This window comes from Natator depressus, chromosome 9 (genome assembly GCF_965152275.1).
Source record: "Natator depressus isolate rNatDep1 chromosome 9, rNatDep2.hap1, whole genome shotgun sequence".
Lineage (NCBI taxonomy): Eukaryota > Metazoa > Chordata > Testudines > Cheloniidae > Natator > Natator depressus.
In genome coordinates, this window is record NC_134242.1 from 60308052 (window position 1) to 60447481 (window position 139430).

The window sequence follows — 139430 nt, forward strand, 5'->3', positions numbered from 1 at the left end:
TAGCACAGGCAAGTGCTGCACCCTCCACAGTGGGGTCTACAGCCATTTCAGACCCCCCACTACATACCCACACTCACCAACACACAGTGTGCCTCTCTGACACAGACGCCCCCCAGAGCACCACACACACACAGAGCGCCTCTCTCTGTCTCTCACACACACAGTGTGCCTCCCCCCCGCCACATACACAGCGTGGCTCTCTGACAGACACCCCACAGACCAACACACACACAGCTTCCGCAGCGCACCCCCCCACACACAGCGTGCCTCTCTGTCACACACAGAGCAAACCCACCCCCACCCCGCGTGCCTCTCTCTCTCTCACACACACAGAGCAAACCCACCCCCACCCCGCATGCCTCTCTCTCTCACACACACACACACACAGCGCACCTCTTCCCCCAGCGCCTCTCTCCCCCCACACACACACGCAGCGTGCCTCTGTGACAGACACCCCACAGAGCAACACACACACAGCATCCGCAGCGCACCCCCCCATACACACAGCGTGCCTCTCTCTCTCTCACACACAGAGCAAACCCAACCCCACCCCGCATGCCTCTCTCTCTCACACACACACACAGCACAACTCTTCTCCCACACACACACACACGCAGCGTGCCTCTCTGACAGAAATCCCACAGAGCAACACACACGCAGCATCCACAGCGCACCCCCACCACAGCGTGCCTCTCTCTCTCACACACACAGAGCAAACCCACCCCCACCCCGCGTGCCTCTCTCTCTCTCTCTCACACACACACACACACACACACACAGCGCACCTCTTCCCCCAGCGCCTCTCTCCCCCCCCCACACACACATGCAGCGTGCCTCTCTGACAGACACCCCACAGAGCAACACACACACAGCATCCACAGCGCATCCCCCCACACAGCGTGCCTCTCTCTCACACACACAGAGCAAACCCACCCCCACCCCGCGTGCCCCTCTCACACACACACACACACAGAGCGCACCTCTTCCCCCAGCGCGCCTCTCTCCCCCCACACACACACGCAGCGTGCCTCTGTGACAGACACCCCACAGAGCAACACACACACAGCATCCGCAGCGCACCCCCCCCCCACACACAACGCAAACCCACCCCCACCCCGCGTGCCTCTCTCTCTCTCTCTCACACACACGCAGCCCCGCCTTCCTCTCTGCTTCCCCGCCCCTTCCTTCCGAGCCCCGCGCGGCTGCTGCTGCGCTCGGTGCCTGCTGGGCTGCGCCGGCGGAGCTCCGTGGGCTGGTCTCTCACTTTCTGCTCTTCCTGGTACGTCCCTTAGCTGGCCCCAGCCCTGCAAAGCCTCGCTCGCCTGGAGCCAGAGGCTGCTGCCCCTGAGTGGGCCGCTGGCTCCCTTCCTCCTCGCTCAGCTCTCCGCGGCAGGCCTGCCTGGCTCTAATGCCTCCTCCTTGCCCAGTTCCTGCCCTTAGCGGTAGGCACAGGCTGTGTGAGGCGTGTCGCACGTACTATACCGGGAGGGCAAGCAGCCACCACTGCACCCCCCAGAACCAAACCTTGTTCCCATTAGACGAGCGCCTAGGGGCTCTATTGTGCCAGGTGCTACAGAGACCTGGGCAGTGCCCACCCCAGCCGAGATCAGAGTCCTGTTCTGCCAAGCACGGCCCAGACACAGGGAGAGACTGCCCCTGCCCCAGCTGAGATCAGAGCCCTGTTGTGTCAGCGGCTACAGGGGCAATCCCAAGAGCTCACCATCTACAGACTAGGCAGAGGGGAAACTTGAAGGTCACACAGCAGGTCACCGGCAGAACCACAAACAGAACTCAGGAGTCCTGACTGCAAACCCGATGCCCATCCCACTGGACCACACTGCCTTCTGGCACTAGGGGGTGGGAACACTCCTACTTTACATCACAAGCTGGTGGCTAGCTGAGGGGGTCAGGAAGAAACGTCCCAGGGGGCAGGTTATCCCATAACCACTCGCATCAGTGCATTTTGCACCTTCCTCACAAGCAAATGGCCCTGGCCACTGTTGGAAACAGGATTGGGCTGGGAAGAGCCTGCTCTGCTCCTGCTCAGCAACCCCCATCTTTCTAACAGAGGGTACCATTAATTCCTCCCCCTGGGAAATTGGCAGGGGAGGAACCCTGCTGCGGTTACCTGCCCCCATCCCCCCCCAAGCACTATGCAGGGACGAGGTGCTGGGGCATGTGTCCTGATCAGGTGCATACTTTGGTGGGGGAAGGGTCCACTAGCAGGGAGCCTGGGCTCTGGCCGAGGTAGGGATGTGAAAGAAGAGTCTGACTGCCCAGCTTGTCACCACAGAGCTGTGTGGTGACACATGGCACTGCGTGTAGCACAGCACCATTAGCAATAAGCTTCATGCTAGCTTTGGTGGAGTTCAGGGGGCTGGAGGGTTGGTGGCATTGGCTGGACTGGCCCTGGCAAGCAGCTCCATGGCCCACTGGCTGCACACTTCAAACACTTCTCCTAGTTCACCAGCTGCATTTGCCCATGATTAAGGGAGGCCCATTGGCTCCTGGCTTTACCTGTGCAACCAGCCTGCCTGCCTCCCTGACACAACGCCCCATCCCAGATTTAAAGTGGTCATCTCTCCCCAGTTCCCATGGTAACATTTCTCTGGCTCAGTGAGCTCCAGGTGTCCTCTGCCACCACGGCACGGCCCTGCTCCCACCATCAGGCTGCTTACCTCCTCTGAAGCTTTTCTGTCTCTTTTGTAAACCAAGGTTTCCTGAGCAGCCTCCCCACAACATGCAACACACCCCTCTATCCCCTGAGTCTGGCCCGGCCCAGCCCAGAACAGGCTTTCCTCACAGCAGCCTCACCCCTTCATCTTAGGCCCCCTTTCTGCCACTGACACACCGGGGCTGTCTGTAAAGACTCAGCCTTTGAAGGAGACACTAACCCGGGTCTGGGAGTGTGTCCAGAGAGGCAACAGTTCCAGAGCAATTGTTAAGACTGGGGAGGTGAGAGCCCTGGTATCCCAGCCCCAGTATTCCCTGCCAGGAAAATAAGAGCTTCTTCTCTGAGTGTTATGTATGTGAACCCCACTGATGGGGTTTGCACCTCATATAAGACTTTCCGGCCAGCAGTGTCTGTGGGGGAGCAACCCCAGTGAGTAAGAATCCAGTGTTGCCTGCCCCCTTCCAGGAACAGACCCTTCTGTCGGAAGTACTTCTGGCTTGTTTACCAAGCATACCACACAGCTTGGCAGCTGGTCTGCCCTCTTGGCAACATACACTCACTTTAGCCATGTACCAACTGCAGGGTGCTGAGGATCCTCTTTCTCACCTCCTGGCTGAGCACAGGACCTCAGGCGCCAAGCCCTGCTCTGCATATGAGGGCCTCACACTGGCTACCAACAGATGCTCCAGATGCCTCTTCTGCTTGGGAACAGGCCATATCCCACAGAGCTGCTGCGTCTGCCGAGTCGTCTCTAGCACACACTAGCAGGCAATCAGCAATGGGCTGTTGGACTCAGGGCACAAGGAGGCCCCGAAGCACGACTCCCCCTCAGCTGGAGTGCACCAGTCCCTTTGTGTGCTGGAGAGACAGGGCTCCAGCCCACATGCTGAGCCTCTGGTCTCCTGCAGGCAGGAAGCCTGACCCCATCTGAAGGCTGATCAATGTCCTGGGCACCTAGCACTGCAGCCTCATTGCTGACTGCACCCCCTCAGTGCTGATTTCCCACAACCAGCAGGAACCTTGCTCCCAACACAACCCCTGGCACCAGCTTTCCCCTCAGAGCCAGGCAGGAAGAATAGAAAGGAGCCATGGGGCCCACACCTCCCCTTGCTGCTGAGGCCCCAGCAGGCAGTGGCCACCCCTGTTCAGGAGCTTCTGGATGCACTAATGCTCACCACCTCAGTGTGGTTGCCTTTGGCATAAGAATGTAACATAAGAACGGCCATACTGGGTCAGACTAGTATCCTGTCCTCTGACAGTGGCCAATGGCAGGTGCCGCAAAGGGAATGAACAGACAGGTTATCATCAAGTGATCCATGCCCTGTCACCCAATCCCAGCTCAGCTTCTGGCAAGCAGAGGCTAGGGACACCATTCTTGCCCATCCTGGCTAATAGCCATTGATGGACCTATCTTCCATGAATTTATCAAGCTCCCTTTTGAACCCCGTTATAGTACTGGCCTTCACAACACCCTCTGGCAAGGAGTTCCAGAGGTTGACAGTGCGTTGCGTGAAAAAATACTTTCTTGTGTTTGTTTTAAACCTGCTACCTATTAATTTCATTTGGTGGCCCCTTGTTCTTGTATTATGAGAAGGAGTAAATAACACTTATTTACTTTCTCTATACCACTCATGATTTTATAGACCTCTATCATATCCCCCCTTAGTCACCTCTTTTCCAAGCTGAAAAGTCCCAGTCTTATTAATCTCTCCTCATACGGAAGCCGTTCCATATCCCTAATAATTTTTGTTGCCCTTTTCTGAACCTTTTCCAATTCCAATATATCCTTTTTGAGATGGGGAGACCACATCTGCGTGCAGTATTCAGGGTGTGGGTGTACCATGGATTTATATAGAGGCAATCTGATATTTTCTGTCTTATTATCTGTCCCTTTCTTGATGATTCCCAACATTCTGTTTGCTTTTTTGACTGCCGCTGCACATTGCGTGGATGATTTCACAGAACTATCCACAATGACTCCAAGATCTCTTTCTTGAGTGGTAACAGCTAATTTAGACCCCATCATTGTATAAGTATAGTTAGGATTATGTTTTCCAATGTGCATTACTTTGCATTTATCAACATTAAATTTCATCTGCCATTTTGTTGCCCAGTCAGCCAGTTTTGTGAGATCCCTTTGTAGCTCTTCGCAGTCGGCCTGGGACTTAACTATCTTGAGTAGTTTTGTATCATCTGCAACTTTTGCCACCTCCCTGTTTACCCCTTTTTCCAGATCATTTATGAATATGTTAAATAGGACTGGGCCCAGTACAGATCCCTGGGGGACACCACTATTTCCCTTTCTCCATTGTGAAAACTGATCATTCATTCCCACCCTTTGTTTCCTATCTTTTAACCAGTTACCAATCCATGAGAAAACCTCTCTTATCCCATGACTGTTTATTTTGCTTAAAGGCCTTTGGTGACGGACCTTGTCAAAGGCTTTCTGAAAATCTAAATACACTATATCCACTGGATCTCCTTTGTCCACATGCTTGTTGACCCCCTCAAAGAATTCTAGTAGATTGGTGAGGCATGATTTCCCTTTACAATAACCATGTTGACTATTTCCCAACAAATTATGTTCATCTATCTATCTGTCTGACAATTTTGTTCTTTACGATAGTTTTAACCAATTTGCCCGTTACTGAAGTGAGGCTTCAACATCACAGGCCCAGGCCCTTAGCAAGGGCCCCAATGTCACAGCCCCAGGATGGGAGGCTGATGGCCTCCAGAGCTGCCTGTGGCAGTCTTCCTAGCATGGCTGAGGTGCCCCACTTCCTGTCATCAAGTGCCAGGCCCTGTTTGGTGCCATGGGATCAGTACCTGCTAAAGTCCCTGCGACACTCAGGTGAAAGTTAATTCTACCATGGGATCTGCCTTACTCTCTGCAGACATCTCAGAGCTGACCAAGGGACCCTCCCCAACACCACCCAACAACTCCTCCCCAGCCCACATGACTACAGAGGCCTATGATCCTGCCCTCTCCCATCCACCTTCCACATCCCTCTGCAGCAGCGCTTCTCATGAGACACTGCTGAGGGCAGAGGTAGCCGCCGTCCTCCAGCCAAGAGACATCAAAGAGGTAATGCAGGAATCTAGGGGCAAGGGTTCATGTTGTTTCCTCATCCCAAAGGGAAGGAGGGCTGTGCCCTTAATGGACTTGAGGTTTCTACACAGACCCATCTAATGCCTGTAATTCAGGACAGTGATGCCCCTCCATCATCCCTTTCCTAGCCTCCGTGATTGGGTCCAGCTGTTGGCCTCCAGGCCAGAACATAAGCAGCCAGGTCTAGTGGTTGGAGCTGAAGTCAGAGAGTCAAGCCAAGGGTCAGAGTCCAGAGGCAAGGACCAGGAACAAGACAGGAGCCAGGTCCCAAGAGAGAAGCCAAGGAGAGTCCAGTTGTGCAGATAACTTTCTGTGCTGCTCTTTGGGTTTAAATAGGAAGCCCTGACCAATCAGCAGTCCCAGTGTTCCTCCAATTAGGGCACAGGAAAGACTTCCCTGAGGTAGCTTCAGGTTTCATGTCTCCCCCCTCAGTCAGTTAGCAGCAAGCTGGTTGGTGGGAGCAGGGTGGTGCTAGCAAACATCAACCCCTGTGGACCCCCAGGTTTTGAGATGTGGGGCCATGACACTGGGATCCTGTTTTCACATAGGCTCTCATCCAGCTCCTACAAAGTGCCTACACCAACAGTGCCAACACAGAGCATGGCCCTTTGGTTTCCATTATGTCTTCAGAGCCTCTAGCACTGCCTGGCAGTGGTGGCAGCTTGCTTCAGACTTCTGGGGGTGCACAGCTAACCATTCCCAGAGGACTGATTTTGTCAGGGGAGATCCCTTCTGGATGCCTAATCAGCTTTAATCACCCTGAGCTGTTTCAGACTCTAGGCCTGCACGTCAATGACAAGAAATCCACCCTGGTTCTTTCCAGAACTCTTGGGGTGCCCATCCTTGAGTCCAGACAAGAATTTACCATGATGGGGCATCCACTGTACACTGGCAGAGAAGGGGTTAAAAGCAGCCAATAGGAGAGGGGTTGGGAAGAGCAGCCAATCGGGCCCAGTAGGCCCACATAAGAAGAGCCTCAAGGCAGAGCAGTGTCAATAGCTGTCTGGAACTTGAGGAGGGAGTACTGTGTCTGGAGAAGGTGGTAACCCTGTTGCACCTTGGACAGAGCAGTGTAGACAGGAGCTTGGGGAAAAGAGAAGGAGCTCTAGAAGGGCTGCAGGCATGGGCAAGTGGCCCAGGGAAATGCAGTGATAGTAGAGGCAAAGGGGCCAGTAAGTGACTGCTGTTCAGTGTGTCCCTGGGCTGGGACCCAGAGTAGGAGGTGGGCCTGGGTTCCCCTCCCGCCCGCCATTTGCCATGGGGGAAGTGGCAGGATAATTGACTACAGTTGTCACTGGGGAACTAAGTTCCCTCTAAGCTATGTGGCTGCTCAGCAGCCTATTAAGTGCTGTGCAGGCACTCAGGGCTGTGGCAGGGACAGGTACCCCTCCCCATGGCCCTGGCCCTAGAGCTGCCATGGTGGGGAGAGGTACCCCTCCCCTACAGCCCAGGTGCTGCTGTGGGGAGAGAGCTGGGGGGAGTCCTCTCTCTCTGTTGTAGCCCAAGCGCAGTCCGTACCCCAAATCCCTCATCCCTGGTCCCACCCCAGAGCCTGCACTGCCAGCTGGAGCCCTCACCCCCTTGCACCCCAACCTTCTGCCCCAGCTCTGAGCCCCTCATCCCTAGCCCCACCCCAGAGCAGACCTCTCACCCCCCTGGCACCCCAACCCTCTCCCACACTCCAAACCCCTTCGCCCCTCCTCTGCTACATCTCTTCCATATTGGTGCACATAACAAAATTCATTCTGCACATGGGTGGGAAAAATTAGAGGGAACGCTGCTGGGGAAGCGTCAGGACTATGAGTTAAACACGGCCAGTGGCTGGAGGGCTGAGCCGCGATGAGGACACTGCAGTTCCTGATGCTGTGAGGGGGGTGCAGGCAGACTGCGGAGAAGGTGTGATAAGGTGCAGTAGTGTCGGCCTTGAGCTACTCCCCAGAATGACCAGGAGGCGGCACCAGTCTGGTAGTAAGTGATGTGCTCTGTGACACTTGCCTCTCCCAAGACAGGGTCCAGACACCTGTCATCCCCAGAGGTCTCAAGAAGGGCAGACAAGACACAGCCATAGTGTTGTGTAGGCCCTTCTGGGGTGAGGCTGTTCTGGTTCACAGACCTGCTATAGCTGTCTGTACAGTCTCCTGTTCCACTCCTCAGTATCCTGGCCCAGTATCTTGCAGATCCTTCACCCTGACCCCAGCTCCCTGCCCCTGGCAGCATGAATACTAGCTGGCAATCATAAATGTGTCCAATTCTGTTATGAACTGGCATGCTGGTCCCTTCCCCAGGGACCAGGACCCCCTCTACTAGGGCCAAAGTAGCTTCACTGATGTGCTCAGCCGTGTTCCTCTGACTGAAATCTGCAGAGCTGCAACATGGAGCTCAGTCCACACCTTCACCCAGCACTACTCTCTGGATGTGGCCTCTAGGTGAGACCACAATTCAGGACAGCTGTTCTACAGACTCTCTTTGGCTAGGACTCTTTGGCCCCTCCTCCTCCTCCTGGTCTGGGAACTGCTAGCTAAGCACCAGGAGTGGAGTTAACATAGACAGTAAGTGCCAAAAAGTGAGTGGTAACTTACCTACACTAATGATGGCTTTCTGAGATGTTTGGATCCTACATATTGCCTTCCTCTTCTGCTCCTTCAGAGTTCAGCTCTTTCTCTCTTGGCTTTTGCATTCGTGAGCAAATAGAGTGGTCACTGGTGCTTAGAGCTTCTTTCCTTTTGTCTCCTGGAGCAGGTGTGTGAGGACAGGCGGGCGCATGGACAGCCCAGAAGAGACTGCTGGCCAAAATGTTCCAAACCCATGTGCACAGGTGGGATGTACCTGGGCAAACATCATGAGGACTCAGTGACTGTGGGTCAGGACCTGCTGTTACTACCCCAAGGGGACTTGTGAGTCCTGTGCAGCTGGTGTGCCTGTGAGGACATGACAAGGCCTTTATCTGCGCATTTGTAGGAGACTGCAGAGAATCCTGCCCTTCAGTCTCCACTCCAGGGAGCTCCCCTACCCTAGCTGAGCTAAACCAAAGCAAAGGACAGCAGAGATGCTGTTTTGGATCAGAAACTTGTCAGACTCCAAAGAAAGTCTGCAGCTGCAGGTCAGGAAGAACCTCCAGCCAGTATTGCACAGGCCCCCCAAACGGCAGCTTGTGACAGTTTGTTCTTCGGACCCCTTCAGCAATTGCAAGTGTACAAAACTAAAGTCACTCAGACAAGGGAAAGCTCAGAATTCCCACCTGGAGAGTGGCAGCCTTCAGAGAAATGAGAACCCTCCTCCACAGTATCTCCGCTTAGCAAACCAGGTTCCACTTCCCTTCTCAGAGCCTTGGCCTCCTGGCAGACAGGAAGATGAAAACTAGTTTGCTCTAGAACGGCATTGCAGCCTCTGTGGAGCAGTGCTGGCTGGGATTCCCTCTTGGAATCTGGCATGGGTAGAGCCCAGCTGGTATCCCAGCACCAGGATGGAGACCCTCTCCATAGACATGCCAGCAAGCTCTGTTCCAACCCAAGTCAGGATGTGGGTGGAGACATAGGTTCTAGAATATCCCACCATTTCCCTGACATGAATGCCAGCTGTAGATCATGTTATATTGCCTTGGCAGAGAGCTGAGAAGTTCATCTGCATTTGGGAAGGCTCCTCAGTCCACGTGGATCCAAGCCCCTTCCACCACCCTACAGAAACCCTCCAGCATTCCTGGAGTTTTGCTCATTTACACCAGTAAGTGTACTGGCCACTGAAAGAGACTTGACCTGTGAATTTGCCTTCTGGCTTATTTAAGAGTCCTGAGCAAGCGGTGCCCCTCCTCACTGAGACAGCCAACTCCTCATTCAGGAGAGGAAGAGACTCTTTCCCCACCCCCACCCCCTTCAAACATGCAATTGCCTGACCAGTGCTGAAGAACCCCCGCTCCTGGATGCATCAGGGTCCAGGGGAATGCACTGAACTGTTGTGAGACCTTTCTGCAAGGATACACTGAAAGGGCAGTGATGCAGAAATTGCATCTCTGCACCCAGACTGCTCACTGGGGGAGTCCTACAAGGGTCAGTTCTCTTTCCAGGCCTATTTAGCATTTACAGGCAGCTCCATCTGTACTTCACCATCTATGGCAGTAAATATTGCCCAGCAGTCATGCAGCCCCCCAGGATGCAGGCTGCTTCCTCTTTTAACCTATTTTTGTCATCGTTGGATGAACTGGCAGCAGTGTCGTCTCCTCTGGCTAAAGGTGTATACCCACCACTGTATCACGTCCATCCTCACTTTAGGAGTGCTCTAGATTCCTCACTTATGCGAAGTGCTCATCTACCAGTGTCTGCAAGTAACATCCTGCCATCTCTGGCTAGCAAAGCGCTCCTGTCCCAGCCTAGTGGATGGGGATCTGGCCTCAGTAATGCCTTTGCTACCTCCTGGCTGGCTGTAGCAATGTGATACACCTGGACGTGAAGCCACAAGCTGTCAGGAAACTCCAGCTTGTATAGAATGCTGCAGTGTGTCTCCTCAGCAGTACAGGTTTCTGCAAGTGCATCAGACCTGTCCTTCGCTCTCTCCACTGGCCTCCCGTCGGGTATCTTGTCAAAATCAAGATATCGGTCCCGCTTCTCAAGGTGTTCCAAAGCCTGTGCCCAGGTTACTTTACGGATCCCCTAAAGCTCCAGGCAGAGCACCACGGTTGCAGCACCACTCCTCAGCTCCCACCTCCGCAAGGCAAGATTTGTCTGAGCAGGGGACAGAGCTTTCTCTGGGACTGGTCACACACTGGAATGAATTCCCCCTGCAAACCTCATTACCTTCCATTGCAAGTGCAAGTCACACTCCTTCCACCTGCCTTCTATAATTGCATCACAAAGGACAGGGATTAATACTTGTTTAATAATAATAATAAAAAAATCCACAGGTAACTTTCCCCTGCAGAGAGAAAATAAGGAGAGAACCACATCTGATGACTGTTTAGTTGCATCCCTTAATGCACAGTTGGAAGGTGCTCAGACACCATGGTGATGGGCATGATATAAGAACCTGTTTAGACTAGAAGCTGTACACACCTCCTTGGGAGGAAATCTGCCAGGTCAGCACTATTGTGACAGGGAGTCTTCTGTGCAAGAACATACTTTCTTTGCTGGAAATTGGATGTCCTAACACCTCACTAGTTTCCCACTGGGTAAACACCTGTTTTAGATCACCAAGCTGTCCCCTCAGCAGGGAATTCCCTGCTCTAGAGCACTGTCCTTACTGTGGCACGGTCAGGCCTTGTTCATCTCTTGTGCCAGCCAGTGCTGACATGCTCTCCCTGCCAGGCTGCTGGCTGCAGAGGAGATTGCAGCAGCAATGTTGGGTGCTGTATGATAAGTCAGATTATTTCTGTTGTGAAATTCGGAGGGTAAAGGAGCTTCTGTAATTAGAGAGCAAACGAAAAGCAACCCTTTGCACCATTACATAAGTCTCCTCTTGCATGTGGTAACCCCCAGAGAGAAGCGGATCTATTAATGCACATGCCTTCCTCTAGATGCACAAGCACAGAGCGTCCCCTGAGAGAACTGCAATCGGCTGCAGTTCGCTCTTACTGGCCTACTTTCCAGGCTACGTCAAAACCAGGTTTACAGAGCAGAGGAGCCTCCGTGAAAGAGGCTAGTACTTCCCATACCAGCAAGGAGCATGTGCTAATGGCAGGCATGGTGGTGCACACATAGCCAGGCACTGAGTCCTGGCCAGCCTGCAGACCAGGTGAAGGATGGAGAGGCTAGTGAAGTTTGGCTGCTGTGAAGTGAGTGGGAGAATCACAATGGCGGGTCTGTTGCATCTGACTGATCTCAAGTGACCATGAGCTCAGGGGAGGACTCAGTTTGGTCTGAGCAGGAGATTGGCCAGGCAGCCAGTGGAGGAACCTGTGCTTAGAGAGAGGACTGGTGTGTACAGGGGAAGGTCCTGCAGGAAGAGCCTCTGAAATTCTCCAGGAATAAAGAAGCTACTGCAGCTCGAGTGGTTCTTCTGTGCTACAGGGCCGGGAGCAGGTGTTTTCCTCTGACTTTGGCTGGGGAGAGAAACTGGGACAACCGATTTAGCAATGGAATTCCCTCCCAGCACTGCAGCTGTGTACCTGTACCTCTGGTTGGTGACAGATTTCAGCTTGATGTAGAAATTGCAGGGTAGAATCTCTGGCTTGCATCAGAGTAGATGGCCCCTCCAGGCCTTCAGATCTTGGAATCTGTGAACCTCTGAGTCAAAGTTCAGAGACAGGAAGCAAAAGTGGTGAGGCATCAGGAGGGTATGGTCATGACAGGGCCAGGCCCCTGCGTATGAAGATAAAAACTAGAATAACTTCATCTGTGAGAGAGCACTGCAGAGACCTGTGCAATAAAGGAGAGTCCAGAGAAGGCCTATTTGACCTGTCTCAAAAGACAAAGCTTTGGATGAAATGAAAAAGCAGCACATTTAAAACTGACAAAAGGAAATCTGTGGTTTTTTTGTGTTTTTTTTTGCATGGACTATAAATAACTTGTAGACTATGCTGCCATGGGGTGTTACTGAGGCAAACATCTCAGTAAGAGTGAGAAGAAGCGCAAGGATTTATGTGAATTCCCAAACAATAACAGGGCAAGTCTATGAGAGGGATGCTGTTTGGGGCAGTGGCTCTCTCCATGTTCCACCCAGGGGAAGCAGATGGGGATTTCAGTATTTAAGGTTACTATGTAGGGAAAAGAATCAGCCTTGCGAAGTCCCCCTTCTATGCCTGCCCTGGTCTCCTATGCCCCCAACCAGCCTACCCTCATCCCCTGGACAAGCTTGCACATTAGGGCTGCCCATGGGTCACCTACTTGACCTTAATCCTGTCCCTTCATAGCCTAGCAGTCTCCTTCCTCCCCAGAGCCTCCCTCTTCTAGGTTTTCCTCCCCCCATTGTGGCCCATTAATTTTTTTAAATTATGTTTTTGCCTGTTAGGCAGGGGTAAGGGCCCTCTGCTGGGAGTTTCTAAATTGCTTCACAATACTCCTTGGGACCCTCTCCTCAGCAGGGCCACCACCCCAGACCCCTCTTGTCCCCTAGGTCCCTCTCCTCAGCAAGGCCACCCCCGGCTCCCCTCCTCCAATGCTCTTCTCAGCAGAGTGACCACCCTGTCCTTTTCATTATTTACCACTTCTCCAAATTTTCTCATTTGCAAACTTTATCAGTGATGATTTTGCTTTTGTTCCATGTCACTGATGAAAATGTTACATTGCATTGGGCCAAGAACTGATCCCTGCGGGACCCCACTGGAAACAGACACGCTTGATGACTATTCCCCGTTCACAGTTACATTTTGACACCTATCAGTTAGCCAGTTTTAATCCATTTAATACGTGCCATGTGAATTTTACTGTGTAGTTTCAAGTCAAATGCCTTATGGCAGTCTAAGTCTATTACATCAACACTATTACCTTTATCAACCAAACTTGCAATCTCATAAAAAATGACATCAAGTTAGTTTTGACAGGATCTATTTCCCATAAACTCGTGTTGATTTGCATTAATTACATTATCCTCCTTTTGTTCATTATTAATCGAGTTCCATATCAGCCGCTCCATTATCTTGCCTGCTATCAATGTTAGGCAGACAGGCTTAGAACTACTTGGGTCATCCCGTTTACCCTTTTTAAATATTGGCATGACATTAGTTTTCTTCCTGTCTTCTGCAACTTCCTCAGTGTTCCAAGACTTATTGAAAATCAACATTAACGGTCCAGTGAGCTCCTCAGAAAGCTTTTTTTAAAATGCTGGGATGCAAGTCATATGGACCTGCTGATTTAAAAATGTGTAATATTAGTAGCTTTTGTTTAGCATCCTCCAGAGATACTAGTGGAAAGGAAAGAATATAATGTCATCGCCATATAAAACTGCCATGTTTGTTTTACTCCAAATACAGAACAGAAATATTTAATCAACACGTCTGCCTTTTCTTCCTTATAATTGCTAATTCTACCATTTCCATCTAGTAATGGACCAATACCATTGTCAGGATTCTTCCCCCCCCCCCCCCCAATGTCCTTAACTCTACTGGCCAAAGGTTTCTCCTTGTGTCCCCTTGGCTTCCCTTTTCAGTTTTTTTCCTAACTTCTGGTTAATGTGTTACTATCAATGTCCCCTTTCTGCCATTTGAGACAGAGGAGGTATGTTGGGGCATAGGATAGGTGAGAAGGCAGGGAGGGAAGCAGGGCTGTGGTGTGTGTTGGCACAGGGACAGAAGCAGGCCCCTGGAAAACAAAGGGGGCAGAGTAGGCTGGGGGATAGCCGGCTGGGGGAAGCATCACCAATCCCACTCATTCAAAAACAATGAGTTAAGCTACAAAAATCAGGAGCTGGGCTTAAAGAAAAAAAAAGAGAGAGACTTAAAAAGAAAACAATACACATGGGTTCTTTTTCTTTGCCTTCTGGCTTCCGAGTCTTCAGGTTTTCAAGCACTTCTCCACATGCAGGAGGGCTAGAAATGTACTAGTTTTTAATTAAAAGCTGAGATTCTCATATAATCACATGACTCCAAGAGGTGGGGCTTTAAAAACACCAAATATTGCAAGATTTATTATCATGGGAGGGGGCAACACTGGTGGTGGGTTGCACCATGGGATAGCAGAGGGGCCAGATGATGCTCAAGACTACAAGAAGCAGAACAGATAGTAGCAGGCTGCAGAATTCATCAGTCTCTGCTTTCTAGGTCATAGAATACTTGAATAAAAATAGTTAACTGCAAGCTCTCATCACTGTAATACAAAGAACAACATGTGGTACCAGGAGCAGCGGGATTTGACATGTACACAGCCAGGATGGATGGATGGATGGCTGAAACCAGCCCCAGAATTAAGGTTTGGAGGCCAAAAAAAGTGTGGGAATCTTGGAAGCGTTTCAAAAAGAAGTGGTTCTTTTATATGACTACAGTGGATGGAAATACAATAAGTAATGCTAGGAAAGAGGTCTTGTTAGTAACTGTAGCTGGTGCAGAGGCCCTAGATATTTATTACACACACACACACAAGTTAAAAAAAATGTAAAAGTTGTGAAGTCAAGCACTCAAGTCAGGAAATGCCAAAATGAAGGTTGCTCATGCAGCCTTCATCTCCTCCTCTTCCCCCTCTTTCCCCCCTGCCCCCCAGTTGTACCTCAGCATTATGATACAGTCTTTAAATGAACTATTCATCTGCCCTGTGCTCTGAATGAGGCAAGACTCCTGTGGAAAAAATAGTATGTGAACACTTATTTAATGAGGAGCTATTCAATAGTTTGTTGTATCCTTATTGTTCAGTGCATGGTCCCTTGCCTTATTTACTGCATACTACTCAAATCCTGCTCATGAGCTTTTCTGTGGCGCTCATCACTGTAGTATCTGAGTGCTTCACAAACATTAATTTATCTTCACCTGTGTGAGGTGAGGGAGTAGTATCCCATTTTACAGATTACCCAAAAACTACAATCCCACAGTTGAGGAACCAGACTGTATTGGGTTAAAAAACAACCTGGCTTAGATGGAAGAGAAGGCAGCTATAAAAAATTATATATAACAAATAGAAGGGGAAGTTGGTAATGATCAATCAGAAGGTAGGAATTATAAAAAAATTGATAAAGGAAGCAAAGGAGAAATCTATGCCCAGCAGAGGTAGGGACACGTTAAATGGCCCTACACTCATTAACATTTTTATTAATGACCTGGAAGAAATCATCACTGAAAGTTTGCAGATGACCCAAAAATTGGGGGAAGACAGATCACTGATACAGCATGATCTGGATCATTTGGAAAACTAGGGACAAGCAAATAATAGGTATTCTAATACGGCCAAATGTAAATGTGTACACTAGGAACAAAGAATGTAGGTCATACTTACAGGGAAACTCTAGTTGACCCAGGGAAGCAGTGACTCTGGAAAAGAATTGGGGCTCTGATGGATAATCAGCTGAACATGAGCTCCCAGTGTAACATTGTGGCCAAAAGGACTAATGGAATCCTGAAATTCATAAACAGGGAAATCCTGAGTAGGAGTAGAGGTGTTTTTTTATTATTATTATTATTTTTATTTAAGAACATAAGCATGGCCATACTGTGTCAAACCAATGGTCCATCTAGCCCAGTATCCTGTCTTCTGACAGTGGCCAATGCCAGATGCTTCAAAGGGAGTGAACAGGATAGGGCAATTATCAAGTGGTCCACATCGTCATTCAGTCCCAGCATCTGGCAGTTATACTTTTGGCTTTCATGACATCTCCTGGCAATGAGTTCCACAGGTTGACCGTGCATTATATGAAGTACTTTACTTCCTTATGTTTTAAACCTGCTTCTTACTAATTTCATTGGGTGACCCTGGTTCTTGTGTTATGTGAAGGGGTAAATAACTTTCTTATTCCCTTTCTCCACTCTATTCATGATTACACAGACCTCTCTCACATTCCCCCGCTTAGTCGTCTCTTTTCCAAGCTGAACAGTCCCAGTCTTTTTAATCTCTCCTCATATGGAAGCTGTTCCAGACCCATAATAATTTTTGTTGCCCTTTTCTGTACCTTTTCCATTTCTAATATATCTGATTTGAGATGGGGTGACCAGAACTGCATGCAGTATTCAAGGTGTGGGTGTATCATGAATTTATAGAGAGGCATTATGATATTTACTGTTTTTATTACCTATCTCTTTCCTAGTGGTTCCTACTAGGGCTGTCGATTAATCGCAGTTAACTCACGCACTTAACTCAAAAAAATTAATCGCGATTAACTCAAAAAAATCAGTCGCGCTGTTAAACAATAGAATACCAATTGAAATTTATTAAATATTTAGGATGTTTTTCTACATTTTCAAATATATTGATTTCAATTGTAACACAGAATACAAAATGTACAATACTCATTATTTTTATTAAAAATATTTGCACTGTAAAAATGATTAATTGAAAAATACTATTTCTTTTGTTTATCTCAAACAAGTGCTGTAATGCAATCTCTTTATCGTAAAATCGCAACTTACAAATGTAGATTTTTTTTAACATAACTGCACTCGAAACAAAGTAAAACTTTAGAGCCTATAAGTCCACTCAGTCCTACTTCTTGTTCAGCCAGTCGCTAAGAGAAACAAGTTTGTTTACATTTACGGGAAAGAATGCTGCTCACTTTTTATTTACAATGTCACCTGAAAGTGAGAACAGACGTTTGCATGGCACTTTTGTAGCCAACATTGCAAGGTATTTTGTGCCAGATATGCTAAACATTTGTATGCCCAGTCATGCTTTGGCCACCATTCCAAAGGACATGCTTCCATGCTGATGATGCTTGTTAAAAAAATAATGCATTAATTAAATTTGTGACTGAAGTCCTTGGGGGAGAATTGTATGTCTCCTGCTCTGTGTGTGACCTGCGTTCTGCCATATATTTCATGTTATAGCAGTCTTGGATGATAACCCAGCACACGTTCATTTTAAGAACATTTTCACTGCAGATTTGACAAAATGTAAAGAAGGTAGCAATATGAGATTTCTAAAAATAGCTACAGCGCTCAACCCAAGATTTAAGAATCTGAAGTGTCTTCCAAAATCTGATCGGGATGGGTTGTGTAGCATGCTTTCAGAAGTCTTAAAAGAGCAACGCTCCAATGCAGAAACTACAGAACCCAAACCACCAAAAAAGAAAATCAACCTTCTGCTGCTGGCATCTGACTCAGCTAATGAAAATGAACATGCATTGGTCTGCACTGCTTTGGATTGTTATCGAGCAGAATGCATCATCAGCATGGGCACATGTCATCTGGAAAGATGGCTGAAGCATGAAGGGACATATGAATTTTTAGCGCATCTGGCATGTAAATATCTTGGAACACTGGCTACAACCGTGCCATGCAAACGCCCGTTCTCACTTGCAGGTGACATTGTAAATAAGAAGTGGGCAGCATTATCACCTGCAAATGAAAACAAACTTGTTTGTCTGGGCGATTGGCTGAACAAGAAGTAGAACTGAATGGACTTATAGGCTCTAAAGTTTTACATTGTTTTATTTTTAATGCATTTTTTGTACATAATTCCACATTTGTAAGTTCAACTTTCATGATAAAGAGATTGCACTACAGTACTTCTATTAAGTGAATTTAAAAATACAATTTCTATAAATACAAATATTTATAATAAAAATAAATATAAAGTGAGCACTGTACACTTTGTATTCTGTTGTAATTGAAATCAATATATTTGAAAATGTGGAAAACACCCATATTATATTTATTCATCTATATCTATTGTGATAGGGTCGGGCCAGATGGCTACAGGAGATTAATAGAAGGCAGACATATTAGCCCCAGGTTAAGTAGGTCCCTTTTCCCTGGGTAAGGTAACAGGGAAGGTGTTTTTTTTTTTTTTTTTTTTTAGTGAGGCACCTGGCCAGGTTTATTGTCAATGAGGCACGGTCCTAGTATCCTGCAGACTCTACAGGACCACTAACACATGTATGCCTGTTACAAAGGACCAGATCGGTGAATGGCGGGACTTTCCGCTCCCCACAAGGCCAGACAAAGACATTCCCTCTGAGATACATCTTTATACCCCAGTACAAACAAGTTATGTATTACCTCTCTGATATAGTTAGGTGCCACACTCTGATGTGAGTTACTGCCCCCTCTGACGTAGCTAACCACAACCCATTACCTCGTACCTGTTGGTTTGATTAAAACATCTCTGTCCATCATGCTGTCATCCTGACCTTATTTTTAAAATGGATCAGCATGTTCCTGTTATCTTTTGGGGAAAGTGTTGTGTGACAGGGTCGGGCCAGATGGCTATAGGAGAGTAATAGAAGGCAGATATATTAGCCCCAGGCTAAGTAGGTCCCTTTTCCCTGGGTAAGGTAACAGGGAAGGTTCCAGAACAATCAGGAACCTTCTGGAGACAATTAAGACAGACAGGCTGATTAGAACACCTGCAGCCAATCAAGAAGCTGCTAGAATCAATTAAGGCAGGCTAATCAGGGCACCTCGGTTTAAAAAGGAACTCACTTCAGTTTGTGGTGTGCAGGTAAGGAGCTGGGAGCAAGAGGCGCTAGGAGCCGAGCGTGAGAATGCATACTGTTGGAGAATTGAGGAGTACAAGCATCAGACACCAGGAGGAAGGTCCTATGGTGAGGATAAAGAAGGTGTTGGAAGTAGCCCAGGGAGTTGTAGCTGTTGCACACCTGTTCCAGGAGGCACTCTAAACAGCTGCATTACACAGGTCCCTGGGCTGGAACCTGGAGTAGAGGGCGGGCCTGGGTTCCCCCCAAACCTCCCAACTCCTGGTCAGACACAGGAGGAGTTGACCTGGACTGTGGGTTCATGAAAATGGCCAAACTGAGGGGTGCTGTGAAGCTCCAAGGCAAGCAAATCTGCCAATAAGCGCAAGACCCACCAAGGTAGAGGAGGAACTTTGGCACACTATATAGTAAACAATAATAGAATAACAGTGCAATTAATTGCGATTAATTTTTTTTAATCTCTTGGCAGCCTTAGTTTCTACCATTGTTAGCTTTTTTTGACTGCCGCTGCACATTGAGTGGATGTTTTCAGTGAACTACCCATAATGACTCCAAGATCTTTCTTGAGTGGTAACAGCTAATTTAGACCCCCATCATTTTGTTTTAGTTGGGATTATGTTTTTTCATGTGCATTACTTTCCATTTATTAACACCATATTTCATTTACCATTTTGTTGCCCAGTCACCCAGTTTTGTGAGAACGCTTTGTAAACTCCTCAGTCTGCTACAGAATTACTCCAGACAGTTAAATTTACATCATCTGCAAACTTTGCCACCTCATTGTTTACCCCTTTTTCAGATCATTTGAGTATGCTGAACAGCCCAGGTCCCAGTACAGATCCCTGGCGATACCACTATTTCCTTCTCTCCATTGTGAAAACTGACCATTCATTCCCACCCTTTATTTCCTATCTTTTAATTAGTTACTGATCCAGGAGAGGCCCATCTCTCTTATCCCATGACTGCTTACTTTACTTAAGAGCCTTGGGTGAGGGACCTTATCAAGGCTTTCTGAAAGTCCAAGTACTATAGCCACTGGATCACCCTGGTCCACCTGTTGGTTGACCCCCCCCTCAAAGAATTCTAATAGAGTAGTGAAGCATGATTTCCTTTTACAAAAGCCATGTTGACTTCCCCCCCGACCCCCCAATTATGTTCATCTATGTATCTGATAATTCTGTCCTTTACTATAGTTTCAGTCAATTTGCCTGTTACTGAAGCTAAGCTTACTGTCCTGTAATTGCTGTGATTTCCTCTGGAGTCTTTTTAAAAAAATGGTATCACATTAGCTATCCTCTAGTCGTCTTGTACAGAAGCTGATTTAAGTGCTAGGTTACATATGACAGTTAATAGTTCTGCAATTTCATATTTGAGTTCCTTATGGGAATGCAGTTCCCATTTGGTCCCGGTGACTTATTACAGTTTAATCCAGTGTTTCTCAAATGCAGCCACCAGGGGTTTTTTCTTGTGGCCACAGCCTCCTGGGCAGAGATTTAGGGGGGTGGGGATGTTGCAAAGCATCGGCCTCTCCTCTGAGGCAATCAGTAGTGGTTGGACCCTGCCCCCCTCTGGAGAGACACAAGCTGGAAGAGCAGGCAGCCAGTGAGTTCCTCACCTTCCTGGGGTCAGTGGGGTCACCTTCAGACCTTGGGTGGTGGGTGGCAGGCTCCAGCTGTGGGGCTTCAGGTTCCGTTCCCTGGCCGTGCGGTAGTGGGTTTGGGCCCCGGTGCTTCCCCCAGTGCCCCACTGCCACTGGCCCCCACTGCCTCCATACCCACCTCCCCATCCAGCGCTTAATTTGTCCCCAGGTTTGCTGGACTGAGTAAGTCTGCTGTGAAAAGTGATATTTATATGTTTGTTAATACACTTTTCACAACAGACTTACTCTCTATCAACTCTTTTTTTAAAAAAAAAGGCAAAAAACCACAAGAAAAAAGACAAGAATGTGCAAAGCACCTTATTTGTGTTTCTATTGTCTCTATTCTTTAGGTTCAGTAAAGAATAGAGACAACAAACAGTACATTATTTTTAATATGATCATTGGTGTGTACCCAGCACAGTTCAGGAACTCCCCTGACACCTGTCCTTTTTGCAGTGAGAGGGAGACCCTTACACATATCTATGTGGGATGCATCAGGTAGCAGCCCCTTTTCTGGCTCCTCCAGGAGGTCTTAGTGAAGTTCTGGCTGCAATTCTCCCTGCATATCCTGATTTATGCACACGCCATCTATGACCCCACAAAATTGCAAGACTTCTTCATCAACCTCCTCCTGGCGCTGACCAAGTTGGCCATCCATCACTCCAGGAGGAGGAAGCTGGATGCGTGGGTGCTTTGCAATTGTGGGGCCTATTTCTGTTCCCTCGTGAAGTCATGCCTCTGGGAAGAGTTCTTCTTGGCAGTGTCCAGTGATTCCTCAGACACCTTTTGAGGAGTTGGGGGTTTTCTGCTCAGTGTCCCTTTCTAGTTCCCTGATCTTTTTTTCCCCCTTTTATCTTCACTCCTACCACCCCCCCCCCACCCTTTCTTTTTTTCCATTTGTTGTCCACGGTATTTACTTGGGGCTTGGATTCAATGGTTCCTCCCCCTCAGTTGAGGCGGAGGGCCTTTAGTATTGGGCAGGCTTAAGCCCACAATCTCCAGGTAACCACAATAGGTATGCGCCTTCCATGCATGTAGTCCAGCATGGAATGTGCTGGCACGTCTTCCTCCACGTTCTCCAATACAGCTGTCAGCTCTTCTTTTTCCACATGAGTAGGGCCCTACCAAATTCACGGCCATGAAAAACGCATCACAGACCATGAAATCTGGTCTTTTGTGTGCTTTTACTCTATACTATATAGATTTCAGGGGGGAGACCAGTATTTCTCAAATTGGAGGTCCTGACCCAAAAGGGAGTTGCGGTATTGCCACCCTTATTTCTGCTCTGCCTTCAGAGCTGGGCGACCGGAAAGCTGCAGCTATTGGCCAGGTGCCCAGCTCTGAAGGCAGCACCGCCAGCAGCAGTGCAGAAGTATGGGTGGCAATACCATACCATGCCACCTTACTTCTGTGCTGCCATAGGCGGTGACTCTGCCTTCAGAGCTGGGCTCCCAGCCCGCAGCTACTGCCCTCCAGCTGCCCAGCTCTGGAGGCAGCATCACCATCAGCAGCAGTGCAGAAGTAAGGGTAACAGTACTGCGACTCCCCCTACAATAACCGCATGACCCCCCACAACTCCTTTTTGGGTCAGGACTTCTATAATTACAACACCGTGAAATTTCAGAAGTAAATAGCTGAAGTAATTAAATTTACAATTTTTAAAATCCTATGGCTGTTAAATTGACCAAAATGGACCATGAATTTGGTAGGGGAGATGTCTCATGTGTAACACCCTGAGAGCTCTCTGAGCTGCTGGTCATTTATCAGGATGCCCTCAGGACCTGGAAGCTAGATCCTGTGACTAGGTCCTTATTGGCCACCAAGGTGGAAGACCTCCTAATGGAACCACTGCTACACAACTGCCATCTCTGTGTGCAGGTGCTGGAGTCTCCCTTGGTGCACTGGAGGATGGTCCTGGTTGGTGCCACCAGAATCTGAAACCTCCTGGACTATGGCCAGAGGGCCTGGGTGAATCCCATGATGCTTGGCCAACATATGGGGTTGTCCATCCTGCGTGTCCCGTTATGTGCTCCAGGAGGTGGGGGTAGCTTTGCCTCTTGATTGGATCCTGAGGCAGGAAGCTTCCCACCCATCTGCACCCTTCGCCCTCCAGAATTTGCCATCGGGACCTTGCCCTGCAAGCCTCTCCAGCTGCCCACCCAACATGCCACCTGAACTGGCTGCATGACATCCAGCCAAGCCACCTCCAAATTGCACCTAAAGAACATCCATCTGTACTCATGCTTCACACCATCCACTTCCTCATCCCCATGGCTGACCCCAACAGCAAGTGGCAGGACCTGTTGCCACCAAAGGAGGGCAAAGAACTCCAGTTCAATTGGCCCACAAGGGGCATTAGCTGGTGATTGCTCCAAGGGACCGTAAGCATGGGCATGTTACCTGATGCAGTTCATGATTTCCCTGGCACCTGTCCCTTTAGCGGAGAGAGGGAGACCCTTGCACACATCTATGTAGGGGGCATCAGGTTGCAGCTCCAGCAAGGTTCTCTCTTACTGATATTCTGGCTGCACTTTTCCCTGCACCTCCTGATCAATGAGAACCCCATCCATGCCCCTACAAAGCTGTGAGACTGCCTCATCAACTTCCTCCTGGGGCTGGTCAAGATGACCATCCACCATTCCAGGAGAAGGAAGCTGTGTGGGTAGGTGCTCTGTAACTGTGGGGCCTATTTCCATTCCCTCCTATGATCACGCCTCCGGGCAGGATTCCTCCAGGCTTCATCCATTGAGCCTCTAGACCCCTCTGAGGAACAGTGGGTGCTGTCAGGGTTCTTCACTCAATATCCCCCACTGCATCCCTGACTTTCAACCTTTGACCCATTCCTGCTGCTGTTTGTTCATTTGGCACATCCCTGACCCCACTACTTCAAATAATACATGCCTTCTATGCACATAGCCTGGCATGGAGCATGCTGCATGCCTTCCTCTGCTACCTCCAAGGGCTCCACTACAACCAGCAGTTCCATCTCCACCCACATGCCTGTGTTCCTGGCTCTGTGGAGCTGCCAACTAATATCTCTGGCAGGCTGTGGAACTAGAGTGGAGTACAGACTGATCCACCAGGCTTCCCCACCCTCCACAGGTGCCAACAGGTATGGGTATTTGACATACTGGGGACATGCCCCTCCATAATTAAAGGCCCTCCCCCTCAGAGCACATGGGACATGGGAGTGAGGAAATGGAAGGTGTGAAGCACAACTGTGTACAGATGTTCCCTAGGTATGGTTTGGAGGCAGATTGGCTGGAAGTTGTTCCACCTGCTCAGATAGCATGGGGCGGGGTGTGGTTGGGGAGGCTTATAGGGCAGGGGCCCAATGATGAGTTCCAGGGAGCACCCTCCCACAGAGCCCACTTCAGAGAAGCAGGAAGCAAGGATGCCTTCACCTCCTGGAGCACAGAACACACAGGGTGGGCTGCCCCATGCTCTCTGGCCAAGCAATCCACCCACTTCCTCTGGCCAGAGTCCAGGTGGCTTCCGAATGTGGTGACAATAGCCAGAACCATTCTCTGGCTCCATTTCCTTAACTTCATTCTTGGAAATGGCTGAACCATTCTGGTTGAAACTTTCCAAAACAATTCATCTTGAGGCAGACGCCCAACATGTAAAACTAAAGTTTGGCAAAGTTATAAGCAACTGAAAACAGATTCCTTCAGTGGAGGGATGTTAGGAACTAAGCTGCCTCCTGGCTCAGTTGCCTAGCAATCATGGGCAGCTGGTATAGGCCAGGGGAGGCTCAGCCTTCCCTGGTGCTGCTGTGGCCACCAGACCCTCAGTTGCAGGGTTTTTTGGGGGGAAGTTTTCAATTTATTATGCCCCATGCAGGTTCTGGGGCAGCTGAGGAGGCAGTATGTGCTACGCCTTCTCAGCCACCCAGGAACCTGCATGGGGCATAGCAAAAGCTTCTTCTGGAGAAGAGAGAGACATGCTTTTGGGGAGGGGAGGCTGCAGCTGGCCTGGGACTCTGGGCAGGGAAGCTCGGGGCTTCGGCTGGTTGGGGGCTCCTCCGGGCAGGTGGCGGAGGTGTCTCAGGATTAGGCCAGCTCGGGGCTCCTCTGGCTGAGGGGTGGAGGTTTCGGGGCTCCTCCGGCTGAGGGGGGGGTGTCTCAGGGCTTCAGCTGGCTCAGGGCTCCTCCGGCTGCATGGCGGGGGGGGTCTTGGGGCTCTGGTGGGCTTGGGGCTCCTCTGGGAGATGTGGAAGTGAATATGCATAAACATTGTCTGGCATTAAGGAAAAGGTGCAGAGTTGCCACAAATACAACCATTTTGCCAGGCAATGCAGCTAAGGCATCCAGTGATAGTGCCAGTGATGATTTCCTACACTAACGGTCACAGGTGCTGGTAAACAGGGAAGTGCATGTCACTGCAAACTAAACAGAACTGGGAGAAAAGAAAAAAGAAAAGGAGTACTTGTGGCACCTTAGAGACTAACCAGTTTATTTGAGCATGAGCTTTCGTGAGCTACAGCTCACTTCATCGGATGCATAGCATATCGTGGAAACTGCAGAAGACATTATATACACACAGAGACTATGAAACAAAACTTCCTCACACCCCACTGTCCTGCTGCTAACAGCTTATCTAAAGTGATCATCAAAGAGGGCCATTTCCAGCACAAATCCAGGTTTTCTCGCCCTTCCCCCCCCCCCCACAGACACACATACAAACTCACTCTCCTGCTGGTAATAGCCCATCCCTCTTTGAAACCTCTCTTTATAATGCGCATGATAATCAAGGTGGGTCATTTCCAGAGTGGCTGCCCAGAGTCCAGTGAGCTAAGTGCCACTGAATCCACAAATGAGACCAAGTGAATGTCTGAATTTCAACCGAAAGGAGACACACAGAATTCGGAAGCAGCTTCTTGGCACGAAGCCTTTTCCAAGAAATACACTTCCCCCCTTCTCACCCAGGGAGACAGAAAGCAGGAGCAACATCCGGAATGCAGTCCCGCTGCTCCGGACACAGGCGCCAACTTTTGTCAGTGCCAGTGGGTGCTCGCGCCCCGCCCCAACTCTGCCCCTCCCTGCCCCTATTGGATCCCTCCCCAAATCCCCACCCCGGCCCCGCCTCCTCCCCCCTCCCTCCCAGGCTTGCCACGCAAAACAGCTGTTTTGTGGCACAAGCACTGGGAGGGAGGGGGGAGAAGCAGGACCCAGTGGCATGCTCAGGGGAGGAGACGGAGGCGAGGCGAGGTGGGGTGGGGTGGGGCGGGGGGGGGTGCAACTTTTCCCGCTGCGTGCTCCATTCCCGGAGCACCCATGGAGTTGGTGCCTATGGCTCCAGAGGCACCTGGACCCTGAGGAACTAAAACTCCTCCACCAGACAGCTGGGAACAGGTTCGATCGAACCTTGCAGAAGTCGCTTCCAGAGGAGCAATAGTCACCAGTAAAGAATTCTCCAAAGCATTCAGAGAGCCAGACTTGCAGCAAACATCTTTGAACACACATGGCCCAGCCTACAGTGAAATACAGTTTCAGAAAGAAAGGACTTATGGAGAATCTTAGGTATGACTTTCTTGGGAAAATTCATAGAAAATTTGTCTGCTAAAACTAAAGATATGAAAGAACTGCTCTAGGGTTGGAATGGAAAAGGGCAGCTGAACATGAACAAGAACATGGCCACACTGCAATATTTGACATTTCCTGCCCTACAAAAAAGTCTACAGAGACCGCAAAAGGTGGACTAGACACAGTACTACTTCAAAGGGAAGGCTGTGATGGGAGACCTGTAGCTCACACATCCAGAGCTTCACAAACATTTTAATTTTGGAGAAGGGGAGGATGTGTAGAGCAGCTTTCATGCAATGACGTGGGGTGAGACCAAAGATCCTCCTCCATTTTAGAAGATGGGGCTCTTGACTGCAAGGGGCAGATCAGAGAGAGGCAGGCTGCATCTTCTGGTTTCTGTGTTATGTAATGTTTGAATAAAAAGCATATAATTGTTAAATCCACACTCTGATTGATGTGATACAAAGATAACATAGGGGAGGTGGTGGGCTGCAGATTGGCAGAGGGATTGGGGCAATCCAAGAGACACTAGAGGGGTGAGACAGGCCATGAGACAGCAAAAGCAGTGGGGCAGGCTAGGGAAAGAGAAAGCAGTTGAGCAGACCACATGATAGCGTAGGCCCAGCTCCTGAAAGTTCTGTCTCCTACACTCAATTCCCCAACCCCAAAGGCTATCTTGGGGATCACAGTTGAGAAGGAGAGTCAATCTCCCAGGTAGGAAAGGCCAGCCCCATGGAGGGGTTTGAAACCCAGGACAGAGTCCCAGGACCAGACGCTGCATTCATAAAAACCCAAGAATTGTCAGACCATGGCTCCATAGAGCTCAATATTGTCTCCCCAACAGCTGCTTCAGAGGAAGGGGTAAGAAAACCCAGAAATGGACAATTATAGAATAAATTGCCCATCGAGGAAACTTCCTATTAATCCCGTGTTAGGCAGTGTTTTATGCCTTGAATCAGAAGCATGTGACATGACTGAACACAACATCTGGGGGCCCTCTCCAGCAATCTCTCACCCCAAAATACTATTAATCAAATCAGAAGCAAAGTAACAGGCTCCCCGCAGAACCAACATTGCTTTCTCAAGGCACCCTATGTACATTTTATTATTCTACATAGTAGTTCAGCCCCCTCTCCCTGTCACAGGCCCAGGGACCTTAGTGCTGAATCTTTGGTCATTTTGACCTAGGAGAAGAGGCCTGCCTTCACTGAGGACAGCATGGTCCAGATAACAATGGACTAGGAGTCAAGACACCTGAAGTCAAGACACCCATTTCTGCCACTGAATGGCTGTGAAACTGGACAAGTCCCTTCCCCTCTCTGGGCCTGCTTCCCCCTCACCCTTTGTCTGTCTGGGCTAGATTGTAAGCTCTTTGGGGCACAGTCACTGCACATTTGTATAGTGCCTATCTCAGTCTTGACTGGGATCTTTAGACAGCACTGTAACACCAATGAGTATGAAAAATAATTTTCCCCAAAGGTGTGGACTATGGGTATCAGCCTCCCCTGCCCAGGAAGCCTGGCCTGGAACTGTCCTCAGTTCTTATGGGAAGGCTCCTAGATGAATGGGCACCAGCCTCTTTCAACAGTTGGCTTCTGCAGCAACATTGGTTGGAACTGAGGCGATTCGGGCGTTGCTGTTCTCCCCAGGCAGATGGCCACTAATCTGACTCTACTTCCTACAGCACCTACCTCCACAGAAGTCAAAAGTTCAAAGTTCTTCCGAGCCAATAGCTCATCGGGCTGACATGGTAAAGACATGTTTGTAGCCAGTGGTACACAACGGAGGGATATGGCCAGCATCGTGTCCAACTGCCTTTGACTGCCCCAGTCAGATGGGTTAGGCACCCATTTTATCGCTGGGTGAATGGGAGGTGGCCTTTCAGTGTGGTGGCTGAGTGGTTAAGATGCTCGACTGCAGAGAAGGAAGCCCTAGAAATCACAGAAATTACTAGCAAAAGACCAAACTCTACCAACTTTAGGGGTCACCTGACAACATGCCAGGAACCTGAGGGCAGCAACTAACTGGCTAAATTCATTTCCCCTTAGAGATAATATGGGGCTCCCATCAGAAGCACACAGGACTCTTGCCTCTCCCCCTCCTCATCCCGCTGCTCTCTGGAGCAAGGCAGTCTCTGCCTGCCCCCTCCCCACAGTTCTCCTTTGGTGGATGTCTCCCCCAGTTCCTCTGTGCAATAGGAAATGGGCTGCTCTCTGCAGCTTCTTTGGTCCTCTACCACCATGCAGCTGAATACCCCTCTTGGATAGAGACATTAGTTACTAGCCAGGCTACAGGAGCTCTTCAATGAAACAGCCCCTTACCTCACCCCGGCTGTATGATGCAGATCAGTGAAGTCAACAGATGTAGTCATTCTGGAGAAAAAACAGTCAAGGGACAGAGAACTTGCAAGTTGCAATGGGGGAGGTTTAGATTGGATATTAGGAAAAACTTTTTCACTAAGAGGGTGGTGAAACACTGGAATGCGTTACCTAGGGAGGTGGTAGAATCTCCTTCCTTAGAGGTTTTTAAGGTCAGGCTTGACAAAGCCCTGGCTGGGATGATTTAACTGGGAATTGGTCCTGCTTCGAGCAGGGGGTTGGACTAGATGACCTTCTGGGGTCCCTTCCAACCCTGATATTCTATGATTCTATGATTCTAACTCTGCAAAAGGGGATGTTACAGAGAGGAGCAGACTTTCCAGAGCAGAGGAAGGACCTGAGTCCCCAAGATGTAGGGGACTGGTCATCACAGAGGAAAGGCCCATAGCCCTGGGGTGGAAGGGATGGGGCACCACACAGATACAGACGAAGCCTACAGCTGCCAGGACAAAGGAGATGGGGCACCTGGGGGGAGAGCATGTCAGGGCCTGTCACAGAGAGACTTATGGCCTCAGAGCAGAGGGGATGGGACACTAGGGTAGCACTTACGGCCACAGAGAAGAGTAAGGAGAAGTGAGAGGATACCCAGAGAAAGGTCCACAGCCTGAGTGGAGGGGAAGGGCCTATGGCTTTGGGTCAGAGAGGGGTTCGTGCAGCACCGCAGCTCCACAGCAGAGGGCAGATGGCTATGAGCCCACTGGCTCATAGCTCCCAGGTGGAGTGGATCTGCGCAAGGTGGGGGAGTCTCATGTCACCACAGCAGGAGAGACAGGGCACAAGGAGAGGGGCTTAGGGCCCTGGGCCAGAGGGCTCTATGGTGGAGGACAACAGCTGCTGGGGAAGAGATAATAGCCCTGCTGTGGCGCAGAGGGGGGTGCCAAGGACCCACAGCTGCTGAGATGAGGTAGATTGGTTTGAGGAGGGACTCGTGGCCCTGAGGCAGAGGGGACAGAACATGGGGGGAGGGGGAAAGGGCATATGGCCCCAGGGTGTAGGGAATAGTATGCTAGGGGGTGCAGCTCCTAGCATCAGGGGAAGGGGCCAGGGCAGAAGAGACAAGGGAGGGTTCCAGTCCAGGGCAAAAAAGGGGACAGAGTGTGGGGAGAAATGAAGGGACATGGCCCTAGGGCACTGGAGGGGAAAAGGGCCCAAGGCAGGAGGGACAGTGTGCTCAGAACAACATGGGGAAGAGAAGGTTCCAGAGCAGAAAGAGGAAAAGAGGTTGGGGGATCTGGGCAGAAGGGACAATGTACTGCATGGTGGGGTGAAAGGGCCCAGGGTCCAGCTCATGGGGGAGAAGGGACAGGTCTCTGGTGGAAGTAGGTGGGGGAGGTAGCTCAGAGTACAAGGAACAGGGCGCTGTGAGAAGGAGGAAGGGCACTAGGGGGAAGGGCAGAAGAGACAGGGTGCTAGAGGGAGGGAGAAGGCATAGGGCACTGGAGGGGTGTGAAGGCCCAGGGCAGAGGGGACAGGGACTACAAGAAGGGCGGAAGGGAACAGGGCCCTGCAGAGAGTGGGGGGTGGCAGAGGGGACAGGGCTCTGTGGTGGGGGGGACGCCAGACAGGACAAGGTTGTGCAGGGCAGAGCCATACTGTGGGATGAACAGAGTCCTGTGGTGGTGGGGGGCAGAGGGAATAGGGCTGTGCCTGTGCAGTGCAAGGGCAGAGCCTTGGGGGGGGGGGGAAGAGGGGCCACAACCCTGTGCTAGTGGTAGGGGGCAGAGCCCTATGGTGGCAGTGGGGGGACAGAAGGGACAGGGTTGTGTGGTGGATGGAGAGGCAGAGGGGACAGGGCTGTGCAGTGGGGGGGGGCAGAGGGGACAGGGCTGTGTGGTGGTGGGGGCAGAGGGGACAGGGCTGTGCAGCGCAGGGGTAGAGCACTGGAGAGGGGACGGGGCTGTGCGGTGGTGGGGGCAGAGGGGACAGGGCTGTGCAGCGCAGGGGCAGAGTCCCGGAGAGGGGACGGGGCTGTGTGGTGGTGGGGAACAGGGCTGTGCGGTGCAGGGCCAGAGGGGACAGGGCCCTACGCTGGTGACAGGGCCCTACCATGGCAGTGGAGGGCTATGCAGTAGTGAGAGCAGAGCCCTGGAGTGGGGAACAGAAGGGAAGAGCTGTATTGTGATGGTGGGGGGCAGAGGGAACAGGGCCCTGTGGAGCAGGGGCAGAGCCTGGAGGTGGGAGAGGGCAGAGGGAATGGGGCCCTGTGGCAGTGGGTGTCAGAGGGAACAGGGCCCTGTGGAGCAGGGGCAGAGCCCTGAGGTGGGAGAGGGCAGAGGGAATGGGGCCCTGTGGCAGTGGGTGTCAGAGGGAACAGGGCCCTGTGGAGCAGGGGCAGAGCCTGGAGGTGGGAGAGGGCAGAGGGAATGGGGCCCTGTGGCAGTGGGTGTCAGAGGGAACAGGGCCCTGTGGAGCAGGGGCAGAGCCCTGAGGTGGGAGAGGGCAGAGGGAATGGGGCCCCGTGGCAGTGGGTGTCAGAGGGGACAGGGCTGAGCAGTGGGGGGAGCAGAGCCCTGGGGTGGGGGGGGCAGAGCCCTGCAAGGGGGGGGGGGGCGGCAGAGGAAACAGGGCTGTGCAGTGCACGGGCGGAGCCCAGGTGTGTGTGAGTGAGGGGACAGAGCCCTGTATTGGTGGGGGGTCAGAGGGGCAGGGCTGTGCGATGCGGGGCAGAGCCCTGTCGGGGAGCAGAGGGGACAAGGCCCAGTGGTGGGGGGCAGAGGGGACAGGGCCCTGCACTGGTGGGGGGCATAGGAAATGGGGCTTTGCCGTGCAGGGGGCAGAGGGGACAGGGCTGTGCAGTGAAGGGGCAGTGGTGGGGGGGAGGGAGCGGAGGGGATAAGGCTACGCAGGGGTATGGGGCCGAGGGGACAGGGGAAGAGCCTGAGGGTGGGGGGGAAGACAGAAGGAGCAGGGCCCTGTGCAGATGCGGGGGCAGAGAGGACAGGGCTGTGCTGAGGGGACGCAGAGCGCTGGGTGGAGGGAGCAGAGGGGACAAGGCCCTGCGGTGGTGGGGCAGAGAGAAAGGGGCTGTTCGGTGCAGAGCCCTAGGTGCGGAGGACAGGGCCCTGCGGGGGACCGGGAGCGAGGTCCCCACTTCCCCGGTGGAGGGAGGCGGCGGGGGAGGCGCTGGCGTGGCGCGGGGGCCGGGCTGCCCAGGGTGCTGAGAAGGGCCGGGCGTTGCCCTCGGCTCGGCCTGCGAGCTCGGTGCCCCGGAGCGTGGGCGCGGCGGCGGCTGCTGAGGAACTTGCGCTCCGCAGCCAGGCTGCGCCGGGCCGAACGCGGCGGGTCAGGCGGCGCCGGCCGGTTCGCGGCACAGCGGGGCAGGCGGGTCGGTGCCGCGTCTCCCCAGGCAAGTGAGCCGCCCACACGCCGCTACCCCGTCTCCGGGCGGGGCGCTCGGGTCAAGCCCGGCCGGCTGGGGGCGCCTGGCCGCGCATCCCCGCCACACAGGCGAGGCGGCGGGCTGCCCGGGGGGCCGGAGACTTCTCCTGCGTCCCCGGGCCGGAGGGACCGTGCCTGCCCTCCCGGGGCGCAGGCTCCGCCTCCGGCTGTGGGCGCCTGGCTCCGGGCAGCGCGAGGAGAAGTTCCTGTCAGCCCGGCCGGCCGTGGCCCCCCGAGCCCGGTGTGCGGCGCCCCCGTGGCTGTGCACCCCACCCCCTCCCTTGGGCAGCGCCCGTCCAGTCTAGCCCGCCCCGCCGGGTAAAGCCCGCTCCCCGGGCGTGGGGCGCCTACCCGCCCCCCTCGAGTGTGAAGCGCGGTTCCCCGCCCCGGGTGTGGAGCCCCCCGACCCGGCCCCGGGTGTAGAGCCCGGCCCCCCGACCCGGGATGCAGCGCCGGAGGCCCGGCCCCTCCCCGGGCGTGGAGCCCCCTCCCCTGGCTGCGCGGCGCTGCGCTGCTGGGTGCGGAGCCCCCTCCCACTCGCTCCCTCTCCGGACTCGGCTGGCTCTGCACACCCGACCCCCCCCAAGCCGTGCGGGCAGGGCTAGGCGCGGCGCACCCTGGGAGTTGTAGTCCCCAGGGCTTGGCCCAGCCCGAGAGGGCGCGGGGGCGGCGGGCGGCTGGACTACACTTCCCGTCAGGCCCTGCGGCAGCTCCCTCTCGCCCTCACACTCCGGCTGCCGCTGCCAGTGTCTCCGCCGCCGAACCCTCGCTCGCAGCGCCCAGTGTCCGACCCGCAGCCTCGGGCAGGGGCCCGGCTCGGCCCGCAGCGCCGCGGCCCGCCCAGCTCGGGAACAGGTGCGTGCCCCTCCCGTCCCCGCCGCCCCGCTCCGGACACCCGGCCCCTGCTGCCCGGGCACCCCGGGCCCGTTCGCCCCGCACCCACCACCGGGGAGCCGGACCGAGCGGGCGGCCGAGCGGGCGGCCCGACCCATCGCCTCCGGCTGGGTCTCCATGGAGACCGGCCCCGGGACCCCCTCCGGGCAGCGGGCGCTGCTGGCGGCTGGGGCTCGGGCTGGCAGGGAGGGGGAGCAGCGTCCGGAGTGGGACGGGGAGGAGGGCAGCGAATCCCGGAGCGGGGGAGGGTGGGGACGGGGATCGCGGAGGCTGTGACAGCGGAGGCGCAGCGAGCCTGGAGCCGGCGTCGCTGGGCACGGAGGGATCCCGGCGGGGAGCTGCTGCTGCCTCCTCTGCACGTACCTGGGACGGGCTCCGCGTGTAGCCGCCGCTCCTTCCTCGCTTCGCGCCCCATCACCTGCCGCTCCCAGATCTAGCCAGAGGACGGACCCCCAACTCCCGGAGTGCATCCCCTCGACCTGAGGGGCCCCTTCTTGTGGGGGGGGGGGAGGGAGAGGAATCTTCCGTGCTTTGCTCCCGACTCTTCCGTGCATGTGCACGTTGTTCTACGGGCTACACAGCTGAGACCCGGACCTGGCCCCTCGCTCCTTAGACAACGGGACTGGATAGCGTGGCTCCTAGAGTTTCGCAGCATAGCCCCTAGCGACCTAATCTCTAGCATAGGGGGTGCCCAGCAGAGGCTCGAGGTCCCAGCCTGTAGTGCTTCATCTTGCTCCCCAGTGGATTCTGTAATCCCTCTAGGCTGGCAGAACCTCACTAGTAAAGGTAAAAGAGACGAGTCAGCTCCATATTTTGCCAATTAGGTGTTGCCCTTGGGGTCCTGGCATGTTGCTCTGGTGGCCCTTAGTTGGCAGAGTTTGGTCTCCTGCTAGCACTTTGTGATTTTTTTTTTTATTTTATTTTTTTTAGGGTTTCCTTCTGTGGAGGTTGGTGCTGTAGGAAGTAGCATCAGATTAGTGGCCATCTACGTGGGGAGAACAGCAGTGCCCAGGTATCATCAGTTCTCCCTGACCTAGCTTCAGGAGCCAGCTGTTGAAAGAGGACAGTACTCATTCATCTAGGAGCCTCCATATCAGAATTGAGGACCGTTCCAGGCAAGACGCCACAGAGGGGCCTGGGCAAGGGAGAGTAACACTAAGTGCATATATTTATTGGTATTACAGTAGTGTATAAAGATCCTAATCAGGATTTTGCTAGGCACTGTACAAATGTATAGTAAGACCTTGTCTGCATTGGAGTTCTTTAGGTGATATCGCTTATACCAGTTCCCCAATCTAAATAAGCTATACTTGTAAAAGGACTTTTTGTCAGTATAACTATCTACAACTGGAGCTTTTGCTGGCATAGATACATTGGTTAGGGATGTGATTTCCCCCTGCCCCGCACACTACCAGCCAACATATCTATGCCAGTAAAACTCTTGCGTGTAGTCCAGGCCTCAGCGACAGTTTCTGCCCCAAAGAGCTTACAATCTAAGTAGACTAGACAGACAAAAGGTAAAGGGGAAGTAGGCACAGAGAGGGAAGGGGACTTGCCCAAGGTCACACAGCAGGTCAGTGGTAGGATTAGGAACAGAACTCAGGAGTCCTGATTCCTACTGCAGTGCCCTAGTCCACGCTGCCACTCAACATTACTTTCATTTTGCTCCTGGTGTGATTAATAATGTTTTGGAGTGAGGAATTGCTGGAGGGGGCTCCCAGATGTTATGGCCCATTCTTGTACACTGCATTCAAGATGAAAATTGTGACATAATCAAAATAAGAGTTGCCTTTTGTACAGTTAGGCTCATTGGGGAAGACATTGATTCCTTTCATTTAACTTTGATTTTTTATGGTGGATTTGAGAGAGCACCAGGATAGACTTTTATGGGGTCATACCAAGATGGGAAGTATTGGGATAGTCTTTTGGGTCCTGATCTTGCAAGGGAATCTATATTTGTGGCTCTGTACGTCGGTGGGGGGAGGATTTGCCCATATGAATCCCTCTGCAGATTTGAGGCCTTAGGCTATATCTACATTAGCTTTTTTGCCCTAATATTTCCCACTATTGCTGCCATCAGTATAGATCCTTTGCCAGTACTTTTACCAACATGTCAACTATCTCTGCAAAGAGCAGCTCTGAGAAATTTGAGAAAACTGAATCTAGTGTGGACAAAGCCTTAAAGGAATAAATTAATGGAGGACTTTGAGGGAGTAGGACGGAACTGGGGGTGGGGGAGCATGCTTTGGGATAGTATCATATGTTATGGGCAAGGAAAACTAAAAAGATTGTAAGTAGATTACAGTAGATTTTACAGATTGTAAAACTGTAAAAAGATTGTGTGCAATGTGTGGTTTTCTTCCGATGTCAGAGATTTTGCAAAGATTTTCCACCTTTTGGTGGATTCCCCTCCCTCCCCCCTTTTTTAAACCACCTTAAGAATCTGCTGTGACAGCCTTCCACAGGGACAGGCTTTTTTGTTAGGCTGCAGTCAGTGACTTAGGTACTAGCTATAGCTTTAGCCAGTGGGGAGGATGTACTTTTTAAACACTGCTAAATTTTCAGGAAACTTTCCTAGTTCAAATAGGGATGTATTTTTTTTTTAATTTAACGTTTCTGTGTATTATGCTGGTCACTGCAGTGACTTAAATCAGGGTTAGTGTGTCTTTAAACTGGCACAGGTAGATTCATGCACACAAGCTCAGCACAGCTGTAGCCAGTGGTCATACTAGGCAACAGAATGGAAGACCCAAGATTAGATCCAGATTATCATCTGCTCTACAGGCCAAATGCAACATGAACAGTTACTACTGAAGACTAGGGTAGATGTAGCCTGGCTTATCCAGGACTGAATTTGGCTAGAGATTGGTATGACTTTATCACTGCTATGGTTTCCAAACTCTTTAAGGTAAGTAACATGATATGGTTTGCATTCAATATTACATTTTTAAAACCTTTTTTCCAGTTGGATTCAAGACCCATGTATGACCCCTGCGAGGGGTTTTTATAGTTCTGTTGCAAACAGTTTAGTTTAAATGGTTTGTATGAAATGTGGGTGGAGCTGAAGCCATGTGTTCGGACAATTCTGGAAGCTCTTTCGATTTGTGCTTATTTTGGACTTCAAAGGCACTCTGTCACCTCAAGGATCACATATGGCAAACAAACATAATTCTTTGCCTGTGTTACTAATGGTATCAAAGATAGTTAAACTGAAATTTTTAAAAAGTAAATGTGATTATTACTGGTGATGCAATTTGTTTCCCTTTGGCATTTCTCTAAGCTTCGCTAAAAATCAGTCAGTTTAACTTTTTTTTTTTATAGTCACACCCACTCAGGTTCTCAGGAGAAGTATCTGGGTTGCATCCAATATAGATGATCATTGATTTGTTCAAAACAGTGGTTTCCACTGGAGTTTAAAAATATAATAGAAATATCATATTGGGCTTAGGTTTTGTAACCCCTTTTTAATGTATTGTACATTTTGGTCATAGATTTTATTTGCAATATCCAGTCTCAGCTATCTTGTGTTTCCAGGGTCAAAGTGCAACCCTTCTTAGCATTCCACAGTGCCCCCTGGCCAAATGAGTTGCAGAACACCTTAAAAAAAGAAAGTATCCATGTGCTCATCCTCAGAAATTCTTGCTACAGGCTGGGAAATCAAAAAGAAAAATTTCAAGGTTGATGATTCCCAGTCTCCTTCCAGTCAAGGCAGACTTCTAGGGTGTCTCACTTTAGAGAAAGCAGTGGCTGAGAGCCCATCACAGGGGGAAAAGGAGGGACGGCAGGCAGGCAGGGTTTACAGTGTTCTTCAAGTACCTGAACTCCAGCTGTGTGTTTTTCTCAGGCTGCTCTGTTAAATAATGTTAGCATTGAAATGGTCCAAGTTAGGCACTGAAGTGAACATCATTGCCCTGTGCTTGTCTAACATTTGCACCAGGCACAACCACTGGTGTAGATGCATCCTAGTGCAGATGAGCAGAGTCATTATTGGCACGGGTGGAGTTACCCTTACTTAACCAGGATGTGCTGTAATGGTGCAAATCTTGGCTCCCAGGGGCTTTGCCTGTCTGCCTTAGGCATGGCACTAGTGCACCTGTACTACTGGCTGGCCACTGGGCAAAAACCCCCAGGAGACAATCCTTTGTGCAGATCCCCTGGTGATAACAATGGTGGGAAAGCTAGTGTGGACTGTCTGTCAGTGTTTTTACCATCCTGCCATCTGGTACTTGCTCTGAGCAAGGCTTGGATGAAACTCTGGTAAACTGCTGGCAGCTGCTTTACATTAGTGTTCAGATTGGTACGATAGCAGTGGTCAGAGAATTCCCTAAAAATCTCAGACCTTGTTGATACATGGATGTGTGTATACCAGTATAAGTAGAACCAGTAAAGTGTGTAAAAAAAACTATACTAGTATAATTAGAGCAGTACAGATTCCTAATGTGGGTGCTTATACTGGCATAGCTTATTTCCATAAGGGAATGGGAATATGCTATACTAGTAGAAGGCAACTTTATACTGGTAAAATTGCATCCACACTAGGGGCTGTACCAATGTAGCTGCTTTGGTAGAAAATCATGCCCCCAACCAACAGAGTTAAATTGGTACAAAAACTGTATGTGGACCAGGCCTTAGTGCAGATGTGTCCTCTCATAGGCAAGTGGTTGGAAGAAGGGGGAGTTCACTCAGGGCTTGTTTTCCCTATTAAAAAAAAAAACTGTGTTCTTAACTCAAGTTGGCTGACTTGAGTTGCAATCCTAATAAGACAAGGCAGTTGGTTTAACAGGAGTTAACAGGTTGAGTTAAACCCTAGGGCCCTGTACAGTCATAAACTTGAACTGATAACTCATGTTAAAAATACAACTGTCTGGTCTTCTCTAGGATATAAACCTAAGTTAGAGTATGTCTATAGAGTTATTCCAGAATAGCTCAGTAGTGTCGAAGGGGCTGGTGACTCTGCCCTACGTTTCTCAGATAGATTTATCTGCACCTGGCACCTCCTGCTTCCAGTCCACCTTCTTAAGGGTCCTCTGATTCTTTTGTTGCTTCCTCTGGAATTGGGGTTTGAAACCACCTGAGTCAGGTGTTTTATTTTGTCTCTACGTTTGAATGCCTTGATCCCTTCTCTTGGTTGGGATTCTAATTTCCCTCCCTATTTCTTCTTCATTCCCTGGGAAATGTCTGCCTTTGGCATTTATCTTGCATCCTCCTTGGATAACAGAAATCAAGAATTCATTTAACAATGTCTATTCTGTCACTACATCTTCCTAACTTTCTCCTAGAGGCCCTGCAGGTTCCATCATTGATCTCTTCTTCCTCATGCACTCAGAAATGTTTGTTGTAACTGCTTGTGAAATCTTGCTATCAACCTTCTCTCTTTAATTGCAAGCCACAATGGTTCTGCCCCATCAGTGCTTTCCTGGAGGTTTCCTAGTTCAGTCTCTCCACAAATTTCCATTCTGTTTAGCACAGTGGTACATGTCTCTCTCTCCCCACTCCCATACAAGATTCTCTTGGAGCGCTCCTAAAATGTCTATGCTGCCATTGTACCCTCACTGTCATATGCTTTCCCTTTCCCTTCTTTCAGTTCAGCCCAGGATGGTGACATCCCTGCAGATTGATTGTTCCCCTATTTCCTTTGGGTTCTTTCATTTCTCTCCAACCATTGCAAGACTCCATCTCTTCCCACCCCAAGCCACCTTTTGTTCTTTCCGGGTACAACCCAGTTTTTGGGGGTCTCTCACTCAGCCCAGGTACCCATTTCATTACTTAGTATTTCTTCCCTTTCCAGGTGTGTTTATTTTGGCTGCTACTTTCTCCTCTCATTTTTGACTTCTGGGTAGCTTCTCTTCTCTGCAATCTCTGTCTGCTCAGCTAAACTCTTTCTCTCATCTGTGGCTCACTCTGTCCTCTCAGCCAGTACACTGGTATTTTTTTGGTTCCTCCTGCTTCTATGGCCCTTGTCTCTTCCCTAAAGAGTCCCAGAAACACCCCACTGACCTAGACTGTGCCTCTGTACCAGGTGTGTTCATACCTGGCACTGAATGAGCACCTTCAGCTTTTTAGCTTTCTATCTGATTCCTCAAACCTTCAGTCTTCTTATCCCTATACAGCTGATTCCAGTGTGGACTGATACTACAGACCGTTTGTTGTCCTACCAAGAGCTTGTGTCCTTCTGATATGTCATGTAGGCTGACCAGACAGCAAGTATGAAAAATCGGGACAGAAGGTGGGGGGTAATAGGCACCTATATAAGACAAAGCCCCAAATATTGGGGCTGTCCCTATAAAATCGGGACATCTGGTCACCCTAATGTCATGAAAGAAAAAACTATATAAGACTTTGGATCACATGCTGTCTTTAGATTTCCTTTCTAGTCCCCCAAGGATGCTGCCCATTTGTACCTCTTTTGCTTCATGTATGTAACATCTCTGATACAGGAACCTGTCTGACAATTTGCCTCCTTAATCTCTCCTGCCCAGTCTAACCTAGCCTGCTCCTGCTGGCCATGCACTTCAGATCCTTCCCCTCCCTCATTGCTCTACTACTTTTTAGCTCAATTCATTCTCCTGAGCGATGGGACTCAAGTAGCAGCCTTGCTCTTAAAGTGCTCAATGAGACAACACTACTGCAATGGCAGGCATGTCTTCCCCCGAAAAATTCCATCACAGAGGCAGGCATCTTGAGGGGAGGGATAGCTCAGTGATTTGAGCATTGGCCTGCTAAACCCAGGATTGTGAGTTCAATCCTTGAGGGGGCCATTTAGGGATCTGGGGCAAAAATTGGGGATTGGTCCTGCTTTGAGCAGGGGGTTGGACTAGATGATCTCCTGAGGTCCCTTCCAACCCTGATATTCTATGACTCTCAAATCTCAGGGTTCTGCTCTACTTTCTGTCTCTAACCCCTTAGAATGCCTGTCACTTCCTAACAATAGTAAAGTGGAATTCTAGCAGTGAAAGCCCTGCAAAGTTTGTCAAGCAGTGCCCCACACATACTCAGAGTTGGTTCCATGCAGGTGTACCCTAGGCACTTGATTGCCTGAACAGTCATCTTCCTCTCTGTACAATTGTCTCCTGAGCTGGTTAGTGTTGACTGATAAAGAAATATAAAAGATTGGACAATTCTGTGGTTTTATAAGTCTGTTGTCTTGGGTAAAGCTGCCTTCTGCCTGCCTGCTGTGTCTGGGAGACCTTCTTGAGGGATGAAGAAGTACAAAAGGGTACAGGGGGATGTAGAGGTGTCTGCACAGAGTGCTTTTGGGGGAGGCCAAGTCCTACTACAGATTGAATGGGTTTGGTGAAAAATCCTAGCATGAGTGTAAGCCTTGTGTATTGTCCCTGCCCTGAGTGTACCGCTCTCCTGAGGGCTTTTTGCAAACAGACTTGTAGCTGCTCAAACGATGTACCCCGGTCGCATGGAAATGAACCTGCAGTTGGCAAGTAAGGAGGAGGTGTTGCCTGCTCCTTTTCTCAGTGATCTGGCTTGCAGATGACCTCTCTGAACTGTACCACAGACTCACAACTTTGTTGGAGAACTCCAAGGAATGGAACTGAATGCAGCATCCAGGGAACAGCTTCTGACTCTTTGTTTTGTCTTTGCAGGCGGAGTGGCCCCGTGAGCCCCAGCAGGTCCTGGTTGGTGGTGAGCAGCTGTCATGATCTCTACAGCACCTCTCTACAGTGGGGTGCATAACTGGACCAGTGCAGAGCGGATTTGCATGTGTGGCCTCAACGAGGAGAGGTGAGGTGCGTGGGTAGCTTGTTAGGGGAAAGACTTTAAGCAGGGAGCTTGGGTCAGGGAATCGGAGAGGCTAGAAGCAGAAAGCATACTGAATCCTGTTTAGTGGTTCTCTTTGGGGCCAGTGCAAGCCTATTATCTGTTACAGGGCTGAGCTCATAAGGAGCACAGGGGTAGGACAAGGATGCATTAAGCAGTCAAGTCTCCTTTATGGTCCTTGTGTTCCATGCCCAAGGAAAAGAAAGGGTCTGATGCTTGCAGGGGAATGATACTGGAGGCTCTCTGCTTTCTGGGCAAGAGCCACCAGCTGTATGGAGCCAGGGTGCTGCTTGTGGCCTTGCTACCCCAGTGTTAAGGCTGCTCATGGCGTTGTTGCTACACACTGTACCTTTGCTCTTTGACTTTGTTAGATTTGTGCTCTCAACTGACTGCCATTCAGCCTGACAGGTTGGGACCTGGGAAGAGGGCTACGTGGACAGTACAGGCTATGGAACTGAGAAGTGTTTCCAGTACGTTTGCCTGGGCAGTGCAGATTAGATCAGTGATACTCAACCAGGGGTATGTGTATCCCTAGGGGTAGGCAGAAGTTTTAAAGGGGTACATCAACTCATATAGATATGTAGCCTGTTGTAAAACTAGGCAAATAAAAAGCACTAGCTAAGTCAGTACAAACTAAAATTTCAAACAGACAGAATGCGAAAGTCAGCAATTTTTCATTAATAGTGTGTTGTGACACTTGTATTTTTATGTCTAATTTTGTAAGCAAGTTGTTTGTGAGGTGAAACTTGGGCTACACAAGACAAATCAGAATCCTGAAAGGGGTACAGTAGTCTGGAAAGGTTGAGAGCCACTGGATTAAATGATTGGATAGGTGAATTGCATGAACACCACAGTCTAGGGCAGGACCTGCTCCTTGCAGGAGTCCTGACCTGTCCCATTTCCTTGCCCTGGCAGTCCGCTCCAAACCCACAGCATTAGCACCTATCTAATCCTGCAGTTCTCAGGTGGTGTCCTCAGAACTGGCCAGCTTTTGGCCTCCCTGGTGTCAGGATGCAGTGGAGCTTTTTCAGCTGTGGGAAATGCTCTAGGAGGGTCTGAAAAGTCATGTTATATGGACTAAAATGAGCCATGTTTGGTGCACACTGTCCTTCATTTGGGATGGTAGGGTCTCGGGCATTAGGGATGCTGATAACTGCTGTAACAGACAGGCAGGAGAACAGTGGGGTAAGGGAGATTTTGGCATGTAATGTACGGCCTCTCAGCTTAGTTACCCCTTCATAAAGGCTATGCAGGCCTACTTCTTGATCCTAATAAATTTCAGTGTTTCAGGCACCTGAGCACTGAGGGGTCTAGGCACCCTAATGGAACTACCAAACAGCCCAAATACAAGATTAAATCAAGACAGACAAACCAGGTTGATCATAACTGAATGGTGGGTTGTTTTGTTTTTTTTTTTTTAACCAGTTGTTGGCCCCTACGTAAAGTGTGTGGGTGGGGATAATCATTTGGGGGAATACTCATTCCATTTCCTTCCTGGACAAGGTTTCACATCACGGAAATCATTGTCCCAGCTGGCTCCCTTCCTGGCTGTGTCTCAGCGCAGAGGCTAAGGGACCATGGAACCTAAGCTCTCTCTGTACCAAGAAGTGGCTTCCCTAAGGCCAGGTTGAGGAATGCTGGCAGTGAGCAGTGTGGGTGCAGCTTGTTACTCCAGTGCCCAGGTTGTATGTGCTCTGGGGCTAAGGAGAAGAGCTCAGTCTCTGGGGCTGACTCTGTGGCCCCGTTGTCTGCACCAGAGTCATTGTACTTCCACCTCCCCTCCCCAGCAGTGTGACAAACAATGTAGTTTGTATCTCCATTAGCTTTCGGAAGAGCAAGCTGCTAGTTTGGCTTTTGAGACAGTGGCAGGAACAAGAGGGGGTGCTTGCCCTGAAGCTGTCTCAGAAGCTGAGTGGCCAGCTCAGCGCCTTGCCTGGGCTCCCAGCCAGCCATTAACCTGTGCATCGCCAGCCTGGGTGTGCTGATCTGCTGAGCCTTTTGAGACAGGTGCTGCCCTGGGGGAAGGGAATCGCTTCCCCTCCAAGGCAGGGGGAATGGCGTTGGGGCAGCTTGAACGGGATGGTGGTCTCCTCTAGGGGGAGAGGGGATATGTAGAACAAGGGGGTATGTAGGACATGCCCCTCTGGCAGGCAGGCTGCCCTCACCTGTTGGAGCCCTAGGATGCCGGAGCTGCTTGGCTTCACTGACTAGCTCAATCCCTCGCTTGGGCCTGACTGTTGAAGCTGCCTGGGCTGTTGCAGGGCCAGGAACTGCGCTCTAGCTCCACCTGCTGCCCTTGCCACGTCCCTGCCTCTGTCTCCGAGGGGACCGGGATTGGCGTAGGATCAGGAGGTGGAGCCAGAGCGGGGCTCCCAGCTCTGCTGCATAGTGCATAGGCAGCTCTCTGTGCCAGTTATCCAGCTTGTTGTCTCGGAGATGCCTGCCTGGCCAAGGTCTCAGCTCCCTAACACCACTGCTCTTTCACTGATCCCATCCAACTCCTCCAGAGCCTACCCTGGCTCAAGGCATGTGCTGCTTTTTGGCAGAGATCCCACGGGACAGTAGTTGTGGACGGGGTAAAGGCCATGAGGTTTTTGGCTCCTCTCAGCATTTCAGTGGGGGCAGGGTCGAAAAAGTCCCCTTAACTCTGCCTTTCCTGTCATACCAAGGCTCCAGCTTCATGGCCTTCGGAGGAGGGGGAGGCACAAGGGTCGATACACACGCACTGTCGATACCTCTCTTGCACGTTTTCAAAAGTCCCCAGCCTCACAGTTAATGCAATTTAGATGTCTCACAGGAGGACACTGGGGAGGCCAGCTTAGACCTGAGGTCCTGGGGAGTTCCATCCCTGGCCAGCTCTGTGGCAGTAACAGAACACACATGCTTGCTGGGTAGAAACCCACAAGTTCTGCTGGGTAGAATATGTGGCCTGGCTACAAATCCTACCTGACTGACCTTGGGCATGTTCCACCCTCCTGTCTCCACCGCCCTGGCTAGCAAACTGGGCAAGAAGCAGGAACCTGATTCTGCATCTGAGCTATGTTTTCCTGGGTTACAAACTACTAAAAGCCTATCTCAGGCGTTAGTTCTAAGGGCCGTTCTCTTGCGATTCCAGCCACCCCCCATCCCATCACCTCTCAGCTGTCGTCTGGATCTTGCTGCTGCCTATTGCAGAAACCTGATCTCCCCTTATTAATAACAATCCTCTTAAGCCTTTTGCGGCCTGAGTAACTCGGGAAATCCAGGTTTAAGAAATCCATGTCAAATTATATTTGTAAAGAATAACAGCAAAGATGATGTCTGGTGGAAAGGGCGCAGGGGGCCTATGCGAGGTGCTGTGCTTTTGCCATAACACAAAGGAACTAGTGTAGCTGTGGGGAAAACCAGCATTGCATTTTGTAACATAGCTGTACCATGAGGTGGGGAAGCTCGTGTGGGGTCATGATACTGAGGGCATCTGAAAAGGTGTAATGAGCCAATACCAGGATGTTTAAACCTGAAGGTCATTATTCAGGGTACAGCTGCAGCAGATGTATCCCTTCGAGGGCAACCTTTGGGTGGCCAAGAGAGTGGAGTACCAGTACTGGATACTGGAGTGATGGGATTGGAGGTTTGCATCGCTTAAGCCCTGTAGTAGCAGACAAGGGGAGAAAAGAAAAGACCACCAGCATCACAGTGTTTATTCTGTCCCCACTAGCTTCCCCTGTACTTAACTCTCACAGGCTCTTGTGTCAGCAGACAGAAAACATTAGGGTGGGGCCTCAAACCCTCCTAGGATATTGAACCCTGTGCTGGGCACAATGCTGTCTCCCATGGGTATAGCTCCTGGTTCAGATGTTGACTTAGGCAGAAGTATTGTTTGTTTCCATCTCTCCAGTGTGACCATATCATGTGCACAGTTGTTGCCATTGGCCTCCCCCCATCTCCTTTCCTTGGAGCTGGTCACGGTCCTTACTCTGAATTCACTTTCCACCTGGGGAACTCCTTTGTTTGAAGAAGTGAACTGCCCTCTTTCTGTCTTGCGGAGGATAAGGGGTTAAAGCTCCAATCACACACTCCAGGTCCCAGGTGTCTCCTGCTTTGAGGCTGGAGGGGAGTGATAGAGCTGAATGTGCTCAGGCTCCTAGAGCAGTGACAGGACTCCGCAGCTATCTGAAGGGTCTATGAGGTGGAGACATGAATGACACTAGTGCCCTAGGGATGGGAAGAGAAATGATAGGTGAGAAGTGTAGATGGTTCTCAGAGGAGTGTAGGGGAGATAAGACTGGAATACTGGGTGGGTGTGGAATTAAAATTGCCTGGGGTGGGGAGGATTTGGTTTTGGACCAAAACCAGGGTTACTGGTTAGTGTGTGGCTGGAAGATGTGGGGGTGGGGGGCAAGAGAGGAATCAGGGAGTAGTATGCCTGGTGGGTGGGGAATGAACAACAGGTGTAATGTGTGGGTGTGTGAGAGAGACTGGGAGGGTGGGTGGGATAGGAATGTGAGTCTGGTGGGGAGGGCAGGATTGGAAGGTGGGGGTTGCAGATGTGGGGGGGGGGGTTATGGGGTGGGCAGACCTAGAATGTGCAAATGGGGGAAGACAGGACAAGAACATGAGGAGGCTGTGGGAGGGTGAGAACTCCGAATGAGTATGGGGCAGGCAGGACTGGGCCTGGGGGGATTGTATGGGGCAGGGCTGGGGGAGGGAGGGACTGCGGTCAGGAGGGGGAGTTGGGGGATGATGGGACTGCAAGTGGGGAGGGGAGTTCTAGGGGGGCATTGGGGGAAGGTGGGACTGCCAGTTTGTGGGGGGGATGGAGCACCTGTGGGGTGGTGGGAGGCAGGACTGGCAGGCAGGAGTTTGTCGGGAACACTAGAGGGGTTGGTGTGGGGGGGGGGGGCAGCTCCCTGCCCTTCAGGTGATGGTCATTTTGTGGGTCTCCCCATCCCCCACTCTGCCACTTTATTTGCCAACTGTCACTTCCCAACTGCCGTGGAACTTTTAGGCCAGTGCTTTCCATCTCCTTCTTAAAGGGGCAGTAGCCTAAAAATTACCTGGTGGCTGTTTCCCAGGACCTGGCTTTAGAGGGATCCCTGGGCCCCCACTGCCTGTGCACCTGAGGCGCTGGCTGGCTCCCCAAAGCGTGCCTACTGTGCTGAATTTGGGAGCTTGGAAAGCAGCACAGGGGCGGGCCTGGAGAGGCAGGGATTTGGGCTCTAGGGGAGGAGTCCCCACTCCCCTATGACCAGCAAGCCCCTTCTGACTCCCTGTGTGCAGCACAGAGCTAACGGTGGGCTAGGAGAGTGCCTCTGGGGTTCATTGTGCCTCCCTTGTCTTGTCTCATCTCTGTCATAGGAGAGCCCCGCTATCTGATGAGGAGTCTAACAAGAGCAGCTCCCAGCACTTGGGGTCCCAGGAATTTTGCGTCAGCAGCAGCCTTTCCAAGGTGAGCTCCTTGTACAGAGTGGCTGGGCTGAGGAGCCAAGGACTGCAATGGAAGGGGCCATGCATGGGAGTCTGACCCTGACCTGGGCCCAAGTGATGAGTGCTCTATGACAGCATGGTGTGCAGGGCCAGAGACTGTCGAAAGCAAGAGTGCAGGGCCTGGAAGCAGCACTGCTCCCCTTTTCTGTGGGCTTCTTTCTGTCCCATAAAGACCTAGCGGAGAGAGGGAACAGCCCTTCCCTTTGGGAAATGCTGGCTCAGCTTCCAGGGAGTCCCTTCTCCCTTTCTCATTGCAGGTGGAGCTCACAGCAGTCAGTGGTGGCAGCAATGCCCAGGGGCTGGATGCAAATAACAGCGTGGAGGAAAAACTTGGGCCCAAGCTGGAAGAGCAGCTACCCAAACCCTACCCGAAACCAGAGTGTGCTGGGAAAGCAGTGATAGAAGATAATGTGCTGGGCGCTCTGGCAAACCAGGGAGATGGCAGAGAGCTGGAGCCCGCAGCCCCAGGAGCTGTGGAGCCTGAGACCAGCAGCACTGACAGTGCCTGGATGCCTGCAGAGCTTCACAGTGACAAACAGGCTGATGCTTCTCCTGCCTGCCCCAACGCTCCAGACAGTGAACATGCTGGGAAAGAGAATGCTGAAACACAAGAGGCAGGAGTGCCTGTGGAGGAAACTCTGCCTGTGGTTGCTTCCAGCTGCAACACCCTTGCATCAACCCCAGCCACCTTCACCTTGAATAGAGTGTGTTTTTCCACATCTCAAGCCCCAGCTATGCAAAAAATGCCCCTCTCCTTTCAGTCCGGGGCAGTTCTGGCCCCAAGCCAGCCCCTTGTGTACATCCCACCCTCCAGCTGTGGGCAGCCACTCAGTGTGGCTACGCTTCCGAGCCCCATTGGGGTCCCCTCCTCCCTTGCTCTCCCAGTCCATCCCTCCTACCTGCAGGAGCATGGCCCGCCAGGCATTATTGCGCCCCCTGAGCTGCGCTCGTTTCCCTGTACCTTCTCCGTAGCCAGGCCCTTGCCTTCGGATTCCAAAGTGGTGTCTGTGGAGGTGAACCAGCTGAGCTGCCCTTCACCTTCAGGTGGGAACAGCACACAAGCTGCTGCAGCTGTTGATGGCCCTTCCCCACCCATGGAGGGCTCTTCGCTTTCACCCAGTCAGCCTTCCCTGACAGCGTCATGTGGGAGTGAAGCTCCCCCACCAGGTACTGGCCTACACACCAGGGCCTCTGGTGCTCCAGAGCAGGTCGCTCAAGGGGCCACCACTTCGCTTTCTCCCCTGAAGTCCCCCCCACAGCTGGAGCGTGAGATGGTCTCCTTCCCAGAATGTAGCGAGATGCCTCTTGATCTGTCCTCTAAATCCAACCGCCAGAAGCTGCCTCCACCAAGCCAACGCAAGACACCCCCCATGCCCATCCTAACACCAGTGCACACCAGTGGCAAGGCAGCACTCACTACGGTCCTGTCCAAGTCCCAGCGTGCAGCCCAGAGTGCAGGCAGCAGCGTCACCTCATGCCTGGGCACCACCCCCCCCTTAGTAATTTTTCCTGACTTCCTGCGCAATGGTGAGCAGGGCTCCTGGATGAAAAACTCAACCGCACTGATTAGCACCATTCCAGGCACCTATGTGGGCGTGGCCAACCCAGTGCCTGCCTCACTACTGCTTAGCAAAGACTCCAGCATTAGCTTCACCAGGGACCCACAGCACCTCCCCAAACAGGAGCCCATTTCCATCATTGATCAGGGAGATCCCCGAAATGTTGGGCCACCCTCTGGGAAAAAAGGCAGCCAGGCTAGTGCGGAGGGTCAGCAGGACCCAGCTAGGCGGTTCCTCTATGGCAGAGTTGCCCCAGGGGCGCCTTTGTGCCAATCCAAAGAACTCTCTCTCTGGAATCCTGGTCAGGGAAGCATTTACCCCCGATGCCCAGTTAATGGGAAACCATCCAGTCCCCAGCTTCTGCCCGTTGGGTGGTCTCCCTATCACCAGACCCCTCTGCTTTCAATTGGTATCTCCACAACCGGACAGCTGCCCCTGAATCAGAGTGGCCCCTCCAAGCCATCTGGTGTAGGTGAGTTCCCTGTGTTTCCCAGCATGCAGCCTGTAGAGTCTGGCATGGCAGCCCCCAAGGCCCCGGAGGGACTGCCAAGGCTTCCGTCTCTGGAATGGGAAGCCATGTCCAAAGCCAAAAACTGCAGGGTCTTGCCCAAGTTCTGTGAGGAGCCCATCAATCCAGTCCCCATGGCTGTAGCTCCATCTCTTCAGGCCAATACTGTGGATGCAAGGGGCGGAAAGGGGAAGGCAGAAAGCCCTTCCAGGAGCCAAGGGTGTGATGAGCCAGGGGTTGACTCCGCTAGAGACAGTGTTGTACAGACTGAGGCTCCCCAGGGGAGCTGTAGCCTCAAGCTGTTAGGAGACTCAAAACCTAAAAACCAAGTGTTAGCTGCCTATCTGTCACATGACCTGCCTGTAGTCAATCAGCAAAGCCTGCAAACAGCCTCTGAGCTACCAGCTGCACCTGTGGAGAGTCAGCGCAAGGAGCTGGGATATGAGGTGGCCCAGGAGCAGCCGGCCTCAGAGGCCCCCCAGTGTATGCACCAGGTGGACCTGTGCAGAGTCAAGAAGGAGCGAGTGGAATGTGATGTGCCATTTGCCTCTGGGGCTTGTCTGCGAGCTGGGGTAGCCCCCAACGGCTTTCCTGAGACCAAACTCAAGGGAGCAGCCCAAATCAAACAAGAGGGCAGTTTATGCTGCAAATCCAAACGGCAACACGATGGGCGGGCCAAACAGGCCCACAAGAGGCTGAAGTGCAGAGCCAGAGCTGGAGAGGAGGCCCCAAGCAAGTCGGGCAGCCGGAGCTTGCATGGATGGAAGGTGGGTGAGGAGCCACTGAAGAGGGTCACCAGCCCCACAGAGGGAGGCAGGCACAGATAGTTCTAGTGCTGGGACTCTGTACTTCCTAGAATAATATTGGGGGTCAAAACCAAAGTAAGGGGGGAGGGGACAGCAGTGTAGGGAGGAAGAGGAACCTGTCATTGGGGCGGCAAGAGGGATTGGCAGCTGGGTGCAGAGATCAGTTTGGGGAACCTCACTAGGGGCTTTTTCATTCCAGGCATCTCAGTATTGCCTGGCATTGGATTTATGACTGGAATAGCAGAGTCTGCGGGTTGGGATTGAGGGGAATTGGCGGAGCTGAGTAGCTGGGAGGGCTGTGGGTCAGGACTGACAGGTATTGATACAGCTGGCAGTGGGGGATACTATTCTGGGGTTCTTCCCTTCCTGTTGTCCCAGCATGATGCTTGTATTGAAGCTTGGACTGAAACCTGTATCTGTCCTGTGTTTGCAGTGGCGAAAGCATCGTGGGGACTTGCATGAGATCAGCAAACGAGAAAGCCGGGTGAGCCCAGGATCCATGAATGAGCACAATAGCCTCAGGGTAAAGCGCAAGCGCAGGAGGCCAGCAAAGACAGAGCTCCAATCTCCAGGGCATCGTGGGGACAGCCATGAGGAAGGTACTGTTACAAATTCTGAATAGTGTTCTTCCCGTGCAAACCCAAACTGTAGCATTGTCTTGGCACTCTGCTCCCTTGCCTGCCAGAAGATCTGGCTACCAGTTTTCCTGGAGCTGAGTTCCTGTAGGCTGTGGAGCTGGACCCTACATACAGCAGGTTAGAATCCCATGTAGGGGTCCGGTATAATGTGGTGTGTTGTCATTCCCAGGCCAGCAGTCTTCTGTCAGCTCCTGGATTCCCCATTAGCTTTTCAGTGGCGTTAGTCCTCAGGGTTCTCCTCTCTTCCCAGGTTACCTTGAGAAGAAACCCAAGAACAATTTCCGTGACTTCATCCCAGTGGTGCTGAGCAGCCGGACACGCAGTCAGTCAGGTTGGTGATCTCAGCAGACCCTGGAGGCCAGCCTTTGCCGGGGAGATTCAGCTAGCCAGTATGGCTGAGTCTGAGATGTCCTGTCCACTAGGCACTACAAGCCCTGCGCCTGGCAGATAGGAGCAGAGCACTTTACTAACTTGGTCTCGTGACAGGCTCAGTGGGGAGTTGGGGGTGGGGAGAGCGGGAGCATGTCCCTGCTCACATAACCCAGTCAGTTTTGGGGGCAGGAAGGTCTTGTGGGGTGCTAAGGAGGGGCTGTCCTGTCCCCAGTTTTCTAGCTGGGAGTGTTCTTGTGGGCACTTTTGGCTCTGCTTGTGTCTAGAGGTCTCTAGTCACTGGACACACCTTGTGTGGTCCTCTCTGCAGGAAGTGTTGGCGGCTCCTCTGCTAGTGTGAGAGGAGAGTGCGAAGTGACTGGCCAGGAGATCTTACCGCTGCTGGAGGAGGAGCAGGAGGAGGAGACGACCTTGAAACGCCGCAGGCTGAGGAAATCCCACAGAATGTCCCACTATCACAGCCGCAGGGCCAGAGACAGGTCTCAGTCAGAAAAGGGCAGCTGCCACCTGAGGAGGGCCCGGGAGCTGCCCTGGAGAGTGGAGGCACCAAGGCAGCTTTGGGACCCAAATGAGGAGGACAATGACAGCCATGTCAAGAGGAAGAAGAGGAGACGGCAGAAGAGCCGGAAATACCAGACTGGGGAGTACTTGACTGAGCGGGAAGAGGAGGAACATGTTAGCTGCTACTCCCATAGGAGGCGGAAATCGAAAGCAGGTACCGGCACTGGCAGAGGGGAGGGGTCTTTGGCCCAGCTGGCTATTCTGCAGGACCTTCTCCAGGCCAGCCTCTTGTTCCAGAACTGCTCTTAAGAGTTCTGGCATAGAACCAGACCATCAGCTCCAAGTCCTGTGGGCCAAGTGCTGCATGTACTGCTGTTCAGGGACCATTCCCTCGATTGTGCTGCCACTGCAATGGGCCACCTGTCCTTTACAGGATAATTACTATAAATGATGGGGCAGGGAACCCCAAATTATGTGGCAGTGTTAAATGGGTGCTGACCTCACTCCACAGTCATAAGCTGGGCTGGGCGCAGGGAAGGAGGAGGCCCAGTATAATTGTGCTGGGTAAGTGTGGACCCTAGGGAGAGGCATCCAAGGGTAGTGCCTGCCTGACAGGTAGAGAGGGAACTGAGGCCACTACAATTCAGACTGGCTTTTACACATACAGCTAACGCTTTGTCTTTATACACAAGTAAGCTCTAAGGCTTATGCAGGGGAAGCTTTGTCCAGCAGGAGCCTAGGAGAGAGGGTGACTTGGAAGCCAGGGGTGTGTCAGAGCCAGGCAAAGTGCCTGGATCTGTGGCGTGAATCCTTTCCCACAGTGCACATACAGAGCTGTAATAGAAAGCTGCAGTTGTTCCCCTCCCATCTCCTCCTGTTCCAGGCCCCAGTTCTCCATTCACCATCTCCTGAGCTTCCTACCTGTGGCTCAACCAGTGACCCAGATCCTCCTGAGTTTAGGTAGCTGCTCGCCCCTCCTCCCCCCTCCCCTGATTCTTTTCTGGGCATTTTGAGATATCTGCTGCTTTGCAGGCCAGCTCCCCCTTTCCGTGCTGTGGAGGTGTTTGTGAAGCTTTTGGAAATCAGTGAATTTTGTCAGCTTCTGGAGCTGCGGAACAGCCTGGCTCGTTTGTACATTGCTCTGCTGGTAACCTTCTGGCTTTGCTTATATGTGCCCGTTGTGGGGCTGCTGGTGTCAGGCAGGAGAATGCTGCTGTGATTGTACCGGGGGGAGTGCCTCTTTGGAGTGCTCCCACTCTTGGCCCTCTTCTTTATCAGCAGCTGCATGATGAATTTGGGAGTGAGCCAGCCACCTTCTCCTGGGAATGAGGCACAGTGCGAAGACACAGCTGGAATGTCCAGGGGTGTAAACCTGGGGTTGGGGCAGGGGAAAAAGAACTACCATGGCCCTTGAGGGACTGCAGGAGCTACTAATGACTTGTGATGGAGGGAGCCCTGTGGAGCTGCCTGGGAAAGTCAGGTAGCCTGCTGCCAGACCACCTTCTGAATGGATGAGTGCTAACTCGAGAGCAGTTTGACCAGTTTTCTTCAGAAAACTTCTCCTTTGCTTGGCAACTTGGGCCAAACCAATGTTTCCAAGCAAAGTTATTGATGGAAGGGCTGGGGGCCACTCACATAAGGCTGGTGGGGGAAGCTGGTTGCAGCCTTCACTGTGGAGGAGCCATCATTTCTTTGCAAAGTAGGAGGACAAAGTGTTACCTATGGAGTTATAGTTATGAACTGCACCCATGTTGCCCTTGCATAACTGTCATGTGCATGCATTTCCCTGGGAGGCAGGTGGCCTTGTCTCCATGGAGCAGAGGTGGAGAAGCAAAGTTACTTATCCAGGGTGACTCTCTTGCCCTGCACTCACTCTCCTCAGGCTTAGCCTTTAACCCAGTCAGGCAGATAGTGGTCTTCTCAGGCAGTTTCCTACGTTGCCTGCAGAGAACTATGTTCCCCTGCAGCCCACTTTAAAGCAATTGCTAATCTCTACCCACTGGAAAAGGGCCAGCACTGCAAATGCCTGTGCATTGCTCTTTTATTCTCACCTTCTTTGCACCCAAGGGCTTTATTTCCTCATCACATATGTTAATATCTTCCACTTATAATTGTGCCCTCACTGTAACAAGCAACCCTGTATTACATAGTAGGAGGGAACAGTCCACATTTCCATTGAGAACCTTAGCTCAGAATGTTCCTACTTCTGTGCATGTAAAATCGGAGCCTTAATATTGCTCTTAAGAGGAAGAAATAAGAAAAATCACTGAAACGGCAGCACAGACAGCAGTGCAGGACATGGTTTGGCAGGAAGTGGAATAGCAGTTGCCATCCGAGGGTAGGAAGATTCCCTATTTTTCCCCTTAGTTGTCTCTCACCAGCACTACTTAGCTTTCAAGATCCTAATAGATCACACCCTGTGGCAATAAGGCTGAAGGATACTGGTTTTGTTAATGCCTTTATTAAACCACTGGAGAACATGCCAACAAGATGAAAAATCAGACTCTGTTCTCCTGGGTACTGTCACAGTGCAGAATAACAGACACGCGTTGTCTGGAGAAAAGGCATATCCAAGTGAGTGTATAACCAGCTTCACATCTGCTCAGCTTAGAGACTTGCATAGGGTCAGACCAGTAAGGCCTTCTGTCATCATGCATCCCACTGATGCACTTTGATTTTCAATGTGCTGTGTTCATCTCCATATACCCGTATTCTTCTGTACTCTGCTTCTAGGCAGAGTAACCGTGGCTTTGGTGGAGAACAGCTCTAGAACCCACTAGAGTTAAGTTGGACCTGGGCCCAAGCTGTCAGGTGTGGCCAACGAAGTCCTGCAGGGGCTGACTGCTCTTGACCCACAGAGGGAAGTCTGGGCCCCATAGTCTTTGTCTCTGCATCCTGTGGACCCTGTCTCTCCTTAGATTTCAGGTACCGGAAGCAGAAGGAATGTACCCAAGGCAAAGGCTCAGAGCTGCGATTGAGGAGCAGGCTTTCCCCATTGCCCCGGAAGTCCCAAGGGCGCCCAGACTTCCGAAATGGTTTTCTCCTGGATCACCCGGACAACTCTTCCATCCAGGAAGCACTGGAGAAACCATCAGGAAAACGCAAATGTAAAACAAAACATCTGGCAGGGATCTGTGAAGAGGGGAAGGTATGATTCAGGCCTAGGGAAGGGGGATCATCAACCCAGCATGTGTAGGGGGGAGGGGATATCTGGACCCAGCCTCATCCAGCTACGCTGAGAAGCTTCCTCCATCTGTATTTTCCAGGTGAAAGGGCACTGGAATCAGCCCAAGCCACGCTCTATGAAGAAGCCCCAGGAGCTGTGGCCGCTCTGCAAGTCACGGCGGGCCAACCCAGGAAACTCCCCTGAATTGCCTGTGACCCAACATATCCCTCCTGAGGCTCGGCGGCTGATTGTGAACAAGAACGCTGGGGAGACTCTCCTTCAGCGAGCGGCAAGGCTTGGCTACAAGGTGAGTGCTGGGCCAAGAAAAGCTTTTACCCCACATCCTTCTGCTGGGGTTTGCTGCTGAGTACCTCGGGAGCCATGCCCCTCTCTTGTGGTTTGTGTAACTGGGCCTCTGGTGGTGTCATTCCTCCAGGACGTCGTACTCTACTGCCTGCAGAAAAAGAGCAGTGAGGTGAACCACCGTGACAATGCCGGCTACACAGCTCTGCACGAAGCCTGCGCACGAGGCTGGATTGACATCCTGCACATTCTGCTAGAGCACGGTGCCAATGTGAACTGCAGTGCACAGGATGGCACGAGGCAAGCCAGCTCCCAGTACTACTAGCCCAGAGAATTTGGGGCGGAAGCTAGTGAGACAGCAGGGCTGTGGGTCTGGGAGTCTTTCAGGCAGCATCACTAGCCATCCTTTGGCAGTATAGCCACCTAGCAAGAAGCAGATTGTTTGCTCTGTGGACTGCACAGACCTCCTTTTCCTCTGGTAACACTCTTGTCCCTTGCCAGGCCTGTCCATGATGCAGTGGTGAATGACAACCTGGAGACCATGTGGCTTCTGCTCTCATATGGGGCTGACCCCACACTCGCCACTTACTCAGGGCAGACAGCCATGAAACTGGCCAGCAGTGAAGTGATGAAGCACTTCCTGAGTGGTAAGTGGGGCATGGTAATTACTGATGTTTATACAGAGTATCTTCCACCCCAAAAGAACCCAAATGCTTTACAAGCTGTAGTGTTAAATACAAAACTGCACGGCAGTATTCAGGGACCATAGTTAGACACTCAGTCATCAGTAGATGCCAGAGTGAAGGTAGATTGAATAAACGTACGTCTGCCCCGGTGCACATTGGTCCCCAGTCCAGTCTATACTGTTTCTCAAATACTACAATATAGGACATGAATGCTTCTCTGATCATAGACGCACAACCATCTGCAAGAACCTGTGATCATGTAACTAAAGGTAGTATCCTAATTCAGGGCAGGGCTGATATGTGTTCAAACCTAACTGGCAATTCCTGCCTTTACTATGCAACCTCAGCGCTCCATTAACACGCACTTTTGCAGCTGAGAAGTGATGATCTCAATTCTAAAATTACTCCCTTTGAAGCATGTTTACCTGCCATTGTTAGCAGTAATGCTTCAGGTCACTGTGACTGCACGCTTAGACTAAAATGTCTGTTTGCTTCCTGTGCCGTTTGTGTGGAATTAGTGTTGCTATTTTCTTGTTGTTGTGGGTCTTGCACAGAAGCAAAGCAGAGAGAAACAGTTAAAAAAAGTAACTGTAACGGGTTGACACAGGTGTTGCCTGAAACTGTATTTAGCTCCTTTTTGTTCCTCACTAGATTCAAGTTGATAAGTACCTTTTGTATTCCTGTAGTTTTGGGAAGTTTTGCCCATGTACTCTTCTAGACTTAAATAAATTCTTAAGTGTGTGTGTGTTGGGAACCACCCCTTTCAAATAGCTATAACCTGAACTCTAGTGGGTTCTAGAGTTGTTCGCAGTCCCTGGTCACCCTCTTGGAGGTTGGAGGGCATGTTCCTCGTGGAGTGTGGTCCCTTGTCTACCACTGCCTTGGGCTGCAGGGAGGAGTGAGTCACTTCAGCTCTCTGCTGCTTCCCCCAAGAGCCCTGCTGATGAAAGGATGAGAATGTTGTATAGCTGCTCTATGGGTGCCTCCCTGCCTTGCTTTCCTCTTGCAGATTACCTCTCGGATCTCCAAGGGCGTGCTGATGGGGACCCCCGAACAGCATGGGATTTCTACAGCAGCTCTGTACTGGGTGAGTTCAGCTGATTCTATCTCCCCCTGCAGGGCAGAGCATGGTGTGGCCGCTGGATGCGGACTGGACAAGGGTCACACAGGCTGGGACTTGCTTAGCTTGTGGGCCTCCCTCCCAACCCATGTATAGAAGGAGAAAATCAGCAGGGAGCCCTCACAGGCATGTGATCTGCTAGAGTTTCACACCATTCACTGGCTCAAGAATTTACTAGTTCCTGAAAGGGACTTTTTCTTCAAATATTCGTCCATACGGATCCCAATCGAGGGTCACATGTACCATACGAGCATGAGATTAGCTTCTTTTGCCCAGTGTTAGTTGGAGCTATGCATGTACCCTGCATGCTCTTGAGCTCCTCCTCCAAAGGCGTAAAGGACAAGGGGCTCCAGCCACCACTCACTCCCTTCCTGCTGCCCGTGGCAGCAAGGTAGAACTGCCTCAGTGTGTTTCACGACCCTGTAGCTATAACTTCTTTGTTACTCTAAGTGCAGATGATGTTTTTATAGTTAATGTCTTGGTAGTCCATTGGCAAAATAAAGAAGAGAAAACCTTTTTATTCCTTCAGAGAGTCTTCCAAGGTATTGCAGAGGCTAAGTCTCTAGGCTTTAAGTCATGCCCAGCCTGCAAGGCAGACATTCTTTTAAATGATGGGTATTTTAAATGTCTAGTGCTCAATTTGTGTATCTTTTTCAACACAAATTCCAAAGGCTAGAGATGCACATTTAAAATTATTTTTGTTAGATTACTCCATGAAGGGAGGGTCTGATTCAGAGATCCTTTGGCAGAAAGGAGCCCCTACCACTCCATGACAGCATTAAATCAGTGCTTCAGCTGTTTGTGAGGTTGCTCCCAGATCTCAAGTCTCTTTGTGTTCAAAAAGACCGGGTATTTGTCAAAGGCTGCTGATACTCCAGCACAGATCCCCTCAGGTGAGTCTGGCTCCTGCTGCCCATGACAGGGAAAAAAAACTTCTCTGAAACTGTCCTGGCACTTATCACCATCCCCAATACTAGTTTAAAACTATGGTCAGCATCTGACTCAGTGCAGGCTCTGTCTTCTAAATCCTGATCTGCTGGCTACAACAACTATGGTACCAATTCAGCACCATTCCACATCAGCTACCACCACTTCGTCTATCTTGGGTGTCATCTTCTGTGTCACTCAAGTTGTTCCAGCACTGTGCAGTGACAAAAGACCAGCATTGGTGACCATTTCTGCTCCAGTATCTATGCAATCAGTATCGCAGATCTTGAAGTCAGCTGTTTTAGGCACATCTGGAGACCTGAGCTGGTATCTCCTCTACTTGATGTTTCTCCCTTGTCAATAAATCTCTCATTGATACTGGAGCCAAGAGTCCCAATAATGAAGATTTCACTGCACCCAGTATCTTCGGTTTCAGTTTCAATATGGCATCACATAGTATCAGGTTCTCCACAATTTTCCTCAACTCTACAAAGATCAGCACCTCTTTCAGAAGAGGTGTATTCTTCTGCCTCATCATCACTTTCAATCTATAACAGAAGTCCATCGCCTAGCACTGCCTCCTTTTCTCCTCAGTCAACTTGTGAAGGGGTCCCTGAGAAGAGGGTTTCACGATGTTCTTCTTCTCATCATACAAGACAGTTCAGGAAAATCTCAGAATTGTTGGATCCCTCCCTCTTGGACCCACATGCCATATCCATATGGGATGCAATCCTGGCCATATGTCCTCCTTGGAGCCCACAGCTCCGTTCGCCCCATATTCTTCTAAAGCTCCTCTAGTTAGATCCACCTTAGGATATTTATCTGTATCACAACCATCTCATCCACCCCACAAAGTGCTTCTCAACACCTGGTTCAAGAATTCCTGAGAATTCCCAAGGCATCCAAGAGGATGACAACATGGATTGCTATGATGACACTTTGGTTCCATTAGCTATTTCTTCATCTCCTTATGAAGTTATTAATCCTTAGGTGCCTTCCACTTTCAAGGACTTAAAGGCCTTGCAGAACCTTCTGAAGAGGATCGCTGACACCTTAAAAATTCCTGTCAGGTGGTGCAAGAACAGTCACATAGAATGTTTGATTCTATTGCACACTGTTTATGAGGGCTGTTTGGCGATACCCATTAATGGAGGCATTCTCGATCAAAGAATGACAGACCCTGGCCTCCATCTCAGCTACCTCCAAAAGAGCAGGCTGTTGCTTTCATGTTCCAAGTAAAGGCTCTGAGAACTTTATACTCACCTGGTTTCAGGTTCATTGGCTGCTGCCTATGCACAGTCAGCCAAGATTTACTCTTAGAGACAAAGAACCAAAGAAGTTGGACCTATTTGAGAGGAAGGTCTATTCCTTGCTTAGCCTTCAAGCCAGTATTGCAAAATGCCAGGTTTTGCTACCTCAAGTATGATTGTCTCCAGAGGGAGCATCTGCCAGTTCTTGTGTAAAGTTCCACAGGATTCTAGGGTTGAACTTAAGTTCCTATATTTAGTGGGTCCTTGCAACAGTGGTTCTTCAAGCTGCATTTGATGCCTACAACACTGCCACAAGTTCAATGGTAACTGCAGACACCATGTGTACAGTGTCTGGGCTCCAGACAGCCCAATAAAGGATTTACCCTTTGATGCTCATGGCCTCTTTAATTCTAAAGCACATGAAACATTGCACGCATTGAAAGATTCCAAACTGATGCTTCATTCCCTAGACCTTTACACCCCAGCCCAAAGGAGGAAACCATTCAAACCACAGCACCAAATGAGAGAGATGCCTCCTTCCTCTTATTTTTAACAGCGGGGACCATCAGAAACCTTTAAGAAGAGGCCTTATTATCAGAAGCAAAGGGGTTCTGCTGTAGCATCTCACAACATATCAGGCCCAAGGCAGCAAGTTTGATGCCACAGTTGAATGCCTGAACCAAATCAAGTATTTCTTCCCTCCATTTGGCATTTGCCTCTGTGATGCATTGGCTGCAATTACTAGACTGCTGGGTCTCAGAGTCATTCAGAAGGGCTATGAGATACAATTCCAATCTGTGCCTACTCCCCGCCCTCCAAACCATCCTTTTTCAGGGACCCCTCTTGTGAGAGTATGTTTTCATCACTAATCTCGTAGAATTCCCCAGAATGGCTGTTAGGGATTGATGTTTGCATCTCGAAGTCCCACAGACAGTCTGGTGACAGATGCCCCCAAACAGGACTGGGGAGAGCACAGCTAACTCATCTGCTAACCCAAGATTTATGGTCCACCTACAGAATCCTAACTACACATAAACATACTAGAACTTGAGGCAGCTTGTCCAGTTTGCAGAGCATTTCTATCTCTGATTCAGGGCACCACTGTCCACGTTTTGACATAGTACTACTGTGGGGCACTTTCTGAACAGGCAAGGAGGAGCAAAATATCCCCCTCTGTGTCTAGTGGCCATTCTCCTCTGGGAATGGTATGTTCAGCATCATGTCCATCTCATAGCCCTACTCTTATCTGAATTCTAAAATAGTGCAATGGATGTTCTCAGTAGAAAATGCTCTTTTCCTATGAATGTTCCCTCAAAAACTCAGTTTTATTGAGAACTTTTCAGAAGTGGGCCCTTCCCACCATAGATCTGTTTCCAACCAGTCTAAACAACAAATGTCCCATGCTTTGCTCCAGGGGAGGAAGAAGTCCGGGCTCCCTCTCAGATGCATTTCTGATTCATTGGGACAGGAATCTGCTCTAAGGGTTTTCCCCACGATCCCTCTGATCCACAGCATTCTTAGGGAAATAAAACTAGACAGGGCTCAAGCCATCTTAATAGCCCTGGCATGGGCATGACAATTTTTGTACTCAGATATGGTACATCTATTGATTCAATCGCAATTCAAGCTACCAGTCACTCTAAACATCATATCCCAGAACTGAGATCTGATTCTAAACCCAGATCCAATGTCTCTACATCTACTGGATTGGAGGCTCTCTGCCTGAGCTTGAAGATAGATGTTGCTCAGCAGAGGTACAGAACATTCTCATTCAGAGCCAAAATCCTTCAAGGCTTATGGGGCCAAATGGAAACGTTTTCAGTATGGGCTTTCCACCCTAACTTTTCTCCTGTGGGTGTGTCTGTTCCTCTCCTCCTAGATTACCTGTCTGTCATTGAAGCTTTCAGGTTTCTCCAGAAGTTCTGTTAAGTTCACTTAGCAGCAATATCTCCAATACTACAAGGATGCACTTCCCCCGCCCCTCCTCCCCCCGGTTCTCCAGTAACCAAATTTTGGTAGGGGCTGTTCTGTGTGTTAAGGATTCCCCCCTCCCCCCTTAGACATACATGTAGTCCTCCTATCTCAGAGCCTCCGTTTCAACCTACATCGTTCTGTTCTTTGTGTTTTGTCTATTAAGACAACATTCTTAGATTGGTGCTCTACTCGCAAACCAAGAAAATCCAAGCACTGATGGTAGGACCACCTTCCATACGGACAGTTACTCCCCATTCTCAGTCTAAATTTCTGCCTCAAATGTTCTCGGTCTTTCACTTTAATCGGTTTATTCTCTTACGAGTGTTCTTTCCAAGACCTCACTCATCCCCTGCAGATGCTTCAACGTTTTAAGTGCTATCTTATATTACCTCAAGAAGACAAAACCATCGCACAGAACACCCAGGCAATTTGTCTTCTGGTGATTTAAGTCCAGAAGACTGGCTGTTCTGACACACACGCTCTCAAAATGGATGTCAGACTGCATTAGAATTTCTAGTGAACTGAATAAAGAGTTCAGGCAACCTCCTCAGCCCTTTTAAGAGGCATCTCTGTACTCCAAAATCTGTAGAGCAGCTCCTTGGATCTCCATACGTTCCTTTATAAGCTGCTATTCTTTAGTGTCAGCCTTTAGATCTGATACACAGTTTGGCAGGGCATTCTTACAGATCTTATTCAAATAGGACTCCTGGCACCCATCTGCCAGACACCTAAAGTGGGATCAGTGTGGGCAAATACTCAAAGAAGAAAGAATGGTTACTTACCTTACAATAACTGTTTCTTTGGGATCCTTTGTCTACACAGATCCCACCATCCACGCTCCCTTCCCCTGACTGTGGAGTCTCTTTGCCTTGGGTTTTCTGTATTGGTGAAAGAACAGAGTGGAGGTTGGGGCCACTGAGCCCTTTATGTCCTCAGGTGAGGGGCTTGAGGACATGCAGGGGCATGAGTGGCCCCAACAGATACTGCTGGCAAAAAGAGCTATATCTCATGTGCATAGGGCCCAGAATGGGATCTGTGGAGGTAAAACGTCTCAAAGAGTCATAGTTACTGTAAGGACAGTAACTTTTCCCAGCTTTTCCTGAGCCACAGGACAGAGTCACCACCACAACTTGACCTGCTGAGTAACTAGCTGTCTGGTGCACACAGCCCACTGCAGTGCTCCAGCTTGAGCCATGGGACTGGGCCAGAGGCTCAGGCAGAATCTGGTGGCACTGGTCTATTAGCAGCTGGAGGGCATGGGCTCAGGAAAGATGTTATCGATCGAACAGTCCCGAGTCAGCATTGCAGGGAGGGACGAGAGCAGGAGCTCTAGGAGGGACTCAGCTGGTACTCCCAAGTCTACCATTTGATTCAGAGCAGGGCAGGGAATTGCTGGACAATCCCTGGGGCTGAGCCCTTCCAGTGGGAGATGCTGGGGTGGATGGGAAGTGTGAGACTCTACTGGGTTTTGTTTCTGAATTTGTTGTGGTATTTTGTACTCGTGCAGGTGAGACGTTAGTGGCACTGGGTAGAGCTGGGCAGTTTGGGCAGACGTGCCAGTTTCCTCCACATGCCCCTTTGCTAGTAACACTCAATCGTGAGCTGCAGTTCTGAGCCACATGTACCCCGTACTTTCCCTAGACTGGCTTCTCGGTCATGTCACATTGATCTGGTGGCTTGTGATGCACATACATGGGCACTAAAGTAAAAATACGTCCAATTGAAGCCTGGCTTCTAGCAGTGGCTATTCAGGGCAGTGGGCAGCTGTGTACTGGGATTCCTCCAGCAGAGTTTGCAGCCAGCAGTGCAGGTTTCATTTCTCTGATGGTACCTTTGTGACACAGATCACAATCTAGCAGGTGAAACCCCTTCTTTGGAGACCTGGAACACCACCTGTAGTGTCCCGAGTGGGCTGGGAGCAGAAATGTGCAGTAAGATACCAAGCCCAGATTCCTGCCCAGGGACTCTGAGCTTCACTCTTGGTGCAAGAACAGTTTCTGTCCCTCCCTCCATCTCCTCCCCAGTTCCTAGGGAAACACTGTACACCGCAAGAGTGAAAGTATGGGAGATGCCAACACCTAATTTTGCTTGTTTCAGAGGGGAAGGATGGGATTGGGTGCGACCTTCTGCTCAACCCTCCAGGAAGCTCTGATCAGGAGGAAGAGGAGCAAGAATCAGACAGCTTCATGTTTGAGTTCTCAGACAAGCCCCTGCTTCCTTGCTATAACCTCCAGGTGTCGGTCTCACGTGGGTGAGTATTACTTCCTCTTTGCATAGCAAATCCTGGGCAGAGCAAATTTGGGCAACCAGTGAGCGTATTGAGAAGTGGAAGCAGGAACAGAGAACATGAGTCCTCAGGGTTAGCTGAGAGTGGAAGTAGGCCCCAGGCTGCCCTCAGAAGGGGGAAGAGCAATATGCAGAGTACATGGGCTGTCTCTATACTGAGCAACAGATGATGCCTGCTTGAGCGCTTTCGAGAGCCTTCGGCGATTGCTCACCAAGGTAACAGGCTCTGTAGAATCCCAATAGAGAATGTTAATGCTTTGCACGTACCTTGCATATTCCATTGGTAGGTCTCAAAGCACTTTGCCAAGATGGGCGAAATGTCCTTATCCTGATCTGACCAACTTCTGTTGGTGAGAGAGACAAGTTTTTGAACTTACACAAAACTCTTCTTCTTCTGACCTGAGGAAGAGCTTTGTGTAGCTCAAAAGCTTCTCTCTCTCTCCAACAGAAGTTGGTCCATTAACGGATATTACCTCACCCACCTTGTCGCTCATATCCTGGGACCAACACAGCTTTAGCACCACTGCAAACATTATCATTATGTGACAGTTGGGCGGTGGCAGCATGGAGAGGTTGCAAGTTCCCCAAGGTTACACAACAAGTCAGTAACAGAGTCAGGAATAGTACTCAAGTCTCTTGGTTCCCATTTTGGTGCACTACCCATTGCACAGAGTTGTCTCATAAAGGCATAGAATATGGACCATTGTTCCATTCAGGAATGGAAGGGAGGACGCAAGCCTTACAAACCCCAAATAAAAAGACAAAAATAAGAGGTCAGAAATCCTGAACTTTTGGGTGGAGAATAGCACAGAGGTGTGAAAGGTCCAGACAAGAGCAGAGTTGTGAGACATGGGGGGAATACCATTCAAGAAGAGAATAAAACGCCCCAGGCTATGTGGTTTAGGAAGGAGCTCAGACAGAGGCCTATAAAAGAATGAAAAATGCAGATGAGAGCAACAGTTTCTGTAGTTCATTTGTTTGTGAACTTCCTGTCCTAAACTCTTGTTTAGTATTGCTGAACACTTTTACAGCTCTGACTTCCTGCCCCAGAGGTGGGTGTGTTTCAGTGTTGTAAAGAATTGGGTGGAGATCTTTTGGGATACATTTTACAAATTTAAAGTTATTCTTATTTACCCTTTTCCATAAAACAAGCACAGGAGTCACTGGATTAAAAGACATGTCATTTCAAAATACTTAAGAAATAATCTTTTTCGAAGTGAAGTGCTTTTAAGAACTACTTAGGATGCAATATGAGTTCCCTGATGAACTCTTTGCTGCAGGACATTGAGGCAAACAGATGGATACATTTCATAGCTAGAGTAAATGCATGTATATGAGTGACATCTACAGTTACATTAGCTAGGATAAAATCACAAGGCCTATCAATCTTCAATCTTTCTGGCATAAGCACATTACCAGTGGAAGACATGCAGGGATATCCCTGTGGGACAGTATGGCAGTGGTAGATGCATTTGCTGGGAATTAGTTACTCTTGGCTTGCCATACTCAGGAACCTGAGCTCTTCATACCCTAGGAAACCTGTCTTCGTTTTTCCCTCCGTAGCTGCACTTGCTTCTGTTCAGCTCCAAGAGTGGCAGTAACAGCAGCAGCTTGTGTAGACTCGCATCTGGGATGCTGCCGGGTTTTTTAATCATCATGTATGTCATCTGATTCTGCTCAAGTCTAAGCGACACAGTACTTAAACACCCCCATGCCCTGTCTACACTAGCACCCCCACAAGTTGAGCTGTGCCAGTTGTAGCAATGCGGGGAAGCATCCTAGCATAAACAAAGCCTTGAGTTGAGTGGGGCAATTAAGTGGGGGGTTTCAGTTCATTGGCAACCCTGAAAAATCAAAAACAAATTTCAGGTCATGGTGGGGACAGACCCACACTTACCAGTTTGTGAATCTAACCTGAAAAGTATTTCTGGCCAAAACTATTTAATGAATTTGTGTCAAATTCAGGGAGAGTTTTGAGACTACCAAAACTACTGAGGCTTTTGGCAAATCTATTTCTCTGAAAAATTTTCCGCAGCTGTAATTTTGAGTGTTCATCTTTGTTTTCTCCATCTGTGAAATGGGGCCAGTGCCCACTTCACTGTGTGGGTGAGGGGTTGAGGCTTAGCTGATGTATGTAAAGCACTCTGAACACAAAAAGTGTTAACACGGGGCTCAGTCAAGGCTCCCTAGTTATGGCTGAAACTATGCTTCTCTTAGAATCAAGGCATCTGTCATGGCAAACTGAACCTGAATTCTCCTGCGTGGGCCATGGATTCTTTTCAATATGCCACGGATTTTTTGTGTTGACACCATGTAGCTGCACCCTATACGTACGCAGGGGCAGCTGAGGAGAGGACAATTGGGCCACTTGGCACCTGGGAGATTGCTTCAAACTGTAGGATAAGTACAGTTCTTCTTCTTCGAGTGCCTGTTCACATCCATTCCACATTAGGTGTGTGCGCGCGCTACGTGAATGAGCGTTGGAAACTTTTTCCCTTAGCGGCTCCCGGCGGGGCTCTCCAAGTGGCACCACTGCGCCGTGCATATATACCCCTGCCGGCCCGACCCCCTCCAGTTCCTTCTTACCATCCATGGCGGCATTGGAACAACCTCCCCCCCCTCACCCCATAGAAAAGCAGTCCCTTAGCCTTTAGAGTAGCTGTTATCAGTTAGTTTACATACAGACTGTGGACACTTAAGTCATTAGGTGCTTGGAGGCCTCCAGCACCTGCCCCGGGCCCACGGCTTCAAGGCTTGCACCACGTGCCGCAAACCTATGCCAGTTAGTGACACCCCACGACTCGTGTCTACGTAGCCTGGGGGACGGACATCAAACTGAAAGGTGTAAGATTTGCAAGGCGTTTAAGTCAAGGACAAGGAAAGAGAGAGACGTTCGCCTAAAGCAACTGTTGATGGAGGCTGCATTGCAGCTGCCGGGCCTGGAGCCCTGGATGTGTGTTGAGCGCTGGCGTTCTATTTGGAGCGCACCAAGCCCTTTCGCAAATCCACATAGCTATTTGTGGCTGTAGCCAAGAGGATAAAAGGCCTCCCAGTGTCGGCGCAGCGGATTTCATCTTGGATTACAAGCTGCATCCGGGCATGCTATGAGCTCGCAGGTGTTCCGGCCCCAATGGTCACGGCCCACTCGACCAGGGCGCAGGCGACTTCCATGGCGTTCCTGTCACAGGTCCCGATCCAGGAGATCTGTAGACCAGCCACCTGGTCCTCGGTGTACACCTTCACGACCCACTATGCGGTCAACCAGCAGGCTAGAGAGGACGCAGCAGTTGGCAGAGCAGTCCTCCGAGCAGTTGTTCCGTGACTCCTACCCTCCTCTAGAGGTAAGCTTGTAATTCACCTAATGTGGAATGGACGTGAACAAGCACTTTCTCATAACTGTTGTTCTTCGAGATGTGTTGTTCACTTCCATTCCACCACCCACCCTCCTACCTCTCTGTCGGAGTCGTCGGCAACAAGGAACTGGAGGGGGTCGGGCCGGCAGGGGTATATGCACGGCACAGCGGTGCCACTCGGGGGGGCCCCACCAGACCGACGGGAGCCGCTAAGGGAAAAAGTTTCTGATGCTCGTGCACGCAGCGCACGCACACCTAATGTGGAATGGATGTGAACAACACATCTCGAAGAACAACAGTTACGAGAAAGTAAGTAATCGTTTTTTGCAGTTAAAACGATCAGTAGTAAGTGAGTTAATATGAACACTACCGTTATGTTGGGCTTCAGTGCTAATTTCCCCTTCAGATGAACGAACCATTCCAACCGCTAAGTGTACGTCCATGCTACAGCTGGAGGTGTAGTTCCCAGCTTGGGTAGATAAACGTGCTAACAGTATAGCTCTAGCAGCTTAGGCTAACCACCTGAATACGTACTTAGGATGTATGGGATTGTACTCTGGGGTGCTAGCCTGAGCAGCTGCCCCTGCCGCCGTGGCTACTCTGCTATTTTTAGCTCACTACCTCAATAAGAGCTAGCGCATATTCATCTACACAAGCTGGGTATTGCACCTCCAGCTTCCATGGCTAAACAGCAGAGTAAAAGAGGCAGTTAGAGGCAAAAAGACATCCTTTAAAAACTGGAAGTCAGATCCTACTGAGGAAAATGGAAAGGAGCATAAACTCTTGCAATCAAGTGTAAAAGTATAATAAAGCAGGCCAAGAAAGACTTCAAAGAGCAACCAGCTAAGGACACACAAACTAATAGCAATAAAGAAATTAAGTACATCAAAAGGAGGAAGCCTGCCAAACAGTGGGGCCGCTGGATGGTCGGGGTGCTAAAAGAGCACTCAAGGAAGACAAGGCTGTTGTTCAGAAGCTAAATGAATTCTTTGCATCGGTCTTCACTGAAGAGGATATGCGGGAGACCCCTACGCATGAAACATTCTTTTTAGGTGATAAATCTAAGGAACTGTCCCAGATTGAGGTGTCAGTAGAGGAGGTTTTGGAACAAACTGATAAACAGAAATAAGTCACCAGGACCAGATGGTATTCATCCAAGAGTTGTGAAGGAACTCAAATACGAAATCGCAGAACTACTAGCTGTGGTATGTAATTTATGGCTTAAATCAGCCTTTGTGCCAGATGACAGGAGGGTAACTAATGCAACGCTGATTTTTTAAAAAAGGCTCCAGAGGCAATCCTGGCAATGCCTGGTACTAAAGGTAGTCTTACTAGCCTGTAAAAGTGGTTGAAACTATAGTAAGGAACAGAATGATCAAACCCATAGATGAACACGAGATGCTGGGGAAGAGTCAACAAGGCTTTTGGAAAGGGAAATCACACCTCACTAATCTATTAAAATTCTTTGAGGAAGTCAACAAGCATGTGGACAAGTATGATCCAATGGATACAGTGCCCTTGGACTTTCAGAAAGTCTTTGACAAGGTCCCTCACCAAAGGCTCTTAAACAAACTAAGCAGTCATGGGATAAAAGGGAAGATTCTCTCCTGGATCAGGTTTCAGAGTAGCAGCCCGTGTTAGTCTGTATCCGCAAAAAGAAAAGGAGTACCTATGGCACCTTAGAGACTAGAAGTGAGCTGTAGCTCACGAAAGCTTATACTCTAATAAATTTGGTAGTCTCTAAGGTGTCACAAGTACTCCTTTTCTTTCTCCTGGATCAGTAACTGCTTAAAAGATAGGAAACAAAGGGTAGGAATAAATGGTCAGTTTTCACAATGGAGAAATGGAAATAGCAGGCTCCCTCAAGGATCTGTACTGGGACCTGTGCTGCTCAATGTATTCAGAAATGATCTGTAAAAAGGGGGTGAACAGTGAGGTGTCAAAATTTGCAGACAATACAAAATTACTCAAGATAGTTGAGACCAAAGTTGAGAGTGCAGAGTTACATGGGAGTCTCACAAAACTGGGTGACTGGGAAACAAAATGGCAGATGAAGTTCAATGTTGATAAGTGCAAAGTAATGCACATTGGAAAACACAATCCCAACTATACATATAAAATATGGGGTCCAAATTAGCTGTTTAGCTAATTAGCACTCAAGAAGGAGTCACTATGGGTAGTTCTCTGAAAACATCCGCTCAATGTGCAGCGGCAGTCAGAAAAGCTAACGGGGTCAGGAACTATTAGGAAAGGTTTAGATAATAAAACAGAAAATATCATAATGCCACTATATAAGGCCATCGTACACCCACATCTTGAATATTGCATGCAGATGTGGTTGCCCCATCTCAAAAAAGACACATTAGAATTGGAAAAGGTATAGAGAAGGCAACAAAAATGATTGGGGTATGGAACAGCTTCCATAGGTGGAGAGATTAAAAAGACTGGAATTGTTCAGCTTGGAAAAGAGATGACTGGGGTGGGGGGGATTTGATAAAGGTCTATACAATCATGAATGCTGTGGAGAAAGTGAATAAGAGTGTTGTTTACCTCTTCACATCACACACGAATCTAGGGTTCACCCAATGAAATGAATAAGCAGCAGGATTAAAATGTAATGCATAGTTAACCTGTGGAACTCATTGCCATGGGACGTTGTGAAGGCCAAACCTATAACTGGGTTCACAAAGAATTAGATGAGTTCATAGAGGATAGGTCCATCAATGGCTATTAGCCGAGATAGTTACGAACCCAACCCCATGCTCCGGGTGTCTCTAAACCTCCAACTGCTAGAAGGTGGGACTGGACAACAGGTGGTGGATCACTCAATTGTCCTGTTCTGTTCATTTCCTCTGAAGCATCTGGCATTAGCCACTGTCAGGGATAGGATACTTGGTTCTATGGAGCATTAGTCAGACCAAGTATGGCCGTTTTTATGTTCTAGCATAAATGCACTCTTAGAAATATTCTTCAGCTGAGATTCTGGAGTACGGTGATGTGTCAATAGGTGGATTTTCCTGACTGAGTTCATGGCATGCACCTTGACTTGCAAACCTTAGCTTTTGATGTGAAAAGGACTTTTCTTTCAAACTCTTCATGACTGCTATTGATAGGACTATAATATTTTGCTTAAACTGCAAAAAAACAAACAAACAAAAAGGCAACATAAAAATGATCACTCCTCTTTCAGTCCCTGCTTACTGGAAAAATGTGAATGTTTCCCCATTTACATATTCCTACTGTCTAAATGGACATGTGCTCATGGATAGGATTGATAGCCAGAAACTCAAAAGCCCTTAGCATTGCTCATCACTAAGTGGGTTACTGTTATAGCAGACAGACATTTCAAGTGGCAGTGTTTAGTGTTTAACTTTCAATTGCAAAAACTGAAAGGCTCCAGTGTAAGTAATTTTGACAGGGAAATGTGTCCAGTGCCAGTTTGCAGAGGACAGAGAGGAGGTGGAAATAAGTGGTGGTATGTCCTCAGACTGCCCTATTCTGAGCTTCACCCAGTCGTGATGCCAAAATAAAACAATGCAGATCTTCATAACAATCGCCCCTCGTTTTTCTTGCATGCTTTAACTGGCAGTGACCATGCAAAAGAGTGTTTAAAAAATTGGGTTTATCCTGCTGCATTGTTTTTGTTTCTTTGACTTATAAAAGAAGGGCTGGAACGTGAAGGTTTTTTCACTAGTTTTTTGCCTTAAGCCTTGTTTACACACACACATTGTACTGTTTAATTAAATCAGTTAGGCCCTGACGTAGTTGAGTGGTGCAGCCCCCAAGTATAGATGCTCTGAAATAGATTTGAGAGGCCTGAAACTGACTTTAGCTTAGTGCCCACATGAGGGGCTTGGCACCAGTTAAACTAAACCAGTTTCTAAACCGATTTAGTTATAGTACAATTTTTGTTACAAGATGTAAAAACTCCTTTCCCTTAATTGCTCAGCTTTTACTCTCTTGACTCTTGTGATTTCACCATTGCACTAGTTCTTCAGCCCATCAGTCTAGACAGGATCTGAATTTCTCATGCTTAAAATGAAGTAGAAATAAAAACTCTGGTGGGCGGCAATGGACACTTCAGCTTTTCTTGATGCATCATAACAAAAACTGGGAGGGGCACCACCCCAGCTCTCCTTTGGTACCTGGTCCGCATTCCCACCCCGCTTGTCCAGTCCTGGCAGAGTTTCTCAGATCCACGTGGACACAGTACAGCCCAGTACATGTATTGTTTGTATATGCAGTGTATGACTATACTTCGCTGTGGAGGACCGCAGCTGTTGTGAATGTGGCACTTGGACATCACACTACATTTGGAGGAGGGAGGTCTCTGGCAGCTGTGAAGGAGCAACCAGTACAATTCAGCTGGTGAAGTTTTTGGCATCTACATTGTTTGCTCTTGCCCAGAGACTGCCCTTATGTGCTAGCTGTTACACAAGAACACAGCATGACAAGTCCCAAAGAGCTTACATTGAAGTCTTTTCACCACATGCTGTGGTATACACATAGGTCATTATGTGCTGCAAATAATTTGACACACAGTTTTTATGCACATAACCCTATATCTGACAAAGAGACCACAGTTCAGGAAGACTTCTGCATTGGATGCTTTATTTCAAAATAAGATAGAAGCTGAATGGTGCCTGGTTTGGCCTTCCTTCTAGCTGCCACTGATTTCCCCATCTCAAATCAAGTCTGTGTGTTAGGCCAGCAACTTGTACCAAAGACTGGGCCTGAGACCTTCCTGGATATGTCCCTGTGCAGCTTCAAAATACCACCTGGAGTAGGTTTACTGAGGAGGAGCCCAGTGAATTCCAGACTGACTTTCCTCTTTGGAACAAGAGGAGAACTGGGTCTCCTCGGTCCCCGCCTATCTTGTAAGGATAGTTCTTAAGGGCTGCAGGAGAATGAGCTCCCACAGTGGATTTCGCAAGGTTCATGGGAGCATCCTTTCTTCCTTTTTATAGACCTAGGAAATTCCATCAGAAAACACAGGGCTCATTAAGGCTAGACAGCAGCCAGAAGTCAGAGGATGCCAGCCCTCATGTAATAAGGCATTATGATAGAGGCTTAAAGACATGCACATACTGCATTATTGAAGAAATAGTATATCATACAGCTGTTCTGACAGCCTTGAAAGCTGAGCAGTGACTGAGGTGGGCTCAGTGCGAACTTTGACCTTCCCTGACTTCAGAGTGTTTATGAGTGCAACTTGGACCTTCACCCAACACAGTGCAGTTGATGGAATTTCTCAGGATTTTTGTGTACTCCCCATAAGTGTAAGTTACTGAAGCCTGTGCCTGGGAATGACAGAAGTGCCAAGTGTTCTCTTGCCATCACCAGAGCTGGACTACTGCTGATAGCTGGATATTCCAGCGTCCCAAGCATGTGTACATTTATTGCTACATCTGGCAGGCCATGAGACCACCAGATCTTCACTCACATGCTGATTGCAGGCTTGCTTTTGTCCTGTTTGAGTTCCAATGCAGTGTTAGAGACCACTATCACAAAGCAGTGCTGTAACTGTCTTCTCTCAAAGCAACTGGCAGACAGTTTCCAAATAGCACCAACTGCTAATACCTAGCTGGAACACTTTGCTAGACCAGCTGCTAGCGCCTTCTTGCAGTTAAAGTGAGTTTGATGGTAATGAGACCAGGCCCTCACTCAAGAAGCCATCACTAGACATTAATGACCTCACTGGTCTATTCAGGGGTAGTACCATGTGACTGGAGAATAGCTAACAATGTACCTCTATTTAAGAAACAGGGGAAAGTGAACTGGGCAATAACTTACTCGTTAGTCTTGCAAGGCTTTAGAACAAATTGTGAAGGAAAGGATAATTACATTCATGGAGTTAAACGGTAGAGTTGGATGTGATGCAACATAGATTTACCAAAGGTAGATCATGCCAGGGTAACCTGACTTCCTTCTTTGAGACAATAACTGATTCTTTTAGAGAAGGGAAGTGCAGCAGATCTAATATACTTGTGCTTCAGTAAATCATTTGGCACAGTACCACATGGGAAATTATTAAATAAATTATGGAGAATGGGGATCAGTACAAGCATTGTAAGGTGGATAAGGAACTGGCTAAATGGAAGAAGGCAACAGGTTGTTGTGAAAGGTGAATTATCGGACAGGAGGGAGGTTACTAGTGGAGCGCCTCATGGATCAGCCTTGGGACCGTCTTAGTCAATGTTTTTATTAACGAACTTGGCACAAAAAGCAGGAGTGTGCTAATGTAGTTTGCCAATGATACAAAGGTGGGAGGCATCGTCAGTACAGAGGAGGATCAGAACATTATACAGGAAGATCTGAATAAACTTGAAGACTGGAGTGACAGAAATGGGATGAAATTCAATGCACTTAGGGTCTAATAATAAGAATTTCTGCTACAAGCTGGGGCTCATCAGTTGGAAAGGGCAGAGATGGAGAGAGACTTGGATGACTGGGTCAGTCAGGATGACTATGAGCCACCAATGTGATGCAGCTGTAAAAAAGGTAAATGTGATCCTAGGATGTATCAGGCAAGGCATTTCTAGTGGGGGCTGGGAAGTATTAATGCCACTGAAATTCTGTGTACAATTCCAGTCACCCATGACTGGAACAGGTGCAGAAAAGACCAGGGGAATGGAGGGCCTATCTTACAAGAGGAGATGGGAAGAGCTTGGCTTATTGAGCTTAGCCCTAAGAAGACTGAAAGGGGATTTGTTTGCTCTCTGTAAATACATCAGGAAGGTAAATACCAGGGAGGGAGAAGAGCTCTTTGAGATAAAGGATGCTGTTGGCACAAGAACAAATGGGTATAAACTGGCCATGAACGAATTTTGGGCTGGAAGTTAGAAGGTTTCTAACCATCCGAGTAATGAGGTTCAGGAACAGCCTTCCAGTACAAGTTGTGAGGGCAAACAACTTAATTAGTTCTGAGAGAGAGTGGGACAAATTTCTGAGTCTGATTGTATGATGGGGTTGCTTTTGATAGTGGGGGATGGGCTTGGTAGCCCCGGGGGGGAGGGTCTCTTCTAGATTATTTTATGTTTCTAAAAGTTCATGCTTCAGGGCTTCAGACTGCCATCTGCAGGGGTCAGGAAGGGATTCTCCCTCTTCCCCGCCCATGTATTCTATCTGTTTTTTTTAAATCTCTTTCCTTTAAAACATCAGGGATGGCCTCAGCTGGAGATGGGACATAGGATGGGGTGGGCCAGTGCTCTGAGGTGGCACTGAGCATTCTCCCAGGTGCTTGGCTGGATGGTTCTTGCTCACATGCTCAGTGTCTAGCTCAGAGGTGGGCAAACTATGGCCTGCAGGCGACATCTGGCTCGCGGGACCCTCCTGCCTGGCCCCAAGCTCCTAGCCGGGGAGGCTAGTCCCCGGCCCCTCCCCGTCTATGCCCCCCTCCCCCACAGCCACGCTGCCGCGTGGGCAGCAGAACTGCATGCTCCTGCCGCTTTGAGTGGCATGGTAAGGGGTGGCGGCGACACACGAGCGGCAATGCGGGGGTTTGGTACGGAGTCCCAGGGGTCAGTCAGGGAACAGGGACCGGTTAGGGGTGGGGGATCCTGGGGGTCAGTCAGGGGACAGGGAGCAGGGGACGGTTGGACGGGGTGGAGGTTCTGGGGCGGTCAGGGGGGTTAGATAGGGCGTGGGAGTCCTGGGGGGAAGCCTGTTGGCGGGGGGGGGGGAGTTGAATAGGGGCTGGGGGTCAGTCAGGGGACAGGGAGCGTTGGATGGGGGTGGGTCCCAGGGGGGCAGTTTGGGACAGGAGACCCTGAGAGGGGGCGGTCAGGGGACAAGGAGCTGTGGGGGTTGGATGGGTAGGGGGCTTTGAGGGGGGCAGATAGGGAGCCGGGGCTAGGCTGTTTGCGGGGGCACAGCCTTCCTACCTGGCCCTCTATACCGTTTTGCACCCTGATGTGGCCCTCAGGCCAAAAAGTTTGCTTACCCCTGGTCTAGCTGATTGCCATAGGTGGCTGAGAAGGAGTTTTCCACCAGGTCAGATTGGCAGTGACTTTGGGGGGTTTTGCCTTCCTCTGCAGTGTGTGTGGGTGCAGGTCACTTGCCTGGATTATCTGGGTATCTCTCACTTAATCATCTCCCTGCCATAGCAGGGGCCTCAGATACAGTGTGCCTTGTTCTCTACCTGTAGCACATAACAGTCTAGTCTCCTGTGGACTGAGATACTTTGGTCTCATCTCAGTTGTTGGGTTCAGTGTGTGAGTGCTGGGTGGTGTTGGTGGCTTGTTAGATACAGGAGGTCAGACTAGGTGATCCTTTCTGGCCTTACACTCTATGACTTTGACAAGACAGCTCTGGATTAATCTGGAGTCCTCCAGGCCTGGATCCCTATCATTCTAGTTTCTGGCCTGGGAATAGTTCACAGACAGGACCGGGTCAGGGTCAGTGATCTTCTGGCTGTGCAGACACCTCACATGTCCGGGCTGCTGCTGTTGGCAGTCTTTCATTGATCATGCTCTGCTACTTACCTGCCCCTGAGGGTCCAGCAGGAGGAGGTGGTAGTTGGTAGAAGGCTCTGCACCCTTCTACAAGGTTTTAGGGGCCATGTTGGGCAATTTAATATCCATCAGAGGTCCTTTTCATGGGGGATCCTTTCAGCTCAGCATTTACCTTCAGGGGTTCGTGAGCTATTTGGGTCTTCCATGACTGCTCTATATCTTCTCATCCACTTCAGGCAGTGCCTGCTTCAGAGGGACCTGGCTGGCTCGCCACCCTCAGAGTGGTTAGAAGGGGAAAGTACCATGAGGAACTGATGAGGCTTAAGGTTGCTCCACTGCTACTGTGGTACAGCCATCCCTTGCCAGAGAGATTCACTGTCATAGCCATGTGGCCCCTGGCTACTCATGGGTTCCCAAGGAGCCTCAGTGAACGAACAAACAAACAAAGGGAACCAATGCAGAGAGAGACTGACTGGAAATCCTGTGTGTTATAGGAATCTGGGAGGTTGCAGGTAACTCTGCAGGGACCAAATGCTCAAACCGAGCTGCGCTTTCCTAGCGGGCTGTCCCTTTAAAGCAGCTGTTGGCTTTAATCCTGAAAGCACTGCCTGGTTTGGGATGTGGCATCTGTAGGGACCACATCAGTTACTGAGATTAGCATCACACTCTTGCTGACAGTCCTAGATCTGCCCTTGGAGCTGGGGGCAGGGAGCACTGCTGTGCAACTTGGTCACGAGCAACTGAGGTGGCTGACTTGCAGAGCTTGTTGTGAGATGCATCTTCCTGGTCCAGCCCACACTAGCCAATCAGCTTGGGTGAGCCTGTGCAGGGAGAGAAGCTGCCGTGGTGCCTGTTTAAGGTATCATGCTGCTGCTGTTACTTTGCAGGGAGAACTCAAAAGCAGCAGGTCCCAGGTGCATGAAAGCCAGTCACTCAGGGTCATTCCACATGGGGCTTGAGGACCTGGGGGTGTGCAGGAAGACCTGTTCCTTTGTGGGGAGAGAGGTCTGGAGGGATGTCAAGCCCTGCGATCATGCAGGGCATGGAGTGACTGAACTTCCAGAGTGGGAATGTCTTGGGCATTTATCTCAGGAAGAGGGAGTGTGAGGATGAGCAGGGGACAATTGGGGGCATTCAGAAGGTGTGCATGGTGTGGGGGAGAGGCGGTAACTGCTCCTCCCCTTCCTTGACTCCGTGAGTTGGGCTGGAACAGGAGGGAATCAGTTCAAGCTTGAGGGGAGCACAGGGGCCCAGCATGTGAGTGCTCCAGTGGAGATTAGGCCATGAAGTGCACTTGCCCAGCAAGGTGTCAGTTTCACTAGCCAGTCTGGCCAATGGCTTCTTCCTTCTGTAATGGGCTCCAACTCCCATGACAAGACAGAGTCAAGGGCAGGCCTGAATTCTTGAGCCCTGGCATTGTGGGGGGTGGGTAGTTCAATGTGGCTTTGGAGGGGAGGCCCTAGCCTCATAGATTCTAAGGCCAGAAAGGACCATTGTGATCATCTAGTCTGATATACTGTATGCTATAGGCTGTAGAACTGCCCCCAAATAATTCCTAGAGCAGAACTTCTAGAAAAACATCCAGTCTGGATTTAAAAATGGTCCTTCATGGAGAATCCACAACGGCTCTTGGTAAGTTGTTCCAATGGTTAATTACCCTCTTTGTTAAAAATGTACACCTTATTTCCAGTCTGAATGTATAGAGCTTCAACTTCCAGCCATTGGATTGTGTTATTGCTGCTAGATTGAAGAGCTTACTATTAAATATTTGTTCCCCATGTAGGTATTTATAGACTATAATCAAGTCGCTCCTTAACCTTCTTTTTGTTAAGATAAATAGATTGAGCTCCTTGAGTCTGTCACTCAGAGGCATGCTTTCTAATCCTTTAATCATTCTCATGGCTCTTCTCTGAACCCTCTCCAATTTATCCACATCTCTCTTGAATTGTGGTCACTAGAACTTGTCACAGGATTCTGGTAGAAGTCACATCAGTGGCAAATACAAAGTAGAATAACCTCTGTACTCCTACTTGAGATTCCCCTGTTTATGCATCCCAGAATCGCATTAGCTCTTTTGGCCACAGAGTCGCATTGGAAGCTCATGTTCAGCAGATTATCCTCCACCACCTCCCCCAAATCTTTTTCAGAGTTACTGCTCTGCAAGATGGAGACCCTATCCTAGAAGTATGTCCTACGTTCCTTGTTCCTAGATGTATACATTTACATTTAGACATGTTAAAATACATGTTGTTTCCTTGCACACAGATTACCAAGCGATCCAGATCTCTCTTTCTGTTGTGTTAATAATTTACCTCTCCCCCAATTTTTGTGTCATCTGCAAACTTTCAGTGATGATTTTGGTTTATTTCAGGTCATTAATAAAAATGTGAAATAGCATGGGGTCAAGAACTGATCCCTGCAGGACACCACTAGAAACACACCCCGCTTGATGATTCCCTGTTCACTATTACATTTTGACATGTATCTGCCAGTTTTTAATCCATTTAATGTGTGCCATGTTAATTTTAAGCTTTCTAGTTTTTAATCAAAATGTCATGCTGTAGCAAGTCAAATGTCTTACAGAAATCTAAGTATCAGCAGTATTACGTTTATCTACCAAACTTGTAATTTTGTCAGGAAAAAAAAAAAGTTAGTTTGACAGGATCTATTTTCCACAAACCCATGTTGAATGGCATTAATTATATTATCCTCCTTTAATTCTTTATTAATCAAGTCCCATATCAGCCACTCCATCATATGGGGATTAGTGTCAGACTGACAGGCCTGTAATTAGCCGAATCATCCCATTTACCCTTTTAAAATATTGGCACAACATTAGCTTTCTTCCAGTCTTCTGGAACTTCCTTGGTGTTCCAAGACTTATTGAAAATTAACATTAACAATCCAGTGAGCTCCTCAGTCAGCTCTTTTAAAACTCTTGGATGCAAGTTATCCAGACCTACTGAGTTACAAATGTCTAACTTAAGTAGATGCTGTTTAACATCCTCCAGCGAGAATGTTAAACAGAATGGAAAGAGTGTAATCATATGATATGTTTGTCATCTGTTTTTTGCCAAATACAGAAAAGAAATATTTATTGAACACTTCTGCATTTTCTTCATTATTACTGATAATTCCATTTTCATCTAGTTAATGGACCCATACCATTGTTAGAATTCTTTTTGTTCCTGTTATACTTTTAAAACTCCCTCTCATTTTCCTTAACTCTACTGGCTGTAGATTTCTCCTTGTGTCTTTGCTTCCCTTATCAATTTTCTGCAATTCCTAGCTTCTGATTTATATTTGTTACTATCAGCTTCCCCTGTCTTCTATTTATTATACATATTTTTTAAAAAATTTTTTAGCTGCTTTCACTTCTAAGTTGTTTTTTAAACCAATACTGCCTTCTTCCTTGATGGTTGATTTTTTTTTTTTTTTTTTTTTTTAGGAGTCTAATAAAGCTTTCTTAAACAATTCCTAATGATCAATCACATTTTTCTGAATAAATTCTTCCTCTCAGCAGATTTGGCTCATAATTGTTTTCAGCTTTGTGAGCTTGGCCCTTTTTGAAGCACCAGCTACATATAGCACTGATTTGGACTTTATTCTACGTGCATGTTATAAATGTGATCAAGTCCTGATCACTTGTACCTAAATTACCATTCATTTTAGTTCAGTGATCAGGTCCTCTCTGTCAAGGTCTGTCATAGCATTCTCAAGTGTTAGCTGCAGTGCTTTTTGAGGTAGAAAATTGTTGTCTATAACATTAGAAATTACAAGGACATTTTAGTCCTGACAGCATGAGACCTCCAGTATATGTTGTTCAAATTAAAGTCCCTTGTTATGCAGCTTTTTTCCCTTTCTGTCCTAGACAGGTGCAGAGGAGCCAGTTTTCATGTGATTAGCAGACACCAACTAATAGCCCACCTTGTGCTGGATCTGTGTGGCTGGGCTGTTTCCTGTTGTGCTGGTGGGGGGGGATGTAGAATCGGTCCCTCCTCACTAACCTGTGCCTCTCTCACTGCTCTCACAGGCCCTGCAATTGGTTTCTCTTCTCTGATGTTCTCAAGAGGCTGAAGCTTTCCTCCCGCATATTCCAGGCTCGCTTCCCGCACTTTGAAATTGCTACCCTGCCCAAGGCGGAGTTCCAGCGTCAGGTGTCCTCGAGCCAGCTGCTGGCCCAGGAGGAGGTGCCAGAGAGCCCCGAGCCACACCCTCAAGGCCCTGCAGAGACTGTGGAGCTGGTGCGTTACGAGCCAGAGCTACTGCAGCTCCTGGGCTCAGCAGTGGAGTTCCAGGCCTGGAGCAGCTGACGGGGGCTGGAGCTCTCCCCGCATCGGACTGCGTCATGAGGCAATAATATGGACTGATGGGAAGCAGCCTTTTCAATGCCAGCAGCGGGGCCTGGAGTCTTTGGCTGTTTTGCTCTCTCCTCGCAGCCCCTGAACTCCGACTGGGGAGAGACTCCACTTGTCTCCAAGGACTTCCCAGGGTCCCTTTCTAATGAGCAGCAGCAGATGCAGCTCTCTGCAGGTCCCCTTCTAGCTCAGCCGGAAAGCTTGGACCTGCCCCACTGGGCTACCTTAGCTGGGCCTCCTGGCTGTAGGACCATGGGCTCTGAAGTGAGGGACAGTGGGTGCTTCTGCCCTGCCCCGCCCCATAGAACCGCGCCTCTCTCTCAAAAGCTGCCCTCCCCGCAATGTCTTCCATAGTATTTATTTAATTAGTATTTAATTTGTAATGTTTCTTTTGTTTCTGCTGAGTCTGTATCACTGTGATTATTTGAGTCCCAGGCTGTGGTGAAGAGGGCTTCCTCTGGCCCCTCTCCCAGGATGCACCCAGAGGACACTGCTCTCCCATGAGTAGCTAGCTGTCCAGTGACCGAACTGCTGCGGCCTAGCAGCAAGGGACCAGCTCTCACAACAGTCCCCAGGTTAAATTTTAGGGTCTGTGGGCAGCCCCCTCCCTCACCAGCTTCTCTTGGGGCTGTTTCCTTTCCAAAAGCAAGGCCAACTGAGAGCTGTTCTCCAGCCCAGAGTTCAATCTCCCCCAGGTGCTCGCCTGGCTCTCATGCATTTCACTTACATCGCTTGTTTCTGGATTCTTCTGGGCCACTTTGGAGAGGCAGCTGCAGTCCAAGAGCTGCTCCAAAGCCACAGGCAGAGACTCCAGCTGCCTCCCATCCTCATGGGCTCCTGCTGCTGCTGGAGGGCCATCCTCCTTGACGCAGCATCTGCATGCAGACAGGCCCCTTTCTCCTCCCCTGCCTGTGCCCCTTTCTTCTGTTCAGAGGAGCAGTTCTACTGCAGAGCGCTGGCCTGAGGGGGCAAGTGCCTGCCCCTGGCAGGAGCAGAGAGCAGGGCTGCACCGCTGTGTAGATGGTACAGTTTTATTGTACAGGTGCTAACAAGGATGCTGAGGACTGGACAATCTGTTTCCTAGCTCTCCCCTGTCCTGCCCTGCAGTGGGAGTGTTGGGTGGTTTTTTCTTTGTGTTGTGTTTCGTCCCAGCCGGGGCAGTTGTAGCCTCCCCCGACCACCACTTGTCTGCCTCTCCCTCCCTGGGACCAGACAGCTCCCTTTTTTAAGCTGAGGGTTATTGCCTTTGGGTGTGTATTCTGGCTGCTCTTTCTGATTTCTGTTTTATTATAAACAACCGGCTGTGGTGTCAAAAAACACTTATGTACAGAAAAACCTGCATCAGGCCCTCTGCCTCCTGACTCTTCTCTCGCTGTGTGTGTAGTGTCCCGTTACCCATGGGGGGAAGTGGCAGGGGCCAAAGCACTGTTCTTGGGATGAGAACGCCTGTGCTGGTGGGGTGGAGAGAGAGAAATGACCCTGCCCCTTGGGCTCTGCGAGTTCTCTGCTGTCTGCACTGTGAGATCCACTGCTACAGCCCCTTGTTACTGCTGAGTAAGAACCCAGTCCTGCACCCTTGCTTGCCTGAGGGTAGCATCCTCCTCCAGTGTGCTCTCCTAGAGCCTTGTATCTGCCAGGCTGGGGATCAGCTGAGGCAACTGAAAGCAGGGTGCTCTCTCTACCACTCTGCCCCTGTAGCCTGAATTGCTTTAGTGCAGCCTGCTCCTTTTCCTGCAAGCAGAGGGGCACCTATGGTTATGGCTACAGCAGCTGTGCACAGTGAGATGACACAAAAAGGCAAGGCTGGGCTCTCGCTCACTCAGCGTTTTAAATCTTCAGCTGTGCTTCAGCCCAATTCCATGGAGGAGCTGTTACTCCTAAGGCCAGAGTAGTACCGGCATTGGAGCCTAGGCCTGGCCTCTCAATTTTTGTAACCACCTCAGCACACGTGTACAGAAGCTGCTGGGCACCTGCTCGCAGGCCAGGGCAGCAGTAGTGAGTAGCATAAGAAAGAACTTCCACCAAGGGTTTGAAGGCCCAGGCATAGATCTCCAGCCCCAGGACCTTGGCCTAGGCATGTCTGCTCTCCAGGGCCTAATGAAAAGTGGTGGCAGGGGAAAGAACTGAGCCCAGGCTGTGGTGGAGAGCAGGGGCAATGGAATGAAACTGGTGTGATGGGCCTTTTCTCCTGCCCCAGCCTGTGTATTCATGTGGGAGGGCTCAGTGGGTGGAGCATGCTGCTCAGGGAGTGTCACACACATACCCTTTTCCCAGGTGTAGATGATGATGTTGTGTGGGAGTCAGGGCATGTCAGGCCAGGTGCCAGGGAGATAAGGCCATGCTGCTGTACCACTCCTAGCAGCTCCTTGGGATGCTGTAAGCAGAGAGCCTGGTGCTGGGGCACTGCACGTAGTCTCCTAGCTGCACCTTGAAGGAAAGGTCTATAGGGCTGTGCTACAGCCCCGCCCCCAGCAAGCTTGGAAAGCAACCCTGAGAGTTCCAGGGCAGTCGGGGAGATGTATGTTCCCTGGAAGAGTGCGGGGGGGCAGTCCTTCCCCACAGAAGAGGGAAGGGATATGTGCATACTGCCCATGCCCTCCCCTCAAGAGGCCATGAAGAAGCTGGCAGGTGGGGCCTTAGCACCCCATGGCAAGCACCACTCAGAGAAAGCACAAGTGCTCTTAGTTCAGCTAAGCCCAGCTTCTATGGCTGCCTGTTAGTGAGGGCACCACTGGTGCCATCTAGACAGAGTGCAGGCTGGATGCCAGGCCTTAGTGCAATGGACCAAGCCGCTGGGAGCAGAATACACCAGCACAGCCACTCCCACGGAGGGGGCAAGTGTCACTCCTTGGTTTGTGTGGGGGGCCAGTGCATGTACAGTTTGGGAGGGTGGGGGGGGGGGGTGGATGAGGCTCTTCCAAAGCCAGTTTGCCATGTTGCATGGCACCAGGGCTCTGAACAGTGCTGGGCAGGCAGGCCTACCCCTGCCGCATGATCGGTGGACCTGCAGCCCACATGCTATGGGTAATGGAATGGTTAAATGCCCCTTGGTTGGGAGTGTGGTGGGGATGCTCAGGGCTGGGGGAGGGTACTAGCAGTCTGGGGGGAGGGGGTCTCAGCACAGGGGAATAGGGCATGTGAATGTGAAACACCATGAAGCTAGTGTGAGTGGGAGCCTGAACCTGCTCTGCCCTGGCTCTCTGGGCCCCTTGCAATGCCTTCTGGGGCAGAGGCAGTAGGTGCCCAGGCATGGGCCCCTGACTGGCACAGAGGCCAGGCCCCGGCGTGCTGCTCTCGCTCCATGGCCCAGGTTACACATGGGGCTGCTCTATTCCAGTTCCCTAGTCATTGGGCCTGGTGGACACCACCAGGCTCCTGAGGGGCTGCTGCTATTCAGCACTGCTCTGTGACCACTGTCATAAAGGGCCCATAAAGCCAGCATTGCAGGGACACCCCATTGCAGGCGAGGCCCCCCCCAGCTCAGTATGCTAGGGGGTGTTGGGGCATAAGAGGTGGCCTAGGGCATCCCTTTTTGCCAGTCTCCTGCCCTGGCAAGGCCCATAGGCCATGGCACCCAGGACACAAGTTAGGGCCAGAAGAGGTCCCAGGAGCCCTGCAATTATAGCAGCGCAAGCAGCACCTCTGGCTCCCTGCAGCAGCCCTAGTGCAGGGGCCCAGCTGAATTCCCTCCCTCCTGGATAATGGGGAGCAGCTCCCATTCCAGCAGCTGTTCTCGGGGCCAGGCCCAGCCGCTAGCTCAGCCCCTTGGCTCAAGCCAGAACACTGCATATTGGGGCCTAGCGTCTCTGCAGATGGCAACTCCTGGGTAAGATGAGGAGTGGCACAGCCAGGTGCTGCCACTGCCCTGCCACAGCCCACCACCAGAGTCTGGTGCAAAATGTCTCTTTAATGGGTGAGGGCAAGAAGCAAATGTCATGCAGCCTGTGAGGCTCCCCTCTCCCAGCGTTCCTGGCCCCAGCAGCCCCCAGCTCTGAGTTGGATCCTGTTAGTCCAGGGAACTAGGCTTTCCCAGCATCCTTTGCCTCTGTTGGAGCTGAGGATGCATCTGCACACTTCACACCACATCCCAGCATTCCTCCTTGATGTCACCACTGCCTAGAGACAGCAGAGCTGCAGGGCCTGGGGCAGAGCCGGGCTTTGCCAGGAGCTGAGCCATCCGCTCACCAGGGAACGCCGCCTCCGAGCTGATGGCTAATTCCAGTTCCACCACAGGTGTCAAGCCCACCTTTGGGTGGCTGAGTTGGGTGCAGCTGTCAGTGCCTCCTGCTGGCAGGGCTGCTGTTGCTTTGCCATCCTGGGAGCTGCTTAGAGCTAGTGGCTGGAGCTCCTGGACCTTTGCACAGTCGGGCAGGCTCTCCTGCTGGGACACCTGTGTCTTCGGCACCCCAGCGAGCGTGGCAGGATCACTGGAAAGCAGGCTCGGGAGTGGGTGATCCAGCATAGCCAGGCAGCTGCCGTTGGCTTCCATTGTCCCAATGATGGTGGCAACAACAGTGCCTGGCTGGCCAGTCAGAGCTATTGGCTGGAGCAGACTAGACAAGGAGTGCTGGGGGGCAGCAGGCAGGAGGGGGCCTGCTGCTGGGATATTGCTGCCCGGGCCTGGCAGTGGCTGGGGGAACCCATTCATGGGGAACCCAGGCTGGAGCGGGATCCTGTCCAGAGCAGGGGTGCTGCTTGGAAAAGGAGAACTGGCAGCATTTCCCAGGGCCAGCATTGTGATGAGTGGGATGGGCTGGAGAGTCAGGGACCCCAGCCCCAAGCGACCGGGCAGGAGCGGGGAGCTGGGGAAGGAGAAAGGAAAATGGTCATACGCTGGAGTGAATGTGCAGACTGGGCCCCACCAACCACTGTAGGTGGGGGATGGGAAATCCACCCCCCTCCCCACCCAGGCCCCCACCACACCCCATATCGCCCCTCCGCTCACAGCTGGGGCACCAGCCCCAGTGCTTGTGCCCCCCAGCTGGAGCCTGTGTGCCCAAGGCTCTGTGCTGCCTGCCTCTGCTGACACTGAAGTGTTGGCATTGATTATCACCCATGCACCATATCCCCGCTGCGCTGCCCTGCCCTGCCATGGCTCACTCAGCCTCAGGTCCCCCGAAATTGCCTCTCACTGTGCTACCCCATCGGGCCTCCTACCACCTCCCCTTCCTGCCCTGCAGCACAGCTCTCCTGCCATGCCTCGCTAGATCCCCCCTTTGGCTCCCATACCCCTCTGCCCCTGCAATGTCCCACCAGCTGGGCTCCCTGTCACCCTGTTCCCGAGCCGCTGAGCCCCTCAACACCGTTGGCCTCCTCCAGCCCCATCATCCGGACTCATCACCGGCCCTCTTTCCACAACCTGCCTGCCCTGCACCCCTTGCTCTGGGTCCAGCCAACTTCTCCAGAGAGCTGGTAGCTTGGCCATGGAGGGTACTGCTGCCTGGGTGCATGATGGCAGCCATGGCCCTGTGCCCAGGTTTGGCACAGAGGCTGGGCAGAGCCTGTGGCCCTGGCTGGATCCCAACTCCCCTTGCCCAATGCTGCTCTCAGGAGAGCTGGAGGGTCCTGCCTGCAGTGGCCATGGCACTTTTGCCCTGCTGAAGACAAGTTGCCACTATGAGGGGCTGCCCTGGGGCAAACACCTCCTCCCCCCGGGCCAGGCCCAGCCCTGGCCTGGAGGCTGGTCCACTCCACTCAAGGCAGCGTCAATGCCAATGGTGGGCGAGACATTGTGTGGCCAGAGTCCATGCAGCCCCCCCCCCAAGCCTGTGGCTGGCACTGCATCCACAAGGGGCTGTGCTGGAGGAGAGGGGCTGGGGCACGGCTGGCATTCCTCAGCCCTGCATGTTGCAGAACCGGCCCTTCCTCCAGGCACTTACCCCACGGCATGGGCGGGTGGCATGCTGGCCCCCCGCTGCACCTTGGGGGCAGGACACGGTGCAGCTGTGGGCTCCCGAGGCTGGGTCACTGGTGCAGTCTCCCTCTTGCTGCGAGTGGGGGACAAGGCAATCTGGAGGGGGGCACTCCGGAGGGGGGCACTCCTGGAAGAGGGCCTGGGGGCCGAGCGGCTGGCTCTGGGGGTCACAGTGCCCACTGTTTCCCCCTCATCCTCAATCACCACCAGGTCCTTGGGCATCTCCTTGAACTGATATACCAGCCGCTGCCCTTCCACCTTGGCCAGAATGCCACGCTGGTAATAGTACCTGGGGATGACACCAATGCAGCATGGGACTGGGATCTCCCCATCCCCAAGTGCCACAACCCTCCCCCCAGCCCTGCCTCCTCCAGCGCCAAAACCCACCCCCCATTGCTCCCCTGCATCCCCACTCCGGCTCCACACCCTAGCCCCTGCACAGCCCCCCCTTACCCAATCAGCTCTGCACCCTCCCGTGCACCATAACCCCCCCCACACACCGCTCCCCTGCATCCCCACCTCAGGTCCACGCCCTGGCCTCTGCAGAACCCCCCTTACCCCATCAGTGCTGCACCCTCCGACACGGCCCCCCCCCACTGTAGCCCCCCACACCGCTCTGCTCCTGCCACCAGCCCTGCAACCCCCACCCCCCAGCTGGAGGGCCCTACCGCAGTGCCCGGCCCATGGTTTCATAGTTCATGCTGGGTTTGTTCTTTTGCTTTCCCCACAGCCTGGACACTGCCTTGGAGTCCACCAGCTTGAAGATGCCCCTGTCTCGCTGGGTCCATTTGATGTACTTGGGGCAGGTGTTCCTGTCCTGGAGCAGTGCCAGCAGGAACTCCCACAGGTAGAGGGCGTTACCTGGGGGGGGCAGGGAATGGTGGGCGTGAGGGGCAGGCAGTGCACAGCCCTGGGAAGGGGCATCCCAGACCCTCCTCTCCTCTGAACTGCCCCCTGTGCTGAGGAGCCCAGTGCAGCCCCTGTTGTTCTAAGGGCAAGGAGTCAGGGCCCTACTGAGCCCCCGTGAGCCAGCCCAGTGCCCCATGCGCCACCCCATCGCTAGCCCGAGTACCCTCCCTCTGCAGCAGTAGCAAATGTAAGCCCTAGGTCCACAGCCCAGGCAGAGTGGAGAGCTGTTAATCAGTGCACTGCGGGTGCGGGCCACTCCCAGCTGACGTGTTTCAGAGTCTCAGCTCTCCTTCACAATGGGCTCTAACCCTCCTGGCTGCAAGGAAACCGTCACCGCGTGTAAGGCACAGACAGGAGGGATGTGTCTGTCAAGACCAGCTAAGCAGCTCAGAGCTGCAGGCGAGTGCAGGGGAACTGCTGGGAAATCCTCTCAGTATCAGCACTGTTGGTGTCCAAGCACCAAAGAGGAGGAGAGACCTGGATACAGCTGCACAGAACATCATCGTCTGCGGGTGGCATCTCGTCCCGGCCTGGGCAGAGGGCAGAGCCTGGGGAAGTACAACCGCTCATTTTCTCCACTCTGAACCCTGCAACTCTGTGCAGTACGGATGCTGCCTCCTGGCCCAGGGAGCCTGGACTGATCTAGGGACATTAGCAGGAGCCAGCAAGTTCACCCAGCAGCCCCTGGCAGAGAGCAAGTCACCATTATCCACAGCAACACTGGGCTGCTCCTGTCCCACTAGGCCTCCCCGCATGGGCTGGAGGCTAGAGATGTCCCAGGCTGCCATCCTGCTGCGGCGCAGTTTGTCATAGAATCATAGTTTGTCATAGAATCAGGGTTGGAAGGGACCTCAGGAGGTCATCTAGTCCAACCCCCTGCTCAAAGCAGGGCCAATCCCCAATTTTTGCCCCAGATCCCTAAATGGCCCCCTCAAGGATTGAACTCACAACCCTGGGTTTAGCAGGCCAATGCTCAAACCACTGAGCTATGTCTGCCCCCCAAAGCTATCCCTTTATCCTGCTGTCAGGGGAAAGTGGGCTCTGCCGGGGCTGGGGGAGCTGCCTGGGCTACATTCAGAGCCCAAGGTGAGAAGGGCCCATTGTGATCAGCTAGTCTGTCCCCTGCACTCCACAGGCCAGAGAGCTGCCCCACAGGAATCCCTAGGTGACGAGGGAGGGCGCTCTGCTGCAGCTGCCGGGCTAGTGGTGGCATGGGCATATGGGCAGGGCTCCCTGCCCTGAGTCAGACTGGCCAGGGGGCTCAGCCAGGCACAAAGTGTCTCCCCTTCGCTCAGCAGCCTCTGGCTGATGATTTGCCCCATCAGGCGCTGAGCCAAACTCATCTGCTCCCTGCCAAGCTACAGGAGCCGTTTGCTGTGGTCCTGTCCAACCTGACATCTCCCAGCCTGCCCCCCCCTCCACGGGCCGCCATGCTGCTCACTACCTTTGCCGTCCTTGCTCTTCCTGCAGATTGGAAAGCCTGGGGTGGTGATGGGGGAAAGGCAGCGGGGGGACTTCGGCTTGCGACCTGCAAGAGTTAGACAGAAGAAAGGAAGAGCACAGCCCCAACCCTCCTACCACCCAACCTGCCTCTCCATGGGCCTCCCCTAGGCCATCAGCTATTCTCACAGCAGGTGCTGGACCTCCTATTCCTGCAGCATCCTCTGAGTGGGGCCTGGGCACTGCACCTCCCCTGGATTCACTTCAGAGAGCAGCTTCGCTCTGTAAGACTGCCGCTGTTCAAGATCAGGACAGCATGCGATCACTACTGCGGGGTTGCTGTCTTCCCAGCACAGTCCTGCACAGCACCACACCCACCTCCAGTGTGTCAGTGCCGGGTGAGGGAGGGGGTGACCGGCCAGCATTGTAGGGTTGGGTCTCAAGAGTCACACAGTGGTGATGGAGACAGGCTCCGCACCGGGGGCTGGCCATGCTGCTGAGCTCAGACCAGAGCAGCTAGTGGGGGTGATGTTGTCTCCACACCCTGGTGCACAGTACTGGGCAGGGGAGGTGGGCTGGGGGCGGGGCCAGCACTGGTCATGGGGCAGGGGTGGGGAGAATACAAGATAATAATGTCTCTGGTCCATAGTGGCGGAGAGGCAGGAGGACAGCTGGTTTGGCCAGTGTGTGGGGAGCTGCAGTGCAGGGAATGGCAATGGAGGTGGGATGTCCCGGGCAGGCTGGGCAGGGCCCTGGGGCAGGGTTAAGGCTGGTAGCTGGGACTCACGGGGATGCGGCAGGTGCGTGGCAACGAGGAGGCTGGCTCTGCGCCAGGCGCTCCCCGCCAACAGAACAGGACATGTCACAGGTCCCAGGAGCCCTGCTGGGAGAGGGGGGCATAGCATGCACAGGATTTAGGGGACCCAGGTTACCTTTTCTCCTGGGCTGCTTCCCTGTTTGCTCCCTGGTGGACCCAGCCAGGGGATTCTCCTTGTCCTCAGACCTGAGCAGGCCGCTGGTTTCCCCCAGGCCCAGGGGGCAGGCCCCTCTGTCCAGGGAAGCCCCCGTGCCACCAACTACAAGGGATACAATGGGAGGGAAGCCTGGGTGAACATGGGGCACCAGATCAGCATCACGCCCCTAGGACCCTCACTCAGACTGAGCCATGCCAGCGACTCCCCCGCCCACCAAGATGCAGCCACCCTGAAAGAAGGCCTCTAACCTGCAAATAGACCCTATCTAGGGGATAGATTTGCACCTCCAACCCTCCTACCCTGCCCACAGGAGGGGAGAGCCACCTTGCCCTGATGCTCCCCCATGAGTGGGGGAAGGCCCCCAGCCACCACTCTGTGAGAGGGCAGAGGCCCTTGTACTGCCTGTGAGGGGGTGGGACCAGTTCCTCCTCCCCATGAGATGGGAAGGGCTCTTGTCCTGCCCTGTGAGAGGGGAAGGCCCCCAGCCCTGTCCCTCCCACAACCTAAGAGGGGAGGGCCACTGCCCAGGATAGGCGACTCACGCAGGCGCTTCTCATCCAAGATGTTGTTGGGTGACTCCACCCAGAGCAGGCCCTCGCCAGCTGCAATGGGGGGTAACGGCTGCTCAGCATCACCTGCAGAAAAACAGCTTGTGTCAGTCCACCCCCCCCAACTTCAGGGGGAACGGGACCACCCTGGGGCACCCACCTTCTGCCAGGCTTTTCAAAGAGCCCAGCCCCCAGCAGCACCTATTGTTTCGGTGGGGATGATGGGGCCGTTCCCCCTCTCGGTGCAGGCTCCATGCAGACTCTGGCAGGCAGTGCTGCACAAGGTTTCCTTGACCCCATCAAGGCTGGAGCCATGTCACTGCCCCTGCCAGTGGAGATGGTGGTGCATAAACATGCGGCTTGCTAGCTGCATCATCATATGCAGGGCTGGAGCTAGACTGGCTCTGCACACCAGGGGAGAGCCCTGAGCTCAGCTCTGCTGGGTCTCAGCAAAGGCCTGGCTTTTGGAGTCTTAGGGGATCTGCAACAGATGAAACGCCCTCTTCCCCCTTGCCCCCGTGTGACCCACCTGGCACTGTGACACTGTCCCCAACAACCTGCGGCTCGGGCTTGTCCAGCAACCCATCTGCCATGATACCACTGGGCACCTCATCCAGTTCCAGCCCCGAATACACACACAGCAGGTCTGTGCAGGGAAGCTGCTCCTCCAGTGGGGCAGGAAAGGCCAGTGGGTCATCAAGCTGCAGGGGGACAGACATACATCATACACAGTGCAGCTTGAGACTAACCCCGAGCATGCTTAGCACACACCCCCAGAGATCTCAGGCCCAGCCATTGTGATGGGATGCCTCAGGTGCAACCTGGAACTGTGGGACCGCTGTGCCCCCTTAACTCTCGGCCTGGGCTGTCTCTCCAAATGCTTTGCTAGTGACAAGCAGCAAACCCGTCCAGATGCTGTTATCACTCAGCACAACAGCAGGGGGAGTCCCACACCCAGCTGGATTGCATGAATGCTCCCCGAGCCACTCACGAATCACACAGAGAAAGGCACTGGCCAATTTCCCCCAGCTTCCCACGCTTGCACCCCAGAGCTGTACCGTCTTGCCCTGGTCAGAAGCTTGACCAGTGTAAATTTATTACCCGGTCTACCCCTCCCTCAGCGTGGAGAGGTCATGCACCAGCCTTTGTAGCTTGAGCTGAGATTTCCCAAGCACTTCAACCAAACCAAATTGTTTTAGATAAAATTTCAGGATCCTGACACAGGGAAGAAAGGAGAGCAGCAGAATATGGACCCTGGACTTCAGAAAAGCAGACTTTGACAACCTCAGGGAACTGATGGGCAGGATCCCCTGGGAGAATAACATGAGGGAGAAAGGAGTCCAGGAGAGCTGGCTGTATTTTAAAGAACCTTATTGAGGTTACAGGGACAAACCATCCCGATATGTAGAAAGAATAGTAAATATGGCAGGCGACCAGCTTGGCTTAACAGTGAAATCCTTGCTGAACTTAAACACAAAAAAGAAGCTTATAAGAAGTGGAAGATTGGACAAATGACCAGGGAAGAGTATAAATATATTGCTCGGGCATGCAGGAGTGAAATCAGGAAGGCCAAATCACACCTGGAGTTGCAGCTAGCAAGAGATGTTAAGAGTAACAAGAAGGGTTTCTTCAGGTATGTTAGCAACAAGAAGAAAGTCAAGGAAGGTGTGGGCCCCTTACTGAATGAGGGGGGCAAACCTAGTGACAGAGGATGTGGAAAAAGCTAATGTACTCAATGCTTTTTTTGCCTCTGTCTTCACAAACAAGGTCAGCTCCCACACTACTGCACTGGTCAGCACAGCATGGGGAGGAGGTGACCAGCCCTTTGTGGAGAACGAAGTGGTTTGGGACTATTTAGAAAAGCTGGACGAGCACAAGTCCATGGGGCCGGATGCGTTGCATCCGAGAGTGCTAAAGGAATTGGCGGATGTGATTGCAGAGCCATTGGCCACTATCTTTGAAAACTCATGGCGATCGGGGGAAGTCCCGGATGACTGGAAAAAGGCTAATGTAGTGCCCATCTTTAAAAAAGGGAAGAAGGAGGATCCTGGGAACTACAAGCCAGTCAGCCTCACCTCAGTCCCTGGAAAAATCATGGAGCAGGTCCTCAAGGAATCAATTCTGAAGCACTTAGACGAGAGGAAAGTGATCAGGAACAGTCAGCATGGATTCACCAAGGGCAAGTCATGCCTGACTAATCTAATTGCCTTCTATGATGAGATAACTGGCTCTGTGGATGAGGGGAAACCAGTGGACGTGTTGTTCCTTGACTTTAGCAAAACTTTTGACACGGTCTCCCACAGTATTCTTGCCAGCAAGTTAAAGAAGTATGGGAAGGATGAATGGACTATAAGGTGGATAGAAAGTTGGCTAGATTGTCAGGCTCAACGGGTAGTGATCAATGGCTCCATGTCTAGTTGGCAGCCTATATCAAGTGGAGTGCCCCAAGGGTCGGTCCTCGGGCCGGTTTTGTTCAATATCTTCATAAATGATCTGGAGGATGGTGTGGATTGCACCCTCAGCAAGTTTGCAGATGACACTAAACTGGGAGGAGAGGTAGATACGCTGGAGGGTAGGGATAGGATACAGAGGGACCTATACAAATTAGAGGATTGGGCCAAAAGAAATCTGATGAGGTTCAACAAGGACAAGTGCAGAGTCCTGCACTTAGGACGGAAGAATCCCATGCACCGCTATAGACTAGGGACCAAATGGCTAGGCAGCAGTTCTGCAGAAAAGGACCTAGGGGTTACAGTGGACGAGAAGCTGGATATGAGTCAACAGTGTGCCCCTGTTGCCAAGAAGGCCAATGGCATTTTGGGATATATAAGTAGGGGCATTGCCAGCAAATCGAGGGACGTGATCGTTCCACTCTATTCGACATTGGTGAGGCCTCATCGGGAGTACTGTGTCCAGTTTTGGGCCCCACACTACAAGGACGTGGAAAAATTGGAAAGCGTCCAGCGGAGGGCAACAAAAATGATTAGGGGACTGGAACACATGACTTATGAGGAGAGGCTGAGGGAACTGGGATTGTTTAGTCTGCGGAAGAGAAGAATGAGGGGGGATTTGATAGCTGCTTTCAACTACCTGAAAGGGGGTTCCAAAGAGGATGGATCTAGACTGTTCTCAGTGGTAGCAGATGACAGAACAAGGAGTAATGGTCTCAAGTTGCAGTGGGGGAGGTTTAGGTTGATATTAGGAAAAACTTTTTCACTAGAAGGGTGGTGAAACACTGGAATGCGTTACCTAGGGAGGTGGTGGAATCTCCTTCCTTAGAAGTTTTTAAGGTCAGGCTTGACAAAGCCCTGGCTGGGATGATTTAGTTGGGGATTGGTCCTGCTTTGAACAGGGAGTTGGACTAGATGACCTCCTGAGGTCCCTTCCAACCCTGATATTCTATGATTCTATGAGTCTATGATTCTATAAACCAGATTTATTAACTACGGAAAGATAGATTTTAAGTGATTATAAGTGGTAGGCATAAGGGGTCAGAGATAGTTACCAATGAAAATAAAAGATAAGTGCACAATCTAAATCTTAAACCTTATTACACTAGGCAGTATTTGGATCAAGCAATTTTCTCATACCACTGGATGTTACAGTTCTTAATACACAGGCCTCCCTTAAGCCTAGACCAGTCCCCTCAGTTAAAGATTTTGTCTTCTCAGTGTTCCTGTTGCTTCCAGCGTAGGTGGGGGAGGAGAAAGGTCAAGGCATGCTGCTGCTGTTCCCTATTTTATATCCTCAGTCCGTGTGCCTAGAAGACACTTGCGCAGACATGTCCTGGTGGGCTTTGCTGAGTCACTGGGCCGGGCAATTCCCCAGGGTGTGTTCTTGTGCGACTGAGATATAGAGTTCAGCAGTCCCCATTGTGTGGTGTTTAGGCAGCCCTCTTTGAACTGTAAATCCCTTGATTACACTTCCCTGCTGATTAATGGTAGTTGAGCACCCTCCTGGAAAGGGGTCCTTTGTATGTCACTAGCAAACTTGCAACATATTTCAGTAACAACCGTACAGCAAAATCTCATCGCTTCATACACACTAATGACAGATATTTGGACAGAACAACGAGTTTCAGCAGAGCATGACCTTTCCTAGGATATCTTATTTGGCATGCTTTGTACAAAACAGATCACAGTTACATGAGGGTGATGAATATGGGGGTTCCAGGGTTTTGCTTTGAGGTACAGAGTGCGACACCCATACATTCCAAACACACCTCTCCAGGGGCAGGCTCTCTCCCTGAAATGCATTGCACCCCGTGCAACAGACAGTCATTCTCTAGGCTGGAAGGAGGGACAAGGAATCCCAAGCCCCTGCACAGCTCCCATCCCTCAGCGGCTCTGCTGCCTGGCTGCACAGAACCCCCCACCCCCACCTCTGCGTGCATGGCTGGCCAGTGTAGCTATTGTGGCGGCCCCACCCCACAGTAAGGCGCCCCACACACTCCTAGCAATGCCCCACGAGGGACAAATTCCAGTGCCAGTGCTTGGATTGGCTGCTGCATGACTCGCTGCTGTCAGGTCACTGCGAGAGCAGTCCTGACCCTTTCCAGAGATGCAGGCACAGGGCCCGCTCTGGCACCCAGTAGCACTGCTCTGAATGCAGAGTAAGGGCCTCGCAGGCTGGCTGGCTACACCACAGATGAGAGCAGAAAGTGGCCAGAGCAAGGGAGATGCGGGTACATGCCACTGGAGGGCAGCACTGTGTCTCCTAAAGAAGCATCCGGGAACAGGGGCTGCTGAGTTGCAGCCAACCACTGATGGAGAGTGCACTGCTCCCTACTGCTACTCCTGGCTCAGTCTGAGTCTGTCTGCACCTCCCAGCCCCTTGGCTTCAGCCCTGCAGCAGCTGTCAGCCCCCAGGAGTGCCTGGCCTGCTTCCCCGCATTCTCCTCTCCATATACCATAGCTGGGTCTTTGCTGTAACAGGGCAACACCCGATTGCCTGCCTAGCCCGTATGGCTTACACCTGCCTAGCGGTGTTGGTATATTAGAGAGACAAGCTTGGCTCTCTCACCAACAGAAGTTGGTCCAATAAAGGATATGACCTCTCACACCTTGTCTCTCTAATAGCATTGCCATCACTGTGTAAATGTGTCTTCCTACTCTTCCAGATGTTTAAAAAATGAGAAAATGATTCTCTGGCTTTGCCAGTTCTTGCCTTCACTCCTTTAATGGGCTGGCCATTAGCAGATATTGTACTTACAAGTTAACCAAAGTCATCAACTCTTTCATACTCTTCTCCATCGGTCATACATGTGTCAATATTGACAGCATTCTCTGCTATCCCCATAATCTTGGTCTCCTGCATATTGACACGAATACTGATTGGCAGCTTTTACATTTATGCTCATAAAGACTCTTTGCATTCCATCCACGTTGGTATCCATATGACTATGTCATCTGCAAACTCTAGGACCCACAGTTTATCTCCCATCTCTCCGTCACTCATCTCATTACAAAGTCTAAGACAACGCAGAAGAGAAGTGGGGAAAGTACACAGCCTTGCCTTATATCAATAACAATTTTAAACCGTTCCGTGTCTCCACCACGCAGACTCGTCATACAAAGCTTTTATCCGTTTGCAATTTTTGCTGGAATTCCATAGTGTCTTGGGATCTTCCAGAGGGCTTTTCTATGGACACTGTTGAATGATTTGTGAATTCAATGAAGTAAAAACCTTCTTCTGCTGGTATTCTAAGCTTCCCTGGCGGTGAAAACCTGATCCGAACACAACCTTTCGGATCAAAATCCAGCCTGTTCATTCCTGGGTACTTTGTAAACGGCAATTTTCATCCTATTCAAAATGAGTGTGCAAAACACTTTCCCAGGTACAGGGAGACGTGTCACCCCACTCCACGTATCACAAAAAGGCTGGGTCCCCGTTTTAGGGATTTTTACAGGTGACACCTCTTCTCTAGTCTTTAGGGCAGGTCTCCTTTCCCCAGCCCATGCTACACAGCCTGCACATGTAATTCACCATGACTTCCTTTCCAGCACTTAACATTTCACTGTGCATCTTACCACAGCTTGGGGTTTTACCTCTCTTCAGCTGACTTACGGTCTTACTTGTTTTCTCAAAAGCAATTACTCCTAATGAGATGGGTAAGTCCACTGTTTCTTCACAACTCGCAATGTGCATTAGTGGTTCTGGCTGACTGAGCACAGCCTGGACATGAAACACTCGGTCCTTCCTCTGTGGTTAAAATCATATCATCTCGGGCTTCACAACACGACAACAGTTTGAGAACTGTGCGAACAGTTGTTCGGTTTTTAGGAATCCCCTCTCTTGTACAATTCCTCATCTTCTCTCGCTTTGGTAGCGATCCAGTGTCCTGTCTCTTCTGGCTGATCTATCAACTTCCTCGTCTTTGTCATGCTGCATAGTCTTGCTGTAGAATAGCTCTTTTACTGCTAGCTTGTTCACGCTGAACTCTTCTTTAATTCTTTGCTCAAGCCTCCCTGTATTTGGTTGGAGCCATTCTTCTGTCTTAGATTTTCTCACTCCTGCCCACAAGGCTCGTTGGGAGGAAAAATAAATGCTCCCCTGAGCCAACAGAAAGGGCTCTGGGATGCTTAGAACTCCAGCAGGGACAAGTCATTGTGCAAATGCCCATTCCCTGCCAAACACTGCCCCCTGGCACTAAGGCAAGATCCTGCCATAGGGCTCAGCCCCAGAGCACCCAAGCACCAAGCTCAGAGTCAAACTCAGCTGGCTGATTCCCACTGGACTCTCAAGGGGGAACCCTTGCCCCCATTTGCAGCCCTTCCCCTGCTAACAGCACCAGCGGGGTTAGGGTTTGATCACACGACCTCCCCTGGCAGGGATTTAGGACTGCCCCCCCCTTGCACATTTCATAGCATCCTCCTGCCCCCAGACAGACACACCGGTGAGGCTTGTCCCCACTGCGGACAGGGTAGGAATGGGAGTGGAGTGCGTGCATCTGTCCCTGGACCCTACCTGGTGTATCTCCTCCAAGCTGCTGCTGGCAAATTCAAATCCCAGATCAGTGGGGTGGGCAGCTAGTGACATGGCCCAGCATCAGAGACAGGCACTGGCAGGAGAGATGGAGGGAGCAGTGGTGCCTTTGCCCTGCGGGAGCCGGTGTGACAGGACTGCAGCTGTCCGCAGCTTCATAGGGATGGCAGGGAAAGGCTGCTCCGCACAACTGGCCCAGCCCAGGGATCTGGATGAGGGATCCCCTCGGCTACCGCTGCATGCTGAGCAATGTCACCACAGGCCAGGGCCTGCCAGAGAGAGAAAGAGACGTTACTGCTCTATTGTGCTGGAGCCAGCCAGAGGGAGCAGCTCATCGGCCCCTAAGGGCTCCCCACGCCACAGTCCCCAGGCCCCACTCCCCTGCACTCTCCCTAACCCTATATTCCCCAGGCCTCCCCCACCCTCCCCCACTCCCTACCCCCACACTCCTGAGGCCCCACATGCTCCCCAACCCTGCAATTCCCACGCCTAGGATTGCCAACTCTGACTGAAGCTATTCCGGGAGATTTTTCCCCCGAACATGATGTAATGTCATTTTCTTAAAATATCCTACTAAAATCTCTTGGATTGCTTTCTGTAGTCACCAGGAGATGGAGGCTGATTCCGGGAGACTCCAGGCCAAGCCTGGAGGTTTGGCACCCCTCCCCAGGCCTCCCTCCCCACCACACCCCACGCTGCAATTCCCAGGCCTCCCCCTCCCCACCATCCCCAGGCCTCCACCTCCCCGACACACTCCCTGACCCTGCACTGCCCAGGCCCCACAGCCCCGCATGCTCCCCGCCCCTGCACTCCCCAGGCCTCCCCCTCCCCGCAGTCTCCAGGCCTCTTTCCCAACCTCCCACATTCTCCTCACTGCTCTGACCCCCGATATTCCCCAGCTCTGCGCCAAACAGGGTGATAAGAATTGGAACGTGTTCTGAGCAGCTCATGTGGGGGGCAGTGCATCACAAACCAATCCCAATATTGAGGAAACATGATTTCTTTACCCTAACTGCTTACTAGAGTCGTTCGTCTTCCTTCTATTAATCAATGCTAATTTCCTCGTCACTCTGCTGAAGTTAAAGCAGAGTCAGCAGAGGAATTGCAGCGCACTCTGCATTCTTAAACCAGACATTTTCATCTTGGGGCCAGGCTCCCCCCAGGCTCCCTGCAGAGTGTAGGCATAGAGCAAGGTGCCCCACACACGTTCCCTGAGAGCTGCCAAGGCCAGGGCTCAGTTCAATGCCCACAGCATGTCGCCATGAGGTACCCAGTACTGTGGCAACACACCACCTGCCAATGTTCTGGTTCCAGCAGAGCCTGTCTCACTGCACAAGTGCTTTTCACTTGTAGGTGCAGTAGTTCGGCACCTCAGGGTACAAACTTTACACTGACTGACTTGCTCTATCACTTCCCCAAACGGGCAGTGGGTGTCATGTCCAAAAAGGGCTTCACAAGGATTTCTCTCTGCTTGGACATGACACCCACTGCCCGTTTGGGGAAGCCCCGGGGGTGCGCAAAAAATGGTAGAAGAACAAGATGATTTTGTAAAATGCTGGTTTTGGGGGGGAATATAACACAGGAACCTCTTGTTCAAATAAACCCAAAGGTGGATCTTAATCTGCCCCCACCATGAGGCATAACAAATTTCAAGCCAATCCAAGTCAGCATGTGGATTTTAGAGCACGTAGAGCCCACCTTTAAACAGGAAGCCGTGCTCAGCCTTAGTAACAGCCCAGCTGGTGCCATGCTATAACACAAGGGAGGCAGTGTGGCCTAGTGGATAGGGCACTGAACGAGTACACGGGACAGCTGAGTTCTAGTCCCAGCTCTACCACTGGCCTGCTAGGTGATCTTGGGCATGTTACTGCACCCCTCTGTGCCTCAGTTTCCCCCTCTGTAAAATGGGGATAAGGATGCTGACCTGCTTTCTAAATCGTTTTGAGATCTGCAGTTGAAAAGGGCTGTCAGAGCAAGGTATTAATATCTCTTGGCAATGAGAGCAGGGGGCCTTGTTCCTAAGTGCAGCTATTCCCATGTCTGTTCCATGTAGGGTGACCAGATGTCCTGATTTTATAGGGACAGTACCGATTTTTGGGTCTTTTTCTTATATAAGTTCCTATTGCCCCCCACCCCCTGTCCCAATTTTTCACACTTGCTGTCTGGTCACCCTAGTTCCATGCAGCTGAGGTTGTGTGCTGTTCATTGCCGGCAGGCCTGCAGTGTGCGGGTGGGGGTTGTGCTAGGAAAGGCTGCCCAGACTGCAGTGGCTGAGCACAGCGCTTTGTGTCCTGCATTTGCATGTTTGCACTCTCTGCTCCCAGGCACAAATAGAAACGTCAGCCTCAAAATAGATTCAATAGGAAACTGAAACCAAAATCCAGCAAACATGTCACCCCGCAGCCTCCTGCCGAGACAGCTCAAAGCTGGAGGGGACAGCTGATCTAGCAACCATCTCATGCAAAGGGAGGCGACTGGGGGCAGACCCTAACCCCTGCTGCAGCTCTGGGGCGAATCCCTGACAAACGCAACACAGCAGGACAAATGGCAAAATGCGTCCGGACTCCACAGAGTAGAAAAAAGCAGTTTTGTGCAACTCTGCCAAGTGCTGAGGCTTCACACATCAGCACAACCATGCCAGCTGCAAAGCAGCCACTGCATCCGAGGGCCGGGCACTGAGCTTCGAGTGGAATGGAAAGTTGAACTATTAGAATGGTTAGCCACTAGGTAGCACCGTGCATGATACGGTACAGTGCCATGTATCTGAACCCCTCTCATTAGGACCTTTGCATTATCTGGAATCCCTTCTGCCCGGCAGCATGTGAGGCATGTGAGACAGCGATACGCATCCTTTGCAGCATGCATCTCATGGGGGGACTGGCGAGGGGAGGGTTGCCAGGTGTCCAGTTTTCAGCTGGAATTGGAATGCCCGGTCAAAAAGGGACCCTGGTGGCTCTGGTTGGCACCGCTGACTGGGTCATTAAAAGTCCAGTTGGCAGCACAGCAGGGGGCCGGGGCTAAGCCTCCCCTAGCTCCACGTGGCTCCCGGAAGCGGCTGCCAGGTCCCTGTAGCCCCTAGACACATGGTCGGCCAATGGGAGCTGCAGGGGCGGCGCCTGCAGGTGCGAGGGCAGCGCAGGGAGCCTCCTTGGCCACTCTCGCAGCTCCCATTGGTCCTGGTTCCCAGCCAATGGAAGCTGTGGACCCAGGCCTTGGGGCAGGGGCACTGCATGGAGGCTCCCTGGCCACCCATGCTTCTAGGGGCTGCAGGGACCTGGTGGCTGCTTCACGGGAGACGCAGTAAGTGCCACTTGGACCCCGCACACCGAATCCTCTCCCGCACCCCAACCCCTGTTCCAGCCCCCTCCTGCACACCAATTCCCTCATCCCCAGCCCCACCCCAGAGCCTTCACCCCTAGCCGGAGCCCTCACCCCCCTCCCGCACCCCAACCCCCTGCCCCAGCCTGGTGAAAGTGAGCGAGGGTGGGGGAGAGTGAGTGATGGAGGGAGGGGGATGGAGTGATAGGGCGCAGGGCCTCAGAGAAGGGGCGGGTCAAGGTCAGGGCCTTGGGGCAGGGGCGGGGCAGGAGTGTTAGGTTTTGTGTGATTAGAAAGTTGGCAACTCTAGGGGGAGGTGCAAGGAAGGGAGACATGCAAAGCGTACCCTCTGCAGCTAAGGTTGCCAGGTGTCCAGTTTTCAATCGGAATGCCCGGTCGAAAAGAGACCCTAGCGGCTCCGGTCAGCACCGCTGACCAAGCTGCTAAAAGTCTGGTTGACGGCACAGTGGGGCTGAGGCAGGCACCCTGCATGCCCTGGCTCTGTGCAGCTCCCAGAAATGGCTGTCATATCCAGCCCCTAGGCGCAGGGGCAAATAGGGAAGCTCTACGTGCTGCCTCACACAAATGGGAAGCCGCTCCTCCACTTAGGGGCCAGTCATGCCGGCCACTTCTGGGAGCAGTGCGGAGCCAGGGTAGGCAGGGAGCCTGCCTTAGCCCCGCTGCACCACCGACTGGGAGCCGCCTGAGGTAAGAGCCGTCCGCACCCCAACCCCCTGCCCCAGGTCAGAACCCCCTCCCACACCCTAACTCCCTTCCAGAGCCCACACCCTGCACCGCTGCCTGCAGCCCATCCCTGAGCCCCCTCCTCCACCCAAAGTCCCTCCTGGACCCTGCACCCCACACCCCCTCCTGCACTCCAACCCCCTGTCCCAGCCCAGAGCCCACTCCTGCACCCCCAACCCTTCATACCCAGCCCCAGCCCAGAGCCCTCACCCCCTCCTGCACCCTGAACCCCTCATTTCTGGCCCCACCCCAGAGCCTGCACCCCCAGCTGGAGCCCTCACCCCCTCCTGCACTCCAATCCCCTGCTCCAGCCCAGTGAAAGTGAGTAAGGGTGGGAGAGAGTGAGCGATGAAGGGAGGGGGACTGGAGTTAGTGGGGGCAGGGCCTCAGAAGGGGCAGGGCCTTGGGGAAGGGGCAAGGCAGGGGACAGGGCAAGGGTGTTCAGTTTTGTGCAATTAGAAAGTTGGCAACCCTATCTGCAGTGTGGATCTCATGGCGGGGCAAGGAAGGGAGACACACGATACATGCCCTCTGCAGCATGCATTTCATGGGGAGCGGGAGGGAGCAAGGAAGGGATTTGGCTAATGCAGAGGTTCAGGTAACAGAGCAGAGACCCCAGTCAGGACTGCAAGGAGGAGGAGAAGGACAAGCCCCCAGCCGGGGGGGAGGCCACCCTGCTGCTGAATGGCTCCTCCAGCAACACAAGGAGCCCTCTGCAGCCCCACTGTTATGGGAGTGAGAGAGCACAGCTGTGTGACAGCAAAGCTGAAGGGGTTTCCTGAGCTGCTGCAGGATGGGTGACACCCGATCACTGCAAGCACAAGGTGCAGGGAAGGCTGCAGTCCTGGTGGGCAGAGCAGAGTCCTGGCCGGGGGTCTTTCCTCTGCCCCACCAGAAGCACAACCTCCCCCTTTCACCTTGTACTGGCCGGGATCGGGTGCCACTGGCCCTGCACGGAGGGAGTCCTCTGCAGTCCTGCTGTCACAGGAGTGAATGAGCAGGGTAGAGCAGAGACTCCTAGCCAGGACTGCAGGAAAGGCCACCCTATGGCTGCGTGGCTCCTGCTCTCTTGATTAGCAGAAGTCCTGATTAGCCAAATAAAATCAGTGTCCCCCAGACTACTTGAACACCTGAGAGTGTATCGTATACCTTACCTGAGCACAGAACCGCCCTAGCTGGCAGTGCATTAAAGTTTCTTAAAGAGGGTACATCTTCAAGTATCCCTCTGGGGTGGAAGCTCTGTAACCAGTCACTATCTGATACATGACATGCAACAAAGGTAAAGGCAGCCTAGCCAGTGCCAGAGAACAGAAACAGAAGAAAAGCAGCAAGAAGGTGAGAGCGACCCTGCAACCTAACATGCCAGAGAACTTCAACTTCAGGGAACTTCACCTTTGACAGACCTTCACAATGGACAGACTGGAAGCAGCATTTTGCAAGATTTCACATTGCAACCAAACTCCACAAGAACACTGGAGACATCCAGGTATACTTTGTTAGTCTCTAAGGTGCCACAAGTACTCCTTTTCTTTTTTCTGCAATGTATGTTATGGGAGAGATGGCAGAGCATTTACCTTTACCGAAGACAGTCACAAAGATGACTGGGAAAGTGTTCTGGCTATGTTTGATGCACACCTTGCACCTCAGAGAAATGTGGTTTATAAAAGGGCACGTTTTCACCACAGAATTCCACAACTGGGGAATCTGTTGAATCTTTTATCAGAGCTTCACATGCATTGACTGAAAACTGTTATTTGGGGCCTGTAAAATATGAAAATATTAAAGATAGATTGGTTATTGGCCTTACAGATTATAGTCGGTCACAGCAGCTATAATGAAAACCAGACATAACCCTACACACAGCTATTCAAACAGCAAAGCAAACTATGTAATTGTGGCAGCAAAACAAACTTAACAAACTAGACAAACTAGAAACTAGCTTAGAAGCAGCAAACACGAGCAGCATGAGTGCTAGAAGTCATCATCATAAAAGCCCTGAGGCAAGGAGAGAGAAATTCCAGGCTAACTACAAAGCCTTTCAGACTAAATACACAAAGTGTGGGAAAATTCATAGCCCAAGAGATGTATGTCCAGCCAAAGGTGCAAAATGTCATAAATGCATAAAATATGGACATTTTGCAGTGTTCCCCATACTAAGGCAGTCAGGGAGTTGATTCATATTACAGCCAATCAAGGAGATATTGTTCCTGGGCTCTATCATGTGTGATGACACAGAGTCTACCTGGAGAGTGAAACTAAATATTCATGGCAAGACTATTGACTTTAAAATTGACTCAGGAGTGCACGTCACAGTCATCTCAGAAGGGACTTCCAATCACCTTCAACCCCTCCCAGAGCTGAAGTCACCTGACACAGCTCTGACTAGCCCTGGAGATATTCTGAACTGCACAGGCCAGTTCTCCACAGAATCAACTTACAAGATAAAAGCTTTGTATTCAGAGTGCATGTGATCAAAGGATCAAAGACCAGCAACCTTCTCAGCCACAGCATGACAACCAGGATGAAGAACTCAACGGAGTGCTTCAATAGTAGATGAAATTGGAGGTTTGAAATTAGATCCAGTACAAATAACCTTAGGAGACAATCCTGAACCATAGAGTGACTATTTTTCCAGATAGAAATAATGTACATGAAATACAAAACATGTTGCAATGGTATCAAAAAACTGAAGCGCACTTTTACTCACTTCAGTATTCCAGAACAACTAGTGACAGTCAATGGAGTAAAATTCACTGCAGCAGAATTTGTCATTCCAAATGAAATGTCATTTTGATTGTATTACTAGCAGCCCACATTACCCACAAGTGAATGGAGAGGCTGAGAGAGCTGTACAGACAGCCAAGAAAATCCTACTGCAGGATGATCCATTCCTTGCTCTTCTGATACCAGCTACTGGATATAGTCCAGCACAACTCCTAATGAGGAGACAACTCAGAACTACAGCTCTGACTTTGGAAAAAGACCTATCTGCAAAGTGCCCAGACATGAAGAGAGTAGCCACATCAGCTAAAAGGGCACAAGAGTTTCTGAACACTTTTACAACACTTCATCGGAAGTGAGCTGTAGCTCACGAAAGCTTATGCTCAAATAAATTGGTTAGTCTCTAAGGTGCCACAAGTACTCCTTTTCTTTTTGCAAATACAGACTAACACGGCTGTTACTATGAAACATCTGATACATGACACCAAGCACATGTGAAAGCAGGTAAGCCAGCACTCACAGCATGCTCCCTCCAGAGGCCTTCAGCTGTGACATGCTGAGCTTTGTCCCCTTGGGAAAGTCACAAAGCTTAAAGAGCCCCAGGCCCAGCTGTCTGGAGCACTCACCCCCTATGGCGCCCGCATGCTTCTCTTAGGAGTCTCTTGCACACACACCTGTTGCACATTATACATCAGCATTACACAAAAACACCGCTACTGCTCCTTGCAGAGCCCTGGTGGTGCACGCGCCCTGAGCCCCCTGCTCAGCCCTCGTGGTGCACGTGCCCCGAGCCCCCTGCTCAGCCCTCATGGTGCACGTGCCCCGAGCCCCCTGCTCAGCCCTCGTAGTGCATGCACTTTGAGCCTCGTGCACACGCCCTGAGCCCCCTGCACATGCCACTGCCCATTGGTACTTTTCTCTATTTTTAATAAATTTCTGATTTGCCTGCTCACTTTTCCTTGTGAGATCTGTGCCCCACAGCTCCACCACTATGGCTGAGAGGAGCCCGGGAGGAGAGCCGACACTGTGCAGTGGAAGTTGGCATTGCAGGGCTCCTGTCCTTTTGGAAATGTAAGTGCAGTCCCCAAGTCTGTCCTGTAGGAGTGTTTAGGGCAACCTGGCACTGCCCCCCAGCACTCTGCTGCCTGCACCCCATGCAGCACAAATTGCCAGGGCACCCAACACGCAGACTCGAGAGACAGTGGCAGGGCCTGCCAGACAGGCCTCAGCAGTGCTGGTAGGGCCCAAGCTTGGCATTTGGCTCCATTTAATAGAAGTCAAAGCTCTCTGGGCCCAGAGCAGGGAGCAGGGACTGCACAGGTCAGGTTCTACCACACTTCCACGCTAAGCCTGCTCTCGCCAGGTCTTCTGGGGCACTTCAGGGCCTGCAGCTACTGGGGTCCCTTGGGAAAGCAGCCATTCACTGGGTTTTGAGTTCTAGAGCTTAAAAAATGGCAGCGTCTCTTTCTGGGAACAGCTGTACCCAGAATGGCTGGGTACAAACTGCACTGAATCTGCAGGGGCCTCGCTCAGCACTTCTGGAGACACTGGTTCCGTCCATGTGAAAACCGTCTCCTCTTCCAAACCTCACGTAACCCATGTGCAGCACCTGGCTGCAGCTCATTTCTAGGGCAGGGCCGTTCCTCAGCCCGCTCGGTGCCATTTCCTGATGTTCTTTAGAAAGTCGCCAGTAGGGGGCAGCAGTTCTGCATGACCCACACCTTGGGAGCTGTGCCAATCAGCTCATGGGTGGGGTTAGAAACACAGGAGTGACACTTGCTCTGTGCTATACCCCATGGAACAGCTTCAACAGGGAGAGACCTGCCCCCGAATGCCCCATTGGCAGGGGGCTCACCTGGGAGACAGGTGACCTAAGTTCCTGTCCCCACTCTGACTCAGGCAGACTGGGAATTTGAATGTGGGTCTCTCACATCCCAGCATGGCCACCAGAGGGGCTTGGTGCAGGGGCTGATTCTGTGGGTGTGCTCCAAGGAAGCCTCTATGCATGCTACTGGCTGGGGCCTTGCAAGCAAACTAGGTGGAGAAACCTCTAATTTGAGGATCCCACCAGGGCTTAGACACTGGGCAGCTCAGTGGCACCAGAATTTAGGTAGCTTTGTGCATGCCACCAGAAGAAATGTAGGTGCCATGGGAATTTAGACACCTCTAGAGCAAATCAGCAGCTGAGCAGGGGTTGTGAGGATCTAAATTTTGGACTTAGGTACCTAACATAGCAATTAGGCCCCTAAATCCTTTTGTGGATCTAGCCTTGGTGGCAGAACAGTGGCGTGAGACCAGGAGAGGGAATTGCAGCTGTTCCCCGCCATGTCTTTAGCCAAAGTGTTCCAAAGAGTCTTTTCAATCAGAGAATCAAACTGAAAAAATTCTCAGCGAGCACTGCTTTGGGACACTGTTGTAACTAAGATGTGACTAAGCCACACCGCAGGAATGACAATTCTGTTGTGTGAATGAGCATCATGTCATCAGAATACCTAGCTCTTTGATGGTTGGGATGAGGGGCAGAGTTAAGGCTGATATAGGAACTTTAACTTCAACAAGCTAATGGTTTCCTAGATAGACTCTTTGGGTTGCGTTGCATTTTTTTCTGAGGGAAATAGATTGTCCTGCCTAACTGACAGTATTTCTCTCTGAATAGTTCCCAGTTTTAAAAAGCCAAAACAGTGTGGCCTCCATCCCACTCTCCCAAGCAGGAAGCCTCTCCTGAGATTCAGCGGCATGTTCATTTTCTTGATTTCATCTCCTTGCTCCTAACTCTGGCACCTACTTACTGCAGTGATGGGTCCATTAGAAACACTACTGCCTTGTATTGCTTCCTTCTCCTCATTGATAGCCTTTGGATAGCCAGGCTGAATTCGGTTAGTCTCTCTGCACAGATCAGAGAAACTAGCAGTTCGTCACCCTCGCACTCCCACTAATTCGCCTGGATCGGTTTCTGGTTCTGAGAGGAGCAGTGACACCCCAGCTGGGACTCTGGCCACCCTGCTCCACGGTAGGCGGTCTCTGTGTTCAGCATGCAGCCTAGAACCACAGTGATCTACCTTGGTGCCCACACTACACCATGGATTTGTGTCCATCTCTCCTGCTACCCCTGTTCCCCCCTTTTCTGCCCTGCTGAATAGCTGGGTCTCGGGTTACTTTTCTCCCAGGTGGATGGTAACAAGTTGCATTTATTTAGGATCAAGCATTTAAAACATACTTTGTGAGAAGTGGGTGCTACAAGAGATGAGGGCTGGGCCTTTCACCTCCACAGGGCCAGTTCAACTCAGTCTGGCTCAGGGGCAGCTCAGAGATGGGGTAAGAGCCTTTCACCTCTAGGTAAGCCATTCAGGGGCCTGCTTCAGGGACCTAGGCTGGTGCAAGGGGCTATTCTCCCATCCTGTTAAGGGCTCTATCTCTGACTATTGTCCTCTGCAGCTCCTTCAAGACAACCCCACATGTACCATTGTGATATGCAGAAGATCAGTGCCTCAGCCCATTTCTCATGTCAGGAACATGCATTAATGGAGGGAAGGGCTGGAAGCTCCATGGCTGGGTTTAAAAGAGCACAAGAGATACTAGAAAATGTACCGTGAAGAGCAATGCTGCCATGGCCACTGGAGAATGTGCTGGATGTCTCCCTAGACAAGAGCTTTTCCAGCTCTAATTTCTGTGATTCTGGGGATTTGCCCTGACCACCCGTGGGACTGAACTCGTCCTTGGGGGGCAGGATGCAAAGTGCCTGACAGGACTTTACATCGCAGCTGCAGAGGGGGTCCCAGGGGCTGTGCAGCTGTTTGAGTGCAGCCCCAAGGCATCCAGGTACCAAGCCAACCCATTGCTTCTGGCTGCGGAGGGCATGACCATGTGTGAAATTCTGTGCCAGGCCTCCAGCTCACAGCACTCAGCTACGCCTCAGCTGCGGGACGTCTGCCCGGCTGACCACAAATGCGACAGCAAACTCCTTACGCTGTGTTCCTGTCAGGGAGCCTTCAGACAGGGCTGTGCAAACCAGGCAGGAAGAGGCTCAGAAAGAGGCTCAGCCACAGCCCTTTCCTCCTGCACAGCATATGCCATGCGAGCTCCACTTCTTGTGTGGGAGAGGAGGGCCTGTGCACATGAAATCCCCATTTGGGGGGCCAGACTGTCTCTCAGCTAGGAGAACTCCCAGCAGATCTCACTCCCAGAACATGCAGCATGCATAGGGCCGTGGTAACTTTACAGATTATCAGCGGTAGATGGGCGGGCGGGGGGAGGGGGGGCAACACATGGCTCTTTCTCATAGAAACGTGGGCTCTTCCATCCACTGAGTCCTTGATGTTTGCTGCTGCTAACACAGCAGTGATACCTCTGCATGGGGCACCTTCTCACCCCAAGAATCCTCCCTGCGTTGGGGACAGCTCTTCCAGCCTGGGGGGGTCAAACCCCCTCCCCAGCCTGGGATAAACCTCCCATCTCAGAGCATACATTGCCCAGTCCCAAATTAACTTTGCTGCCGTCCGTATCTGAGACATATGAGATGTGCATCTAAGGTAATGGAAAAGCGTGCATCTAAAATAATCTGTGCCCCTGTAATTACAGACTGTACTATACTGCGTACACAGAGTAAGGTTGTGTGTTCAACCTTAACTTTGCTATTTCCTGATTTCTGAGCACCCAGTTGTACAGCCTTAAATCTCATAGTGTGAGATCCTGGCCTCATTGAAGTCAATGGAAACCCCCCATGGACTTCCAAAAGGTCAGGAATTCACCTAGAGATTTTAAGGCCAGAAGGGCCCATTATGATCATCTAGTTGGACTTGTCTATCACAGGCTAGAGAAGTAGTAGGGGGTAGGGATAGCTCAGTGGTTTGAGCATTGGCCTGCTAAACCCAGGGTTGTGAGTTCAATCCTTGAGGGGGCCATTTAGGGATCTGGGGCAAAAATTGGGGATTGGTCCTGCTTCAAGCAGGGGGTTGGACTAGATGACCTCCTGAGGTCCCTTCCAACTCTAACCTTCTATGATTCTAAGTACACCCAGGGATTCCTGCAACCAGCCCCTCACTTTGGGTTGAACTAGAGCAGAGCTTTCAGAAAGAGACACTCAGGCTTGATGACAAGACTTCAAGTGGTGGAAGATCTACCACATCCAGTGGTTGATTACCCTTATTGTTAAACATTTGCTATGCCCCATTCTAGTCTGAATCTGACTACCTTCAGTTTCCCGCCACTGGATCTTATTCTGCTTTTGTCTGCTTCATTAAAGAGTCCTCTGCACTTAGAGATCTCCTCCATATTTAGATACTTATGGATCAGGATCAATGTCAGGCTAACTCATCTGTAGTTACCCAGGTCATCCCATTTACCCTGTTTACATACAGGCATGACCTTAACTTTTTTCCAGTCCTCTGGCACTTACCAATATTCCAAGAATTATTAAATATCACTATCGATGTCCCAGATGCTCCTTTGCCAATTCTTTTAAAACTCTTGAGTGTCAGTTGGATCCTGCAGATTTAAAAATGTTTTAAGTTCAGTAATTGCTGTTTAACATCCGCCCTAGTTGCAATTGGAATGGAAAGTATTTCATTGTCACTGTAAGGTGTACATCATCTTGCTTCTTTCTATAGACAGAACTATTTATTGAACTCTTCTGCCTTTTCTGCACCATTAGTGACAATTGTAATGGCCTTGTCCAGTAACAGCTCTATAGCATTTCTTAGGTTTCTTTTGTTCCTGATGGATTCTTTCTTATTGTCCTTCAACCCACTGGTTGTAGATTTTTCATTGATTCCTTTGGCTTTCTTTGTCAATTGTCTGCATTTCCTAACTACTGATTTGTACTCATTGTTATCAGAGTCCTCATTTTTCCAATTGTTGTATTTTATTTGTATTTTGTTATTGTTGCTTTCACTTTCTTTCGTAATTTCTTCTCACTTTTTTGAATGGAAGAGGCTTTATATGATTGCAGAATTGTGATTTTTTGGGCATCTAAAAATTGTTTTATACAATTCCTAATTATAATTCACATTGTTTTGTCTAATTTTTTTCCTCACATTTGAGTGATAAGGCCAACCTTGGTAAACCTCTTGGACTTAGGTCCTGTTTACATTTTTATATGAATCATGTATTTTAAAGTGATCCTTGGTCAGTTTTCACCACTTTGGTTTTTTTTCCTATCTGTTTCCCACATCATACCTAATCTTTTACCTTTCCTGGTCTTCCCTACCTCCCCCTCTCCCTCATGTCCCTGGAATGGAGAGAGGGAACCCAGATGCACCATGCCTAGACATGGAGCTAACAATGGCCCAAGCAAGGACACAATTCAGGCACCTGAGAAAGAAATATTTGACCTAAACACTCCTAATGGCTAATATTATAAATTGTGTTTCCTGGACCAACTAAGGGGTGAGTCACCTAATAAAAAGAAAAAGAATTATCACCCACCTAAAGACACTGAAAGCAGATATTATCATCCTCCAAGAAACCCACTTTAATGACTTGGAGGCAGAGAAATTTAGGAGTGGGTGGATGTGGGTAGCAGTGTGTAACAATTTCTCCTCTGCAGCCAAAGGTGTGGCAATATTGTTTCACAAAAGACTCACTGTACAAATTCTACATGTAAATAAAGATGAAGAAGGCAGATTTTTGCTGATGAGAGCTAAGATCTCTGACTGTGTATACCCTGATTAAGACAGAAGGACCCAATAAAGAGGATCCACATTTTTTTAAACAAGTTTTTGCCAAATTAATTAATATCCCTCTAGAATCACTCATCACAGCAGGAGCTTTAATGAGATGTTGGACCATTTTTTAGACAACTGAGGCCGACTCTAGCATACACAATCCCATTGTAGAAACATACAAGATACATTATGCAAGAATTAGGGTTTAAAAATGTATAACAATTGCCGAACCCTGCAACAAAGGCTTTTACTGATTTTCCTTCCTATATTCTACATATTCATTAATAGATTTCTTCCCGATTTCTATGAATCTGATGGACTCAGTACTTAATAAGGAAATCAAGTCTATCACAATCTCTGATCATGCACCAGTGATACTAAATTTTTCCGCTCCCAAGACAAATTGGACTTGTAAAAGATGGAGACTGAACTCTTTTCTTTTGAAAGATAAACATTTGTGTGTGATGGAACACATCCCTGTATTCACATTCTCCACACTACTGTAATAATCTTAGTACAAAGTATTCTTTATAAGGTATCATTTGAAAACTCATAATTTGCTGGATGTATTGTCCTGGTAAAACATGTATGGCAACATTGTGGGCGAAGTTATAAGATTCCCCTGCATGATGTTATTAACACACGTTCCAAACCCCACAGCCCTGCCCAAACACAAGTCGGTAAACAGGTCTGCCCTAACGAAAGGAAGGTGTGCTTGCCTTAATTTGTATTTATGCAGTAAGCAGAGTCATCGAGCAAGAAGGGAAGACAAAGGCAGCTCAAACAGGTGAAGGAGAAACAGCAGGGAACATCCTTCCACATAGATACTTTGTCTCCTGGATCTCATCAGGAAATGTTTTTTCAAGAGGGGGACTGAAACTATAGAAAGGAGGGACAAACACCCCAAGGCACCCCTCTTTCTCTCCCTCTCTTTCACTGCACCTGAAGAGACAAAGGAAGCAGCTGTTGGACTCTGGGGGAAGGGTCCTGACCTACAGAGTTTGGTCAGTAAGACTGCTGAAACCAAGTGGTGAGAAACCTTTGCTTTGAATCTTATGTAGTTTGTTAAGTTAGGCACCAGTAAGTGTTTTATCTTTATTTTTCTTGTAACCATTTAAGAACATAAGAACAGCCATACTGGGTCAGACCAAAGGTCCATCTAGCCCAGTATCCTGTCTTCCAACAGTGGCCAATGCCAGGTGTCCCAGAGGCAATGAACAGAACAGGTAATCATCAAGTGATCCATCCCCTGTTGCTCATTCCCAGCTTATCCCTCCACCATCCCTGCCCATCCTGGCTAATAGCCGTTGATGGACCTATTCTCCATGAATTTATCTAGTTCTTTTTTGAACCCTGTTATAGTTTTGGCTTTCACAACATCCTCTGGCAAAGAGTTCCACAGGTTGACTGTGCATTGTGTGAAGAAATACTTCCTTTTGTTTGTTTTAAACCTGATGCCTCTTAATTTCATTTGGTGACCCCCTAGTTCTTGTGTTATGAGAAAGAGTAAATAACACTTCCTTATTTACTTTCTCCAGACCTTATTTACTTTCTCCAGACCAGTCATGATTTTATAGACCTCAATCATATCCCCCCTTAGTTGTCTCTTTTCCAAGCTGAAAAGTCCCAGTTTTATTAATCTCTCCTCATACGGAAGCCGTTCCATACCTCTAATCATTTTTGTTGCCTTTTTCTGAACCTTTTCCAATTCCAATATATCGTTTATGAGATGGGGCGACCACAACTGTACACAGTAGTCAAGATGTGGGCGTACTGTGGATTTATAGGCGTATCATGGATTTATTTCTGGCTTTTACGTCTCATCACTTGTACTCACTTGAAATCTGCCTCTTTGTTGTTAATAAATTTGTTTTACTGTTTTGTCTAATCCAGTGTGTTCAAGCTGAAGTGTCTGGGTAACGCCATTTGGGGTAACAAGTTGTGTGCATATTATTTCCTTAAAGGAATAATGGACTTATCTGTACATATTTGTACTGTCCAGGAGAGGACTGGGCAGTACAGGACATACATTTATGGGGAGAAGATCTGGGACTGGGGATGTGTTGGAGTCACCCTGCAGCATAACCCAGGCTGATAAGAGCCAAGGTGTGGCTGTCTGGCTGCCGCACACACAGAGACATGGCTGGGTGTGACTTACTGCTGGATACTGTTTGTGAGGAGTCCAGGTTGGAGGTTGCAGCAGCAAGGCATGGTAAATGGCACTCCAGGTTAGAGGGCAGGGGTGACACAGCTACTCGTTAGCCTGGATTGTCACACCCACTAACAGCTTTTATTAGGGGCAGGACCACTGCCTACTCAGCTGATAGGAAGAGGGCTAGCCAGGCTAACCAAACAAATCAAGCTCTGGATTTAGAATGTGCAAACTGCCCCACCCAAGGGAATCTTAAACAATTCACCTTCGGCAGCAAGGCAATTGGTCGACTTCAGGCCGATTTTGCTCTTGTTAGACTCACACAAACCTAGTGGGAGTCCGGGGCAAGAGCAGGGAGCTTTCTCACATACAGATTACAAGTGAGAGGTCAAAGGTCATGAATAGTGTGACTCAAAATCAGCACCAGGGCAGATTACAACTAATCAAAAAAAACTCAGTGATCAGTTTTTGAAATTCTACCAGGCTCTTTACTATAACGATTCACCACCTGACCCAGAAGAACTGAATACTTGTGTTAAAACTGTTATACTCTCACAAACCTCAGAAGAGGAGTAGGCCAGACTAGACTCTCCCTTGCAATCAGAGGAAATAATTAAGGCCATGGAGGAAATGAGTCTGAGCAAGACCCTCAGCCCTTGTGGCCTACTGACAGAATTCTATCAAAGTCTCAAAGAAATGCTGGCTCCTAAGCTATTATATATGGACAAAGGTGCCTAAAAAGAAAGCTATGGTGCTTCCTTCTGTGAGGGAAGCCCTAATTAGCACTACTTAAACTGAGTAAGGATGTGGGAAAATGTAATAGCTACAGATCCATCTCTCTAATCAGTACCCATACAAAAGTGCTTTCACAAATATTGGCCAAGAGACTTGAAAAAGTAATGAATGATGTGGTTCACCCCAGTCAAGTGGGGTTTATTTTTAAAAGGCCTGGTTTAGGTAACAAACGTCAGTTGATTAACGTTATGGCATTTAGGGTGACCAGATGTCCTGATTTTATAGGGACAGTCCCGATTTTTGGGTCTTTTTCTTATATAGGCTCCTATACCCCCCAGCCCCTCTCCCGATTTTTCACATTTGCTGTCTGGTCACCCTAATGGCTTTCCACTGGCATTCTAGAAATTCCCACCCAATCATTTCACTCCATGCACAGAAAGCCTTTGACAGGGTGAAGTGGCAATACCTGTTGCTTACCCTGGATAAATTTGGGTTTGGGAAATTCTTTATTTCCTGGATAAACCTGTTATATTCTAATCCCAACTCTTGTACCCAAACAAATAGCACCCCCCGCCCTTTGATCTGTTTCAGGGAACCAGATATGGATTCCCCCTCTTCACCTCCTTTTCAATTTAGCATTAGAATCACTTGCAGTACTAATTAGGGAATGCCAAGGGATCAAATCAGGGTCTCAGGAGACAAAAATCCTTCTATATGCAGACGACATCTGGATCAATCTATTCCAAATATCCTAAAAACGATAGATAACTTTGGCAAATTTCTGGCTACCAGATCACTTGAGATAAATTGAAAGCAATGAAAATCTCATTGGATTTAGTTGGAAATGGGTCTCCTATAGGGACATTTAGGTGGCAACAGCATCTTGGCATCTGTTCCCTAAGGAAATTAAAAACATACTCCAGGTTAATCTAGCCCCATTAATCATGCAGTTAGCAAATGATTTCAGCAGGTGGCAGGCACTGCTTCTCCCCCTTTGGGGACAAACCAACATCATTACAATGAATGCCCTGCTCAGGATCATTGAGATTCTGACCTCCCTCCCTAGCCATGTTCCTCCCTTTTAATTTACCAAAATGAACACCAGGTCCATGCCCTTCTTTGTGGGTGCTGGCAACAAGCCCAGAATTTCCTTACACAGATTATAGCTCCCTGTCAGTACAGGTGGGTTCAGATTTCCCAATGTTACACTTCACCATCAGGCAATAATTCTTATCCAAGCAGCGCAGCGCCTCATTCCCGCGTGCTGCGGAGCCCCCAGCTGGCTTCAGCTGGAAGTAGAATTGATCACACCTTAACCCCTTTCCAGTGCACTGCACTAGGATTATGACCGATTCCCTAAAGAGCAACTAACACCAACCAGATTACAGCAGCCAGAAACACCTGGCGTACAATGTCTGCTGAAGTTAAAGATCACCCCCTTCTACACACCAAGGCCTCTATCGGAAGTAACTCAGAACTCTGTCTAAAAGGCAACCCCATCATTCGGCCAATTTGGATTAGGAAAGGGATTTTGACCATCAGCCAATTTATAGAAAATGATACCTCCCTCCCTTCGACAATATTATTGGAAAAGTTCAATCTAGAGACTAAAATGGAATGGCAATACATCCATGCAATCTCCCATCTGTTTGGCCCCCATCCCTAAGCTACCCCTGAGTCACCTGAACTGCTTTCATTTCTCCAAATATTGTCCACATTGCCAAGTCCTATGGTAACACTATGTATACACTTGGCCAGCAAAACTGAATTAAACACAGGTTCCCTAAAAAAGAAATGGGAGGAGAAACGAGGCCAATTGTTCTTTCCAAATCAATGGAAACAAATTTTAGTCAATGCTCCGACCTATTTCTTGGATCTCTGTTTAAGATTAATCCAGCAGAAAATCATATGGAGGCTGCATTGCATCCATCTCTGACTGTTCCAAACAGGCGCCTCTGAGCCACCAAATGTTGGCACTGGTTCAGCAGGTGCTAACATAACCCATATGTTCTGGGAATCCGTATGTTTTGGGCAGAAATTAATTGCAGTTAATTTTTTCCTATCAAATAAAATTGCCTTATAAGCTAAACTTGTCATTTTAAATCTAATGGATGTTAATGGGAAGCTGAATAAATCTGAAAAACTCTGGCTAAAAATTGCTACAGGACTTGTACTACAAAAATATAAATCCAAAAAGCAACCAACTTGAGGACTCGATCATAGGCCTAAACTGGGCCACCATGGAAATCAACATATACCGTCATAGAAATATCCAAGAAAATTTCTCAGAGACATGGGATGCTTTCCTGGAAGTATCTGAATGACCCTATTAAATGCTTGCCACCCCTCCTGCTTCACCTTTCTCCCTGCCCACTTCCTCGGCTCTATCTCCCGCCTCTGAATGTTGCTTCTATTTTTCATCTTAATGTAATCATTTTTCTTTATTAGCTGGATTTTTATAAACAAATTTTGTGCGTGTGCAATACAAATAATTGATTTATATTTTAACCTTTCATATTATAGATATAATTAACTGTTTCAAATATAGTTAAGGTTAGTTAGCGAATGGTTAATATATTATGAGACGTTTATGTATAGTTTATGTTTGTTTTTATATAGATATATATTTTTAAAAAATTGAATAAAAAGTTAATAGAAAATGTTTTTCCTTTCACACTCAATTTTGCTTCCAGCATTGGAAAACTGGCTCTTTTTAAAGCTTCAAGTATATATATATATATTGCCTTAACACAATTCTTTGCACTTGATTTCTTAGGTTTCAGAAGGAAGAATCAAGTCTCCAGTCCCAGGACTGAGCCCTAGGGAAACACACAGACATCAGCAGAGTGCCCACACTAGTCTTTAACAACATGTTACCTGCCTCAACTTAACTGGCAATTGCTTCACCAGAGGTAGAAAAGGCCAGCGTAGACAAACCTTGGGAACTGAGGGGCTCTGCTCTGTTCTGTTCAGTACAGACACTCCATATCTCTGAGCACCAGCCAAGAGTGCATTGCATCCCATGACTGGCATCTGCCATGTGTGGTTCTCTTCAAGGAGAAGCTGGGGGTAGAGGTTAATATATCCTGTGTACTCTGTGCCGTGTCGCCAATCCCAAGTGATCAAACATCAAGAATCAGGCCCCAAAAACTCATGAGCCTGTCTTTAAAATAACAAATGTTGGGTATTTCTCTTTGCCTTCTGGTATGTGAGCCTTCAGGCTACTCTTGGGTCCCAGTTTCCAGCTTTTCTCTGCAATCACCAGGACTAGAAACTGACTTTCTAATGCAAGCTGAGATTCTTAGTTTCACCTGAACCCAGGAGCTGGGACTTTAAGAAAACCATTGCGTGTTCCTGCCCATGTTATGTGTTTATATTACCCAATGCCAGGACCCTGTAGAGCAGCTCACCTTTGGCAGGAAAGATGCTGAGGTGAGGGTTGTGGGGATTCTTAAGGTTGCCACAAAAGTGTCCCTGTTTTTGATCTGGAAAATGTGGTCATCTTAGCCCAGATGTGAATGACAGCATAAGGGTAGAGGAGGACCGGCAATAAGGGACAGGGGAGTGCTGTCAGAAGGACCTTGCTCTAAGCACAGTTCTAGCTATGCTATTTACAGAAGGGCAGGCAGCCACGTGTTCTTCCCCACCAATGGGGCTGGTTTCGGGTTTGCATTTTGTGGCAGAAGAGGAGCACGGTCGGTTTCATTTCTCTTTATGGTCACTTGGAGCCAGACTTTCACAAGAGCTCAGCTTGGCTGCCCACGGGTGCTGAGCTCTTCTGCCTTGGGACTTTCTGGCCTAGCACAATGCTGCGGCGTCTGGGCTGTGAGCCCCACAGAGGGAGGCATTTCCCCTTAAACACAGAGCTGTGTGCACTGCTGTCGCTGAAAACCATTAGCCCAGCTATTTCTATTGCTCTCAGGCTTCACCTTGGGGGCTTCGCCTGCCTGGCTGTACCCCCAGAGGCAGCAAGTTTCACAGCAGACAGATGGAGGGGTACATGCGGCTGCCGTGGTGGCAGGTGTGAGAGTGTCTGGAGGCTGGTGCATGGCTGTATGGGGCAGGGGCATGTCAAGGTGTTAGTAAATGCACTGCATGCAAGCAGTCTGGGCATGTGCTCTGTGACTCTCTTACACACCCCAGAGAACATCCAGGGGGCAGAGGGCCCAGCCACCACTGATTAACAGAATTTCAGTTAGGGTTCCAGAAGAATTACAAGGGGTGGGTTTCACAAGAGACTATTCAGTGAGACTGACATCCTGCTATTCTAAAGCTCCTGCCTGCTCTGGCACCATAACAGGTAGCAGGGCCTTAAAGGTAGCAGGTCTCGTCCTCCCACTCAGGAGAGCCCTAAGGGATTCCTCAGGGAGCGTGTGACTGGCAGCTGGTCTCCACATTGCCCCCCTTCTACCCCCAGGGACTGCAGGCCAGACTGAGCACAAAGTAGAGCCGCTCGGAGGCTGAGCAAGCCCTGGCTGCCCAAGAACACAGGCAGCCCAAAGGTGGCTTGGGCAGCCAAGGAGCCGGAAGAAGGACTGGCTATGGGGCTGCACATGGCACATGGAGATTCCCAGCTCACTTCAGGGACGTGCAGGAGGCATTGCCTTCCATTGCTTCTGACCCGTCACTGCTCCAGCCACCCAGTGCATTTGAGTGAGAGACCGCCTCCTGGTGGCATTTAACATCAGCGCAGTGTGGAGCTCCTTGCCCTCCCTCTTTCCCCCCCTCCCTGCTACTTTGCACAAACCTGATTGGCTCTGAGGGCAGTGCCAGTCAACCCCGCAGAATTAACTCTGACCTGTTGGGAGTGGCGCCGAGGAGCAGACTGGGCGGGATGGGGAAGGGTTGAAAGAGGAGACACAGGAACAGGAGGGAAAGAGGCTGGCACCCTGAGCAAGGGCAGGGAGGGAGTGGCTGGCAAATGGGGACTTTCATAAACTCTCATCCTGGAGCTGAGGGCAGGTAACCGATCCACCATCCTGAGCTCAGCCCACCCAGAAGCACCCAGCTTGGACTGACCCAGGACGGGAGGCGTTTGCATTGGTGCGGGGAGGGGCAGAGAGTCCATGTGTGTCTAGCTAGGGGGCGAGAGAGTCTGTGTAACCTTTCTAGAGATCCTGGCCTGGCTCTACTCCTGGCTTGGCCTGGGTTAGATAAAAGGGTGGTGCTATTGTTAAGGGCGGTGCTTGTTCCCAAGACTACCTCTGACCCCCTAGGAAGGAGGGCTGGGTTTGGGCAGAGGTGCATGGCTAGGAGCTGGGACCCCTCTCCATGGAAAGGCTGCTAGGCCTGGGAGCCCCATTCTAAGGGATACTGTGTTCCCACAACAGAGTGGCTTCTGAGACAGCCTAGAATGGAGATGCTCTCAGAGTAACAGACTCTCAGATCTCCAGGGAGCTGTAGGCCAACCTAACAGCAGAGACTGGCTCCTCTTGAGGCCAAGTTATAGTGATGGTGGGTGAATGTGTGTGGACAGGTGCAGCCACCTCATGTACAACACAGGAGAAGTCCTGAGTGGGCTGGACCTGCAGGTGTTCCAGCTGCTTTGTGCTGCTGGAGTGAACCTGGGAACTGGGCCCCTGCCATAAGAGCTGAGTGCCTAGACTGGCAGCTGATGTGGATGGCTCATGGACAGCTTAGGCCATACCAGCTGCAAATCTCCGTGCGCAGAGGGGAGCAACGGCATATTGTGGTCTGTGCCAAGGGCCAAAGCAAACCTCGGAGCCGGGCTGTGAGAAAGACCCTGCCCCATGCAGGCAAAGTGAGCAAGCTCAGCCAAGACACTGATGCTGGTGGCCACGTTTGGCGGAGGATTTGGAGTAGCTGTGCACTCGATACGGTACTGTGGACACAACATACTGCTATACCTTCAGGGGCTGCTCTGAGACCCAGGGCAATGAGCGCTCAGCTACTTTGCGGAGCAGAACAAGCGAGGGCTCCTCCCACTCCTCCCCTTAGCTGCTGCATCGGGGCTTGGAGCAGTGTTGAGCTGGGAATTTGCTGCTGCAGGACCGTTTGAGCCTCATGTCACAGCTGTGGGATGTCAGACAGACAGTGCTAACGAAGGAGGAATTGATCACGCATTCAGCACCGCCTCACATGGGCTGGACTCAACCACACAGGAAAAGGAGTGATTCCAAACAGCAGAGCCAAGCCGATGTCTCCATCCTAGAGCCAGGAGTTAGGAGCCCAGCTCCTGGAAGGATGGCGAGGAGTGGGCAGGGACTGGCCCTGTGTTCTGCCCTCCACAGCTAGCGTTAGGGGAGTGGAGGAAGCATGATAGTGGTGACCCTGCAACTGTGATGGGGATACCTCACGCATTTGCTGTGTGTTAGCAGACATTGGTGGCTGAGACTGCGCCCAAGGATGAGGAGTGTGAAGAGCATGCCGGGCCTGGCTGGGAGGGTGTTCCCATTGTGCTCTGTGGGGAATGTGGAGTCCGTACAGAGAGCGCCTCCCCCTGGAGAGAGGGTCACAGAGTGAGAGTGAAGGAGCGGGCTGGGGAACAGCCAGCCCTGTTTAGAAATGAGCCCAGCAGGCAGGTGCTGGGAATCAGCCGCCCCCAGCAGGACAGCACTGGGATAGTTCAGTCTAAAGCAGACTGTGAAGAGCTACAAAAGGATCTCACAGAACCGGGTGACTGGGCAACCAAATGGCAGGTGAAATTCAATGTTGATAAATGCAAGTAATGCCCATTGGAAAACACAATCCCAATTGTACATCTAAAATGATGGGGTCTAAATTAGCTGTTACCACTCAAGAAAGAGATCCTGGAGTCATTGTGAGTAGTTCTCTGAAAACATCTGCTCACTGTACAGAGGCAGTCAAAAAAGCAAACAGAATGTCGGGAATCATTAGGAAAGAGATAGATAATAAGACAGAAAATACCATAATGCCACTATATAATGCCATGGGAGTGGGGAGCTGAACGGGGCAGAGTGTTAATCGTGGTGGGGGGATGGGAGGCTGCACAGGACACAGCGTTAACGGCGGTGGAAGGGAGCCATCTATGCTAGGGCTCCTATCGGTGCTGGCAGCAGTAGGCTGCTGTCAGGAACCCCTCGGTGCAGCCAGCCTTTCATGCCCGCAGTCCCTGGCCTTTGGGAACACCCCAGTGGGGGAAGTGTCCCAGAGAAACAGCCTCAGGCCTGAAGCTAGCAGGAGGAAGGTGTGAGGTGGAAGGAGGGAGGCAGGCTGTGCTGACAAAGTTGCGGGCAGGGATGGAGAGTGGGTGAGGCCGGCAGGGGGAGGAAGGATGCTCTGCATGACAGGAGCTGCAGCAAAGGCTCTTGCCCTGCCCCAGTCCAGGCGAGCAGAAGGTCAGCACTAGGGGAGCAGGGAGGAGATTGGAAGAACAAGGCCTACGAGAGAGGCTGGACCAAGCACTGGGAAGTGCTGCTGAAATAACAGGGAGGGCCGGGGAGATGCGGGAGTGGTGGGTAGCCTACTGCTCAAACCACAGCAATGTGTGAGTGATGCTAGCTGCTGTAGGGGGCTGGCTACAGGATGTTGACACTGCCTGGAGGCCATTACTAGGAGGTACCTGCCTTTGTTATGTTCGGGCCTTTCCAGGGGCTGGCTGCAGGGAGCCCTTCTTGCTATTAGATGGAGGAGAAGGCTGGTGTGCAGCAGAACTGCTGTTGGTGCTCCCATCCAGGCTAAGAAGGCTCGGGAGCCACAGCCACTCTGCCCTTGAGTGACGGCTCCTACCCTCCCAGCTGCTCATGAGCTCCAGGCTGGACTCAAAGCTAGGCCTGGTGCAGCCCCAGACTCAGCTCTGAAATCAGTTGCGTCCAGTGCCCTGGACCGGAACAGCTGCTAGTGAGCCGGGCTGCTGTGCAGTTGGTCAGTGAAGGCTCTGACCCTGTTCGCTGGGAAGGTGCTCAGCAGCCCCTTGAACAAACAAGTGACCCTAGCAATGCCAAGAACAGCTGCAAACAAGCCACTCCCTTAGACAGCAACAGCAGGGCCCTGCCCAGGCAGCCCCAGCCCAAGCCCTGCTGGGTCCAAACAACTGAGTGCACACAGCCCCTCCTAAGCTCAGAGGGACAGCAACATGGCACTTGGCTCCCATAAAACTCCACAAGGAGAGGCTGAGGCAGGCTGAGGCCAGACTTGTTCATCCTCTGCCCTGCTCCAGAGATGGCTCACTGCACGGGGAAGGGACTCCCCAACCCCCAAGTCCAAGGTGAACGGCCCTCCCGTCTGGGGCGCTGATTACAGTGACTGACTCAATGTATTATCAAACATTAACCCACAGGAGGGGCAGGCTGGGTGCTCCAGCCAAGGAGTGTCCCTGTGAACATACAGGCCAGTGAGTGAGACTGCAGCATGCGTGGTGGGGAGCGCAGGTGAGCGTAGGGGTGGGGGAGCAAGGCTGGCAGGTGCCTGGGGGGTGAGGAGCGAGCATGCCCATACCCCTGGGTGTAGGGAGTGAGACTAGGACAATGAACCCAGGTGTGTGGCTGTCCTGTGGGGAGGTGGCCTGCTCTGAGGTGGATTTTCTCAGGGCTGGAGATGGGCGAGGACCCACATGCTAATGTTCTGAGTGCCAGAGGCTGCAGGGCGGGTTGTGTCACTTCCTGGTTAATAGAAGACTCTGCCCCAGGCAGGGCACATGAGCAAAGGGTCCCAGCCACCTTTGCTATACATGGCCGAGTGCCCCAAGAAAGCCCTGCTGGCTGCCCACACTCCCAACCCATCCCCACCTCAGCGCCTGCCCCCAGAGCACCCTTCACAACCAGCAAAGTCTCAGCAGAGCAAATCCCGCCTCCCTAGCTCTGTCTCCCAGTCATGTACCTGAGGGCGCGCGGCCATGCTCCCGTGCACGGTCCCTGGAGCCCCAGAAGCTGTGCAGGAAGCGAGGGCTTCCCTGAGCAATCCTGTTCGAGCAGGATGGGGAAGTGGTAACATTCAAAAAGGAGAAGTTCAACTTGGGCTTGTGCAAGTGAGTCAGCGAGCCGGGCGTGTCCCCGGGGCCCGCCTCCGGCTCCCCTCGCCAATGGCAAGCACTGCAGACATGCAAATACCAGGTGAGCCGGATGACTGTGATCCACAGTGAGGGAAGGAGAGTGCGATGGGGAAGAAGCTCTAGTCACCCAGCTGCAGCTGTCATCATGCCCAAGATCTAGTGCCCTTAAGCTGCAAACTGAGTGAGGGGGACCGAGTGTGCAAAACAGAGGGGTGGGGGACTCAGCATGCACAGTGAGTGAGAGGGCAGAATGTGCACAATGCACCAGGCCCCTTCACCACGGAGAATCTCTGCACACAGCAGCACAAAACCCAGGGCTAAAGCAGAGCTCCAGCCACTGTACGGTGAGCACATGCTGCAGGGACCCTGTCCTCTTGAAGCAGGAATGTGCCCAGGTGTGCCCCTAGGGTGTGATTAGAGGGCAGATCCTCTCTTCCCATCACTAATATCTCCACCTGGCTGGGTTCAGCTTCATCCCAGGATGACTCTGACTAGTTCTGGGAGGCGTCTATGCTGCTGTAGTAGGGGCCATGACATCTCATGGGCCCCACTGAGGTTGCAGGGAGATGCTAATGTGGCTGGGGCAGAGGAGAGAGCCCTGTGGGACTCTACCAGTGAGAACCCTACAGCCGCTGCCCAGCTTGATCCCCAGGGGTTGTTTGGATGCTGGATCTGAAGCAACCTAGTGTCCAGCTGCCAACTCTCTGAGATGTATCCGTAGCAGCGCCTGGCCAGCTGCAGGAGCAGAATGCCCACTCATACCTGACTGCCAGCACAGGAGAGCCCACATCAAGTATTGTTCTGTTCAGTGCAGTAGCACTGGATCCTGTCAGCCCCACTCCTGCCCTCTTTGCTGCTGGGAGCCAGGGCCATTAAGCCACGTGCCTCTCTTTCCCCCTCCTGCACCCACCCACACTGTCCAGCAAAGGCTATTGCAAAGGGTAGCAGCATGTGAGCAACACAGGCAGCCAGAGCACCTTGAGGGAGGCAGGGGCTCAGAGGTGATTTGAGAGTTGAGTGAGGGGCTATAGGGGAAGGAGGAAAAAGGAAGGGTGTTCTGGGAGCAGGGGCGATTGCGAGGGGGGAGCAGAAACAGACCAGGGCAGCAAGGGGGCCAGAGAAGGTAACCTCCGTAAGAAGGGCATGAATGTCACCAAGAGTATTAATGGGAGAAGGGAGCTGGAGCAAATCCAGTCTGGCCTCCCGTGGGGAGCAGGCACTGGCGTGAGTGGCTGACAGATTCTGTGCAGGCATCTCAGAGAGATGCTCTCTGTGGGGCCACAGAGGGGACAGTCCCAGCCAGGGCAGGAAGGCAGCAGGCTCTGTCCATGCTGTTTGCACTGGGCCAGGCCTTGGGTGCATGGCAGAGGGGATGCGACCTTGGCCATACCACAGAAAGAAGTGTCAGGGTCCAACAAACCACACTCTGGAGTGTGGCTCCCACCTGTCCCTTCCACCCCGTCCTTACAGGTCCACATTTCTACTTAGCCCCCAGCCCCTGTTCATGGCTGTCCAAGCCCATGGAGCTGCTGCAATGAGGGGAAGTGGGTTTACTGGTGTGGGCTGGCTGGAAGAGGGGACTGCCCAGGTGAGCTGGGTTATGGGAGCCTAATACTGTGCCGAGCCAGTACTGTTTTCAGAGTTTCCGCTGCTGCTGCTCCCTCTGGTCCCTGCAGGAGCCCAGCTACCTTAGGATCTGCCTCACCGGTCATAGGATCTGAGCATCTTCCTGGAATACAGAGCGACAACAGGGAAGGCCTGCGTGGGCTTCCTGGAGGCTGGAGCTGGAGTGGGTGGGGTCAGCCTGTGTTGGGTGAGGGGTGAAACCTCTGGCTAGTGCTGCCAAGGCTCTATCAAAGACGGAGACCTTGGTATTCCCCAAGGTGCTGAGACTGGAGTCACCTGCTTCCCTCTGGAGGTTGGCTCCAGAGCCGGCTCCCCTCAGGAGAGAATGCTTTGCCCTTGCGGCTAAGGCCTCGCTTCCTCTGGTGCTGCTGGCTGATGTGCTAGAGAGCTGGGGCTGCGCCGACAGAACCTGCAGCTGGGGGGCTCTCAATGGGGAGCCAACTCGGCCAGCGAGCAAAGCGTCCCACCTAGAGGGGAAACACGGCGCCTCTTGTCACAGCACCGCCCCAGGGAAACCCAGCCTGAGGCCCTGCTCCAGCCACAGAACAGGCTGGTTCATTCCCCTGAGCTGCTAGCACACAGCTCCCAGGCATGCAGGCTCATTACACTTGCACTGCTTCCTGGGCTGTGGAGCAGGGAGCATTGTGGGGTCCCATTAGTGGGGGGAGGTGGGTATTTTGGGGGCCCTCCCACCACCCTAGGCACTCCCCTTAAGCTCCCTGCTGGCCAGCCAAGGCCCTCAGTTGATGGGTCCATCCAGCTTCCCCGGCTGGTACCCGGTGCTGAGGAACAACCACCGCCATGGTACATGGCCTATCACAGAGCAGGTCCTGGCACCTGGTCACAGTACACTCCCCCTCCCAGGCGTGTTAAGGACTCAGGGTGTGAAGAGCAGGTTTTTAAAAGTGAGAGGGCAGGGCCACTCCTCCCTGGTCTCCAGCACCTATGCGTTCAGGGCCCCTTGAGAATAATTTGGGGGTGGTAAGTGCTTGCTCTGCCCCCGCTAGGGGGAAGCTCACCCAACATCATCTTTGCTCTTCTGCAGCTTGGGCTCTACCAGCTTTGGAAGCAGATCCCAGCTCCAGGGCCATATGGCCAAGTGGCTTCCTGACTAACACCCCCTATGGTGCTGTCCTGAACTCAACTAATGAAGTCCCCTTAGATGCATCAAAGCTGCTGCAGGCATGGCTGAGCTCCGCACTCCTGCATCACTCTAGGACCTCTCACCCCTCTTACTCTGACTGGGGATGGTACACCCCATACAGAGCAGCTGAGTCACACAGAGCAGCTCTTATTGGACAAGCCTGTGGCTGCAAAGCCCCTCCTTGCTGGGCTGTGAGAGTTGAGCGAGGGGCTATAGGGGAAGGAGGAAAAAGGAAGGGTGTTCTGGGAGCAACGGCAATTGCATGCAGCCAGCACTCCAACTGTGTCTACCTTGCAAACACTGGGGTTAAAATAGCAGTTAAAACCTAGTAAGAGGAAGTTATTCACCTTGTGCAGTAACGATGGTTCTTCGAAATGTGTGTCCCTGGGGGTGCTCCACTTTAGGTGTCTGTGTACCCCTGCACCTCTAAGCGGAGATTTTTGGTAGCAGTGTCCCCTTGAGCCCACACATGTGCTCTCCCTCCCTCGAGGCTATTTAGCACTGCACGGGCGAACCCCCTTCACTTCCTTCTCTACCACAGAGCCCTATAGAGAACTTCAAAGTAGAGGGGAGGAAGGCGGGTTGTAGAGCACCCATAGGGGGACACATCTCAAAGAACCATCGTTACTGCACAAGGTGAGTAACTTCCTCTTCTTCTTCGAGTAGTGTCCCTATGGGTGCTCCACTTTAGGTGACTCCAGAGCAGTACCCACCACTAGAGGCTCGGACTTCGGAGCAGAGTCTTTTACTACAGAGAATACTGTGCAGTCGAAGATGGTGTCAGTGGCCAAATCTTCAGTGATCGCATAATGTTTTGCGAAAGTATGAACAGAGATCCCAATCATTGCTCTATAGCCTGGGGAGTTGGGATACCCCTATGGAATGTGATTGAGGTAGGAACTGATCTCATGGAGTGCATATGGACGGGAGCAAGTTGTGCCCTTGCTAAGTGGTTAATGCAACTAGAGACCCATTTGGATAGTCTTTGAGGAGATATCACAGAGCTTTTGGATCTTTCTGTGGATGAAAGGAAGAGTTTAGGGGATTTCCTGAAGTCCTTAGTCCTGTCCAAGTAGAATGCTCATGTCCTTCTAATATCTAGCATATGCATGTCACGGAGTCCCCGGGCGATGCTCTGGAACTGCTCCCTACGAAGCCAGGCAGGACTCTGGGGAAATCTCCTTTGTGTGAGCAGACTGTCTGCAGGACACACAGCTCACAAGGCTTCCACCCTCCTGGGTCTGACCTTGGAGCATTCAGCCTCCTCTGCCCCTCCGTGCGCTTCCCACAGCGAGTCCGCCCAGGCAGGCTCCTGGGGAAGCCAGAGGGTCCTGCACCCCAACTCCGCAGTCAGACGTGACTCTCAGCCAGCCAGTAAAACAGAAGGTTTATTAGACAACAGGAACATGGTCTAACACAGAGCTTGTAGGTGCAGAGAACAGGACCCCTCAGCTGGGTCCATTTTGGGGGGCAGTGAGCCAGACAACCACATCTGCACTTCACTCCTCGTCCCCCGCCAGCCCCAAACTGAAACTCTCTCCAGCCCCTCCTCCTCTGGGCTTTGTCCTTTTCCCGGGCCAGGAGGACACCGGATTCCTTTGTTCTCTAACCCTTTAGCTCTCACCTTGCAGGGGGGAAGGGCCAGGCCATCAGTTGCCAGGAAACAGGGTGTCGGCCATTCTCTGTGTCCAGACCCCTGCTCACACCTGCCCTCTAGGGCTCTGCAATGATCATACACCCTTATCCCAGCCCCTAGATACTTAAGAACTGCATAGGGGAAACTGAGGCACCCCCAAAATATTCAGAGGAAATATTAAGAATAGTCCCGCTTCGTCACAATGCACAATTGTCTCCCAGTTGTCACAATGTGGTTTTGGGAAAAAACAGTGAGATGGATCTGTTGATTCATATGGAAACTGCAGAAAAAGTAGGGAGAAACTTGGGATATGGCCTTAGAGTTTTTTTCTTTTTCTTTCTTTTTTTTTTTTTTTTTAAGACAAAGGCCTTGAATGATGGGTGTGCCATCAGGGCCGCTATTTCTCCTATGTGCCTAGCTGAGGTGATGGCAATTAGAAATGCTGTCGTCATGGACAGGTGTAGGAGAGAACAAGTTGCCCTGGACTCAGAGGGAGGTCTAGTCCAAGCCCCGAGAACTAGGTTAAAGTCCCAGGGTAGTGTCACATGCGGGAAGAGAGTCCCAATGCCCTTAAAGAGTCTACGCATTAGTGGGTGAGCAAGCTCTGAGGGGGAAGCCATTTTCGCCAAGAAATGTACCTTAAGGGAGCTGAATGAGTGTGTAAAATGTAGTGCAAAATCAGAGGGAGGAAAGATGAGGTTGGGTCTGTCCATCTGGAATGGTACAAACTTGGAGTCGTTTCCATTTTGCAGATTGGTATGTGGAGTGATCAACTTGGGGTTGTGTTGCAACATGTGTTTCAGCTTGTCAGAGCATTCTGGTTCTAAGCCTTAGAACAAAGAAAGATCAAAGCCTGAAGGTGGAGGACCCATGAGTTGGGGTGAAGGGTCAGCCCATTGTTCTGAGAGAGGGTGAGGAATGGGCTGACGTCAGAGGAACAGGAGGGCATATTGCCATCTGCGTCAGGTAAGGGAGCCAGACTTGTCATTGTCAAGAGGGGAAATCACAATAACTCTCACTTTGTTTTGTTGAATTTTCAACAGAATCTTGGATAGGGTAGGAAACTGGGAAAAGACATACAAGTGGGCCCTGTCCACGGGGAAGATGAGGGCAACTGCCAGTGAATGTTTCCCCAAGCCGGCCCTGGAGCAGTAACAAGGACCTTTCTTGTTCCGATAAGTAGCGAAGAGATCCATAGGCCGGGTTCCCCAAAGGGTGGCTATATCCTGAAGCACCTCTGAATTCAGTATACACTCATTGTCATGAGAAAATTCCAACTGAGACTGTTGGTTATCCTGTTCTGTATCCCTTGTAGGCAGACAGCTGAGATGAGCACATTGTGATGGGTGCATCAATTCCAAAGTCTGAATGCTGTCTTGCAGAGGGAGGGAGATCTGGCAGCTCCTTGGCAGTTTATACAAAACATACAGTTCACATTAAGTCCATCATAACCTTTGTGTGTTGTTTTTGATGAAAGGCAGAGTTTGTGCACAGGCACTCCTGACAGCCCTTAGCCCCAAAAGAATGATATGGAAGGTCATTTCTGTGGAAGGCCATTTGTCCTGAACCTTGTTGTGTAGGTGAGCTCCCCAGCATATTAGGGAGACGTGTCCCAGGGTGGTGAATGTGGGTAGTGAGAGGAGCGCTCTCGCTTGTACTGCATCAGGTTGGTGCTGATAAAGTCCAGTCACTGTACAGGGGTTAGTATGCCACTACAATGAAGTGAACCTTGGAGAATACCCTGGTGTGGAGCAGTCTGTACCTATAATGATCCTGCCCCAAAGGTAAGCAATAGGAAATCTCCTGTACGATGGTCGTATTGAGATATAGAAGTAGGCACCCTGTAGGTTCAGGGCTAGAAATCAATGTCTTTGCTTTAGAGCTGGTCCTAACTGCTGAGAAATAAGGTAAGGTGACTTCTGAGTGGCGTGACAGGTGTATAGATGGCAGCCGATGCTGTAAGGTATCATTGTTCAGGCTCCTTACCAGCTCATCAAAGTGCTTATAAAGAGGCAGTTTGAGAGGTCATGGACTGGGGTGCAGACTGTTCTCACTTTTGAGTCCTGGGCCTCTTACACTGTGGCTCATAACAGCACAGAGATCGTGAGTATTGCGAAGATTGTGATCTGTGGTGTGGTTGAGAGGTATATCTTCTCTTCTGTTCCACAGTGTAGATTCCTAAGGAGTGTAGTGTGGTCCGAGAATCCTTCAGAATGTGGAGGAAAATCTGTCTTCTCTGCAAAGAGTTTGACCCTTCAAATTGGAAGTCTGTAGCTCTTTGGGCAATCTAGAGAGGTGTAGTGAACAAAAAAAAAACCCACCTCATGGGTGACTGTCATGGAGACTGGGTGGGCAGCTGTAACAGCTACATCCAGTGGTGTTTCTAGGACCAGTCTGGTTATTAACTGACCTTCTCTAAGAATGGTCTGAACCTGTTCTTTTTGTGTTTCCAGTAAATGTTTCAGAAACATCCTGGGTTTCCCAAGATTAACAAAATTGTTTTGGCCATGACAGTTTGGTAATTTATGACTCTAAACAGTAATGTTGTCAATGAATACGCCATCTTGTGAAGCCTGATCATATGGAGCTGACTTGGCATCATGTTGCTTGCTTCATGCATTAACCACATCCACTATGATGGAGTTGGGTTGTGGATGTTGAAAACAAAGTCTGCCTCTTTGAGTAGCGATGTAGGGTTGTTTTTCTTTACACTTGGTTGGTGTGATGGAGGCTGGCTCTGCCAGATGATTTTGGTAGAATCAGCTCATTAATTGGGAGGGCAGTTCTAGATGAGAAGGTAGTGTGCAGAATTTCCATCAACTTGTGATGTGTATCTGCCACCTCCTGCAAGGGAATCTGCAGTTCGTCTGCCACCCTCTTGGTAAGATCCAGAAAGTTCTTAAAAAGAAGAGGAGTACTTGTGGCACCTTAGAGACTAACCAATTTATTTGAGCATAAGCTTTCGTGAGCTACAGCTCACTTCATCGGATGCATACTGTGGAAAATACAGAAGATGTTTATATACATACAAACCATGAAAAAATGGGTGTTTACCACTACAAAAGGTTTTCTCTCCCCCTACCCCACTCTCCTGCTGGTAATAGCTTATCTAAAGTGATCACTCTCCTTACAATGTGTATGATAATCAAGGTGGGCCATTTCAAGCACAAATCCAGGGTTTAACAAGAACGTCTGGGGGGTAGGGGGGTAGGAAAAAACAAGGGGAAATAGGCTTGAATAGAGACTGGGAGTGGCTAAGTCATTATGCAAGGTAATCTAAGTTAATTGTATCCAATTCAACAGTCTCTCGCTGGAGTCTGGTTTTGAAGTTTTTCTGTTGTAATATCGCAACTTTCATGTCTGTAATCGCGTGACCAGAGAGACTGAAGTGTTCTCCGACTGGTTTATGAACGTTATAATTCTTGACATCTGATTTGCGTCCATTTATTCTTTTACGTAGAGACTGTCCAGTTTGACCAATGTACATGGCAGAGGGGCATTGCTGGCACATGATGCCATATATCACATTAGTAGATGTGCAGGTGAACGAGCCTCTGATAGTGTGGCTGATGTTATTAGGCCCTGTGATGGTGTCTCCTGAATAGATATGTGGGCACAGTTGGCAACGGGCTTTGTTGCAAGGATAGGTTCCTGGGTTAGTGGTTCTGTTGTGTGGTATGTGGTTGCTGGTGAGTATTCGCTTCAGGTTCAGGGGCTGTCTGTAGGCAAGGACTGGCCTGTCTCCCAAGATTTGTGAGAGTGTTGGGTCATCCTTCAGGATAGGTTGTAGATCCTTAATAATGCGTTGGAGGGGTTTTAGTTGGGGGCTGAAGATGACGGCTAGTGGCTGTTATTTTCTTTGTTAGGCCCGTCCTGTAGTAGGTGACTTCTGGGAACTCTTCTGGCTCTATTAATCTGTTTCTTCACTTCCGCAGGTGGGTATTGTAGTTGTAAGAATGCTTGATAGAGATCTTGTAGGTGTTTGTCTCTGTCTGAGGGGTTGGAGCAAATGCGGTTGTATCGCAGAGCTTGGCTGTAGACGATGGATCGCGTGGTGTGGTCAGGGTGAAAGCTGGAGGCACGTAGGTGGGAATAGCGGTCAGTAGGTTTCCGGTATAGGGTGGTGTTTATGTGACCATCGTTTATTAGCACTGGAGTGTCCAGGAAGTGGATCTCTTGTGTGGACTGGACCCGGCTGAGGTTGATGGTGGGATGGAAATTGTTGAAATCATGGTGGAATCAAGGGCTTCTTTTCCATGGGTCCAGATGATGAAGATATCATCAATATAGCGCAAGTAGAGTAGGGGCGTTAGGGGATGAGAGCTGAGGAAGCGTTGTTCTAAGTCAGCCATGAAAATGTTGGCATACTGCGGGGCCATGCGGGTACCCATAGCAGTGCCGCTGATTTGAAGGTATACATTGTCCCCAAATGTAAAATAGTTATGGGTAAGGACAAAGTCACAAAGTTCAGCCACCAGGTTAGCCGTGACATTATCGGGGATAGTGTTCTTGACGGCCTGTAGTCCATCTTTGTGTGGAATGTTGGTGTAGAGGGCTTCTACATCCATAGTGGCCAGGATGGTGTTATCAGGAAGATCACGATTGGATTGTAGTTTCCTCAGGAAGTCAGTGATGTCTCGAAGGTAGCTGGGAGTGCTGGTAGCGTAGGGCCTGAGGAGGGAGTCTACATAGCCAAACAATCTTGCTGTCAGGGTGCCAATGCCTGAGATGATGGGGCGCCCAGGATTTCCAGGTTTATGGATCTTGGGTAGTAGATAGAATATCCCAGGTCGGGCTTCCAGGGGTGTGTCTGTGAGGATTTGATCTTGTGCTTTTCCAGGGAGTTTCTTGAGCAAATGCTATAGTTTCTTTTGGTAACTCTCAGTGGGATCAGAGGGTAATGGCTTGTAGAAAGTGGTGTTGGAGAGCTGCTGAGCAGCCTCTTGTTCATATTCCGACCTATTCATGATGACAACAGCACCTCCTTTGTCAGCCTTTTTGATTATGATGTCAGAGTTGTTTCTGAGGCTGTGGATGGCATTGTGTTCTGCACGGCTGAGGTTGTGGGGCAAGAGATGCTGCTTTTCCACAATTTCAGCCCGTGCACATCAGCGGAAGCACTCTATGTAGAAGTCCAGTCTGCTGTCTCGACCTTCAGGAGGAGTCCACCTAGAATCCTTCTTTTTGTAGTGTTGGTAGGGAGGTCTCTGTGGATTAGTATGTTGTTCAGAGGTATGTTGGAAATATTCCTTGAGTCGGAGACGTCGAAAATAGGATTCTAGGTCACCACAGAACTGTATCATGTTCGTGGGGGTGGAGGGGCAGAAGGAGAGGCCCAGATAGGACAGCAGCTTCTGCTGGGCTAAGAGTATAGTTGGATAGGTTAACAATATTGCTGGGTGGGTTGAGGGAACCATTGCTGTGGCCCCTTGCAAGGTAACCTATTTCCCCCTGTTTTTTCCTACCCCTCCCCGTTCCTCAGACATTCTTGTTAAACCCTGGATTTGTGCTGGAAATGGCCCACCTTGATGATCATACACGTTGTAAGGAGAGTGATCACTTTAGATAAGCTATTACCAGCAGGAGAGTGGGGTAGGGGGAGAGAAAACCTTTTGTAGTGGTAAACACCCATTTTTTTCATGGTTTGTATGTATGTAAACATCTTCTGTATTTTCCACAGTATGCATCCGATGAAGTGAGCTGTAGCTCACAAAAGCTTATGCTCAAATAAATTGGTTAGTCTCTAAAGGTGCCACAAGTACTCCTTTTCTTTTTGAGAATACAGACTAACACAGCTGTTACTCTGAAGAAAGTTCTTAAATCTTCACCTAGTGATGAGGGGTGGGGCAGCACAGTCTCACCTGGGAGCGATGAGGAGAAGTGTGTTGAAGAGGTAGCTTCCTCTTCAGGTTGTTTTTTTTTTTTTCTTTTTTTTCCTTTCCCCCCTTCTTCCCTGTTCTGAAAAAGCTTTCTCCTGTCCTGGCTCAGGTGCTTTCCTGCCCTGGCTTAGGTGCCAAGCTGTAGCAAACCATCTGGTGGACTCTCTTGGAGAGACACCAGAGACAGTTGTGCCGTGTGTATTTATACCCGAAGAGTTACAATACGGCCTTGGGAGGGAGAGGCAGGAAGGCAGGCATGGGCGGTTGGCGTGATGGAATTGGGGATGACCCTTGTAGTGTGGTGGTGGGCCACCTTGAGGGGCCAGGGAATGATCTCCTCCTGGCCTGTGTCAGATTCGTCAGTGGGAAAGGGTGCCGCTGACTGGGGTATTGGCAGTATACAGCCCAGTGCTAAGAGCGATTCTGGGTGCCGGAATGTGCTCGATATAGGGGTCCTGGTACCAAGTAATGGGGATTGTGGTTCTTCCCCAATCATCAGGTCTCCAGGGTACCAGAGCTCATGCAGTACCATGGGTTCATTTGGTACCACACAGGAGTGTCTGTGGTACGTTGTCAGTACCGATAGTTGGGCAGAGCACTCCCTAAATGAGAGTTTTGCCCAGTACAAAACGTTTGTTGGTGCCACTTTTTTAGAGACGGTATGGTAATTGTCTCTCCCTGGATACTGAGGCCACAGGTCTCCAAAGTGTCAGAGCACCTGTGTTACCATGGGCTCATCCAGAACCCCAAAAGAGTGTCTGTAGTCGGCATCAATGGTCGGGAAGGTGCAGAACACTTCCTAGATGGGAGTTTTGTTGCACTTGGTACCAAAGGGTTTCTCTGTGCCACTCTTTTAGAGATGGTACGGTAATTGTCCCCTCTCCTTAGGGGATTGGTACCATTGCCTCAGAGCATGAGGGTGGAAGCCTCTGGTGTCTGGGTGCTGAAGCAGAGCTGACAGCAGGGCTTCTCTGTGCCGCTCTTTTAGAGGTGGTACGGTAACCGTGCCCTCTCCTCGGTGCAGTAGTTGCCCAGAGTAGAGCTCAGAGCTCACAGAAGCCCCTTGTCGGTGCGGAGAGCAGAGCTCAGAGCAGGGCAGAGCTCACAGCAGGAAGCCCCTTCTCAGGTTTCAGCTTCCAGAGCTTCCCTGCCCAATTGTGCGGGCAGCTGAGCTCAGCTCACAGCAGGAAGCCCCACCAAGCGGCAGCTGAGCTCACAGCAGGAGGTTCCTCTGCTCATATTGTCCTACCCAGGTGGCCGCTCTGAGGAGTCCCACTGGCTGGCCAGCTACTTGCAGGGATTGGAGCTGAGATGGCCGCACTGGGGAACACCCCTCTGGCCGGCCAGTTGCTCGGAGGAGCCTTTCCAGGGGGAGTCTGCTGGTGGCTTTTTTCCTCTCTCTCTCTCTTCACTTCAAAAAGGGTCAAGTGGTGAAGAGGAGAAGGCTCCGGGGATGATCCCGGGTCAGCACCCACCGGAGTCCCCTGCAGACTGAAGTGTTTTCTCCATAGGGAGGAGTTTTAACTTCAGCTCCCAGCTCCTGCGAGGCTGCCGAGGCTGCCGTTTTAGCTGTGGCAGGTAAAGCACCTCTGTGAGGGTCTCCCAGGCACAGTGAGTGTCTGGCCATTACAGGAACTGACTCCTGGCAGGAGAGGCACCGCTTGGAGCAGAGAGAGCCAAGCAAGCCCCTGGGCAGGGGGTGTCATCCTCTAGCAGGGAGGAATATGAAGAAGAACATCCTCTTTACTTTTTTTTTTTTTTTTAAACTGAAAAAGAAAATAATTATGAGTCTACTAGATGTCTTGGGTGGGGAGGAAATGCCCCCAGACAGGGAAGGAAAGTGAAGTTCTTTCCCTTTTTCTCTTTTCTTTTTAAACCAAAGGAATAAAATAAAAAAATAAAACACTAGCCTGAGTACTTTTAGGGAGAACAAAGGTAACAAAACAAACATTACTTATGCTAAAAGAAAAGGAGGACTTGTGGCACCTTAGAGACTAAACAAATTTATTTGAGCACAAGCTTTCGTGAGCCACAGCTCACCTCATCGGATGCTAATAACACAGATAAGGAAGGGACAACTGCTCCTTCTGTCAGAGGCCAAGGGCAGTAAAGAAGGAAGAGAGGGGGGTTCCCCCCACCATGCTAAATAGCCTCCAGGCAGTCCATGAAGGAGGGAGAGCACATGCGGGGAGGGGCTCAAGGGGACACTGCTACCAAAAATCTCCGATTAGAGGTGCAGGGTCACACAGACACCTAAAGTGGAGCACCCATAGGGACACTACTCAAAGAAGAACGTGGCTTTTCACTTAGCGTAGCAGCTTCTGTTCAACCCCAGGCTCCCTTACAGGCAAACTGGAGTTGCCAACAGTAGCCCACAGAGCTAGCTGAGGTATTTATTTTATTTAGAACTTACAGACCTGTACTCTGTAAGACACTGACTTCAGCAGTTAGCATAAAGCTTGAGGCCTATGAAGTTTGGCACAGATAAATGGCCTAACGGTCACCCCTAAGTTTTGGGGAACTGGGAACAGAGTATGTAAGGGGGAAGTTTGTCCATAACACCACCAGCCAACCACAGGAACATGAGCTAACACCAGCTTTTAGATGTTTTAGGATGGGAACATCTGCAGATGTCTGACCACAAGACTGCCATGGCAACAAACTGACATATATGATAATGAGATCATTAATATACTAACCTATAGGAGAGGGGTACCCCAACATTAGTAAGGTGAGCAAATACAAACAAGGATGAGGGGAGAAACCCCTACTGAATATGCATTACATAGAGTGGCATAAGCATATAACATATTATACAAGTTGTAGCCCATCCTATGTGAGGGGTGAGAGAGATGGGAGGTGCCAGGACGATGGCCACTGGTGATGAGGAAGGTGATGGCGATGAGGAAGATAATGGCAAACATTTCAGGGTGTTCTGGACGGGAAGGGGTGAGTCTGTGGATGTGCAAATGGACATTCTGTATTATCTCCACTTACCTTGCAGGGTTAGAGTGTTTGGTACTTTGCTAAATGTATTAAACTACTGTAAATATAGAGGGGTTCCTAAAGTCTGAGTGTTGCAGCTGTGCACAGCGAGGCTCCCACTGCAGAGTGATTTCAAGAATACTCGGCCTGATGTTGGGCCAAGAATGTGTCAAATAGAGCGATAAAATGGGGAATTCTTAAGTAAAAGGGTAAACAGAATGACCTGGGTAATTATAGTCTTGTCTTGTCTGACATCAATAGCTGGCAAGATAACGGCATGGCTGATATGGGGCTTGATTAATAAAGAATTGTAGGGCAATATAATTACTGCCCATCATCATGGGTTTATTGAAAATAGATTCTGTCAACCTATATATATATTTAATGAGATTACAAATTTGGTTGATAATAGGTAATAGGGTTGATGTCATTTACTTGGACTTCTGTAAGGCATTTGACTTGGTACCACAACATTTTGATTAAAAAATTAGAATATAAAGTTAACAAGGCATATATTAAATGGATTAAAAGCCGACTAACTGATAGGTCTCAAAATGTAATTGTGAATGGGGAATCATCATTGTGTAGTCTAGTGTAGTTCTAGTGCAGTCTTACAGGGGACAGTTCTTAGTCCTACGCTATTTAACATTTGTGTCAACGACCTGGAAGAAAAAACAAAATCACAACTGATGAAGTTTGCAGACAACACAAAGAGTGGGGGAGTGGTAAATGATGAAGAGGATAGGTCGCTTGGTAATCTGGGTAAACAAACAATATGCATTTTAATATGGCTAAATGTAGATGTATATATCTAGGAACAAAGAAGAAATTGTTACCTACTTTTCTGTGATTGTTGTTCTTTGAGATGTGATACCCATGTCCAATCCACTGTAAGTGTATACGTGCCTCATGCAGAATTAGAGAACTTTTCCCCTAAGCGGTAGCTGTCAGGGTAGCTTGGCGCAGATATAAGGGGACAGAGCCACCCCAACGCCCCTCAGTTCCTTCTTACAGGATAGATTCAATAGAGAGGGGAAGGAAGGTGGGTCGTGGAATGGACACGTGCAACACATCTCAAACAACAAGAAGTATGGAAAGGAAGGTAACCATTTTTAGTTTGAGTAATTGCATATGTCCATTAAACTGTAGGTGACACACGAGAAGCTACACATGGAGGCAGGCTTGGAGTCTACCTGAACAGCAATTGTTGCTCTCTGAAATGCTGTCTGAAACTGGTGGTATTGCTGGACTGATGGGAAATGGCATAATGAGCAGCAAAGAGATACACTGATGACCAAGTCACCGCTTTGCCAGTGTCTCAAATAGGTACGTGCACCAGGAAAGCTGCCGAAGCTGCTTCCAATCTAGTCACGTGACCCAACACTTTAGCAGGTGGTGCAACATTAATTAGTAACACAGAGAAATGCAAGAAGAAATCCAGGAGGAAATCCTCCGAGTGGAAACCAGCTGGCCTTTCATTCTGTCCACAACTGCAACAAATAACTCTGGTGAGAATCTAAAGGACCTGGTGCAATCCAAGTACAAGGCTAAAGCTCTTCTCACATCCAACAAATAAAGTTTCTCCTCATCTGTGTGTGTGTGTTGGGGGGGGGGGGGCGGCGCGGGCGGCACTTCGGGAAGAAAGTTTGCAAATAAGCTGCCCAGTTATTGTGGGAAAGGAAACCACTGTTGTCAGGAACTTTGGGTGAGGGCAGAGGTAAACTTTATCCTTACGGAGAACTGTATAAAGAGGCTCTGAGGAAAGGGTCTTAACTCACTCACTCTCCTTGCTAAGGTTATTGCAACCAGAAATGGTACTTTCACAGAGAAATGGAGTAGGGAGCAAAACGCGAGAGTTTCCAAGGATGGTCCCGTTAATGTTGCTAGCACCAGGTGGAGATCCCATGGGGGAACAGGTTCTTGCACCTGTAGGTATAACGTGTCTAACCATTTTAGAAATCTGATAGCTATGGGGTTGGAAAAAAGCAGTCTGTTACCTACTGAAGGGTGGAAAGCTGAAATAGCTGCTAACTATACTTTAATAGAACAGTCAGACCTTGATGTTTTAGGTGCAACAGACAGCCCAAAATGTGGGTGATGGAAGCTTGCACTGGAGAGACCAGATAGAAAAATGTTTCCCTTTGGCCAGGTAAGTATGCCTAGCTGAAAGCTTTCTGCTACTCAGAAGCATTTCTTAACGGCTTTCGAGCAATCCCTTTCCAATTGGGTTAGCCATGAAGCACCCACACTGTCAAGTGAAGCGCTTGCAGGGTGGGATGGAGCACATGGCCATCGTTCTGAGAATCACATTTGGAGCCAACAGGAGAGGCAGAGGAGCTCTCACTAACAACACTAGGAGGGTTACCAAGGCCATGCTGGTGCTAATAGTAAGAGGTAATTATGGTCCTGTTTGGTCTTGAACAAGACTGGACAGTGATGGTAACAGAGGGAAAGCATACAGCAGGGAGTTCTTCCATGGTAGCAGGAAAGTTTCTGCCCACGACCCAGGCTGTGACCCCTGCCGCCCCCTGTCAGCAGAACTGATGGCATTTCCTTTTTGCCTTTGTTGCAAACAGCTCCATTTGGGGAGTCCCCCTGCAGCTAGAAGGGGCTGGCCACATCTGGACATAGTTACTATTCCAGCTGAGTGGAGAAGGACCTGCTCAGGTGATCTGCCAACGTATTCTGCTCTCCTGGGAGGTGTAAGCACCTTTGAGGTGAATGGAGCGGTGATGCAGAACTCTCCTGGCACAGTTGCGATGAACGCGCCCCTCCTTGTCTGTTTACGTAGAACATAGTTGCTGTGTTGTCTGTTAATACTAGAAGCTTCTCTCTCACAATATGTGGACAGAAAGCCAAGCAAGCTAGACGGATTGCATGTAGCTTCCTGATGTTTATGAGTCCTCAGACCCTGTGAAGACCACAAACCTTGAGTTTGCAGAGTTCCCATGGTTGCAAGGAAAGGAAGGGAACTCCTATACAACCTGTCCAAGTCCAGAGAGGACAAAGTTACCTCTGGATGATGTCTGCCTAGATAATGTCCATTGGGACCATACACCAATGGTAGCCATTCCTGAAGCCTCCTGAGGTGTAGTCTGGGGAGCTGTACTACATAGGTACATGCTACCAGCTGCCCCAGGAGTCTGAGGACTGTGCGCTGTGGTAATGGACTGTGCTTTCAGTTCCATGCCCAGGCTATGGAGCGCTTGGAACCTTGACTGAGGTAGAAACGCTTCGGCTTTCATAGAACCTCTGATCGATTCTGGAACCTGTGCAAAAAATAGAATGTATTTGTCCAGATTGAGCAATTGCAGGTGGACTGGATGATGGTCATGCTGCACATTACTTGAGACTCAGACTGGGCTCTCATGAACCAGTCGTCCAGGTAGGAGAATACGTGATTCCCCAAGATCCCAAAGGTACGCAGATACTGCCATCGTGCTCTCTGAAAACATGAGAGGCTGCTGAGGGGCTGGACGGCAGCAGTGTGAATTGGTAGTGGGCTCTATTCACTAGGAACTTGAGAAACTCCTGGTGCCTGGACAGATCACTATATGCAAATAAATGTCTTAAGTCGAGGGCAGCATACCAGTCCCCGTGTTCCAAGGAAGGAAGGATGGAAGCTAGGGTAACCATGCAGAACTTTTTTCTCTTCAGATGCTTGTTAAACTCTTAGATCTAAGATAGGCCTAAGACAGTCTTTTGCTTTGGGAATAAGGAAATAGTGGGAATAAAACCCTCCCCTGTGAGGGACAGAGGAACTTGCTCTATGGCCCCTGCTAGAAGGAGAGATTGGACTCCTGCTGAAGAATGGTCTCGGGAGCGTGGTCCCTCACAAGGGACAGGGTAGGAACGGGGGATAGAAAGGAAAGGAGTATTTCAGATCCACCATGCTTAGGACCCACTATACTCCTATCTGGTGGGAGTCCAAGTATGGAGGAAGTGGAATAGATGGTTGGTAAAGCTATGGGTAGGAACAGATTGGTCTGTTGCCCTCAACAAACTGTCAAACTGGACCAGTGGTCGAGAGGAACCTGCTGTAGCCGAGGAGAGGGGAGGTCATCACCTCATGTAATTCCTGAACCTTTTTCTTGGCAGGTCTTGGGGCCAAGGTATAAAGCGCTGATAACTATGAGATTGCTGGGGCCAGATCTGCTTCCTCTGTCGTCCATGTACAGATTCCAAGAGATTTCAGAGTTACCTTGGAATCCTTTATGCTATGTAGCCCCTCACCTTCAAAGGGCAGATGTTATTGGATGGTCTGCTGTACTTCAGGAGGGAAACCGGAAGACTGCAGCCATGAACATCTACTCACAGGTATGGTAGATGCCATAGATCGAGCTGCTGAGTCCATCGCATCCAAACTGTCCTGGCCACCAGCTTGCCTTCCTCCACCATCACACTGAACTCCTGCCTGGAGTCCTCCAGTAGCCTGTCTTTAAACTTCATGATGTTCTCCCACAGAGTGAAGTCACAGTGATGTAGAAGAGCTTGCTGGTTGGCAATTCTAAGTTGCAGCCCCACATTAAATAAAGTTTACGATCAAGCAGGTCCAATCTCTTCAACTCCTTCCCCTTTGACGTTGATGCTCAATGCCTGTCTCTCCCATTCATTAGCTGCTGCCACCACTAAAGAACCTGTGGGAGGATGAGAGTAGAGGTGTTTGAAATCCTTAGAAGGGACATAGTATCTCCTCTCTGCCCATTTTGCCATAGGACGGAGGGAAGAAGGGGTCTTTCAGAGCCAGAATTGCTCCGTTAATCGGGAGTGCTGCTCTGGAGAGCCTCATCAAAGCTAATACATCCACTAGCTTGTGGGATTTCTTGCAGACCTCTTCTGAGTGAATGTCTAACAACAAGGCCACCCTTTTAAACAGTACTTGGTGAGCAGTGCAATCCTCCAGTGGTGGTGAATCACTCACCATTTCCATAACCTCATCTGGCGATGAAGACGACACATCACAATGCTGAGGCAATGACTGGTCTGTCTCTTGTGGTGGAGGAGCTGTCTCAGTAAATTCCAGCTGCTCAGTCCTGGTCCTTGTTATCGGAGAATGCTGTCTGCAGAGCTGATGATCTCGGTGCACCCTCAAGTAAGTCAACTGATATGGGTGAGAGGAGGTCCTAGCAGGGAGGCACACCCAGTGCCCAGAAACACTGGTATTGAAAGGTTGATTAGTTCTCTAACAGCTACATACTCCTCTGCCATAGTCAGTACTAGAATTGGGTTTTGAGTTTGATGTCTTGTATAGGAACTTCAGGGGTCGGCCTCAACAGACCTAGCACATGTTCCAGTGTCTACTATCCCCTCTTTCTAGATGACGAATGCTTCCCTTCAGTCTCTTCCAGAGTCTGTGTTTCTAGATGGCCTTGGTACCATTGATCTTGCTGAATGGGGTACTGATTTGTGTCTTTTCTTCAGTACCAGAGACACAGAACAAGGTGCTGAAGACATCGCTGGTGGTGTGTGCCGTACCAAAGGTGCAGCATTTGGAGAACGTTCTGAACCTGACAGCTCTGATGGAGAGCAGAATGCCACCTCCATAAGGAGACACTTAAATCTCGCTGCTCTCTCTTTTTTTAAGAGCGATGTGGGACTTTTGTCACAGATGTGGGACTCCTCCAAACATTTTAGGCAGCTGGGGTGGGGGTGGGGGGTCGCTGATCAGCACTGGCTTGGCACAAAACAGGCAGAACTTTAAACCCCCCAGAGAATGAAGCATGGCTCCAGTACTGGTCCTAGTACCAAGATTCTAATTTGGTCCAAAATGGACCTAAAACTAAAACCTATCACTAGCACTAACTATGCTCTTTACCAAGCTAACTACTAAGAGAACAAAAATGATATACAAAGAGTGAGGGAAAAACTCACAATAACAAGACCAGACGTTCTCCAGCAACCATCACTGGTGGTCAGAAGGAACTGAAGGAGAGGAGGGGGTGGCTCTGTCCTCTTATACCTGCATACAGTGGTGCACA

The 139430-nt window shown here is 50.5% G+C and overlaps 2 protein-coding genes across 6 annotated transcripts; one reads left to right on the forward strand and one right to left on the reverse strand.

Moving 5' to 3' along the window:
- The first annotated feature begins 32416 nt into the window (after window positions 1-32416).
- Window positions 32417-79438, forward strand: BCORL1 (BCL6 corepressor like 1). Of its 5 annotated transcripts, none has more exons than XM_074964328.1 (15): window positions 32422-32554; window positions 33524-33708; window positions 40192-40330; window positions 45704-45794; window positions 46090-48666; window positions 49139-49304; window positions 49594-49674; window positions 50044-50448; window positions 53153-53382; window positions 53501-53707; window positions 53837-54003; window positions 54205-54350; window positions 55399-55476; window positions 61758-61911; window positions 77786-79438. In XM_074964328.1, the coding sequence occupies exons 3-15, from the start codon at window positions 40245-40247 to the stop codon at window positions 78063-78065; spliced, it is 4668 nt and encodes a 1555-aa protein (XP_074820429.1). In that variant the 5' UTR covers window positions 32422-32554; window positions 33524-33708; window positions 40192-40244; the 3' UTR covers window positions 78066-79438. The 5 variants fall into 5 exon arrangements, with proteins under 5 accessions (XP_074820433.1, XP_074820429.1, XP_074820431.1 ...); XM_074964330.1 differs by having other exon boundaries at window positions 33524-33605; XM_074964332.1 differs by lacking the exon at window positions 33524-33708 and having other exon boundaries at window positions 32417-32554.
- A 2585-nt stretch (window positions 79439-82023) lies between these two features.
- ELF4 (E74 like ETS transcription factor 4) lies at window positions 82024-100634 on the reverse strand. The gene is made up of 9 exons (XM_074964346.1): window positions 100516-100634; window positions 94862-95148; window positions 88425-88596; window positions 87890-87982; window positions 87306-87449; window positions 86378-86461; window positions 84693-84885; window positions 83990-84313; window positions 82024-82912 (listed from the first exon to the last, which is right to left on the reverse strand). The coding sequence occupies exons 2-9, from the start codon at window positions 94931-94933 to the stop codon at window positions 82186-82188; spliced, it is 1809 nt and encodes a 602-aa protein (XP_074820447.1). The 5' UTR covers window positions 94934-95148; window positions 100516-100634; the 3' UTR covers window positions 82024-82185.
- Window positions 100635-139430: the final 38796 nt, after the last annotated feature.

Coding starts and splice junctions, on each gene's coding strand:
- BCORL1 (XM_074964332.1), top strand. CDS start 40,245: ATGATCTCTACAGCACCTCTCTACAGTGGGGTGCATAACTGGACCAGT. Junction 48,667..49,138: donor GGAGCTTGCATGGATGGAAG/GTGGGTGAGGAG, acceptor CTGTGTTTGCAG/TGGCGAAAGCATCGTGGGGA. Junction 54,351..55,398: donor GATGAAGCACTTCCTGAGTG/GTAAGTGGGGCA, acceptor TTCCTCTTGCAG/ATTACCTCTCGGATCTCCAA.
- ELF4 (XM_074964346.1), bottom strand. CDS start 94,933: ATGTCACTAGCTGCCCACCCCACTGATCTGGGATTTGAATTTGCCAGC. Junction 88,597..94,861: donor GCTTGGAGGAGATACACCAG/GTAGGGTCCAGG, acceptor GTCCCCCTGCAG/CTTGATGACCCACTGGCCTT. Junction 82,913..83,989: donor CCACCCGCCCATGCCGTGGG/GTAAGTGCCTGG, acceptor CTCCTTCCCCAG/CTCCCCGCTCCTGCCCGGTC.